We start from the raw sequence: 144,179 nt of genomic DNA, 5'->3' as shown, positions 1-144,179 counted from the left end.
TTTTCCTCACAGAACATGGTGGTGTTGATCCCATAAAGTTTTTGTTGAGACAGGAAGGGATAAACATGAATTTGGAACAGAAACAGGCAGAGATTCTTTCCCGCTGTATTCTGCTCAAGGTATTCCCCCGCTCTCCCCAAATACTTTGAGAACCATAGTATAAAGGGAAAGAAAAGAGCCTTCAAAAAACAGGGCAAATGAGCACAAGAGGAGAAAAAAAAAAAAAAAGATTGCAACTTGCTCCCAGGGACTGGAGAAAATTAAACAAGAAAGGTTAAAATTCATCAGTATTCGGTTAGTTAGCTTCTCCTTCCTCCCCCTCAACATCATCTTCATCTTCTTCACTTTCATCTTCATCTTCTTCATCAACATCCTCAAATCCTTCTTCTTCGTCATCATCATCTTCTTCTTCTCTTTGCCCTTCACCATCCATATCAGGAACCACGTAGTACTATAATGGATTTGGCCAAACACCATCTTTGATGACCTCTCCTAACTCACCTGCACCTGCATCAGAGTGGTCAGTAAACCAGGTGAAGAAGCTCTCTGGTTCCTCATGCTGCCTCTTCCTGCTGGCTTTATCCCGTGTTTGATTTGAACATTTGGTCGAATTCTTTCCAGATTTCCATTTGATTTCATTGGACTTTGAAGATGGATCATCACTCTCATTCAGATGAAATTCTCTGGACAGAACTTTATTTTCAAAGCAAGGGGTTTCATCAAAATCAAAATCTGTTCTATAACCTGATTTAATATATCATATCTTCACATTCTGTCACTTCGACTCTTGTCAAATAAGGCAATACCTCTGCATCCTCCTCCCCGACAGATACTTGTGGATGGCTGACAAATGTTGTTACTCCCAAATTTTGGATTTTGGTGATCAATTCTGGCCTCTTCTGAATAAATGGTTGGTGGAGTTTTTTATAGTTCTGCTCTACTTTCAAAATCTCCTCACTGGCTTGCTATTTCATTTTGTACTCCATCAACATGTTCAGTTGCTTCTTGCTGTTCTTTTTCTCCCTTCGGGAAGTGCTGAGGGGTTGTCGCCTCCAGCTTGGGGTCAGGAGGCAGTTTCAGTTTCTTCTTTTGAGGAGGAGTGAAGACTGGCATTTGGGGGCCATGCTGTGAGGAAAGTCAGTGAAACAAGGGCAGACGCATGTCTGGAAGAGGCTTTAGTTACTCCAGAATGTGTTTTTTTAATTAAAAAAATTTTTTTTAAGTCATCTCTATACCTACCATGGGGCTTGAACTCATGATCAAGAGTTGCATGCTCTTCTGACTCAGCCAGTCAGGCACCCCAGATATATATGTTTTTAACAAGGAAAGATAATATCCCAGATGCTGAAACCCAGAAATAAGCGTGGCTAACATTTTAATGCATAGTTTGTCAACTTGCATGTACTTTTAAATCTCTGAATTACCATGTAGTCAGATCACACAATTATTCTGTCTAGAAGAAAGGCAGATGCTGAGAGGGCCAACTACCAGGTTAATGACCACCCCCCACCAACCCCCATGTCCAGGAACCCTCTAAGGGACCAATATCAATCAGTTTCCAAACCCTTGCAAGAGTTTCTGTCCTGGTTGCTAAATCTCCCCATTTGTCTCCAGTCAAACATTATTCCAATATTGGCCACTTGGCCCCAGATCATCAACTGACAGGCAGAATATAAATATACAATAAAAAGGAAAGGACCTCCCAAATTTTTGAAAGAAGAAAAACAACTTTCACTAAGACTAACTCAGTGCAGCAGCTGGTCTAGTTCAGTGAGGAAGTACATACTCTGAACATGTGGACTCCATATTTTGAAAACTCAGCTCATGCTGGGGAAATTTACATCTACCTGGAGGAAAAACAATGTCTCTTGGTAGATTTTACAAATGCCAACACTTGAAAATGTATGTCCATGGACATGTCCAGACTCAATGTCTATATAAAATATACACAAACTTGCACATTTTAAGAACATTTACTAGAAAATTATATCTTAACTATAAGCAGTATCCTCAGAGAGAATTAAAAAAAATAATTAAGATTACAATTTAAGAACTAAATGTGATTAAAAAAAGGCATGGCTCCAAAATAAAAAGTTCTTAGAAATTAAAAATACGGTAGTTTAGCAAAAATTTGATACACATATTGAAGGATAAAGTCAAAGAATTTGCTAAGAAAAAAAATACAGGTAGAGTGAAAACGTGAAAGAAAGGCTAAATTATAAAGTATAAATCCAAGAGGCTAATGTCCAATGACTAGAAGCTCCAGAGAGAACAGACAAAATGAAAGTAAAATGTAAATAAAAAAATAATAAAAAGAACTGAAAGATATGAGTCCCCATACTGAAGAAAGAGAGAAGAAAATGCTGTAATGCCAGACACAGTGAATGAAAAATGAACCACAGTCACAGAATGGTAAAATTTTAGAATATTGAAGATTTTTTTAAGGTTTTTAAAAAATTCCAGTTGGTTAATATATTATGTAATATTAATTTCAGTTGTAAAATTTAGTGATTCAATACTTCTATACAACACCTGATGCTCATCACAAGTGCACTCCTTAATCCTCATCCCCTATTTCACCCATTCCCCCACCCACCTCCCCTCTGGTGACCAGCAGTTTGTTCTCTATAGTTAAGAGTCTGTTTCTTGGTTTGCCTCCCTCTCTCTCTCTTTTTTTTCCCCATATGTTCATTTGTTTTATTTCTTAAATTCAACATATGACTGAAATTATATGGTATTTGTCTTTTATTTCACTTAGTGTAATATGCTCTAACTCCATCTACATTGTTGCAAATGGCAAGATTTCATTCTTTTTTATGGCTGAGTAATATTCCATTGCATATATATATACCACCTCTTCTCTATCCATTCATCAATGGATGGACCCTTGGGCTGTTTCCATAGTTTGGCTATTATAGATCATGCTGCTATAAACATTGGGGTTCATGTATCCCTTTGAATTAGTATTTTTGTATCCTTTGGGTAAATACCTAGTAGTGCAATTAATGGATTGTAGGATTGTTCTATTTTCAACTTTTTGAGGCACCTCCATACTGTTTTCCAGAGTAGCTATACCAGTTTGCATTCCCACCAAGACATTCCATGCTCATGGATTGGAAGAACAAATATTGTTAAAATGTCTATTCCACCCAAAACAATCTACACATTTAATGCAATCCTTATCAGAATATCAAAGATTTTTAAAAATCCAAATATTTTCAGAGAAAAAAAGCAAATTGTCTTCTTTTTTAAAAAATCAGGTTGGCATCAAACTTCTCTTTAGCAATACCAAATGCTACAAGACAATGGAACTCTGCCTTGAAAGTTCTGAAAGGAAATAATTTTAAGTGAAAAATTCAATATTCAATCAAATTATTAATTAAATTTGAAAGTAGACTAAAGACACTCTAAGTCGTGGAAGGACTCAGTAAGTTTACCTCCCATATCCCTTTTCTATGGAAGAGACTCAAGGATGTGTTCCAACAAAATAAGAGAGAAAACTAAAACATGTGGAGTTCAAGAAACAACTAGGCCTATTGGGAGAAAATGGAAGGAAGACCTAGGGTACAAGTTTTCACCAAAGGAAGAGCACAAAGGTCCAGTTTGGAGCTGGTAGAACAAGGGCTCCAAAATATGTTTGGAAAGAAAATATATATGACCAGAAAGAATTCAGAGATTTGATACTATCCTGAAGAAGTTGAAATATCAAGTTGTAAAAAATGCAGCAATGCAGGAAATGGAGTGGGCAGAAAGAGACAATTAGAAATTCCAAGAAACACACAAGACAATGTAAAAAAGATATGTCATGGTAGTTTACTATGTGGCTGACCTGCGAGCAATCTTTACATAGAAAAATGTTGTAAACACTGGGGGCCAATTTGCAGCTTTTGGAATCAATCCACAGGCCAGGCAAAAGGAAGACTCAGGTCTGGTGGTAGAACAAGATTCATGTTTTCTTTCTTGACAACATAAGTTAAAATGAAGCATTTGATTGTGGTAGGAAGGAAATGAGATGAAGCAAGGGATAGGACATTCATATGTTCACCTCACAAAGTGAAGAGTCAAGAGATACTGTCTAGTTGATGGAATTAAAAATATATATGTATACATATCATATATATAACACATAACAAATATATAAAAATATATAACAAATCATCAATGACAAACTAATTAAATAATAAACAGTATGTCACAAATCTATTCTTCTAGAGATATAGTAACTGCCAAAAGAGCTAAAAAAAGAAAGTGTTTCCCCATGTGAGAGATTGGGGAAAGGGGTTATTGAAGGGGGGCCAGGGAACTGTTGCTCCTTTATGTAAGCCCTTCTGAATTTGGTCATTTTTAACCACGTACATGTACATGTATGTCACTTCAGATGCACAGAGAAGCAGATGCTAAGACAGGATTTGACATGCCAGAGATTTATTGAGGGGAAGCCTGTGAAGGACAGAGGGAGATAGGAGCAGGAAGAGAGAGGGAGGGGGTCAGACTGTGATCAGGTCTGCTGCCTGTGAAGGGAGAGGGGGAAGGAAAGATTGGATAGGAAGAGCCTCAGAACCTGGCACAGTTCTGGGGAAGCCTTGCCTTGCCGGGCTGATGGGGAGGGTCTGCGCAAAAGTTGCCCAAGAGAAGAACCCCGTGTCAGGCAGGGTGAACCAGCACTGGTACCCTGGTACCTCAGCAGTGTTTGGTCAATGGCTGCCAGCAGCCCAGAAGGGTGGGGCTCAGGGTGAGTGCCTGAGTGCCAAAGATGTGGCAGCTGGGCTTATCATTCTGCCAGCCACCCACAGCAGCTTCTCTTAAAGGGACATGCACCCACGGCAGCCATTGATTGGATTTTTACATTGTTTAAAAGTTTGTTAAAAGAAGAATAAATTCCTCTAATCAACAGGTGAAATGAATAAACATTCAGAGTAGCACAGTCTCCTTTTTTGTTTTTTCATTTTTTTTCAACAATTCTGTACATTACCCAGTGCTCACCATAATAAGTGTGCTCTTACTTCCCTTCACCTCTTTCACCCATTCCCCGCCACCCACCTTCCCTCTGGCAACCACTAGTTTGTTGTCTGTATTTAAGAGTCTGGTTTTTTATTTGTCTTTTTTCTTCTCTGTTTGGTTTGTTTGTTTGTTTGTTTGTTTTGCACAGTCTTTTATAAAGTCCATCACCCACCTGGTTAGTATTATTCATTTTGCATTCCTTTTTTGTTCAAAGGTGTTGCATTGATTAGGTTAAATTTATTTGTTTTTTTTTCTTTTTTTAAGATTTTATTGATTTATTTGATAGATAGATAGAGAGAGCATGAGTAGGGGCAGAGGGAGAAGGAGAAGCAGACTCCGCACCGAGCAGAGATCCCGACTCGAGACTTGATCTGAGGACCCTGGGATCATGACCTGAACCAAAGGCAGACGCTTAACTGACTGAGCCACCCAGGCGCCCTGTTTTTTTCTTAATGGAAGGGTCACAGTGAAAAACTTGTGAGGCAGCCATTTTCTTCAAAAAATATCCATAGAGTCAAGGAATAGAAGTCAATGAAGGAGTAGAGTCAAAGAACGGAGTCAGCAAAGAGGAGGAGGACCTATGGGTTCGAATGAAACAGTCTCAGGAATTACACACAACCAGGTAGAATAGATTGAGCGCATCAGAAGCCCTCTAATTCTGTGACTCTCCCAGCTCTGAAATTCCCAAAGACTTCACACGTAAGGCTAACAAATAATAAATAAATTCTGTTTACAGTACAAAACAATTGAAAAAACAGTTTAAATATACATCTTTTGCAATTCGGAGGCCAAGACGTATACCCAACGTATCCCGAATCATACAATTTTGGGGGCCCAGTCAAAAAAAGACAAAGAATACAAAATTTATGAAAATAATATGCTCGTGAACACTGGATACCACCCTGCATAAAGGAAAGTATAAGCATGTTGCAGGACAGGAGCAGAGTGGAAAGAGATGGCAATCTTAAGCAATCGTGATTAAAGTTTCGTACTTTTGCAAATTTTGTACGAATACATGACCATGTAAACACGTTGCTAGCACCCCTCCCAGGGTCTTGGGGAGGGCCCTGCTGCTTATGCTTCATCAGCATCTTAGTATATTCACATCTCTATGCAGCTCTATTTGAAGACGAACAGAGAATAAAGGAGTGTAGTTTCTCTTAAGAAGTTCATGGATATAAATATGAGTTGTTGGGCAGGGAGTGGCCCTTTATACACATGTTAGTACTGAAAATAAAAAGAATGTGTGCAGAGACGACTGGTCGTTGGTATAAATCATCTTCCATGTGTCTGGCACCCCCAGGCACCGATCACTCCCTGCCAGGCTCTGGCTCCAAACTCACCACACTCTCCCAGGCCTTCTGCACACTCAGGGCACAGTCACATCTGATTTCCCTGGGAACCTGTCACTCGGAGCAGGGAGCTGAATGACAAGAATGAGCAAGGCACATTATTGGGTTTTGTTATTAAAGATAATGAATTTGGCTTGTTGAAAGCATGGCATATAGCGTATGGCCACAACTTCTTTAAAAAAAAAAAAGAAAGAAAGAAAGAAAGAAAGAAAGAAAGAAAGAAAGAAAGAAAGAAAAGAAAAAGAATAATCAAGGGAAGTATAGGCAAATGTTAACAATAGTTTTCTTTGGGTGTTAAAACTATGGGTAATTTATTTTTAACTTTTCCTCCACATTTTCTTTAATAAGCATGTATTTTGTCTTTAAAATGAAAAATAAAATGCATTTTATTCAAGCATTTATAAAATGCTTTAAAAAGCATTTAGAGTGGTGCCTGGGTGGCTCAGTTGGTTAAGCATCTGACTCCATTTCAGCTCAGGTTATGAGCTCAGGAACATGGGATCAAGCCCCCATCTGGCTCCATGCTGGGTATGGAGCCTGCCTAAGATTCTCTTTTTCCCTGTCCTTCTACCCTTGCCTTCTGCTCCTTTCCCTCACTGCTCACAGGTGATTGCTCTCCCTCTCTCTCTCTAAAAAAATAAATAAAAGATAAAAAGCATTTAGAAAAAAATGTATTAACTTTATATATATATATATACACATATACAATATATGTATTAATTAATGTATGAAAAATGCAGGGAACTAAGGGGACTTCCAACTTCCCAAGACCCCCAGTAAGAAGATTTCACATGGTAGATATCATGAATGTGATATGAGCATCAGAAAATCAATGAATCTCAGGTTTGAAAGGACCCTTGTATTCATTATCTATTGCTGCATAACAAATTACTCTAAAACTTAGCAGCTTAACCCAACAGACCTTTATTATTCACACAGTTCCTATGGGTTAGGAATCTGAGTATGACTTAGCCGAGTGGTTCTGGCTCAGGGTCTCTGTCGAGGTTGCAATCAAGCTGTCTGGCAGAGGCTGCAGTCATCTGAAGGCTTCTGCGGTACGGGAGGGTCTGCCTCAAGATGGCTCATTCATATGGCTATTGGCAGGAAGCCTCACTACCTTGCCACATGATGATTCACAGGGCTGCCTGACTGTCCTCACAACCCAGCAGCTGGTGTCTCCGGGAGGGAATGATCAAAGACACAAAGAGAGAGACTGAGAGGCAGAAGCCATACCTTCTATGATTTAGCCCAGGAAAGGATATACCGTCACTTCTGCCATATTCTTTTATCACATAGACCAATCCTGATGCAGTGGATTGTTGGAGGTGGCTATGCAGAGCATGAGGCAGGGATCATGAGGGGCCCCCAATGTTCTATCCCCATGGCATCCTTGCGAACCTAAAATTTTGCCGTACAATAAGAAATATTGAGATTGTTAGGCAAAATAACTTAAGCATTTGAAGGAAATCGGTATTTGAGCCCTATTTTATATTGTGACTGATCTGTGGTCTGAAAAAACTTACAATATTACTGGTTATGGGTATAATGTGACTTTTTAAAATGTCAATTGGTTTCACTCTTCGGAAAGTTACAGAAGTTTTTTCCCCACTCTCTTCAGAGAAGATCGGGTGGGACAGAGTAGAGATTTTTTATATTTTTATTTTTTACAAATCTTAACATTTTGATTGCGTGGTTGTCAATATTTTTATAGGCAAAAACAAACAAACACCCTTTACTGGTTGTTTTCAGACTGGCTAGATGTCTAACTGATAAAAAATAATTCACCTTCCCCCTCAAATCTGTAGTACTCTCCGCAGATTCCAACATAGAACAGAGGGAAAGGGCGGCTCATGAAATCAACATAGAAGCCATATTGTTAAAAAAAAAAACAGCAAGCAGAATGGAAGGTCTGTCTGACTTGGAATTTTTTTTCCCAAATGAATTAATTTATTTAGGTGAAAAAGCCTTATAAATATCATCAAAATTAAATCCACTTTAATACATTTAATGAATTGCTTTTAATAATAAGAGTTAAAATTATGTGAAATGAGAAATGTCTTGAAATTTGAGACATAAGATTATAGAAACACGGGGCAGTACATCAGTTCCTCAGGGCTACTCCTCATCAGAAAGGGAATGGGAATTGGTCAGTATTTGCCATTACCTATGGACTTTTCAAGACCAGGAATTCTCTTGTATTCATTTCAAATCCCAAATGCCCAATAGGATGTTAGGCACAGAGAGAAGGTCATGAAATATTTGCTGAATGAAGAAGGAAGGGAAAAGCAATAAATGTTTGAGGGAAATGATAGGACTACAAAGGCCATTCCCACCCTAATTCCTACTCTTCCCTTTGTCCCCGGTTCCCCATTTCCCCTGTCTTCAAAGAGAGTCCCCAGGAAGAGAGCTGAACTCATCACTGGCATCGGTAAATCACGAGATCCCCAATAGCTCCTGACTTGTCATTCCACCAAGTCCAGTTAATTCCCTGCTTAAACTGATATTTTAAATTCTAGTCCATAATACTAAAGGAAAATGAATCCGCCCAGCTTCTTGTTTGTAGCATCTCTATTTTCAACACCATCGCATACATTTCTCTGCATTTACTCTCTCCCCCGGTGTAAGAATGGAACATGGATTCTGGAGCCGATGGATTCTATCTCCTGCCTTTTTTGTCCAGCTGGAAAGCTACTTTACTGGGACACCTGGCTGGCTCAGTCGTCAAGCGTCTGCCTTCGGCTCAGGTCATGATCCCAAGGTCCTAGGATCGAGCCCCACATTGGGCTCCCTGCTTAGGGGGAAGCCTGCTTCTCCCTCTCCCACTCCCCCTGCTTGTGTTCCCTCTCTCGCTGTCTCTCCTCTGTCAAATAAATAAACAAAATCTTTAAAAAAAAATAAAAAGAAATAAAAAGAAAGCTACTACTAATTCTTTGTCTTCTTTCGGTAACAGATTCTTTCCCAGGAACCTGCACCATTGCTATTAAGCTTCCCAGCAAGTTCAAAGGCACCCTCATTCCCCCCAAGATCTGCCAGTTAACTTACAGCTGCTACATGGTACTGCCTTTGAAAATTTAGTCCTTCCCACAGTCAGGTTTTTCTCTTGCTCAGGACAAAATAAGGTTTATCAAGCTGTCAAATCCCTGGATTTTGGCATAGCTTGCAAAAGGGTGTTGAAATATTCCCAAAGGATGAACCCTCTGGAACTAAGGAATCACTGAGGGGAAAGGAATGCAAGCAGGTCTGACAGGATCTGCAGCTTTTCCCTGATTTATTGCACCTTGCTTTATAGGGACTAAATGCTCCTTCTGGTGAGTTCAGTAAAGATGAGACACCCTCTGTGGATCGAGGATTTCACCATATGCGGTTGGGTCATGCTTATCAAAACTCAGGTGTGCTCATCACTGAATCAGTAACCTCATTATTCACTTGGTTTCAAATTGTTTATCCCAGCACGTACTGTACCCCTCCAGTATTTTTTCTTTTAGGCTGAGATTTTATCAGATACCATTACAGTTTCTGATAAGCTATTCAAAGTTTAAAGTACAATTTTTTTTTTTTTTTTTTAAGGCAGGGGCCTACATCTCCAAGTACAGGGTGGTCCAGGATAAATCAGACCCACAAAAAAGATAAGGACTATGGCTGGTCTTTTTGTTATTGTTGTTAGAAAAGTAATTGTCCCAAATTACAAAAAAAAAGAAAAAAAAGAAAGAAGAAGAATATGAGAAATAATTTTAGGAGAGTCTTTTTGTATGTTTCCTTTTAGTCTTCTTTAAAAACATAAAATTTTCTAGAGGGGAGGGGGTGGGGGGATGGGTTGGCCTGGTGATGGGTATTAAAGAGGGCACGTTCTGCATGGAGCACTGGGTGTAATGCACAAACAATGAATCATGGAACACTACATCACAAACTAATGATGTAATGTATGGTGATTAACATAACAATAAAAAATTATTAAAAAACATAAAATTTTGAATTTTTTTCACTTAATCTGTTACCACAAGCTTTTGCCTCCATTTTGCTAGAGTCTACTTCATAATTATGGCTTTTAGAGGTGGCTTTGACAGGGACAGGTTTTAGTGAACAAAATTAGGCTGAAATTTTAAAAAAAGAAAAATTGAAGTCACAAATTTTTCATTATATTATTTTTATCACTGTATTTCATCATTGAATTATTTCTTATATGTATTTTAGAGTATGGCTGTTCCAAGCAATACTCAATACTACTCAATAATTGGGTGGCTCAGTTGGTTAAGCGACTGTCTTCGGCTCAGGTCATGATCTCAGGGTCCTGGGATCCAGTTCCGCATCAGGCTCCTTGCTCAGCAGGAAGCCTGCTTCTCCCTTTGCCTGCTGCTCCCCCTGCTTGTGCTTTCTCTCTCTCTCTGACAAGTAAATAAAATCTTAAAAAATAAATAAATAAATAAATAAATAAATAAATAAATAAATAATACTCAATAATATCTTGAAAGGGAAATCCTGAACTTATTTTAAAGTTTATCTACTCAACCAGGTATCAATGATACTTTTCATCTTTTTTTCTTAAAAATTAAAGAATCCAGTCACATCAAAGATGAACTTCCAGAATTAGTTTCATAGGAAACCAGTTAGTCTGGATGTGGTCCCCCAAAGTAAAATAATGCTTTGCCAGGCCCAGTACAGGGTGAGAAATCTTAGGAGAATCTAACGAATGACACAATGCAGACAGCCTATCTCAAGTCCTCAGCCCTCAAAATTCAAATGCAGCATTCCACTTGGTCCTTTTTAAAGTTTAATAAGAAGAATAAGGTAATATGTTGGATGATTTTGGAAACTGAGCAAAGATGAAAGGAGCAGTGTCTTATGTTTTTGTTTCTTTTACATTTGATATCTTCCCATATTAGAGAGGGAAAGAAAATATGCAAGAAGACAAAGGGCAGTGTTTTTAATAAAACCTTGGCTGCTTTTCTGTAAGAATTAATGCAAACAATTTTATCTCTTTGGGGGTCATTTTCAAAGCAAGGGGAAGAAATAAATTGTCGGGATCCCATAAGGTACTTGGAAAATAGACCCTTCTTGTGCTTTAACTCAGCTAGGGGGAAAAAAAACTGAGCAAAACAGCAAGATTTCATTCAGATCTGCTTCGTGTTACAGGAAGGAAGGAAAGAAGGAGGAAGGACGGAAGAAGGAAAGGGGGCAGGGAGAGAGAGTATCGGTGGGAGGTAAGGGGAAAAACCCTCTCAAACTCCATACCCTGTATCATAGCATTTACAGTGCACTTTTTTTTTTTACTTTTTTTCTTACTTTATTTTTCAAAATTTTTTTATTATTATGTTATGTTAATCACCATACATTACATCATTAGTTTGTGATGTAGTGTTCCATGATTCATTGTTTCCGTATAACACCCAGTGCTTCACGCAGAACTTGCCCTCTTTAATACCCATCACCAGGCTAACCCATCCCCCACCCCCTCCCCTCTAGAACCCCCAGTTTGTTTCTCAGAGTCCATAGTTTCTCGTGGTTCATCTCCCCCTCCAATTTCCCCCCCTTCATTCCTCCCCTCCTTACAGTGCACTTTAAAAAGAGACTTTGAGATTTGTTCTTTAACTATACAGATTTGGGTTATGGGATTTTAGTGAGGGGAGAAAATTGTATTTCTATTTTTCTGACATAATATGAAAACCTAAGTGAGCATGGAAACCCTGCTGTCAAGCTGGCTGCCACCTGAGCTCCCAAGGAAGGAAATCCTTGGGAAGGATTGTATTTTATGGTCCTGTCCTCAATAATTCAGCTGTGCTTCATTCCAAGAAGCATTTCTGCCTCATGTGTTAAAATAACCAGCAAAATGTCTTGCCCCTCAGAGGGGGCACATTTGGAAGAACAAGAAGAGAATGAATATACTTGGGCCACATTCTATGCTGGAACAGCTACGAGGCAAGCTGCCACAGAAACAGAAATAGGGCACATCTGACAGGTTCTGGGTTTTCTTTCGAAAACAAGATATAGACCAGGCTTTCTGAAAGGGCCACTGAAGTTTGCAAAATTCTCTCTGCCCCTGGCTGATCAAGTGAAACAGAGCCAACTCATAGCTTGGATTGGAAATCATGTGAAACTTATTTATGTCATTTGTTATTTTCTCTCTTTAACTCCCTATCAGACATTGAGCAGAGGTTGCATCTGAGTCTGGAGCTGGTTTACATTCATACTGGAAGTCAAACTCAATATGGGGTGAGAATCCAGGTCAACTGAAGTAAAATCTTTGTGAACAAAATAACCACTCTATGTCCTTCCTCAAGCGCCTGAGTAGTTCCCATAAATCTAGGCTGTCTTGAAAGGATATGATCCAAGCCTTCTACCAGTAGCTTGCATCCACATGCATCAGATTCAGCTGTCTCTTCAATCTGCAAAATGTTATCTGCCTTACCATGCACAAACTACTGTCCCGAACTGTATTCAATCCAGATGGGAGACTTCTCCACTTCCTGACTTCCCTCCTATTACAAGTATGAGTATTTTGAAACCATGCAACTGGGAGACTGATAGCCCAACTGAATGAGAAGCATAAAATATTTGGGGAAAGCTTTTCTAGTGGCGTCCCAGAAATTGAGGATATTGTGGCCCCCTTGACCCCTGGACGTCTGAAATTTTCAACCTCCCAGCATAGGCATCAGATCACCTTTGCAAGAGCACATACCCTGGGAATGTCGAGGGTCACAAGCAGGTTTGACCTCCACATCTTTCCCTCTCACTCACAAAAGCAAATTAGAATATTAATTTGATATCACGGAAATAAGTGATTATCACAGGAATAAACTCTGACTTTTAAAAACAATAGTAATTTGCAAAGACCGGTAACAACAATTTACCGTGACAGCTGATCAGACACATTGGCATTTCAGCCCTGATCTACTCAGACCACTACCACTCCCAGAAACATCAGAGCACTCCCCAGTCCTATGGTGGCAACTGGCTTAAGTGTCCACAAAATCAAAGGGGCTAGGACCAAATCTTGGCCATCACTTTATATGAACCAGTATCTAGGCTCTAGCAAGATTCAATAATAGTTACATTTATGCCTTGAACACCTCTAGAAGGGTTCCCAGAAAACTGGTGTCGGGGGTTGTCCTTAAGCAGAAAATCTGGAGGACTGTGGTGTGAAATTTGCCTTTCACTGTATCATTTGGTATTCATGAAACTTTCTACCCATGTTTTATATTTATGTGAGTAGGTTAGAATAGATATTTATTGAATGAATAAACAAACAGGTGAATGAACAGGCTACATCCAGGAGCACACTGTTGACACCCGAATATTTTTGGCTATACCAACTCAACGGCAGTGTTTCCCTGAGTTTCCAATCCTTTTAGTGACTCATGTTAAGTTCTGTGCCAGGTCAAGAGAGAGCTGACCCTCCAACTGACTCAGTGTGTCCAGACATTTTTAGCCTCAGAAGAGACAAAGAACTGTCACAAAGGCTAGACTTTATTGGTTCAGTTTTGGCGCATTCAGCAGAAGTGGAAAAACTCACTGCTTTTGTCGGTATTAGATGTTGTAGTTTGCCTGCAAAGAGCAACTGTGATTACTTCTTTAAGACAAAGCTCTAACCCAGGCTCAAGGAAAACTGGAATTCTTAAGAAAAAAACAAAACAAAACAAATATTCCTTTTGTGTCCCTAGCTTTGTGTCTCCTTTCAGCTCCAGAGAGGCAAAGTAATACAGTGAATCTGAGAGTACTGGCTTTGGGGTCGGGCAGAACTTTCCCAACGGCCACAGGCCTCACAGTCCCCTGTTGTATATAAATCGGGAGCAACGGTCTCTACCTCCCAAGGCTGCCATTAGGCCTAAATTAGCTAATGCATTTAAAAATCCCTGGAACGTAGGGCTCAAAAAGTAGTAGTTATTATTTTTATCCTAAAACAGTCTCTTGGCCCCTTTCATCCTTTAAACTGGCCAGGAATCAACACCAGTCTTTGCTTTGAGACAAGCTTTGAGGATTACCTCCAATGTGCAGCTACACTCTGAGTTTACGCATGTTTTGCTCCCGCCTATAATGAATATATTCTGGGTGTGGTGTTTTTTGGCATGTCACTTCTTTTGCCTACAGTATAAAGATTAGCAATAAGCTTGCTACTTCCCCAATTCACCATGTCATCTGTCTGCTTATCATAATCCCTTATCAGTCATCTTTGCTAGCATCACCTTTTATCCAACCCAGGTCAAGACTATATAGTTTGAGGGCCACCCCGGTGCTGTTGGAAATTTGTCAGTGCTGTCATCTAAAGGGTGTTAGAAAGACATTGGTGTTGGGACTCCTGGGTGGCTCAGCCGGTTAAGCATCTGCCTTCAGCTCAGGTCATGATCCCGGGGTCCTGGGATTGAGTCCTGCATCGGGCTCTTTGCTCACGGGAGAGCCTGCTTCTCCCTCTGCCTGCCACTCCCCCTGCTTATGCTTGCTCTCTCTCTCTCCCTCTCTGACAAATAAATAAAATCTTAAAAAAAAAAAAAAGACATTGGTGCTACAATCAAACTTTGTAGCAGCCTGCCATGCCAAAAGAATTTTTAATGATTTGTTTTGTTTTGTTTTTTGGAGCTGGGGGATGAGGGCGCAGAGGTCAGACTTTCTGAAACCACAATCCCCAAAGTCCCGAATGTTCAGCGAGTTTGCTCAGAGGTGTAAGGGCGTTGCTAGCTTGTCTGGCCACTGCTGTTGTCTAGGCCGTCCACTGACTGGCTGGGGCCGCCAGGGGCCCTGCCTTTCCCAGCATGGAAGTGTGCCTCTCTCCTCACACTCCCTGCCCCAACAATGCCAAGAGCCAGAAACAAGGGCTGGGAGTGTTAGCAGGCCCCGCTTGAGTGGCAGCTTAGAGGGCCTTCATTGTGCCTGGTGCACCGAGAGCAGATTGTTATTCTGTAGGCATGAATTAGAGCCTGGGCAGAAGGCGCCACGCTCTTGCCTGGGCGATGTCTTGCTGCTGCTGGGAAGGAGAGGGGGCTGCCGTCCTACAGAACTTCTGTGGGCCACATTCCAAGAATTGTCCTTAGAGGGTCCATCACAAGCGGAAAACATTTGTTTTCTGAAATTAGAACACCCTTAAATTTCATTAGTCTATTATTTCCCCCCACCTTCCTCGCCTCCCCTGCTGCAAAATAGCATCGTTTCATTAACCCCACTCAAGCATGATTATATTCTCACTACCTCAATTTATCATCACTTGAAGATGTATCCTTTGCGTAAAGCTTTATCACATAAAGAGCTGAGCTGGAAACAGTTCTCCCCATTGTCTCTTCAACTGTCATTCAGATCATACTCCCTGGTAGGGTCGCTGCTATAGATTTAGCCCAGTTGCTAGAAGAGTGAAGACAGTCTGTTTTTACAGACCTTTTCCTAGACTAGAGGGTTGCGAGGCATCAGTCCATGAATTGACTCCCTCTTTGCTCCAGGTCCAGAAGCCTCAGCCCTCTGTGCTTTCTCATTGGCATGAACTCATCAATGGCCATTGCTAAAAAGTCTCCTTGATTTCTCTGCCCAAAGAGATGTGCTAGAACCAGTGTCGCACGATTCTGGTGGTGGGATGTTTTGCCCAATCAGATACTGTATGACTACATCAGGGCAAACTGAATGGCAGGAAGTGGTGACCAAATCTATCTATGCAAAGACCATTTGGGGAAAATTTTGTAAAGGACCTAACATGCACGTATCAAGTCTTCTACCTCACCCTTCCTCTCCCACCACCCTCACCCTCCAAAAGTGGAATTATCAGCTTTGGAGGAATGAGAAATGCTGAGTGCAGAAGGATTGTCTAGGGTGGAGTCTGCAGTGTTTTCCACTCCCCTTCTCCTCCCGCTCTCCACCCCCCCCCCCCACCACCATTCTGAGCCTGGAGTGTCAAAGATGCCAAAGATATTGAAACTCTTCCCCCACTGACTCAGCCTCACCACCATGGGTGGAGATGGTAGGGAAGTGTGCATGAATTTCTCTAAGCCATTTTTCTGGTTCAAGCAAAAGGCAAAGGAAATGAAGGAATCTGATGCACAAAGCACAGACTATGATTCTCCTCTAAGACGTGTGCCCACAAGTAGGCTATCATTATTTGAGTGCGAGTATAATTAAAAACCTTTCAGCACTCCAGTCATCCTTCCTGTCACAAGGGTAAGATGACACACTGAGAACTGAGCTAGGTTTAATGATGTTGGCAATGAAGGTAGAGAGGGCATCATGGGAGCATACTCCTTTGTGCAGTATGTATGCATTGGCAAAAATGAACATCCTTCAACCATTTTTGAAAAATGTCACATTTTATTCATATAGTTTTTATAAGAAGCAGAATTAGGCATATAGTAACCTTTCACTCATGCAGTCACAATAAATATTTTTAGAATACATAAAAGAGGAGATGCATTGTCAAATGAATGGACGGATGGATGCATGGTTTCTAGAACTCCCTAAATCTACTTCTATACACGTTTTACTTATTTTTTTATTTTTATTTTTTATGTAAGCACTACATCCAACATGGGGCTTGAACTGTCGACACCAAGATCAAGAGTTGTGTGCTCTACCGACTGAGCCAGCCAGGTGCTCCTCTGAATCTTCTCCTAAACTCATGTACTTTTATTTTTTTTTTTTAACTCATGTACTTTAGTGGCCCAATATTTTAGAGTAAAATCAGTCTCAATCAAAGGGAATGTAATCACAAGTTGGTAGTAGATTTTTCTTTTTCTCCCTACTCAGTATAAGGAAAATGAACATGAAGATTGGGGGAAAAAAACTATTTGCTTCATGTAGCTTTTGCTTGGGAAGCCTGATGTCTGTTTCTGATGGCCTTCTTTCCAAAATAAGTTGGATAAAGGTGTACGCTTTCGAGAGATCTCGCTCATCAGAGCTGTGATGCCTGAGCTTGTAAAAGGAAACATATCCTTCTCCACAGGGAGAAGGTGATGGAAGAATGTTGGTAGAGGTACCACGCAGCTCGAAAGGCACTGTCTTCCTCTGCCAGATTGGAATCCAAATCTAGATCAACACGCTTTTTGTTTGGAATATCTTCTCTTCAAAATATCAAAATAAGCCCTAGAAATCTAGTTTTAAAAACAAGTGAACTAATCAAAGGTAGGATTTGTTTATCCGCTTCCAAAGTAAGGCGTAATAACGATTCCTTCCCCAGAAAGAAAAAGATCATTTATTTACCTCTTGTACATTACCTAACTGTTAATGTCCAGATGTGCTCAACTGGAAGCAGTGACTCCTTCGGTTGTATAATGTTCACTGAGCATTCAGTATTTTACTAGTTGGAAATAGCATTTTAAAATTATGGTCCCTACCTTGAAGGAGTTCGCCTAGTCAGGAAGACAAAGTAATGTTTGCCGGCTAGATGCATGATTAATTATAATGATTCACAGTTTCTAGTTTGAGCTCTGCCATTCTACCCTGGGTAGCCCTTGGCAAATTGTTTAAATTTCCCCATGCCTCAGTTTTCTCATCTGTAAAATAGAACTAAGAACACCAGTCTTCCTCAGCTATTCAGTGAGAATTAATTAACGTTTGAGATCCTCAGATGAAAGACTCTCTGAATGTGTATAGGGCTATTACACAAACAATAAAACTGCTTTTATGCACAGCTGGGCATGAGTCATGTGAGAAGAGACAAATTCTTGTAAGCTCTATATCCTGTCAAGGCCAGAATGTATATCTGTCCCTTGATGGTGTAAGCCTTAGACTTTGTCCAACAGAAATATAACATCACCCATATAGGTAATTTTATGTTTTCTGGTTGCCAAATTAGAAAATAAAAAGAAATAGGTAAAAATGATTTTAATAATATATTTGATTTAGCTCAATCTACCACAAATATTATTTCAACCTATAATAAACATAAGCAAGTATTTTTTTTTAAAGATTTTATTTATTTATTTGAGAGAGAGAGAACGAGAGATAGAGAGCATGAGAGGGAAGAGGGTCAGAGGGAGAAGCAGACTCCCTGCCGAGCAGGGAGCCCGATGTGGGACTCGATCCCGGGACTCCAGGATCATGACCCGAGCCGAAGGCAGTCGCTTAACCAACTGAGCCACCCAGGTGCCCCGACATAAGCAAGTATTAATGAGTTATCTTATGTTCTTTTTTTTAAAACTAAGGCATTGAAATCGGGGGTGTGTTTTACCCTCACAGAATATCCCAATTTGGACTAGCCAAGTGTCCAGGCTGGGCTCCTTAGCCACTTGTGGCTAGGGGCACCCATATCAGAGTTCAAGTCTAGGAGTTTCCACAGCTCCAGGCTCTAAGTGTTGTCCAGTGATCCATGTGCTTCTGGTTTCTCTTAGGTGGATAGGTCAGCACAAATGTACTCCACTCTTATCCTCTGTACTGTTGGGCTTCAGAGAGGATGCTGCTAGAAAGTCCCTGCTTCCATAGCACTCAAGAGATTAGCAAGATGGTAAAGGAAGAGGCTCCAGAGAAAAAAATAAATCTTCTCCCCTCCCCCATCCTCACAGAGGAGTGTCTTGACACATTTGGGGCAAGTTCCCTGTATTTCTTACCATGATTGCCAGCACACACTTGGCATCCCACAGAGAATACACAGACTCACAGCATCACCCCTGAGACTTTACTTAAGAACACTCAGTCAACTTTAAATGATTCCCAGTAAAGTTGACGAGAGTTTGAAATGCAATGAACAAAATCTGTTTTGTTTCATCTCTTTGGAGGAAAACTGTCATTGTTGGATTGTTTGGTTGGTTGGTTGACTGTTCTTGAAGCAGAATGGCATCAAACTATTAGGGTCCTGAACCATTGTTGATTTTAACCCTTAAATTCATTTGCTTTAGCAAAATCCTAACTCAAAGACTATAATGATTTTTCAAATCAATTTGAAATAGATAAGCCACCGTGTAATCTTACATAATGGTCTGCATGGTACAAAATGCTCATGAAAAATATGCCTCATGTGGAACACATTGGCCATTTCGCTCTTCCCACTGATCTTTGAGAAACTGTCTTTTCTTGGTAATCTCCCAGTTTCATATTGAGACCATCCTGTTTCCACCTAAACTGCAGTCTTGTACCCCAGGATTCTGCCTTGTACCGCACACTAAGCACATTCTCCGTGACCCTCTTCACACAAAGTGTTGCATGATCTTCAGTCTTTCCAAGCTGACCTCAGGTCATCAGATGTTTATTAAACATTTACTATGGGCAAAACAGGGCTTTGCAGGGAAACGTACTGTAAGTATGATGAAGGATCCGCCCTCCCAATGCCTCTATCTGGAAGCAGTAGGAGGAAATGTGCATTACTAGAGTGAAAGGAGGGCCAACCTATAGGAGAAATACGGTGAAGCCTCATACAAGGGTGTTTTAGGTAGAGCAGGCTGCCATAAAAAAATAGATAGTGTAGCTTAAACAACAAAATTTCTTTTCTCAGTTCTGGAAACTAGAAGTCCCAGATCAAGATCCAGCAGGATTGGTTTGTAGTGAGAGCTCTCTTCTTGGCTTGTCGACAGCTGCCTTTTTGCCGTGTGCTCACATGGCCTTTCCTTGGTGTATGTGGAATACAAGAGCAAGCTCTCTGGTGTCTCTTCTTACAAGGGCACTGATTCCATCAGACCAGCGCCCCACCCTCAGAATCTCATCTAATCTTAATTACCCCAGTAAGGCCCTATCTCTAAATAGCATCACACTGGGGGTTAGGACCTCAATATGGGAATTTGGGGGGGACGTAAACATTCAGTCCTTAACAAAGGGTCTCAGAGTAAAGAGACCCTATCTGATTGGGTTGATCAGCAAAGATTTTATGCTGGAAGTTGCACCTGAGGTAGCAACTCAATTAAGGTGCCCTCCCTTCTGGATACTAACAGACGTCATGCATCAGGGGCTAAATACAGGAAAAAATATTTGTATGTCAGGGCAGCTATTTCCAGTCAATAAGTCTGTTACCCTGGCACTCGGCTCATGTGGCCTTTACCTCACCTTCCTGAACTCCAGCCTGCATATCTCTCTGCCTTTGGGACATCTCCACCTTTATGACCCACAAGTATCTAAAACTCAACATCTCTGAAACAGAATTCATTATCTTCCACCGCCCAGCTTGTCCCTGCTCCTGCCTTCCCAAACGTTTTTGGTACCAACACCTTCCACTCGGTCATTCAAGCTAGAGATCAAGAGATCTCCTACCCCACCCCTGAATCTAATCAACTAAAAGTCCTGTCAAACCCACTCCTTGTCTTTCTCATCCCCTTCCCTTCCTCACATTTTCCACTGCCTGTACCCCAGTTCAGACCATCGTTATCTTTCTTTTGAACTACTGAAAGATAATAATTATTATTTTTTTTACTACTACTACAAGTAGTACTTGTAGTAAGCAGGTATTGAGAGCTTTCTATATGGCAGTGTCTGCCCTGAGCACTTTATAGGTATTGTTTCCTTTCATCTTCACAGCTATTATAATTTGCCTTTTACAGATGAGGAAACCAGGTCAACAGAGAGGCTAAGGAACTTGCCCAAAGACACAGGTGCTAAGTGGTAGAAACAGGTGCTGACTCCCAGCAGTCTGAATCCAGAACCTGCCCTCATCGCAACCCTGGAGTATTCTGCCTTCTCGGCAGTGGACTCCCTCCTTCCGGACTACTCACTTCCAATTCTTCCCCCGTACTGTTGCCATAACGATCTGTCTAAAATGCAATCTGATGTTCTCATTTCCTGGCTTCAAATTCTTCAACTTCAGCTTCCATTTCCTACAGGATAAAACTCCCTGGGATCCAGGGCCACAAAACCCCCCAGACTACGGCTCTGCCTTTCTCTCTAGTTTTGAATCCTTTTGCTTCCGCACCTTACTCTTTTTACTCTAGCACTTCTAAATACTGTTCTCAGGACATGTCATTCCATTCCATGCCTCCAAGATGACACATGTGCTGTTCCCTCTTCACAGAATATTTTTCTTCAGTAAGGCACTGCATTCTTTCCCATTCAAACTTCTGTGAATTCATTATATCCCAGCTTGAATGACGCTTCCCCTCAAGGAAGCCAGCCAATTAGCTAAAAGTCATTTGCTGAAAGTGAATTCTTGAATGGTTACTTTGTCAAGTGACCAACTTACCAAATTTATCAAAAACTTTAAAAACTTTAAGCCCCTTAGAAAGTTTACAATAATTCATCTTGGATGGGATGGTTTCTACAGCCCTTTCAAGATTTCTGTGTCGGTATAGTTGACCAGGTTAACTAACTGATCCCAGGATCCTGACCTACAGATTTTCCCTCCTTTCTCTCTGTGGCTTCTGTACCCATGTCCACACCTGACTGATGTACTTATCACCCCATGTAGTAATCATTTCACATGTCTGAGATCCCTAGGATATTGTGAGCTCCACAATAGCCTGGCTGTGTATTTTTACTTCTTGTGCCTATACCCAGTGGAGTGCCGAGGTATGGTAAAGCTTCAATAGAAATATTAAGCTGAATCTTAACTAGTCAATAAATGAGCATACTCATTTACATACTACTCCCTTTCATCCCCAAGGAAAATGTAAATTAAATTAAACAAAACAAAATATATATTCTAGAAAGTAGAAGTCATAGAATATATATGTTCGGCCTGCTCCTAACATTTTGGGGGCCCACCTAGAATACAAATGGAGAATCACAAACGTACCATACACACAATATTTTGAAATGACAAAGGCAGTCTAACAAACTATTCAATTAAATATATTGTATCTTTTTACCTTGAAAAAGACAGCTTCATAATCATCTGGAAACGGGGACTAAATTTAGAATTCTCAGACCCTGGCCCTTGGTCCCTGGCCCCTGGCCTATAGTCTACTCCTCTTTCTACCCCAGATCACCCGGATTCTACACTGTGAAGTGCCACACACACACACACACACACGCACACACACACACTCACTCACTCACATTCACATGGACATCCAGCCACCTGAGATAGCTACCCTTTGATTCCATAATGATGCAGACCACTCTCTTAGGAGGCAAGGCCCTGGAGGGGGCTGAGTTCTTTGTGGGGGGCAAGGAATTTCCCGGTACCATAGAACTAGAATCCCATGGCCTCACAGCCATGAAATATTATGTTGGAAATGGAAAAGTATGCATGGTATATTAAATTTTAAAAGCAGGGTTTGGAAGTTTTGAGACATCTGTATGATAATCTGTTTTTATGAAAAATTATATACATGCATAAAGGTATGTGGAAAAAATATACAAAATTATACATCAAATTTATTATGATTGTTATTATCTCCAGGTGGTGGGATCAGGTGTGACTTTTTTTTTACTTTCCTGTATTTTATATGTTTCCACTATGAACATGAATTACTTATGTTATTTTTAAATAAAATTTAAATCAAAAACATTTTTAAAAGTACTTATACTGGGATAAGTTCTACACGGTTTAAGTGAAACATGATATTTGTTAAAACCTCAGAAATTTAGTACTTCCTATCCAGGAATAATAGAGGATTTATAAAATATAACAGAAAACTCACTGGCTAGTGAGGAAAATGCATGAAGCTATTGAGACCCTCATATTTACAGACATGTGCTCACGAAGCTATGAATGTATACATTTATACTGAGTCATATAAAAATACTCAAAGTATACAGTGCATATGTGTTCATCCTGGTGCCTGGAATTCTGTAGACAGAGAAGTGCTCTGTTCTCCACAGAGCCTGTCACTAGCTCACTGTCTGAATGTGGGCAAACCACGGTGGGCCCAGAACGGTGGAGTCAGGATATAAAACTAGTCATTAGCGAAATGCCTACAGAGTCTCACAAATAACCATCTTTCTGACGATATTACTAACATGGAACGGAAGGATATTATTTGTTAATATTCCAGGTAATTTTAAGGATTGTGTGTGGGGGTGGGAACACACACCATACCCCACATACATATGCAAATTGCCAATGGAGCTTGGATGCTTATATGCGTGGCATTTCAATAGCCTTGGAAGTTGTTGGGTTTTTTCCACTGAGAGTAACCTTCTGCCTAGAGATGGAATCAGAATAATCATCATATAAATTTTCAACAATCTCAGTGAATAATAAATTGACCCAAATATTCCCTCAGTGTTCAAGCTATAAATTAATTCTGAACTAAGCTTCTCTGAACTCATTTTTGAGAGTTAGTTTTAAATTAGCATTTCGGGCCGTTTGTAATAAATAAGTGTTACATACAAACAAGAATATGACAACACTTCTGTTTTCAGGGGATTCTATCTAGACCATAAGTACTCACTCCAGGGTAACTGTCTGGGGGAGAAAAAAAGTCCATTCCCAAAAGAACTGCTTATTTTCACTATATTCTGAAAAACTGATCTGTTTGAAAACAAGAAAGTCTTATACATTCTGAAAGTTTATGCATTCCGTTATCAACTTCGTTTCTCACAATACTAAAATAAAAATATAATTGCCTTCATAAGCTACACAGATAGCAAGTGAGAAATCAAAGAAACATTCCATGGTGAAAGAGAATTAAAAATATTGAACACATTGCCATAACATGGCACATTCACACTCAAACTTCTTGTATTTATTCATTATATTTACTTGTCTAGGCAGTTCTCTACCGATTTGTAAGGACGCATTCCAAAAGCTGAGCATTTTGACAATAGAACACATATATCCTTGGGATCAATACTAAATTTGGTAGCTGAGTTTACCAGATAGCCTCAGAAGCCTATTCTTAATCTATAGCAGAATGGGCTAGCCTTGGAAATTCACCACGGTTTATAACATTGTCACCCTGAGGAAAGGTATTCCAAAACATGGCTCAGAAATCATTTAGCCACCTTCCCTCCATGCTTTCCCGCACTTTTGGACCTAAGAAGAAGGCAACACAGTGTCTGGGGGGAATGTTCTGACCCTCCAGGATTAGAGATGGTCAGTCTCTGCGTGTTGTTTTATTTAATTAACTGTGCTTTGTTTTTCTAATTATAAAAGGAATGTATGCCTGTTGCTATAAAAATTAATAATGCAGAAGGTAAAATTTAAGGAGCCACCATGTCCCATGATTCTATTCTACAGCAATACCCACTGCTAACAGTTTGGTACATAGTCTTCTTATGCTTTTAATAAGTATTGATAACTGGCATTTAAAAAAATTTATCATATCATACATAGTATTCTGCCAATAAACACAGAAAAAGACATCATTAGCCCTCAGGGAAATGCAAACGAAATCACAGTGAAACGCCATTTCACACCCAACTAGAATGGCTATCGTCAGAAAGACAGATAATAAACAATGGGTACTAGTGAGGATGCAGAGAAGTTAGGACCCTTATACACTACCAGTGGGAATGGAAATTGGTAGGCTGGCAGTTCCTCAAAAGGTTAAAATATAGTTGCCATGTGACCCAGAAATTCCATGTCTAAATTATACCCAAGAGAAATGAAAACATGTGTCCACACAAAACTTGTACACAAATGTTCATAGCACCATTATTCATGCTAGCCAAAAGGTGGGAACAACCCAAATGTCCATCAACTGATAAATGGATGAGTAAAATGTGGTATACCCATGTAACGGAATATTATTTGGCAATAAGAAGAGATGAAGTACTGATGTATGCTACAACATGAATAGCTATTTAAAAATCACCCTAGGGGCACTCAGTCAGAAGAGTGCACGACTCTGGATCTCTGGTTGTGGGTTTGAGCCCCATGTTGGATGTAGAGATTACTGAAAAATAAAATATTTAAAAAGAAAAAAAAAAGTCACCCTAAGAAGCCAGACACAAAAGACTCCATTTTGTGATTACATTTATATGAAATATCCAGAATAGGCAAGGTCATATAGAAAGAAAGTAGTCAGTGATTGCTAGGGCTGGGAGGAGGAGGAGGAATGAGGGAAAATTTAGGTTCAGAGGGTTTCTTTTCAGGGTGATGAAAATGATCCAGAAGTTAGCAGCAATTTACAACTCTCTGAATCGTACTGGAAACCACTGGAATGTGCATTTTAAAAGGGTGAATTTTATGCTGTGTGAATCATGTATCAAAAAAGTGTTATTAAAATATATATATTAGCTGTGTAATCTTGGGTTATTTAATCTCTCTGAGTCTTAATTTCTTTTTTCTATAGGGTACTGTGAGGTTCTATTAATATATATATTCAATACTGATATATAATCACTTATCATATACATAATCACTGATATATATATACATACATATACATAATCACCAATATATAATAAATGTGTATTTATATCTTTATAATATATTTAGACATTTGTATATATTTATACATATATATAACAACACACATGGCACAGGACAAACTTTCTGATAGTGATAACTATTATGTTAAATTCTTTATGCTACAGCAAACCTCCTGTGGTTTTCTTCGGACATTAATTTTACATTTATTTTATAACCTAGTATTTTTCAAAATAGTTTGAGAGAACAACTGGAGCAGATAAACAGGATTTTTAAATATCAAGAATAATGATCTCGGGGCACCTGGGTGGCTCGGTTGGTTAAGCAACTGCCTTCGGCTCAGGTCATGATCCCGGATCCTGGGATCGAGCCCCGCATCAAGCTCCCTGCTCCTCGGGGAGCCTGTTTCTCCCTTTGCCTCTGCCTGCTGCTCCCCCACCTTGTGCTCTCTCTCTCTGTCAAATAAATAAATAAATAATCTTTTTAAAAAATAATAATGATCTTCATCAGTTTTAGTTGTTACAGAGCAAACCTCTTTTTTGATGTCTCTTTTATGTCTTTCCTTAACATAAAATAAGTAGTCATTTTTCTCCATATAATTTCCTCATCTTATATTTGAAAAATCCTGATTATTAAGCTACTGTTCATTTAGCTCTCTTCTTGATGAGTAAAGCCAGATTTATAACACTTACCTGACTGGTGATTTTACACTTATCTGCTTGGTTTCATTAATTTGTACACCAAACCATTCTAAGAAGGCAGGGCCCATGACTGTTTTTGTTCAACCCTGAATCACCAGTGCCAGCCCAGGGCCAGAAGCATAGTTAGAACTCAAGGAATAGTTGTTTAGTGGCACCTGGGTGGCTCAGTCTTAAAAAAAAAAAAAAAGAAAGAAAGAAAGAAATAGTTGTTTAATGAATGAATGGATGGATGGATGGATAGATATTATATCTGCTCAGTGAATGGCCTTCCTGTAAATGGGTGGTTCTCAGTGAGGGATAGGGTGTGGAAAGAAGGCATATTGTCATACAGGATACAGGTTGTCATATCTGAATCACCTAGGGTGATTTTTTTTTAAAGTTACCTGACACCTTCTCCCCAGGGTGTACCATACCAGTTCTTACAGGGTGCCACGTCTGGGGCAGGAAGGCCTACTTCACCCAAAAAATACCTCATACAACCAGTCACTGGTGACAGAAATTTCACCAAAGGCCACAAAACCTTTCATTCATAATCAGAGATTTAGATTAAGTTTCAAATACCTTCCACCAGTGTGATACCACTGACTAGACCAAGAGTCAACAAAGCTGGCCTTTAGAACTGCCTTGACTTCTGATATGGGTTATGACAGGAAGGAAGGGAGATAAATAACACAAACTGCTGAGTATCCGAAGAAGGTGTGGAGAAGTGAAACACAAGCAGAGACACAGATGGGGAAGATGTTGAAGGCTTCATCTTCTTCATAATTTTGATAGCATCAAGCCTACCTTCTCTTGGGCCCATATGCTTTCTGATCTCAGGGTAAAATTCTCATAAGGCAAACTGCCCAGGTTTAAGACCTGCCTTGGCAGTCAGGATATGCCCCTGGTCCACTCAGTGATGTTTCCACATATGAGCCGGGAGGATAGCCTCTTGTCTACTGTGTGCTTCCTTTATTCTTATTTCCCAGCGTGTGTTAATTTCTTTTTAACAGAACCCTAATTGCCAGTTCATGTTCACCTTTGATCCAGTTTGATTCCCAAGATCCTCACCTGTATGCAAACTCTATTGGCAACTTTTTAAAGTGTAAAAACACATACAGTGCATAGAATACAAATGAATAGTTTAATGAATTATTATAAAGTCAACATTTATGTGACTAATACACGGTTTACATTATACATTGAGTATGTATATACTATACATATATACAATATTATAATAATTTTATTGCATTTGAGTTAAACCACAATAGCAATGATTTCTAAAGGAAAAACAAAAAGAAATGATATATTGTAAACACTTTCAAAAGACCCTACCCGTGGCCTCTGTCCAGCCACAATTCCTACATTCCTCCCTAAAGGAACCATTATTCTGACTTTTATGACATTCACTTTTCTTGCTTTTCTTTTTTGTTTTTTAAGAGTTATTTATTTATTTGAGAGAGGTGGGGGGGTTCCAGAGGAAGAAGGAGAGAGAGTCCCAAGCAGACACAGAGCTTGACATGGGGCTCCACCTCACGACCCTGAGATCACGACCTGAGCCGAACCCAAGAGTCCAACGTTCAAACGACTACATCATCCAGGTGCCCTTTTTCTTGCTTTTCTTAATGGATTTATCACCTAAGTATGCATCTCAAAAAAAATTGTTTAATTTTGTCTGCTCTTGAACTTTCCACAAATGGAATCATACAATATATATTTCTTTGGCTGGATCTCTTCCACTCAATGTTATTCTTAAGATTCATCCACACTGGGGTGCCTGGGTGGCTCAGTCATTAAGCATCTGCCTTCGGCTCAGGTCATGATCCCAGGGTCCTGGGATCGAGTCCCACATCGGGCTCCCTGCTCGGCGGGGGGCCTGCTTCTCCCTCTCCCACTCCCTCTGCTTGTGTTCCCTCTCTCACTGCCTCTTTCTCTGTCAAATAAATAAATAAATCTTCCAAAAAAAAAGATTCATCCACATTATTGCTTGTAGCTGCAGTTGGTTAATTTTTATTTATATACAGCACTCAAGTGAATGAATGTTCCACAGTTCGCTTACACATTCTACCGTTGATGGATACTTGGTTTGTTTCCAGTTTCAGGATATTACGAGTAATACTGCCATGAACATTTCATGTACGTGTCTCTTGACGTCCATGTGTACCTATTTCTGTTGCATGTGTGTCTAGGAGTAGGATTCTGATAACTTATCTGGTGGTATGTGTATCTTTACCTTTATTAGATAATGTCAAACTGCTTTCTGAAATGACCAACAATTTACAATTGTTTGAGTGTTTGAGAATTCTTTTTTTTTTACAGGTTTATTTTTAATTTTTTTTAAAGACTTTATTTATTTATTTGACACAGAGAGAGAGACAGCGAGAGCAGGAACACAAGCAGGGGGAGCGGGAGAAGGAGAAGCAGGCTCCCTGCTGAGTAAGGAGCCCGATGCGGGGCTCGATCCCAGGACCCTGGGATCATGACCTGAGCCGAAGGCAGACACTTAACAACTGAGCCACCCAGGCACCCCTGAGAATACTTTATACCTGGTACTATCAGACTTCTTAATTTTAGCTTATCGGGTGAGAAGTAGGATCTCATTATTATTTTAACATGCATTCCTACTTCCCCTCTTTTGGGTACACTTTCTTTCCTACCATTTGCTCTTCCTTAACACTTTTCTCATGATTTCGTTTCTACTTACCAGCATGAATTCATTATCTATTGCTGTGGAGCAAATTATACCAAAAACTAGTGGCTTAAAACCATAAATATTTGTTATCTTTCACACTCATTAGTGTAGGTCAGGAATCCAGGAGTGCCTTGGTTGGGTGGTTCTGGCTCAGGGGTTCTTATAAGGTTGCAGTCAAGGTGTTTACCAGGGCCAGAGGATTCACTTCTAAGGTAGCTCACTCACACCCTGCAAGTTAATGCTAGCCTCCATAGGGCTGCTCCAGTGTCTTCATGCATGGCAGCCGACTTCTCCCAAAGTGAGGGATCTAATAGAGGGGCAGAGAGGAAATCACAATGCCCTTTCTGACCTGGTCTTTGAAGTCACTTCTGACATTCTATGCATTAGAAGAGAGGCACTGAAGGTAGCCTAAAATAAAGGAGAGGAGAATTAGGCTTCCTGTCTTGAACAACGGAGTGTCAAAGAACTTGTGTACATGCTTTAAAATGACCACACAACACCATTCAAAATCTCTTGACTGTCACCGTCTGGCAAGCACCAAAGTAATCATTATTTCAGGCATTAATGGATATTAAAATTCCTGGGCAAAAGTTTGATTAAAAAAAAAAACCAGAAAGTATGCATAGTCTCAAAGTATCTTCTTATAAGATACTTACTAATTACAAAGGGAATCGTAATAACTTAGTAAACACGACCTTGACCAAGTTATCAAAATTAACATCACAATAATGAGACATATCATGTTACTTCCAATATGATGCACTGAGGACACGTAAGATCATTTCTGTAGCATTCTTGCCAAAAATGCATAACTTAAATTTAATCATGGGGAAATATCAGATAAACTAAACCCAAGTTGATGAACATTCTACAAAATAACTGGGTAGTACTCTTCAGTAGTATCAAGGTCATGAAAGACAAAGACGGGTTGAAAAATTGTTCAAGATTCAAGGAGATTAAGGAGACAAAAAGAACAAAATGTGATCTTGGACCAGAAAAAAGCATATTAATCAGACAACTGGTGAAATTTGAATAAGTTTAGTAGACTAGTTTAAAGTGCTATGTTAATGTCCTGATTTTAATAATTGTACTGTAGTTATGTAAGATGTTAACATTTGGGGAAGCTGGGTGAACAGTATATAGGAATTCCTTGTACTAGTTTTGTAAACTTTTGGTAATCCAAATTTCAAATGTAAACAAAAAATAAAAATTATTATAAAAATATATATCTTTTTTAAAATGAGTATTGGGAACACTTTTTTTTAAAGATTTTATTTATTTATTTATTTGACACAGAGAGAGAGAGAGAGTACAAGCAGGGGGAGGGACAGAGGCAGAGGGAGAAGCAGGCTCCCCGCTGAGCAGACAGCCCGATGTAGGGCTCCATCCCAGGACTCTGGGACCATGACCTGAGCCAAAGGCAGATGCTTAACCAACTGAACCACCCAGGTGCCCTTATAAAAATATATATCTTAATTAAAGGATTAATAAAAAAATATGAGTGATACAGTCACATCAGAAGCTCACTAGTCTCTAACAGGAGTAGCTGCTGAGAAGAACTGCAAGAGTTTTCTATATGACCTCTATTTCTTCCCGCTTCTAGGCTTATTAGGCCTTTCTGGTGAAACTCACAATAGTTGTCTGTCTAAAACATATATCTGATCATGTCAATCTTCTGCTTAAACCCTGTCAATCAAGGGCTTCTCATATCTTAGAAGAAATCCATCCTCCCTAGCAAGGAATCCTTATGTCAATCCTTGGCTGTAACTATATAGAACACATTCCCTAAGACATGCAATGGTTTCTCATTTCTGGATCTTTGCATTTGCTATTCCCTCTTCTTCACTTGAAAAGTCCTGATTTTTCTTGGAAATTAATTTCCAAATGTCTATTTTTCTGTCTTTTTGGGGACCCTTTTCTCTCCAAATGGAGTTAATTGTTATCTCCTGCCTCCTATGGCATTTTGTAAGGGATCTCCCTTATAGTGTCTGTTGTACTCTGTTGTACGTAGGTGCTTATATACCAGTTGTTGCTTTTCTGGGTACTGTTAGCTTCTAGAGGGTCGGATCAAGCTCTATTCATTGCCAGCACCAGTCACAGTAACAAATAAATGGTAGATATATTAGTTGTTTATTGCAATGTGAAAAAAAAATCAAAGTGACTTAAAATTAAAGCAACTTAAAGCAATAAACATGTATCATCTAGTACAATTTCTGAGGGTCAGAAGTCCAAGAAGCAGCTTGGAAGAATAGGTTCTGTCTCAGGGTCTCCTAAGGCTTAGATCAAGGTGTCAGGTAGGGCTACAGTCATCCAAAGGCTTGACGAGGGCTGTTGAATCTGCTTCCAGGATGGCTTACTCATATAACTCTTGACAAAAGGCCTCAGTTCTGGTCCAGCTATTGGCAGAGGGCCTCAGTTTCACCACATGGGCCTCTTCATAGGTCACTAAACTGTCCTCATGACATGGCAGCTGGCTTCCTCCAGAGCAAGTGATCCAAGAGAAAAAGTCAGGCAGAAGTCACAATTTTTTTTTCAGTAATCTACCTCAGAAGTGACATACCATCACTTTTATTGACGGTCACACATAGTTACCCTGGTAAATGTGTAAGGGCACTATATAGAGCATGCATACCAGGAGGCAGGAATCCCTGGACGCCATCTCAGAGGCTGACAAACACAGTAGGCACTTATTCAATGTCTAAATGGATGGATGAATGAATGAATGAATGAATGAACCACCTCTGGACCATATCCCAAAGCACTTAGTGATTAAAGAACCAAAACAAACTTATTTACCTTAAGGCAGTCTCAGCTATAATAAAGTCAACCCCAGACACTAAGACCACAAAAATCACTTGAGAGAGGTTCCCAATGCATTCATTATTCACTCAGTCTCCGAATTGAAGGACCTTATCATTTTTCAGGAATATGATCTCAGATCAGGGTGAATGACCTGAGGTCACTAAGAAGATCAGATGACCCAGCAGTAGACTCCCTGTCCACTGAGAGGTTTAGATGAGCTGGATGCTGGATGCTGTTGAGAATGCTGAGTCTTCTACTATCTTCACTAAAGGGAGATTCATGTGTGCAGGGGATGGCCAGCTCATAGCACATCAAAATGTTAAGATTTTCCCTTTCCTAATTTTGGGATGAGACACACTTTCCCATTACGTCTTAATCTTTGGTATAAAAGCAGAACAAATAACTGGCCATCCCTGCAGATTTTTATTGAAGATTCTCATATTACTTAATAGCTGTGTACTTTTGAGAAGGATTCACAGCCTTATACCTTCATCTTGTCTTTCTGTCTCACACTAGTCCCCTGGATGGACCGTCCTTTCCTTAATGTTTAAGATCAACCTGTCCTAATTCTACCAGTTCTTCTAGTTCTAGCCAAGTATCTGCTCCTTCAAGAAGTTCCCCTGATCATTCCCTCCAGAGAGTTCACTTCCTTATTGGACCGACCCTATTTAACAATTTTTTTCGCTCTTGCAGCATTTGTTTGTTCTTGAAGGACTTAGGTATATTAGGGTGTGTCATACATATTTTAATCTCTACTTCCCCAAAATAAATATTCGTTCATTTTTACACACTAAATATTCTTAAATGAACAAATAGATACATTTGATTTCCTTTACTAGAATAACATTTAAAAATAACTCTTTACTCTTGAAAACTCGAAGGTAAATACTTTTGTAATATTCAAGCTATTTTTCAATCTTCTGTTTGTTTTTTGGTTTGTGCTTGCTTTTTGTTGTGATTTCAGCTTTTTTAAATTATTACACCCTTGAAGGCAGGACACCGATACCGTAAAAGTAATAGGTTCCACATGTGCCCTGTTGATGCATTTCCCCTTTAACAATATTAAGTTCGCTAATCACATTCATTTCTAAAGCCTTTTGAAAATGTGTATCATGCTTATGGGTGGCCACATTCCAAAGAACTGAATACGTGCTACAAAAGGAAAAGAGGCTTGGGGGTGGGGAAGGAACCCTTACAAGGCAAGAGAACTGAGCATGTGCGAGGTTCTGTACTGACCAAAGGAGGGCAGGGAAGTGCAGTTGTGGAAATATCGAGGAGAAGGAAAAGAGAAATGGAATTTAAGGGAGAGAGGGGAGGCTGACCACATTCAGGAGATCACCCAGAATTCACAAGTGGAGAGAGTGCTTTCAAGGCAGGATGCCTCTTCATCAGAGCACTGCTGACTCTTAGGACCTTTCTGACATCTCTTTAAGCAGGCCCCATCCTTTGGGGATGCCCAGACCAAGATATTACTCCTCACACTCAGTGACTCCTGAGATCCCAGCCCTTTATCTGACATATGTTCACCTCCCTGCATCAGAATTGCAGATGGTGGTGTGGGATGGTAGAGTCTGATGGACTTGAAAGAATTCTGGCTCTGCTCACTACTTAGAAGCTGGCAGGTTACCCAATGGTTTATAGCCTCAGTTTTCTCATCTATAAATTGGGGTTAATAATTCCTACAGTGCAGGTACTATTGTAGATCACAGGTATCACAGGATTGTCGTAAGGATTACACATTAATAGATATTCAATAAATAGTAACTATGAAAAGCAGCTTTGCAGGGTGGTTAAAAAGCATGGAGTCTGGATCTGGACTGTCTGGGTTTGAGTCTTTTTTTCATTACCTACTGTCTGTGTAAGTTATTTTCTGTGATTCACTTTCCTAATCTATCAGTCAGGTAATAACAGGGCAGCCTGTATCTCACAGACTTGATGAGAGGATACGATGGTTATAGGACAGTGACTGTCACATGAAAGGGATTCAGCAGGTGGAAATAGTAGTTGTTGTTGTTTTGATTTAAAAAGATGCAGTGGAGGGCAAAGGTTAAGACTGTGTGTTCTAGGGGTGCCTGGGTGGCTCAGTCAGTTAAGCTTCTGCCTTCAGCTCAGGTCGTGATCCCAGAGTCCTGGGTTCGAGTCCCGCATCAGGCTCCCTGCTCAGTGGGAAGCCTGCTTCTCCCTCTGCCTCTGCCCCTCCCCCTGCTTGTTCTCTTTCTCTCTCTGTGAAGGAATGGAAGGGAGGGAGGGAGGAAGGAAGGAAGGAAAGAAGTAAGGAAGAAAAGAAAGGAAAAAAAAGAAAGACTATGTGTTCTAGTGCTGAACTACCTTGGTTCAGACCCTTGTTCTACTCTTTACCAGTTGTATGATCCCAGGGTCTCCATTCCCTCATCTGTAAACTGGGGATAATAATAGCAGCTACTTCATAAGATGAAATAAATTCGTATGCACAAAGCTGATGCACGGTAAACAATAAATGTTAGCCATTAGTGGTATAAATTCCCATCAGCCATAGCTCCAGTTTTTATGCATTTCTGTGGGTCATTTTAAAGCTTGATATTTTGTAAAGTTAAATAAACTTTAAGTTTATGTATTCTGTGGTGATTAACCTGAACTACCAGTTCCCTTGGAAATAAACCAGGCTTTTAACCATAAAAGGTTTTCAACCGGGTCCCAGCTGACCGTCTTTTCAGTGTCTATGTGTATAGCAGATGGTGAGTTGCATTTTTAAAACTGTTCTCTCCACAGAGGAGACTGTAAAGTTCTCAGAAAAATTAAATGCCCTCATTACAAGACAGTGCCATTGTCTCGGCGCCCTCACCCCCTACCTTAATGACTGGCACTGTGAAGTCCCACATAAAGGGAAGAGACCTCATAATTAGGCATGTTGGAGAATCTTCCCGGGTGCTACAGCCTGGGGTTTTCAATGACACACCAAAAGCCAGCCACTTCAATTCGCATTTTTACTTCGCTCGCCGGCTGCACTGCAGTCACAGTGCAAGTCGTCCGTTCAGATGCCGGAAAGGCTGACACTCCAGGAAACCTTTTTTCTTTTTTTTTTTCATTTCTTCAGCCAATAATCTTGCAGCCCAGTGATGTCACCCAACAATTATGCAATATGACTTAACTGTTGGATAGGTGACAGGAATTCCACTGACACCAAGATCACAATGAAACTGCTTAGCTGCTAAATTAGTCATATTGTACGTTACCGATAAGTCACTTTTAAACTGATTAACTGCCAGTTCCAATAGCACTATTGTCTACTTAGGGAAGTCAGGGCCCCATCACTCACAGTTTAAATGATCACATCCAGTTATTCCAGCGTCTGAATCATGCCAATGAAGTGGTTATTGAACTTCATAACATTACAGGCCACTTGAAAAGGGACACAGTGTGAAAAGGAAACACTTTCTATCTTCTATTTTTAAGGGAAAATTTGTACAATATTTTCTGGACTGTAGCCTCCAATTAGTCATTCCATTCTCTTGATGATTCTCCAAATCCAAATAGCATGAGAATAGGATCCTGTTTCTCAGTGAAGACAGGGATTATTTAGCATTGTTTTTCTTTCTTCCACAAGTTGGCCTCTGTCCTACAGTTCAGCTACACTATGAAAGGGGACTTTTTACTGACTGCAAACCATGAGGTGGATATCACTTATTCCGTAATATCAGTTGTTAAAATAATGCTTTAATTTTCCCGTTTCAAAAGTAATACATGCGTGTTAGAGAAAATTTAGGAAATACTGAAAAGTACAAGGAAAGCCCCCACAATCTCATCCTCCCCCCCAAATCATAACTAGAACTTTGTAACTTGCTTACAATCTCAATAAAGAATGAATACAGCAGCCGAACAAACTTCCTGTCGGGCAGTGTGGTGGGTGCTGGGCATAGAAAAATAGGATTTCAACTGTCTCCCTTAAGAAGCGCACAGCTTAACGGTAATGGAGTATTTTAACACAAAAGAGGCATTTAGCACAGGCTGGAGAGAACAGAATGTGGAGTGGAGGAGATGGAAGGGATTATCAGAGCAGATTAGAGAAATCCTAGAGCAGGGCTACTCAAAGTGTGGTCCACAAGGTGACACCAGATCTTACAAGCCACCTACAGAAACAGAGAGAAAGCATTTAAAACCTTTGGAATATTTTGACAGAGTGAGTGTAGGTCTTTTGAATCTAAAAATAACTTTTTTAATTGGACTTGTATTTTTTAATTTCACTTTTGTCGTATTTATTTGTATAGTATTTTCAAAAGATCAGTCCACAGTGGATTCAAATTTAAAAATTAAAAGCTCCCCTGTCACTACAAAAACCACTATCTTTGGGGACACAATAACTTAGCTAAGTGTAAGGTAACCGACCGTCCTGGTTTGAACTAAACCTGGCAAAGTCCCAGGCAAACCAGGATGAGTTGGCCATCTTACAAGTGTTTTAATTGCAAGACAAAGTTAGCTTCGTGAGAGGATAGATCAGATGAAGGGGAAACAATCATCAAAGAAATAAAAAAGGAAAATTTCTCTAAGCTGAAGAGAGATTTTAGTTTTCAGGGCAAGAGTTCACTAATAGCAAGGTAGGGTTATTGCAAAGAGAGTCACACCTAGCTACATTCTGATGCACTTTCTAAATTCCCAGGATCAAGAGAAAAATCCTCTGAGATTACACACACATGGCAAAATAAAATGAACAAAATAAATGAGTAAGGTGGTAAAACACAGTATTTATAATATTACATTCCTTTAACATAAAGATATCTGCTTTAGCTTTCTAAGAGAGAAAATAAGGAAGAATTGCCATTTACATACAAATATAATAATGAGGATAATAAAGCGGAGATAGAAAACAATACTATGAAAAAGGAAAATGCCAACATGGTAACATCGTTAACATAATTTATATGATTTGGCATCAAATTTGGCTCTAAGCTTCCTGGTTGGTGATGGAAAGTTTCGGAGTCACAATTATTCAAATTGCTGTTACTATGATGAAGGAAGAATTATATATCAGACTACCAGTAAGACATGATTTCCTGGCACTGAAATCTAAAACAAATTCTCTGAAGGAGTTTAATAGTAGGGGCAATCAAGTGGTATGATAGACACTGTCCTCAATAGCATTTCTATAGCAAATGTGGGAGCATATTTCACATAAGTGTTTCTTCTAGGGATCCTCATTAATGTCAATAAAGGGTTTCAAGATGTAAAAATACGTGATAGCCTAAACACCTTATTTGATCCAAGGATAGAACTTAGAATACCCTAGAGGAGAAGATGACTAGTCACTTGGTGTTCTCCAAATATTTTTTCTTTCAGCCAAACTAATGTGATAACATAATTTGAGGTCTCATAATGTCAGAAAAGAAGTTACTCTGGTGATTTTGTTGCTGACTGGGGGGATATAAAAATTCCGGTTTCAAAGGAAATACAGTTAGACTTTGTACCTAGCCTTTTCAGTACTTTGATATTAATATTAATTAATTATTAATTAAATAGACATCAAATTTGTGCGAGATCAAGTTATTATGCATCACATAATAAATGTTATTTTAGTAGACATCAATAGCATTAACACTCAGTTTTACTTCTCTGGCACTCTCAATAACTTTAATAAATATTGTAACACTTCCATTAATGCAAATGGATTTGTTTGTCAAAATGTTGTTCTAATACCCAGTCTTAATAATTTTAAGGTAGGGGCCGCCTGGGTGGCTCACTCGTTAAGTGTCTGCCTTTGGCTCAGGTCATGATTCCAGGGTCCTGGGACTGAGCCCCGCATCGAGCCCCGCATCGGGCTCCCTGCTCAGTGGGAGGCCTGCTTCTCCCTCTCCCACTCCCCCTGCTTGTGTTCCCTCTCTCGCTGTGTCTCTCTCTGTCAAATAAATAAATAAAATCTTTAAAAATAATAATAATAATTTTAAGGTAGAAAAACTTCTTTCACATGCCATCTGTTTGAATGAGTGAAAATTAGTTTGTAAATCAAATATGTACATTTTGATCATTTTTTAGTATATGTATTTGGATAAACATAGTATTTGTAAATATATAAGCACAGAAAAAAATTAGAGAGATATAATAAAAATGTTAACCCTGCTTACCTCTGGGTAGCAGAATTTGGGTCACTTTTTTTTTCTTCTTTTACTTGTCCATTGGTTTGAATAACTTGTATTATCTTTGCAAGAAGAAAGAGAATATTACTATTGTTCTATTTAACTGCACGTAGGGGTGAGAACAAGAGCTGTCTCTACAACATCCCTAAAGCACATCAGCCAGGTCATCTTCCTGCACCATCTACCTCTTGTATCCCAGTTGCCCTTTAATGACCTTGATGATGATTGCAAAGGTTGGCTAGTTTGAGAAAGCATGCAATTGGGGTTAGAGACAATCCTCAACTTTTGCCTCATTAGCAGCTATGTGACTTTGGGCATATTTTTACACTTTTGATTCTCTGGTTCCTCATTTTCAAGATCAAGATTGGATTGTCGTGAGCATAGAATGAAGTCACCGATGCATAATAAAACTCCTGGAACAAAATAGGTGTTCAAGAAATAGTACACGCTAATTTACTTGCTCCATTCCTGAAAGGATATGTCCTGTTTCTATGGACACCAGTTCACTTCCCTGTAGTATCTTCACCTAAACCTGGTTTTTAGTCCAGTGAAAGTGTTGGAAAAATAAGCCCACGTTCTCTCTTCCCATGTTCACCAGTTAGGAGTAGCAAAAGGGAGAAACAGGAAGACCTACTGAGTATCAGGCACCATGTTATGTGTGTTACTTTGCTTAAGGAAGGCTCCATAGTTTCCCAAACACTTTAACACCTGTGGAGTCTCAAGTCTCTACCTTCTTACTGACGCACTCACCTCTGGAGAACTATCTTACATCATATCATCATTCACCCTAACACAATCTCTTTCTTCCTGTCTTCATCGTCACAGACTCCTCCTGGTTGTGACATACAAGGCAGTTGCTTATGTCACTGTCACAGGTCACATTTTCAGAACTTCACGTCACATCGTTTGGGACCCTAGAAATGAAAATGATATGTTTCTATCACTTCTTCTACACGTCACAATATCTCCAATCTTTATTTCTTACATCAATGGCTTTGCAATCGGTCTCTCTAACCTATGTGAATCACGCTTTACTTAAACGAACTTTATTCGACATGGAGAAAATGAGACAGAAGGATAAGGAAATGGATATCTCTAATTATCAGGCCCCAGTTGGGAAAATGCGACTAGGTTTATCCTTCTAGAAAGAACTGACTCTCATCACATGTATATTGCAAAAAAGCATTCCAGTACAAGAATGTTTCTGGGTCTCTGACAATTTGTTCTCGTTATAACTTTGCCTCCGTATTTCAGACACAGAGAGTTAAGCAATGGTAGGGGGGCCTGAGAGACTTGGGAACAGGGCCTTCCTTTCTAATGATCTATTGCAGTTGTTACACACTGATTGCACAACAAAGGTTTCTATTTTCCTACTTTCTTTCTTTATCATGTGGCCATTATGCCTTTTTTTCTTCACTGTCTTATAACCTCACCCTTTCTTACCTCTTTTGCTTTTGTTTCTGTGACATAAAAACTCTAAGAAGGGAAATTGTTAATTGTGTACCTCAAAGCCCCAACTCTATATGAGCTAATTAGCCCTGTAAACATGACCCGCATCTCTTCCCCTGAAAGCTTTCCTAACGATTTATCTACTAAAGCTTGGGTTTTCTACGAACACATTTCCTAGGAAATGTCCCCAGATGGCATGTGATCTTTCCGTTTTGGACAAGCTGCCTTGATCAGGTGTCACCCAACTGACCTGCTTTTCTCTTCCTTTATTCTCAACACAATGTTGTCTCAACAAACTATCCGCTAAGTCCTGGTTTTTCTTCACTGAATTCCATTCTCAGCCCTAGCCACACACCACACCTGCCACAAGCACTCATTGCTAGCATACCCTTTATTCCCTCAGGATTCTCACAGGGCCTCTGAGTGACCTTGAAACTCCCTCATCATCTCGCCAGTGTTCTCCTCCAATACTTTGGCTGTGTGGAGCTTGGCTTCGGGTTTGTTGCCACCTCAATTCCTTTTTTAATTTCCAGTTGGCTGGGAGCCAGCCCTCTGCCCTTGACCCCATGCTCACCTTGCAAGCTACCTATCCAGGTCATCCTTTTCTCCATACTTCTCTCATTGTTCAAAAGAGTAAATCCAACCCAAAGCAGTGAAGATGAGTAATAGGGGAAGAAATCAGTGGGGGCTCCGGGATACTTTTAGATCATAGATCATAGAGCAGAAGGATCCTTGATGCCATCGAGTCCAATTCTGCCATTTTACAGATGATAGTGCCGGGAGCTCAGGATCTAATGTCATAGACCATTCAAATGAATCAGGACCAGAGCTACCAGGAAGAGCATTTCCAAGTGATTGAAATCATTAACTTTGTAATCATATATACATGGATTCAAATCCAAAGTTATGTGGCCTTGTACAATTAATTAAAACCCTCTAATCCATGGTATTCTTATTATGAAAATGGGGATGATGACACCTATCTTAGTGGATTATGAAGCTGGATATATGGTCATTATTAATTATTAACTAGAATCCAGCCCTGTTAACTTTTAGTCTAATGCTCTTTACAAGATAATGCTGTTATTATGGTTCTAGTGCCAATCCACCAAGATTCTATCTTTAATCTTTACTAATGATGGTGTGACTTTGAGCAATTTTTTTTACAAAACTGTGCTTCAGTTGATTAATCCATAATGTAAAGCTAATCATAATATCCAGTGTACAGGTGGTTGCGAGGATTAAGTAGATAATCCTTGTAAATATAGCATTCTACATAGTGTCTAGCATGTAGGAAACAACAAGACCTCGAAATGTTCAATATAGTCCCAAATGCCCGAAATGAATTCATGAATGGTCAGGATAATCTTCTGCCACATACCCTCAGAAACAGATCCAGGGTTATATATTTGGTTCTCTTTGGCCCACAGTGACCATATTCATTCATTCAAGCTGGGCCTCAAACAACAGGTAGCACCAGAGCATGTGGAGATGGAAGAAAAAATGTTTTCCACCAAAGCAACAACAGTGAACAAAGGAAAGAAAGGGCAAAGTATGCCGCAGTTCTCTCAAACATAAATTCTGTTTCAAAGGCTTCAAATTGGCTTTCCCACCTATAGTCTCATGTTCTCCTATCTATCATCCCTGCAGCTGCCAGAAATGAAATATTAATTTCGACATGATTATAATCCTTCCAATTTTCCTACTCCCCATCAGATTCAGAATAAAGTCCTAGCTCCTTAGCACAGCCTTTTGGCCCTGTCCCCATCTCTTGCCACCAGCCTTGCCATCCTCAGGTCCACTGCTCTGCCAACCACCCTGCCTGAACCACTTGTACAGATCCGAGTCATCTAACTCACCCTCAGCCCTTTGCATGGGCTGTATCCTTGGCCACAAACATTATATGTCCTACTTGGCCTTCAAGATTCAATTCAGAGGTTGCCTATGAGGAGTCTTCTATGACACCCTTTGCCCATCCCACCACTTCTGCCCAAGGGCAGCGTTCCTCCTTGGAGGTCCCATAGCAGCCTACATAAACTTCAAGCACAGCCGGTGACATATGGGATTCTGTGTTTGTATCTCTCTCCCGCACAAGGAATGTGCATTCCTTGATCACAGAGCCCAGACCCTTCCAAGGACCCATTATGTGTCAGGCACACTTGTAGGAATTGGGAATACAAAGAACAAGAGAGAGAAAGTCCCTGATGTCTCAGAGCTCATGGTCCGGTGGGAGTAAATCAGACAATTAACAAAGTTAAATGCAAAAATAAATATTTTTAGATAGGGACAAGAGCTGTGAAGATAATAAAATGGCATAATATGCTAAAAAGTGCTAAGGGAGGGGAAGAACAACAAAGTGGCCTAATCACGGCATTTGAGTAATAAACTGATGAGAGGCCAGTCATGCCCGGGAATATCAAGGGCAAGATTTTTCCAGGCTGAGGGAAAAGTAAGAGCTCAGAATGCTTTTGAAAGAAGGAAGGGATTGGTTGGGATCTAGTCCAAGGCTGTAAAGGAGATTCAAGCACCTGCTGTATAGGAACCGGGATCATACTCACTTTTCAGTTCAGGAACGTAAGGCAGAGCAAAGCGCCAAAATAATCAGGTCCACTTTCGACTTGGGAACTTTGGGGGTCGGAGGGAGCAGTCAGGAGCTGGGATGAACTGGCGAGTGAAGGAGGTTTCTATAAACCAACATTTCCTGAAGAATGTCCCAGAAATGCCACCCTAGACCCCAGAGTCACCCTCAAGTCTGGGAAATACTGCTCCTCTCACACTGCTCTCCCATCCCTTACCCCCCAACCACTTGGGCACTCATAATATACTGTAGCATATTAAAGGCTTTGAATAATTCAGCATTTTGAAAACCTGGTTAATTTTGATTTCCCAAATTAATTTGACCATTGTATGTGTTTTATTTTGTTTTGCTTTGTTTGAACACAGCAATGCCTAAGTCCCGAGAATGAGTACTTCAGGAAGCTCTCGTCTATATCACTCTCCATAACCCACAAGCCTTGCTGTTGTAATTTCTAGCTTCCAATTCCATTTTGTTCAGTAGAAGCATTTAATAAATATGGAGGTGGGATTTTTGAAAAGATACAATAGTTCGGTTTGCAGGTATAAAAGTAAAGAGTGCAAGAGTCAATAAATCTAATTTCACCAATTTATTCACCTTAAAATAATTTCAACAGAACTGGGTGGCCCAGTCATTAAGCGTCTGCCTTTGGCTCAGGTCATGATCCCAGGGTCCTGGGATCGAGCCCCGCATTGGGCTCCCTGCTCAGCGGAGAGCCTGCTTCTCCCTCTCCCACTCTCCCTGCTTGTGTTCCTTCTCTTGCTGTGTCTCTCTCTGTCAAATAAATAAATAAAATCTTTAAAAATAATAATAACAATAATTTCAACAGAATTAAAAATCGTTAATGCATGTAATGATAAATATATGTGAATATAAACTAGTGTAAGTTCTATGAAAAACAAGAAGTCTATTACTAAAGGTTAAAATCCAATTCAAATGCATTTTTATGCACTGCAGATTAGTCGGATTTTCTAAATTAAAATTAATAGTTTTTGCTCAAGCTAGTGCAAAAAAATTAAGTTTACTTATTACAAATCAAACTTATTTTGACTGCAACCATTTTAAATGGCTAAACTATTAAGCACACTTTAAGATTAATTTTTAAAAATCAAATACATAAGACTTAATAATATAGTTAACAGAGGGGAAAAAAACCCATGCCAAAGACTAATTAATACCACTGACACTCTCTCAGTAACTAAAAGTAAGATTAATAACAAGTTCCTCCAATACCATTTTATATTATAATATATTTAATGTCCATTGGAAAATTGGCATTATGTTTCCTGATTGAGTTTATTCTAATAAACTATGCAAAATGGTTGTTCTGACCATATGGAAATGTTAAATTTCAATCATAAATTTCACATATATATCATCAGCATATATAAAACCCACTTCCTAAGTTTTAATTATAGCCATCTTTGTCAAATAACTCTTCACAAGTTTCCATTTTTCTAAAAACTTTACAGTTATGAGTCATGTCAAATAAAGTGGAGAACTCAAAAGAAGTTACTGAGGAAATGAATGCTAATAGTGTAATAACCAAAATGTTCATAATATAATGTATTCTCAAACCAAGTTTCCCCTGATAAATAACAAATAATTTGTTACACTTCCAAACTAGTTGTCAAAATATGAAACAGTAGCTTAATTATTCAGCTGATTAATGTATAGCTAATACAATAAGAACAATATCATTGTTAGCTAGAATAAACCTAAACCTCTCTGAATTATCACTTTATACAAGCCTTCAGTCAAAATTCACTTTTTCAAGTCTACCTTTGTTTGTCTTGTAACAGTCAATTCAAAATTATAACTAAGAATTTTTATCATATTTTAATACATGTGGCTGTTTTTAGCATCTCAGTATTTATTCTTTATAGAAAAAAGTGCTTCAGCACTCATTGCAGTAATTTTTCCTTTTTGGGAAGTCACTCGAGCCTAATGTTAAGGAAGAACATATACAAGAAAATACTCCATTAAAATGCTTTCTCAACTAGTTAAATGGTACATCTATATCCATATGGTGGACTATCATAGACTTGTGTAAAAGTCAGGTTGTGTGGGGAGAAGTATTTTAAATAAATGATACCGGGTCAATCAGACACATATGTGAAAAAATCTTGATCATCTGCCACAAACTATGTAAAAATCAACTTTAGATATATCATAAACCTAAATGTGGAAGGTAAGATATATAACTTTTAGAAAAAACATAAGAGAATGTCTTCATGACCTCAAAATAGGCCAAGATTTCTGAAGCAGGACACAGAAAGCACTAACCATAAAAAAATATTGATAAGGTGGACTATATTAAAACTAAGAACTTCTATCCCATGAAAAGTCATCATTAAGAGGCAAGCCATAGAGTGGGAGAAGATATTTGTACTACAAATCTGACAAAGGACTCATTCAAAGATGTAAAGAACTCCTACAGGTCAATACAAAAAGCACACAACTCAAGAGAAAAATAAGCAGAAGAGTTGAACAAGCATTTCACCAGACAGGGTCTCCAAATGACTGGTCAATAAGTGAAATGAAAATTAAAACCACTACCCACCCATCCAAATGACCAAAATTGTCCTGGATTTCTTTAAGTGAACGTATCATCAGGATAATAAAAAAGACAAGTATTATCTATATGCTTCTGTAGGGTTTATACAAAAAGGATAAACATATATATAGGCCTTATCGATATAGGTAAAAGAGGAGCTTCAACCGATTACCTTCAATGGCCTGGCCTTTTAAAGCTGAGAATATCAAGCGTTGGCAAGAATGAGAAACAGGTGGAACCCTTAAACGTACGTTACTGGTGACAGCCTAAAATTGGTATTGCCATTTTGGAACTGTTTGGCAATCATCTAGTAATGCTAAACATATGCCTACCATACAACCCAACAATCCATTTTCTAGGACAGAAAGGGATGTGCATGTCCACCAGAAGATTGTTTTGCATAGTATTCTACCACAACGTATTTAACCATTCTATTTTGCATGGCATTTGTGTTGTTGGCCCCTCCTGAGGTATAATGAATAATGCTGCTCTGCACATAAGGATGAGAGAAGCTAGACAAAAACAAAAATGAAAAATACATACAATCGTTTTAATAAATATTTTATAACAGACCATCTATTTTATAAATACAACATTTACATAAACTTCAAAACCAGGGGCGGGGAAGCCTCTATGCTTCAGAAGTCAGGATAATGACTCCACCTGAAATGGAGCACAGTGACTAGAAGGGGGCATGAGGGAGGCTTTTGGGGAGCTGGTGAGTTCTGCTGTGCACCCCAGAAACAGTTACATGCGTTCATGTGTTGGTTACATGGGTGCATTCACTGTGTCAACATTCATCAAGCTACTCACAGTTTGGGTATTTTCATTTTGTGTTATACTGCAATCAAATCCATGCTTAAAAAATTCTGTCACATACATAGGCATATGTCTATAGTGCAGTGTGAAATAAAGAGAAGGATGCAGACTAGAATGAACACCGTGGTCCCTGTTGGGAGAGAAATGGATGTATGTACAGCAGGCTGACTGGATACACACCAAATAGTAAGAACAATTCTCTCTGAGCTTTCGACCCTTTATGTTTCTTTCTTTTTTTTTTTTGTACTTTTTCTGGATTTCCTGTATTTCCTTCTGTGGCCAAATTACATAAAAAGGATAGACGTTATCTATATGCTCCTGCCAGGATTTATACAAAAAGAATAAACCAATCTTATCAACACATAGGCTTTGTCTGTGGAGGCAAAAGAAAGAGTTTTAAGCAATTACCTCCAATGGCCTGGAAAATTGAGTCAAAACGTCAACCTGGTGTGAAATACATATTATATGGAATATTGTTGAGGAGCTGTGAAGGAAACTTGGAAAATGCGTCAACAAATGAATGTCTCTTCAATGTCCTGAACTTCTTGCTTTACGAAGTAGCTGAAAAATTGCCTCATTTTGCCCCCCAAATCCTAGCATGTCAATAACTCACCTACCATTTAGACATTTTAAATACTTCTTCAGAAGTCTAGTGAAATGCATTTTAGTTAAACAGGGCACACGATAATCCAGCTTTCTTCTATCATAAGAAACAAATGAACCCGTAAATATTTTCTCCTCCACTCCCTCTTGGCCGCATCTTCTCCCACCTCTCTCCCACCTTCCCCCGCTTCTCCCGAGGACCGCCAATGCGAGGACCGCCTTGCATTGTCGTCTTCTCTTTCTCCCCCCTTCCCTTATTTGGTCTCAGTCCTGGGGCTGCAAGTGAGGCTGGAAGGTCCTAAGCTTAACTCTCCTAGCGTCCTTGAACTGCAAGCTGAAGTGGAGGCCCCACTCTAAAATTGGAAGTGCAGAGAGAGAAGAGAAAGTGAACAAGTCTCCGTTTCTTCTCCCCTCTCCCGGCTCCCGCCCCTCCCCCTCAGTTTCCCAACACAGGCCCAGCTATAGGTCAAGTTGAATGCGGCTGCCAACACTGTGATGCCAGCTTGTTCACACTGAGCACCACTTTTCACGTGGTAGGTCACAGAGCAGTAGGGGAAAGGGAGGTGGTGATGCAATATCTAATAGCCAGGCGAGGGGTGGGGGACCAGGAAGTTGGGGGGGGCGGGGAAGCAAGATCCGGAAAGGGGAATGGAGCTTGCATCCAAGTGGCTGAGAGTGGTCCTCCTCACCTATCATCATGGACTGTGCAAAGCAGGTGGTGCTGTGTGCATTACAAAAGAACAAGAAATGATTGTTCAAGTGAGATTGCATACATCCAAGTTATTTGAAAACCCTGAAATTCTCCAAATATCAGGGATGAATTACAATTATGAAGATAAATGCTTTAGGGACTTTCAGAGCAATTCATATTTAAAAAGAGTACCAAAACTCAGGAAGATAAATAGGCATCCTAGAAATTCCCCCAACAGAAACTCTGAAACCTGCATCAAGACTTTCTGTTTCATGAGGACAAGGAAGGGGGGGTGGTTTCCACTGGGCCCAGCAGAAGGGAGCAGAAAGGTCACCTCCTCCCAATCAGCAAATATCTGAAATCCCCACAGGCAGGATTGTGATATGAGGCCCAAGGATGCAGAACACACAGGTTAAGACCCCAGGCCAGAGCTACGAGATCAAGAATCAGCCCCCCAAAGAAGCAGGGGAAGCTGCTTTTCTCGCCCTGCTGGAAAACCAGTCCCCCAAGAACAGAAGCATAGCGAAGGAGGATTGTGCTTGGCTCAGCCTGCTTGGCAAAACTAGCTGAAATGGACCGAGAGCACCGACTATTTAGGTTTAACTATTTGATGTCTCAGGGGGTTTTGGGGTGAAGCAGAAACTAAAATGATTTGATAGAAAACCATTAAGGCAAATGAAGGAGAAAAGACAGAAGAGGAGCTACTCACTGTCGAAAGGGATAGCAGGTTGAGAGAGAGGCATGGCTGGGGGTGGTGGGAGGAAAGAGCATAAGGATAGAGGGAGGAGAAAGACAGCCCAGAAGGAGTGGGATTCACTGTAGAACCCAATCGGAGAGACCCCCATCTGAAATTGTGCAGGCCCAATAGTGGTGGTTTGGGATGCTCTTATTATTGGGCTGAGGATTTTCTCTTTAAATAAATGAACCATAAATGATCCAAACAGGTTTTTAAAACTTTTTATCACAGAAAGTTAAACATACAAAAAAGTAAGCAGAATATAATAAGGGCCTTCATATACCCAATTACGTCGAATCAGTAATTGTCAAGTCGCAGCTAACTGTGCCAAACTCCATCTATTTCCCTCATTCTCATATTAGTTTGTTTTTTTATTTTTGTGGTTAAAAATACTCTCATATTAGTTTAAGGCACATTCCAGATACTGTTTCATTTCATCCATAAATACATCTTTTATGGATGTATTTCTCTTCTTTTATTCTTTTTAAATAATCACAATATCATTATTATACCTTAAAAACAATTTCTTAATATCAGGGGCTATTTTGGAGTCGTTTCTATGCTAAAGCCTCGCCTTCTATTGCTGTACCCAAAAGGGCTTGTGCATTTTAGAACAGCTAAGGGCTAGGGAAAACTTTACTAAGAGAAGGGGCCAGTTGTGAAGTGGAGAACACCTTGTCAGACTCCATACACAGCTCTAAAAGATTGCAGTGGGGGTGGCCTGGCTGGCTCAGTCAGTGGAGCACGCAACTCTTAATCTCGGGGTTGTGGGTTCGAACCCCATGTTGGGTATGGAGATTACTGGAAAAAAATCATAAACAAATAAACAAACAAATGATTATATCAATCACTTGACCACAAAAACATTTGAGCTACTCTTGATGACAGCAAAGAATTATGGGACCTAAGTGATGGGGAAAAGGACGTTTTCTGTTCGGCCTACCTCAAAGGTTGTGAACTTTTTTGATAGTGCATCCCCACCTGAAAGAAAAAAAAGTCTATTGTGCTAATACAGTATATGCAGCATAAAGTATTTTAAAAACAGCTATCATTAGAGGATGAGATTTAAAAATAGAGATAGAAGTTGTCATTTTTCCCCTGCACCCTAATAAATCATCGTGGTCCCCTCCCTTGGAAACTACTGCTCTTAATTGCCACAGTTATCCCAAGAGCAGTCTTTAAGTGGGGATAGGGAGTCAAGTTTAGCAGGTTGAAAATGAGCCTGGGGATACTCAGACAAAGAACAGTGGAGGTCATTGGTCTCAACTCTGCTGTACTTTAGAGTCAGCCTAGGAGGTTTTGAGAAATGTGAACACCCAGGCCCCACCCCATACCAACTGAATCAGTAATTCTGGGGTTGGAGTCTGTGAGTTGGTATTTTTTTTTTTTAATTTCCCAAGTGATTCTAATATGCAGACAGGGTTGAAAAACCAGTGGTATAGGTGTTTAAAAAAAAAAAACAGTTGCTTAATTTGAGAATATCAGTTCTGACTTAAAAGCATTATACTACTTTCCCATATAAGAGTAGGGAAAATGTTTCACTCTCCAATAAAGACAGAGTGAAGGGAAGTGAGAAGAAAAGCACAAACTTGAAAGTAAAACCCATATGTAATAAAATAATAGTGAGGTTCTCTCAGAAGAGGGTGGTTTTCATTTTCATATTCCAGGTTCTAATTTACTGCCTCTTAAACTGCTCCAATTTTGACAGACCTTATTTTCATTTCATCAGAAACACTTATCAGATTAGATTATTCAAATTATCTAATGACTATTTCATATTGCAATCATGGTTACTTCGTATGTCAAAATAATTAATTCTGGCTACTTCAATCTTTTGTTTAATCAAGTTTATCTCTCAATTGTGGGGGGGGGGGAGTGGAAAGTGCCTGACCTTAAAAAAATAAAAAAGACATTTTCTCTCTCTGAGGAACTGACTTCATCAGATTATCCTGAAGGGAAAAGCAAGTACAAAAATGTGAAAAAAAAGTACAGGCATCTGGAAAGCACAATGCTGCACAATGAACGACACACCAAATCCTGCAGGGAAATATGCACCACAATACATTATTTCCTGTGACTTCCTGGCTGAGGAACACTGAAGAACAGTAAAAATTCTTCCAGAAATTCTTTCCTCAGCTGTCTTATTGATGGATTTCGCATAGGTATTTGGTCAGAATGTTAAATCATTGTCCAATCCAAACATGTATATTGACAAATGTTTACATATCTAATCACAAGTGCCACGCAGCTCCTTAAAATGAAGGTTGAAAGAAACTTGAACTGGATTCCATTTTACCACAAGCCCGGAATGCTAAAAATGCTGTGGCAAAGCCATCAGTTCATTCATCTGAATGAAAAAGCCTATAAAATCGCAGGCATCCTTGGTCACATCCTTAGATTTCACTATTCTACCAATTCCACAAAAGTTATACTGACACTATCTTTTGTGCTAGAAGCAAAGTTAATTGTCTTCTGCAGGGTAAGAAAATGAAATGGGCAATCTACGTTTATTTTATGTTTTAAAGAGACTAAAATGAGCTTGTTCCGCAAATAGCCTTCATAATGAATTCTGGGAAGTCACGAGGGGACAATGATGGTAGCACATACTACTATAGATGACATTGTACATTAGATTGGCCACAGGGGATAGTTGCACTGGGGATGGACTGTCACAACACACTCCAGGTTAGGACAGATAATAATACCAGGAATTAGTATCTTTTTATGATTTTACATAGTACTTTACATTTTTCAGTGACTTCTGATGACTTATTATCTCCTGCTTGATGTACTTATTGCCATAGCTCAGGAACTCCATATCCCTCACCAGAATGACTCCTAACCAGTGTTTCGCCTACTCCAGCCCATCCTCCCTGTGTTCTTCAAGTGTTCTCTTGACAATGCATCTTGGAGCCTGTCACTTTTGTTACCTACTTCCTGTTTCTCACCTCCTACCACGTTCCCATATTTACCCTAGCCACATGGAGCCTCATGCCATTCCCCAAAATACAGTTTGGTTCTAAACTCTATTCCTTGACCATTCACCATTCCTTTGCTATCCTTCACAAACGTCCTCAATTTCCCTTTGCCTGACTGGCAAGTTCTCACAAGGCCTTCGAGACCAAGCCAAAACTTCACCTCATCTGTGGAAGCCTTTCCGGAAAACCCCATAGTTGGCCTTACTAGCTTTTATGCTATCTTAACCTTTGTACATATTGTTATTGTCATCTTATCATCACTGTCTATTTCCAAATCTAGGTTCTTTTCCCTCCACCATCATCCCTAAATAGAAAATGAGTGCCTCCCAGCCAGTTACCAGGTGCTCAATTCAAGGAACTGACTAATTCAATTGATGAATGATGGAAAGGATTTTTGTTCCTGTTTGAGGTAGAGAAAATCGAATAACACAAAGGAGGAACTCAATGCTCTTTCACCTAGATCAAAGGGGAGAAATCTATTTTAACCTGAGCCAATTCTGGAAAAATAAGAATGGTTACTGGTTGCATTTAAAAATATATATATATATAAGATGAAAATATTTTTATCAAATGACAGAAATTTGATGTGGAAAATAGGCACTGAACTGTCAATATCTGTGCAGATTTGAGAGGCAGCAACATAGGGAGTTGTTTTTTTTTTAATCTTTCATCTGGAAATCCATTTGGGGCAGAATTACAAAGTTGAGTGAGGGGCAGGTTGCTCTTCACCAACCAGGATCATTTATTCTTGGCATCTGAATTATGGAGGACCCTAGGACCACATGGTTCTTGTTCCTTAGGAAGAGTTTTCCTCAAAGTCTGACACTTTTTTTTTCTTTTTTGCCATCTTTTCTCTGCTAGGGGTCTCTTAAGCTCTTCTTAAGTGGATTCTTCTCCACTCTCACATCCCTTTGTCTTTGTGAGCCAGGCACTAGAGTTAATATTTAGCAAGGCCAAAAAAAAAAAAAAATTGCTCTTTAGCAGTCTCACATAAATAATACCCTAGAGGGAATACCTGGATCCATGAATAGTTGTTTATAAACTATGATTCACAGGGTCTCAAGGGGTTATGTAGCAATTTGGGAGACTGGTTGGATGGGGCATGTTTTGACTCTTCCATCACCTACGGGCCTTGAGCATTTCTGGAGTCTTTTCATGCTACTAGACCACATGTAACACATAAACACTCAAATTATGTCTACAAGACATCAAAATAGCTATCTAATTTGAACAAATCGATTATTTTTAAAACATATCCATCTGGGATGGAAGAACCGGTTGTTTTGTCTCATGTAAAAGGTAAAAACAAGCATATATTTAAATACATACTTTAAATTTTCCACCTGATTGTATTCGAGTTAAACAGACACTGTCACGATATGATTCAAATCATTACTTCTCTGAACCTGTGAGATTACTATGTCAGAAGAGAGGGAATGGGTATTTTTCAAGAATCTTCCAAAGGCTTTATAATTGCATTTAATCCTCAGCTCCACTATGAGGTAGGTATTGCACCGCCCCATTTTACAGATGATGAAATCGTGGTTCAGAGAGGTTAGGTAACTTTTCCGAGCTCACATGAATAGCATATGATTGAGCTGGAGTTTGACCTCAGGTCTGTGTGTCTACAAAGCCAGTGCTCTGTCCTTTACACCACACCTTTGCCAGAGGCCCACAGAATTATAAAGAACCCAGGAGATGAGCCAGGGCAATGTACTGGGGCCTTAATCCATGACTGCATATAAGCCAAGCCATACCAGGCTGGTGACTGTGGCCTGTTAGTGCCACACAGCTCCAGGAAAGGAAATGCCTCATCTGTTTAGAAACTCCTATAGAACAGCCCTTACCAGAACACAGCATTAAGCAAAATCTTGACTTCACAAATACAACAAGCAGTTATCTTGAAAAGACAAATTTCTCCATGTTTGGATATTATTTAGGTCACCTCTTAAATACATTTTTAGGTAGTTAAATAATTTGCACACAGTTTAAAGAACGCATATTAGGGATGGCTGGGTGGCTCAGTCAATTGAGCGTCCAGCTCTTTGATTTTGGCTCAGGTCATGATCTCGTGGCCCTGGGTCTTGAGATCTAGCTCTACCTCGGGCTCCTTGCTCAGAGGGGACTCTGCTTGAGGACTCTCTCTCACTCCCTCCCCCTTTTGCACCTTCCCCGGCTCGTGTTTTCCTTCTCTCTCTCTCTCAAATAAATAAAATAAATCTTAAAAAAAAAAGAATGCAATTAAATGGTCTATTGTGAAAAATAGCACTCCTTCATACCTCCCCTAGCACCTTTCTCCCCACTCCAAAAGCAACCATTTCCAACATTTGTAGCTATGTGCTTTGTTTGATTAATTGGTTGATTGATGTTTTTGGTGCTAACTCCCACAATTCTAAGTATACTATATTAGTTTTTATCGTTAATTGGATTAACAGGACTCCTCGCTGTGGACGATAAGGACACAGCATCCTTTCGGCTCCTGCTCCCTGCCCATCAGGCCCAGATCCCCTTCTCACCTCTTCATGTGCTCAATATCATTAGATCACAATTTTGGTTCAATTAATGCTTAGTGTTCATATTATAGTAAGTATATAAATGTTATTTATAGCTAAGCTCTGCCATATAAACTATATTTCTCCTATTCTTTTTGGCTCAGACTTCTGTCTCCCTGAGGTTACTTTCTGTTTGGTCAAGTATTCTATGTATTATCACTAATTTAACTCCAAACTCTCCAACAATTATTTAACCTTTTTCTTAAAATGTTCAAACACATCAAGATTCTTTTTAATTTCATCTTCTTAAAGAAGTCTCTCCTTGAGCCTTGTAATGTGCATTGACCAGATGGATGGCCGTGGACACCAGGGACACACTTGCCACCCAGGCTTCCGCTTCCCTGTCTCCTGGGGCCTCATTGGCCTGTATCCTGTCTCCATTGCCTTCCTCTGTCTTGCTTCATTCCCTCATTTTGGTGCAGCACGTCCTAAAGTAGTTTCTGAGCATGGGTGTATGAGAGGTAAAAATTTTTGAGGCCTTACATGACTGAAATTCGACTTATTTTCTATGTTTTCCTGTTCCCAAATCCCCAACCTTCAACTATTTTCTGTATCCTCTGAATCTCATACGATTTGTTACAAATCTCTTAAACAGGTAGACCCACAACTGGCCAGAGTATTCTAGTAACAGACTGAAGAATGCAATACAGGAATTACTTTGTGATTACCGAACTTGGAACTCTAAATTCCTTTCTGCCACAGTCGCATATTACAGTTACTGTACATTTGTCTTTCCTGCCTACATGTGTTCCTATTTAGGATTAACAACCCTCAGTTTTGCCAAGGTCATTTTGAATTCCATTCTTATATTCTAAAGTGCTAATAGCCCTGTATCTTAGTATCCACCGTAAGCTGAGCTTCATAAATATCAGCCAAATTACTAATACAGCACACAAGTTCTTCTAGACTCTCAAACTTGCTGCCATCTCTTTTAATGGCTAATTCAAAATTATTTCAAGCCATTAAACAATTGGAAATCTTGATCCATATGACATAATTGTTTCTTTATGAAGGAAAGAGTACTTTGATGGTTGAGTTTCAAAGTCCGAGTTCTGGGGGATTTATCGTGGTGCTTTGCAAGGGTGTTTAGCTTCTGCTTTTCAAAGGCAATCTCTTTCCTCATTTATAAAATTAGGTAGTACATAATTCTTTTTCCAGACCTCAAGCATCCATTCTGTTAATACTAACCAGATATAATTAAAGAGTCAGCAAGGCACAGTGAAGGAATGCTTGCTTGCAGAGGGAGAAGACTAATGCTACTAATGCCATTCTGTGATCTCATATTTGCTGGATGTACTAATAATCTAATATTTACTAATGTATTGAGCACCTATTAGGTTCCAGGTACTGTGCTGGGCACTGGGGCAACAGAGTGAAAAGGATAGACACGGTCCCAGGCCTTGTGAAAGAGGACAACAGATAATGAGCAAGTAATAACAAGTTGACCATTACAGTAACTTAACCTTTATGAGACTCAGTTTCCCTGTGAGTAAAATAAAGAAAATAATAATACCCCCTCATGAGTTCCAACGGGGTAATATAGTAGAAAAACTTTATAAGCTCTTTTTTTCTGTGCAAACTACAAGCACCTTTCCTAGCCTTGATTTTCCAGGGGCAGGGAGCATATCTTACTCATCTGTGTAACCTCAACAAGTAGTCAGTGCTTGTCTAGTAAGCAGGAAGTCAACATATGTGTGCCGAGCAAGCAACAACTCCGAAAGAAGATGAGTCTATATTTTCACACATGTAAAAGTCTTCTCATTTTCTCGCCAAGATCATCTACCCATTCATGAACAAATGAACCTCATGCAGTAGAAAAGCACAAAGTCATATTATAGTAAGATGGCTCCACTTAGCATGCACTCATTGCTAAGGTGTGGATGTTGGAATAACTGAAATATTATAACATTTAGGTTTTCAACTATCCATCCCATTTCATATAATAAGCAATTGTCCTTAAAACAATTTCTGAGGGCAGAGTATAATTTTTGGAGTGTTTGACAAAATTATTTGAGATTTAGAAAGCACCTAAATAGGGCACCCAAAACAAGTCAATTACTTTGAATTTCAAAATGAGATGTCAAAAAAGAAAAAAAAAGGAATTAACTCCCAGCAAAGTTTCAGCCTACAGAAAAATCCTCTAACAATGCTAAAATACATTCATATGTGTATGAAAATATCAACTGACCTGCTTCCTGGCAAATCCCTAGGATAAATGGACTTTAAATCTTTGGATGCTAAAATTTATATAGCAGACAGAAGGTTTTACCATGTTTTGGTTTTATTCCCCCCAAGAGGGCCTAAGGAATAGCTGTGATTTCTGTTCTCATGAAACCACAGAGCAGAAGGGCTGGAAGGGGGTCTAGGAATTGTCCACTTCAGCTTCCTTATTTTTCAGGGGAGGGAAAACAGAGGCCCAGAGAGGTGAGATGATTTGCCAGTTCCAGAGCTGGGATGAGAACCAATGTCTCCTCTTCTCTGGGACAGGAAGCAGCAGCAGTCTGCTGAAAACATTGCCTGGTATCCCGGGAATTTGCTTGTCTGCTGTGTGGAGATAGTCTGACCTTGGAGAGTCTAATTCCAAGACAGTTACACATACATTCCAGCTAAAGATGCATCTTCATTTCAATAGAATGGCAGACCAACACCTCCAGTTGTTTTGTTTTGTTTTTTTTAAGAATAGAAAAATAAAATTCTTTATCTCATATTATAAAGACTCTACTCCTTAATATAAGTAAATAGAAAGTCCCCCAAAGAGCCTTCCCCAACCATAGCAGTGTTCCCAACCCACCAGTCTAATTAACTGCACTGGTCCATCGCTTCTCTCACATCACAAGCAACCACCTCCCGCCCACTTCCTTCCCACTCAAGAACCTCACTGGCAGCTCTTCTCCTCAAATTCATCCACAACAGGTTCAACCTTTCTCTTGGCCTCTCCTTCCACCATCATGAGATCACAAAACAAGACAAAAACCCAGAAAGTAGTTTGTCTTCACAAGTTTGGAAACATCTAATCTGCTGGCTCATAAATTGAGAGAACATGGACCTGAAGAGCATGCAGACCCAGTTCATATACAGTTCTGATTCTAAACTCTTGAGGAAGTCCTCAATCTCTCTGAGGCTTACTTTCTTCATCTCTTAAATGGAGATGCTAATGTTTATCCCATAGAGTTGCTATAGAGATTAAATGAAGACACATTTAAATAGCTACCACACTGCCTGGCACACACTAAGAACTAATTCTTTTCCATTCTCTCTCTGCTGCTCACTTTTTTCTCCATTTTCTAGGAACCCTGTTGGACATGCATGTATTGTCATTTGTTATATAGTTCTACTTTTCTATATATTTGGAATTTTCCATTATAAAAAATTTCAAAATAAAATAATTAAAAATGATCCTTTCCTAATGTTAGCAATGTTTAATGAATACAAATAATCTTTCAAGCATGCAGATTTGGGTGATAATATATTTTTAACAAACAATACTTTAGAAGCTAGAGAATATCATTTTATGCATATTGAGACATCTCATAGAATAGCCAATGTTCCTAAGGAGGTTTTATTCTAATATGTAAGCTATATGACAAAGCTATAGCAGCTGACCACCTTAACTATTGCTTATGAAATACTATTTTGATTATATATATACATATATATATACATGTATGTATTTGGAAAACATTTTTACCAAAAACATTACCTATTTCTCCTTTCAGTTCATATAATTCATAATAACTATGGGATTAATAACTGCCAAATTGGGTATCTTTTCAAAAAATTGTGTTTTATCATCAGCTAGCTTATGTAGCCTGAATGCTGATCAACAACTGATGAAATTATATTCAGCTTAAAGCATTTAAGTAAAATTAGTGAGTTCATGGTTCAGAATGAATATTTCTTTGTATTTTTTAGAAAGTACTATTCTCTACTTGAGACAATATTTTGCTCTCTGTGATAAAATCTCATGCCATTTTTATTCTAAGCTATAAACATTTTAATCCATGTGTTTCTTGGGACTAATATGGTTAAATACTTAGGACCAACTCACTTGGTCTCTCTAAGTTTCAGTTTCCCAAGTTAGATGGATAGAACATATTTATAATAATACCTTTCTTTTAAAGGGTTCATAATGTGTTGAACTATTTTGTTATTAATTCTGAAGCATTCCTTAGGCTTAGTAGAAGGCATCTGTTAAACTCAGCTGACCTAATGGGAACCACAGCCATGGCTGAATGACTTGCCCAAGGTCACACAGACATAGGGTTATAACGATCAAATGATATGACACATGGTAAAAGTTTGACAACCATAAAGTACGATGCAAATTCAAGGTATGATCAGAAATATGAATAGATCTGTGGTGAGTTCTTACATTTATTGACTACTATTATCAATGCTCTTTTTTCTTGACTTTCTGGCCAAAACTAAAATAAAACCTGCCACCAAAAAAATCTCATAGAGCGTAGTGAAGAGTAAGAAGAAGCTGGGAAGTATACAGAACTCCTTGAAAATATGATGCCATGTTATTTTATGGATATTAATAGTAACCCTGCTATTGAAATAGCCTCCAAGATTCATTTATTTATTTTGTAAAGAATAAAACAATTAAGTTTGGAATTCTGACCAAACTCTAACTTGGATTGACTTTCAATACTTCAAATCTCTCTTGCTGCAACTACTCAATTTCCTACTTGGCTGGAGAATTATTGAGAAATCTCGTAATGCATTCTAAGTACTTGCTACAAGATGCCCTCTACACAGCTACAGAATACCAGCAAAACTTGTGTATTAGTTTTCCTTATTCTCAGAACTGTTTCAGAGTATAATGAGCTGCTTCAAAGGGGTCTGAAGGCTTCTAATGAAAGGTGTTTGGGACGTGCCAAATACCATGGTTGCTATGAAAATTATCAACCAACTAGAAACATTAGCTTTTTTATGCCCCCAAAACAGTATTTTAACAATGATTCATTTTTGGTCATTAGCTGATTATTCTAAGTTCTCATTATCTTGAAACTATATTGGTACCAAGAAAAAAATATGTTTTCAAATTTGGCTTCTTTTATGTGATGGTTCCATCTCTCATGTACCAACCATAAATTCTTTGCCTCTGGGACTGCAAATAATTCAGGATGTAATGGAAAGTTAGTATCACATGGCAAGACATTTGTTCCCATTGCAGAGTGAGGCCAGCTCTGAAATTCAAACCCTAATGAGAACAAGTATGTAAATGAGAGCAGCCAAACTAAACAGATGAAGAAAACAAAGCCTAAGGAGTCTATAAAAGACATTTTTTTTAGCCTAGGTATTCATTAACACATAGCATTTAGACGCTCTAAATTAAAAATAGAGCCTTCTTTCCAATAGTTTGTTACTATCGTGACCTATCTATAGACCTACATTTAAAAAACTATGAGGGATGCCTGGGTGGCTCAGTCAGTTAAGTGGCTGCCTTTGGCTCAGGTCATGATCCCAGGGTCCTGGGATTGAGTCCTGCATGAGGCTCCTTGCTCAGGAGGAGCCTGCTTCTCCCTCTTCCTGCTGCTCCCCCTGCTTGTGTGCTCGCTCTCTCTCTCACAAATAAATAAATAAAATCTTTAAAAAAAATAAAAATAAAAAACTATATGGGAAGAACTTTTTACCCATAGAGTAGATCTATTTATTAAATTTTCCTAGAAAAAGGAAATGTTATTTAAACTAGACTATTATACCAAATATTGAAAACATTTCAATGTGCCTTAAATTAATATGATTAAGAATGGCTAGTGTCAAAGGAATGTGTATGCGTGATCAAAATTTCAATCTGTGCTTTCTATGAAATCCTAAAGATGCTGTATTCTCAAGGACTTCTGCATATGATCTGATGTATAGTTTGCATATTTTCTCAACTTTCTGCAAATAACAAAATTGATTCAATAAAGATTAAAAAATTTGTCTAATAATTAAAATGAGTTCTTTTTTATTTCCTCTTAAAGACAGATGATTATAGAAGTACCTATTTTTTTGCAGGGAATTTCCCACTGTGCCAATCTTCCATGATTTTCAACATATTTATTGCTTTACTTTCATAATGTTGAATGAAAATGTAGGATGTTGTAAAAATTGAAAATTCATTTATACAATATTTATTAAGAATCGAATATGTGCCAGGCTCTATTACAGATCTTAAGAACGCAAGAACGAACAAGAGAGGTGCTTGGTTGGCTCAGTCGGTTAGGCACCTGACTCTTGGTTTCCACTGGGGTCATGATCTCAGGGTCCTGGGATTGAGCCCCACCTCAGGCTCCACTTTAGGTGGGAAGTCTGCTTAAGATTCTCTCCCTCTGCCCCTCCCCCTACCAAAATAAATAAATCTTAAAAAAAAAAAAAAGAATGAACAAGACAGATGAAAGCCCTTGCCCTCCTAGGAGCAAGCCATTTTAGTGTGGGAAGATAGACAACAAACAAAATAAGGAAATGACAATGTATTAAAAGGTAATAAGTGCTACAGTGAAAAATAAAAGAGGAAAGAGGATGGGAATGGGAGAGGCTTACAGTTTTAAACAGTGTAGTCACGGTAGGCCTCACTGAGAAGGTAACATCTGAGCAAAGACTTGAAGGAGGTGAGGGAAATAAACATGCAAATCTCTCAGGGAATAAGCAGAAGGTACAGGAAATGCAAAGGTCCTGAGGTAGACAGTGACCTTGGGGAATCAGGCAATAATTAGCATATTTGAGTGTTACCAACACTGAAGCAAAAACATTTTGTTGGCTGTTGCATGCAACACCAAGACTCCAAACTTGTCCTTGGGGAGTCTAGATTCATAAAATATTAGAACCAAAAATAGTCATCCTTTCAGTCAACCTCCTTATTTTACAGATAAAGAATATGAGACCCGGAGAGGTCATGACCTGTTCTAATGGTTCCTAATATTATCTTTTGATGGGATTCAAATATATACTATTCCTGAGGGGCAGTTTATTTTTAGATAGCAATTATGAAGTGTTATTTATCACGTGACTAAAATTGTTGTCTCGTCTGTCACTACACTTTTATAAAGTTACATTTAGTTTAGGTGGTGCATGGGGGTATATTTTTTTAGTATAAAAGTAATACATTCAGATAAAGATTGTATGTGATTGTTGTAGAAAATTTGGAAAATCTTTTTAAAAATCAAGCAAAAAAGGCCAATAACCTCATCAGCCAGAGATAGCCACTATTTAAATTTTGATGTACTTTCCCCCAAATTCTTTTCCTATGCATACATGTAATTTTCTTTCAAAGATGAGATACAATTTTGTATAATATTTTTTAACTCAATATTTTACCATATTTATCATTTTTTAAAAAGTCATCAAATGATAACAAATGTCCCTCTTTAAAATGGTTTGATCTTTTGAAAATGGAAGTCAACTACCAGTAAAGTTCATTAATTGGGTGGGCTCTAAAGTTTGTATAAAGTAACATTTTCCTACCCATAACAAGGTACTATCATAAAGTAATATGATCAATAGTTGTAAGCTTCATGACTATAACATAATTTAAGAGTTTTGGAATGATATTTAACAAAAATGCAACACGGGAACACGTGTACCCCTTTTAAAGAATTTGAACAACCTTGGCATCCTACCCTTTTCTCTTTTTAGTCTTGATGCTTTATAATTATACAAACATCAAATTCCATCAAATAATAAACAATATATTTCAAAAGTATTAGATAAGATAAGCAAGCTTTCTTTTCCTTTTTGTTTGGAATTTATACCAGCCCATTCATATTTACACTGGGGCCGGTAGCACAAAACATCTAGGTGTTTCTTCTCCCACGTTTCACCAGGAAAATAACTTTGTGTGCTTCAGAGAAAATAATGGCCTATCCATCTATCTCTGCTGAAGCTCTCAGACATGTTGGCCTGCTTTGGAATTCACCATGGTAAGAATAAATTTAACATTCATACACATACTGGAATTGAGAGAAGATAAAGGAAGGAGTAAGGAAAGTGGCCAGGCCAGTTGTCATCACTAATGCACCAGAGTGTAACCTCATTAAAAAATGCTACTCTAGCATTCTCTTACTAATAAAGAAATAGCCCATGAAACAGTAAGAATCATCCACTGTTCAATTGTACCTGAAAAGAAAGAAAGAAAAGGCAATCCACCAATACGGAAATGCATGGCCTTGCCTCCTACAATTTCCATAAAGATCCCTTCTTTGTAGCTCTTGTATGACTAACTGAATGTTTCACATCATTCATAGATTTATCTATTTTTTTATCTCATTGAAAAAATGAGGCTCAGCCCTGAGCCTCCCTAAAATTAGCTCTACTTGTTAGAAGTTCTCCTTGTCAGGTGGTTCTATCACACTTATCTAATAACTACCTTTAAACAAAATGTTTTCTTTTTTGCTGTTGTTCAGAGTTGGGTTTTCTTTCTTTCTTTTTTTTTTTTAAGTGGGGCATTTCAAGTTCTTGAGTAATCAAAATCACTGACTTTTAGTTAAGGTTTTACTGAGAAAAAGACTTCCTCTTATAGGTATTTAATGAGTTGTGCTACAAAGTTGTTAAATCTCTCTGTAAAACATGTCATAGAGATTGTTAAATATTTCTACCATTTTGGTATGACACAAATAATTATGGCCATATAAAAAGAAACTTTGACTATTTTTAATAGATCTTTCTGAACATAATATACAACATATTCTAAACTATGTGAGGTTAAGAAAACAGGTTTCTTTTTAAATGCAAATCAGATCATGTTAATCATCTGCTTGTAACCCTCCTGTGGCTTCCCATTACATTTAAAATAAACTACAAGTTCCTTCACTTGGTCAACAAGGTCCCTAAGATCTGGTGCCTGCCTACTTCTCAGATGCCCGCAGTGCCCTCCCCACAACACACTGGTTTCCACCACAGGGCCAGTGTCCTGTACCTGCCTCTCTTAAATGCTGGCTATTGAAAACGAGCCCACCTGCCAGACACCTAAGGTGCCCTTGCCCTCACCTTCCATTGTGGTTTTGTTACTTCTTAATACATGAATCTTTGAAGTTACCACATTTTTCATTTATTTCTTTAGCATCTGTTCCTGTACTAAAATATAAGACCCAGTTGAACAAACACTTTACTTTTCTTGTCTAGTTCATAACTGTTCCCCAAGTCTAGCAAAGAGGCCAGCAAATAGCAGTCTTCTAAATATATGTTAGATGAATGAACAAGGAGATATTTGGAGCCGTTTGTTCAAAACATAAGCTTGATTTTAACTAGGAGAATTTTTTTCTTTTATCAAAATGAAATACTGCAAATGAAATATTAATAAGCAAAATTATTTTAAACACCGTAGTTAAGCTTAAAGAAATTCAGTGGAGAATACGTGGAACATGTGAATGAATCATTATCACATAATTTATCTTTCTTTAAAATATGCATTTTTATGAAAGGGTTGATCTTTTTTCCCTAAAGGGTAGAACCATTGTATTGATGGAGAACCTGTAAAGCAAGTAGGAATGAAATATTTATAAACTAAAAATCTAGATTTAAATCAGCTATTGAATAAAGACATGCAATAAGCAAAAAAAAAGATTAGTATCAAAATCTGGAAGAAATGGGGTGAAGATGGAAAAATATTCTAAATATTTGAAGATGAAAATATATTTGTATCTAGTCAATTTAGTTAAAAAAGAGGTAAATGTCACAAAATGGGTATCATGGTAATACTGTTATGATTATTCATCAGATGTTTGATGGCCAAAACTGCAAAGGCCATATGGTTAGCATTTCACCTTGATTTTCAATTTTCCCCCTATTTCCTTATTTCTTACTAGCCTCCTTCTTCTCCAAAGATCCCAGGTTACAGATGGGGGAGAGGAGTGAAAATTAATTTGCAGAGAAGCAGCTCATTACATGACCATTTTAAGTAACACCCAAATTCTTGAGCAAACATGGATCATGGATTGAGCTTTTAATGAGTATGAATGCTGCAAAGTAGGATTTCAAGTATTCTAAAGTTATATGCTAAAAGTGCTTTGTTTCCAATAACTAAAGTGCTAGTTATTTTAGAATTAAAATATAACTGCTAATACAAAGTAGTCAAGATTATATTTGTGCCTTTCTACCATTGGTTCCTATAAATTAAAATTAGTCCAATCAGCCAGGTCAGAATGACCATCAGATTATCAGTCAACACTTAAGACCATCCTTCATGTCTAAATCCAGTTTATACAAGTTTCTACACTCAAATACATTTTTTTTGAACTTCGTAAGCTGATAATAGTAACATACAGAACAAACTATAACCTAGAAGTCTAGAAATTGGCAATGTCTTTCAATGCTCTTTTGTCAGTGTTAAAGTTACAACTTAAAATTACAGGTATACTACCACTTGAAGCAATGCATAATTACACTGTGCTTACACCAAATTCACATATACAAGAAAGGCAGAATAGATGGTGATTATTCACCTTACCAAAGGATATCCCATTAAATGTCTTTAAATAGCTCATCTATGACAGAATATGGCTTCTTCATAAGATCATGTATACCTAGTACTTTTTAAAAGATTTTAATTTAATTAATTTATTTATTTGAGAGAGCAAGAGAGACAGAGAGAAAAAGGGTGCGTGCGAGTTGGGGGAGGGGCAGAGGAAGAGAATCCTCAAGCAGATCCCCGCTGAGGGCAGAGCAGAACTCCAGGAGCTCCATCTCACGACCCATGAGATCATGAACTGAGCCAAAGCCAAGAGTCACTTAACCAAGTGAGTCACCAGGCACCCCTATTTTATTTTATTTTTTTAAAGTAATCTCTACATCCATCGTGGGGCTCAAACTTACAACCTTGAGATCAAGAGTAGCATGTTCTACCCACTAAGCCAGCCAGGCGCCCCAAGTATCTTTCTTTTTAATTAACAAATGACATTGAAAATAGTACTACCAATAGTATCACATTAGTTGCCATCTTTTCTTCCAAAGACACCAAAACACTGCCATATGTGTTATCTTTTTCTTTCTACTCTCTCAGTGGGATTGGTAGTTTAACATCTTGTCACCACAATGTTGCTTCTTTTCAGTGATGGGAAATTGAGGGATTAATAGACTTGTCAACAGTCACAAAACAAGTTTACAACAAAACTGAAGCTTACTCTTTTTTTTTTTTTTAAGATTTTTATTTATTTATCAGAGAGAGAGAGGCAGAGGCAGGCAGAGGGAGAAACAGGCTGCCTGCTCAGCAAGGAGCCCGATGCGGGACCCGATCCAAGGACCCTGAGATCATGACCCGAGCCGAAGGCAGATGCTTAACCCACTGAGCCACCCAGGCATCCCTGAAGCTTACTCTTGATCTCAAGTTTTCTCCAATTAGGCAATGTAGATTTATTTAACTTTATCCCAACTGGTCACAAATAATGTGTATGTGTATATATACATACACACATATATATGTAATATAATTACTAATTATATATATACATACATACATATGTATATGTGTATATATGTGTCATATATATATGTGACTATGAAACAATTTACCATCTGGTATGATATATAATTACTAATTATATATATATATGTAATATAATTACTAATAGATTTTCTATTGAAGTTGCCCTACATTGCAGTATTAAGCTAGATTTCAGAACCACATAATGTTTTAGATTCTAAATTAAGTGCCATAATAGAAGAAAACAGGCTTTAATAGGACATTATATTTATTACTAGTTCAAAATGCACCATTTTCTTCCATCAGATTGCTATATTTTGCCTGAACTTCAAAGATCTTTAGGACTCAAAGGAATCTTCACTATTAAAAAAGACACTGTTGTTTCATAGTGTATCAAACTTTAGAAGACTATCTAATAGAACTTTTCTTAAATGTGAAAATTTTACACCATTCGCTCTCAAGTAATGAAAAGATTATGCATCTCAATCAGATGTTTTCTTTCAAAAAAGTATTTATGGAATTTCACTAGGCTTAGTCTTCTTTCATTACAGTTTTTTGTTGTTTTGTTTTGTTTTTGTTTTTTACTTTTCAGATAATATTACACAATGGCCTCAACTGCAAGAGGTTACTAGTAAGATATGGTTCCAGAAATGGAATCCCAGGAAAATCATAGTAATAAATCAAGTGCTACTTGTTTAGACAGCTGATATTTATTTCTAGCAAATGCTTTTTGGAATCTGAAAACTAGTCCTCCATTTTGTATTTTTCTAACAATTCGGTGATAAAAATATAGAAAGTAAACATAAGCTATTTCTAAATCCCAGAAAAAGTTGTTGGCTAGGATACAGGCTGTTCAATTCTTAATGCACACAGGGAGGGCTCAATAAATGTCACTAACTGATAGTATTAATGCTAAAGGACGACTTCTCTTAGGTAGGTAGTTGCTTAAGTTCTCCTGAAAATATGGTTTTCTTTTCTCTACCCCAGAGTACTTAGATAATGTACTATTACTATCTTAAATGTATTATGTACTTGCTGAGAAAATAAAAAAGGTTTTCTTGAGTATCTACAGTTCACATTCCAGGATCTTGTGACTATGAAACAATTTACCATCTGGTACTGATATGGTTAGATAATAACCTAGTAGAATTTGGAGTATGATACTCTGAAAAGATGAAATCTTGCTATAGTAGTTTTGGGTTTGGTTTGGTTTGGTTTTGGTTTTCTTGGTCATCAGTGGAAACCATCCTTAGTTTCTAAGTTGCTGCAATTGTTTTTTCTTTCCCCCTGCATTGTTCTTCCTAAACATACCTCCCATACACGGCTTTAAAGTAAGTCTTTGAGGGAAGTACCAGATGTAGGACAGTCAAGTTGGGTGCTCTGGCGCAGTAATCAAGGATTCCCACAGTTTCCACATGTGGTTTTTGGGTGTAAGCATGGAGCCAGGATACTTGCATTAAGACCCTTGGTCTTGAGGTTTGGGACTCCAGAGATCTCTCCAGTTCCAGTGAGTTAGGCTACCATGTTACTTATTGTCAACTTTCCACACACACCCAGAGCATATATACTGACTGGTACATCTTGTTTCCTATCATTTTAATTAGTTATATGGCGTCTTTTAATCCTTTGTGGGCCAACCATGAATTACACAGTTATGTAGTCTGATGACAGTTCTGATTTTTTTCCTCTGTAAAATGGTTCCAAACCTATTTGTAACAACCAGAATTTTTATCATTTCTTCATAGCAATTTTATGGAATAAATTCTTTACATTTCTAAGGAGCACATGTGTAAGAGAAGCTAGGGCCTTTAAGACTTTTGGAAAACTTACCTTCAAGAGAACTATTTTATTCACACAGAAATCCTTAAAAATATAAATAAAACATTTTAACTTTATACATCTTATTTTAGGCTAAGATGTCTTTTAACATCTTTAACCCCATTCTTAGCAAAAATATAGCCCACTTACTGATCTCTTCTAAATTATCTTTATCATTACTTTCATTTCATAATTAATCCTTAATGTGTTCTTTAAGGAGAAATCATCTTACAGATTACTTTAGATTTTTTCTTTGTGATTTAAGATCATCATAACAAGTAATCAAGAAGTTTATGTAATAAGATAATGTAATGAGGCAAGCAGGCATCTTATACTTATTTTTCCAAAATTGATCACCATTTTTAACAATATGGTAAATCAAAGTTAAATTAAGCTTTCGTAAGTTTATATTGGATTTAACCAGTTGATCTAACTTATTAAGGGAAAGTATCTCTGACAATTACCAAAATTACAGATTTAGAAATGAAACATCCCTTTAGCTATCTCTGCCACAATAGCAGCATAACGTTACACTTTGTTCCTCTACTCTCTCCCATCTTCTTAAGAAACAGGGATGTTATTATGTGGTCTTATTTCACATCCTGACCTCGTTTACTTGGGTTTGGAGGACATGGTTTCTACCAAGGTTAAAAGACATGTGTCTGTGTGTTATTTACAACTAAGGACCTAAAAATTTTCTGTAAACTGTCATTATCAAAACATCCTTTGTCATAAAAAGTATTTCTACGCTTCAAAGATTAGAGAATTGAGTATAATGATTAACTGATTTATGTAAGTCATAATGATATGACTGCTAAAGCTGTGATATGAAATCTTGATTTCCCCTCAAGATTTCTTGAATTTTACTTACATGATGTATTAGTGTGTCAAAGTTCAAGAGCCACCTTCCCCATTTTTTTTTTAACTGTTTAAGAGAATGGCCTTACCACTTTCTTTTGCCAGAAAGTAGCGAAAAGATGATAAAATCTCCAGTACTTTATAGCTGCTTTCTGTACTGGGAGAGGAAAGGGTGCTTTCTGACTTGTTCTGGTTGTTCATGGCCCAATTCAAACCACGTAACACTCTGGCTCCAACTAGGAGTTTTAGAATAAACAAAAGAAAGAACTATAACTATTTAACGCAGTAGGGTCTACATTTATGGAGCCCATAAGCTGATTTCGTGCTGAAAGTAAAAACAGTCTCAAGAGGTTAAATGAACTCTTCGATGCTGAAATCACAGCAAATCAGGAAAATTGGGGATATGTTGGTAACCTCTAATCTTTTTTTAAACTGACCTCACCCTGGGCAAGTAACCATCTCCTGATGCCATTGTTGGAGACAGAATTTCTGGCTGAAAGATCAGTTTTCTGACTCAATCTGGCTTGCTATTCTTGGTTAATCATCCCCATTTCTCTCAATATTTCACTCCTCTGACTACGGTGGTCAACATTTATTTTCAGAAGACTTTTTAAGTGATTCGTTTCCTCCACTGGTCTTCCTCTTTATCCTAAGTCTCCCTAACCCCCATTTCCATCGCCCTTGTTTCTCTAAGATTTTGCTAAACATTAGACACAGCACATGACCTCCATCCAGTCTTCCAGCGTCTCGGAACAAAACCGGTTGGCGCGGTTGTAAGCTCCTCTAGGCTTGGAATTTAAGAGTCTTCAGCTCTTCAACTCTTAAAGACCTACAGCGTAAATTTTAATTTAAAAAATTTTAAATAAAAAACACCGCCCCCCTCTTTTAACCTTTAGTCCCGCCCACCGCCTCCCCCAGTCAAGCCTCCACGCGAAACTGCAGGAAACCGGAGGGGGCGGGGCAGTGACGTCATGACGCCGGTGCGTCACGGAACGGCGGCGGCTGCGGCGCTGGCGGTGGCTGCGGCAGCGGCGGCATTTTAGTCGACAGCGGCGGCGGCAGCGGGGCCGCTGCTCCTCCCAGCATCCCTGGCGCGGCCATTTCAGCCCCATCTTGGCCGAGGGGAGGGAGCTGCAGCCGCCGCTTCAGCAGTTTGAATTTCAGTTTCTCCAGGGTCTGCGAACCGGGCGCACCGAGGAGGAGCCGAAAAAGCTACCACCGCTACCTCACACAGCCGGAGCGCCTCCGCTCGCCGGCCAGCCAGGCGGCTGCCGCCACCACCACCGCCGCCGCCGCCGCCCCTCACTCTTCTCAGGAGCCGCGAGGGGAGGCCGAGACCGCCGCCGCCGCCCGCGGGGTGGCTCCCCCTGTAAGGGGAGGACCGAGCCGGCTTTCCCCTCCCCCGGAGCGGGTTTCCGCCAGAGACAGTCGACATGTCCCTGGGGCTGAGCTCCGGCTAAAGCCGGGGAGGGGGCCGCCCGCCCGCGCCGAAGCTCCGCCGCCCGCCCGCGGGACCCTCAGCCAGCCCCAGCCCGCGGCTCCTGGCTCAATCAGGAATCCCCGGCGCCAGACTCGCCACTCCTTCCCCTTCTTCCCTCAGCGTCCGAGAGACCAGAGCTGACGCCGGCACTGGCCTGAGAAGCCCGAGCGGGGCAGCACCGCCCCTCACGCCGCCACCGCCGCCGCCTCCTCCTCCCCTTCGCCCTCCCACTCCCACCCCCAGCCAAGGCCTGCTGACCGCGCCGAGCGCCGAGCTGGACTGACCACGGCGGCCCCGGAGACGGGAGGAGGAAGCAGGCGGCCCGCCCCTGGGATCGCGCTCGCGCCCGCGCCGCCGCTGAGGGGATTGAATTGAGGCGCGGCGGCTGCGGGAGGCGAAAAGGAAGGAGGAGCCGCCGCGCGAGTGCGACGGGGGCAGAGCCGTAGAGATCGACTCAGAAGGAAACGGGGAGGAGGATGTCTCACAGAGCGGCCAGCGTCCGGATCAGCCAGTGACTCTTAACAGCGGCGGGCCTCAGACCCCAGCGCGGACTCGGACTTTGTCTTTGGGAGCCCCTGCTCTGCCCTTCCTGGTTTCCGGCAAGATCGCAGAGGAGCCGGCGTGCCTCTCTGCCCTCCAGCCTTCCTCACCATGTCCAAGATGCCGGCCAAGAAGAAGAGCTGCTTCCAGATCACTAGTGTCACCACGGCCCAGGTGGCCACTAGCATCACCGAGGACACTGAGAGCCTGGACGACCCGGACGAGTCACGTACAGAGGACGTCTCCTCCGAGATATTCGACGTTTCTCGGGCCACGGATTATGGCCCTGAGGAGGTCTGCGAGCGCAGCTCCTCCGAAGAGACGCTCAACAATGTTGGGGATGCAGAGACTCCGGGGACCGTCTCCCCAAACCTCCTCCTGGACGGGCAGCTGGCGGCCGCGGCGGCTGCTCCCGCCAACGGAGGAGGAGCCCTTTCGGCCCGGAGCGTGGCTGGGGCGCTGGCCAGTACCCCGGCGGCGGCCACCACCTCGGCCCCCTCTTCGGGGGCACCCGGCGCCCCCCCGGTCACGGGCTCGTCTGCCGGGCCAGGGACCGCAGCCCCACCACAGCCCCCCACGACTTGTAGTTCCCGTTTTCGTGTGATCAAGCTGGACCACGGGAGCGGGGAGCCCTACCGCCGCGGCCGATGGACGTGTATGGAATACTATGAGCGGGATTCAGATAGCAGCGTCCTGACCAGGTCCGGGGATTGCATTAGGCACAGCAATACTTTTGACCAGACTGCGGAGCGGGACAGTGGCCTGGGCGCCACCGGAGGGTCGGTGGTGGTGGTGGTGGCCTCCATGCAGGGGGCGCACGGGCCCGACTCGGGAACTGACAGTTCCTTGACTGCTGTGTCACAGCTACCCCCGTCGGAGAAAATGAGCCAGCCCGCCCCGGCCCAGCCGCAGAGTTTTGGCGTTGGGCAGCCACAGCCACCGCCGCCCGTAGGTGGGGCTGTGGTTCAAAGCGCGGCTCCAGTGCCGCCGTTCCCGGGAGCCGCGGCCGGGCCTCAGCAAATGATGGCAGCCCCGCAGCCAAGCCAGCCCCAGGGAACCGGCCCCGGCGTCCTCCCGCAGGGGCCCAATGGACAGGGGCTGCCGCTGACGAATGTAACCCTGACGCAGCCCGGCGTGCCCCTGCCGCAGCAGCCGGGCCCCGCCGTCGGCGCTCCTACGACGCAGCCGCCCCAGCAGTTCGCGTACCCTCAGCTACCGCCTGGGCATTTGCTGCCAGTCCAGCCCGCGGGTCAGGGTGAGTACCTACAGCAGCACGTGGCCGGCCTGCAGCCGCCAAGCCCCGCGCAGCCCTCGTCCGCCGGAGCGAGCCTCGCCACCGCTGCCAGCCTTCCAGTGGGCACCGGCCCGAATGCCTCCTCGGTGGGTGCGCAGATAATGGGCGTGTCTTCCTTGCCCAGTGAAGCTGTGGCCCCGGGGCCGGGACCCGCGCCAGGCGGGCAGGCCGCGCCTGGTCAGCCGGCCGGAGTGCCGTTGGCTGCTGTGGGATGCGCCGTGCCGCCGGGCCTGGTCCCCCCTGGGACCGGGCAGCTCCAGTCCGTGCCTCCACCGCAGATGGGTGGCAGTGGTGTGTCGTCAGCCGTGCCTGGCGGCCCCCACGCAGTACTGCCCGGAGTTCCAAACGTGCCTGCAGCCGTGCCCGCTCCAAGCGTGCCTAGTGTGTCTACCACCTCTGTTACTATGCCAAATGTACCCGCGCCTTTGGTCCAGTCGCAGCAGCTGAGCAGCCATACGCCAGTCAGCAGGAGCAGCAGCATAATCCAGCATGTTGGGCTGCCCTTAGCGCAAGGCACACCCAGTGCACCAACAAGTCTACCACAGTCTGACCTAAGCCAGTTTCAGACTCAGACCCAACCTTTAGTCGGGCATGTTGACGATACTAGAAGAAAATCAGAACCCCTACCTCAACCACCACTTTCTCTCATTGCTGAAAATAAGCCTGTTGTGAAGCCTCCTGTTGCAGATGCCCTGGCAAACCCCCTTCAATTAACACCTATGAACAGTCTCGCCACCTCTGTATTCAGCATAGCTATTCCTGTTGATGGTGATGAAGACAGGTATGGAAATCTTACTTAAAATATTTGATAGGAGTGCTTAGAATGCAACTTAAGAGTTCTTTTTTCACTTTGAGGCCCTTATCGTTTTTAAACTTAGTTTGTGTTTAGTAAGTTTAGTTTGTGTTTAGTAAGATTGATTTGTCAGCTCTTGAAAATGCATTAGTTTAGATTGCTAATATAAAGGTGTAATGAGAGAATTGGTCTTGTCACAATCATTTAAAAGCACTGAATTGGATAAGGACACAACGTTTGTTCATTTAAAAACGGTGGATTTAAGCTTAATTCTCTTGATTTACAGGTGGTAACTAGTAGATTATACCCCACAGGATTGTCCTTTTCTTAGGTAACAATCACACTTGAACCCTTACGGCAGAGAGTTTTGTCAGTGTGAGTTTGGAGACTAAGACATAAAATTTAGAAGTTTCCCATTCTGGAAAACCAGAGGTCCTCTAGTAGGGAAAGATCCATGTAAGGAATCTCCTCCAGTGTATCTGCAAAGGCTGGAGAGAGAATGGTGAAATGTCAGGTCTGGCTTTGAAGATCATATCGTCCTCCAGCCTTTTAAATAAAAGAACATGGAAGGTCAGGAGGCTTCCCAGTGACTTCGTAAAGATCCCTTTTTTTTTTTTTTTTTTAAGTAAAAAGTGTATTGGAAAGATGTTATCTTCCATCAGTAGTTTTTTAACTATGGAAAGGGAGGTATGAAGTAAGACTCTGACAGTAGTATAAAAGCTACAGTTCTTGAAATTAGAGTAATTTTATAGTAAAAGTGTTAACAGTTGTCGACAATTGCCTCCCTCTATTTAAGGGATGCTTTTTTAATGGTTTAAGTGAAAATTGGTATATTGCCATTACCAATTCTACAACAGTTGATGTCTGGTTATGGTTCAGTGAGGATTTTTAAGTGGTTTTCAAGAAATGTCACAAAAATTTGACATACTGCAAATTTTTAAAAACCAACTTGTTACAAAGCTTTAAAATTACATTTAAAAATTACAGAGAAAGTTTCAGGTACTTTACAGTTAGGCATTTATTTGGTGGGCTTTTTGTTTTGAGCAAGGTTAATTTTAGATGTGTTAAAAGATAATTTTATGGATTTCTAGAATAATTGGTATGTAGAACCATGAGATCTGTTGAAGCTTTTTTTCTGTTTCTTCTGAGTTCCTTCACATTCTTTTCTTAACTTTTCATTTGTAATTAGCCTTGTATTTTTGTTATATACTTCTGTTGGTTTGAAAAATGCTCACTGAGATCATCTCCTCTGCTTTTTGTAATTCAAAGTTCATCTTTTTTTGTAGGTGACTTGCTTGTTGGGAGTCTTTCTTCCATTTGAGAACTCTTAGAGAATACCACGTGTCCCTAAGTGAGCTCAGCTAGCTAGTCATTGAGAAATTTTATATGGATGGGACTACCAAGTAAAGAAACTGATTCCACAAGCCGTTCAGAAAAATACCTCTTTACATCTCCCTTATTTCACTTTTCACACATAGGGGCACACCTGAAATGCAGATTGATTGTTTATTCATCTTTTGTAAGAGGCAACAGGTATCTTCCCTTTTCTAGCTGCCAGAAGCCAGTTTTTTCTGATGGGTTGGTAAATAACCATTTGCTTGCCTCTCTGTTCCTGTTGTATATTGCCTCCATATTTCAAGAAATGATGAGTGGTTTCCCAAACCACACACGCCTCCTTGTAAAACACATGCACATCTATGAATGAAGAATGTATTTTTCTCTCCTCCTCACAACTCTCTCAGTTTACAAAACAGGCAGTTACATTCCGCAGAACTTAAATACAATGATGTGGCATGGAGCAGAGAGATCTGTTGACAAACGGAAACTCTTGGATGTATTCTTTAGGGTATGACCTCAAAGATAAAATTATTTATCCTCTTTATTGAAAACTTAATAATTTTAAGAATTTATTTCGGAACATGAATGAGCTACAGATACTACTGCATCTGTTCTTATCGATTGGCAATAGTTAATCCAGTGCAGGGCTTTTGATGTGTGTGCAGTCCTACATTAAATATGGTCCTTCCTTCCCCTACCCAGTCTTCTAAAATCTGCATTACTTACCAATGTGCATTTCTAATTTTTGTTTTAGTCTTTCATTGGTTTTTAATTTAACATGCTAGTTTTCAAGATGTAATCTTACACATTTGACTATTTTGTCACTGGACCAACACACCTGGTGAAGGAATAAATCCATTAAGTAGAAATAGTTTTTTGTTTTTGTTTTTAATGGAAAGCCTTTGTGAAAGAGGGCATTTTAAATTGTATGCTTGAAATTAAATAACACAGTTTTTCTAGGCATATGTTTAAATTACTAAGATGACTATTTTTGAGGAAACTGTACCAACAAAAAATCATACCTTTTATATGGTGATTTGGGGTTGCCTTCTTAAATTAAAATCTGCATACAATTTTACTTGCAGTCATTCAAATGCAAAATAAAACATTGGAGTGAGAGGTTTTGAGTAATTATGACTTTAATTTTGTGAATAGGTTGAAAATTTCAGATCCTAAAAATTTGTAAACAGTTTGCTTTTTTTTAAAGTTAGTATGTTAGTAAACATAGTCTAGTTTTTTGAGAAAAGGAAGGAAAATGAAAGTTTTAGTTTGATATATTAAAAACTCTATCTTGTGGTTTTGGCTCCATTACCTTTTACAAAGCTTCGTTTTGAGATTTATTTATTTTAGAAGAAGACATATTAATACATTTTAATAGTATACCTTTAAAAGGGCTGATGGTTATATATAGAAAGCAAGAAAATGTTTTAAAGTTCAGTTAACACTGTTGACTCTGTATTATTAATTGCCATAAAGTTTATATATTCTAGCCTTTCTCATTGGAAAGGCTTATAGTCGTTGATTCTTCAAACTGATTTTGTGTAAACTGGAGATATAATAATGGTTGAAAATATAGTTCATAAAAAGCCACTTTTACACTGAAAGTTACAAAATTTGTTTAAATTACGACACACTTAACAGACTCCTTTTTGGTAAATGGGGAGAGGTGCAAAATATTACTGGCCCTTTTGGAAAGGGAACACAGTACAGATCGTTTTCCACAGATAGCTGACCAATGTGAACTCTGTAGGCCACATTCCAGGAACTCTTATGAATGGCTGCAATTGTGAACTGTCAGCTACAACCAAAAGATTGTTGAAAACCTGATTGTAAGGATCCCTTAGTGGCAAATATCTTTGTATCTTGTTAATGGTTTTATTTGTGTAGTTTGCTAATGACTACTGGTTAAGTATTATAAATTATGAATGTTAAGTGGTGTATCCTGGTATGTGCTATAAATACACAAATTTTGTTTGTACAAATTATATCTCAAATATACACACACATACTTGTGCAGGTTTTTTTAACCTGATGGTTTATTGAGAAGATTATGTAAATGTATATTAAGAGATAGAACTCTCACTCTTACCTTTATTATAAAATCTATAGATACTTATTAGAGCTCTAAAAGTCTCACTGCATTTAGTCTTTACAGATGAAAGCGCCTTAGTTGAATCTGTATTTCTTGGGAGCTTATGTTTCTTTATGCATACTGAATTGTGGAGGTAATTTTGCCCTTCCAGCTTTACAGTTGACGTTTAAATCACACACTACATATTATCCTACGTACTCTTACCAAGGATTTTATAATCAAAGTGTGAAATCCTGTGTATGAATGACATTATTATTTAGTATAAAAACTGATAATTGATGGATTCATCAGAGTGCCAGGCTGATGACTAAAATATACTTTAGTCATAAACATGGCTCTAAGTAAAGGAAATTATCGTAGATTTCCAAAAGATGGATGGTCCAAAAGTGTATCAGTAGGGAGTATGGCGCTTTTTTTTTTTTTAACAGTGCCATATTTATTGTTCAAAATTTTGTATGAACTAAATTCTATAGGCTGAACATTGGTAACCTTTAGTAAACATAAGGACTTATATGTGTGTGGGTAAGACACATTCTATGTTAATAACACTATCTTTTCCTTGTAGGGGAAGTAGGGTATCTTGAACTAAATTGCTTTTATGAGAAGTCATTTTTTTATAGTACTGATACTGTGGTGTATATGTTTTCTGCTTCCTGAGAATAAGTGTAATGTTAATCTGTTCTTTGAGAATTCTGATAGCACTAATTTGGAAATAGTAAAATGTGATTGTGGATTTATGGATCTGGTACTTGCTAATTTGGAATAGAGTTTAGTCTTTCTGTGCACCAGAAGAGATTGGAAGTAGTCATGCGCTTTAGTATTCTAGTAACAGAGCACCCTCAACAATCAGATGGTAAAGAAACCAAAATTAGTGTCTTTATTGAGGAATGGTTGTTAGGGGAGTATAAAAAGATGTTGACTTTCTTACGTAAAATAGCAGAAGTTGGGGTGGGGGGAGGTAGAGGGTGATGGCAGATAACCAAGACAGAAAAACATACAGTGAAATGATATGAAATACGGTTTCAGAAGGTTTAGGAATACTTGTTATTAGTGAAGAAAAGACATCTAATTCCTTTTTTAAATAATTGTTTTAGACCAATATGTATTTCCTTTTTGAACAGATACTGTTTATTTCTTAATTGCATTGCTCTTTAAATATTCTTTAAGTATGAGGAATAGAGGGTTTATAAAAACAGATTTGTCTGGTTAAATGTAGCCTGAATGATGATGTTCCCTAAGTAATTTCTTATTAATGGGAAGAACAGATTTCTAATTTAAAAAACCTTAATAGTTAACAGTATTTAAGGGGTATGTGTAGCAAAATTCCTGAATTGGAATAAATCTCTTAACTTAGTTCTTTATACTAAACCAAGTGGACTTGTGATTTGAGGCTGCTCTTTTATATGATATAATAAAATTACTGTATCCACAAAGAATGTACATACCTGAATCATTGGTATAATTTGGGTCTTTCCACAGCAATTCTTGAACATACCAAATTACTCAGTGTTTGTGACATTCTTAATCTGGCATGGCTTAGGGCAAAAACCCTTTCATAAAGATTTAAGAACAGTAACCAATTCCTATTATTCCTGTACATCATTACGTGACTTTCATAATATATTTTAATGTATACATTTCTAATTTGGCTGGTGATATTAAGGATATATTAATCTGCTTTTATCACTAAAAAGTGTATTCATAATTTCTGCTTTTAAATCAGATGAATTAAATTTCATCCATCCTTCTCTGGATTGCTTACCTCTCACATTTAAAGCCCAAAATTAGATTTTAGTATTTAGTTTTATTTGTTTGTACTGAACTAACATTTGTTAAAAAGAATGAACTCTCATTAAGTTATACATTTATATGTGATGGTTACGTGAAAATTCTGCAAATCACTGAGTAATAATTTTAATAGTGTTTACCTAGAATATGGACTATTAGTAAGTGCCTTGCTAATTGGAATAAGCAAGACAAATAAGTGAAGTCTGAATGTTAAATTACTTAAAGCCTCCTTTCCTCATAAGCTTTCACTAAAATTTGATGAAGAATATTAATGTATAGAAGAGAAACTGTAATTAATGTGTCAATTATTGTAAATAATGCTGGTGTATTTTAAATGTTATTTTTAACGTGTTAGGCAATCCCTCTTCATTATTAAACAAGAAAATTGTTTAATCTGTGAATGAAAAATACCCAAAGCAAAGTGTAAAACCAACTAGTTTCTAAAGGAGAATTAGAATTAAGTTTTATTAAATAGTTCTGTAAGTTAATCTGAAACCCATCCTTGCTTTGTATTTGGTCTACCTAGCCTTTGAAAACAAAACAAAAACAAAAAAGGAGAGGGAGGCTCTTGGTCAAATAAAATCAGTAGTGTGCTTAATTATGTATTAGCATATCATATGAATGACCATTACAGACAGTGGAGTTGGATATGCCTGGGCTGAAATCCCAACTGTGTTGCATACTTGAGGCATTTGACCTTCAGGTGGTTATTTAGTCTTATAAGTCCCTTGTTTCCCCATATGAAAAATGGGGATAATACCTGTGTTGGAAAGTTTGAGAGGATTAAATGAGGTATGCAAATAATTTGTAAACAGTCCATATATAATATACTATGTATGGCAAGCGTACATTACAGAAATGTTAGTATTTCATTGTCCACAAACTGTTCTCCCAGATCACACCTTATCATGCTATAAATCATACCAAGAGTCTTCAGTTCTGATCTGAAAGTGTAATTACGTGGTGTATGGATGTAATAAGAGAAAGAGAGACATTGTTTTAGGCCAGAAAAGTCATGACGTTGTAAAACATGTAGCAGTTGGGTTCTGATCCTGGCTTTCTACCACTTAGTTTCTTTAGTTAAGTATTTTAACTTATCTCAGTTTTCTTCATTGGTAAAGTTAGAATTTGAGACTTGATCAGATTTTTAAGGTTCCCTGTGTATGACTCGATACATTTAGACATGTTTCATAAGAGAGCTGCCAACTTAAACCTTCCTGCCACCAGACTATCATGTGACAAAAAACAAAACAAAACAAAAAACGAAGCTTGCAGATACTCATCAAGTAGGTTGAATACCCAAGAAAACATTTAAAGTGACAGTATGTCAGTCATTCAACTTTCTTTGTGTTCTCTGAATAGTAAGTTCTGGAATACAGAAAAAAGACTATCCTACCCTCCCAAGATCTCAGATTATATGAAAATAATTATCAAATGTATGCTTTCATATACATTATAGACTGTGATGGAGTAAAATATAAGGTACTAATTGGAACAGCTTAGGACGTGAGGTCAGATTTGGTATGGGGAGGAAATGGACTGATTTCTTTTTAAAATTAATTTATTATCTGCATAGGTAATACATTTATACAGTTCTAAATATATAAGCCGAAAGCCTCTCTGCACCTCTATCCTCCAGCCACCCAATTTCTGTCCTCAGCATTGACCCTTTATTGTGCATTCTTCTGAAGCTAATTTTTGGTCTGAATCTTAAAAGGGTAACTTAGGTTAGGTCACCGTTAAGGGAAAGGGGTGATTTTCTGAGTAGAGGAGAATGGCAGTTTGTGTAACAGTGTGGAAGAATGAGATGTCAGGTTTGGGAAATGATGTGATTAATTTGAAAGGAACCAGAGTGAAGGGTTTAAATGTCATGGTGAGAAATTGAGTTTTTTTTTTTTTATCAGAAGTTTATGGTTGCTGTTAAAGGTGTTTCTTGAAGCTTTTATTGTTAAAGTAGTATGTATCTTGGAACCATTTCAGTACCCTTTTCAGTGATTATTGTATTTTTAATTAAAATCTTGTGATAAAGTTGTGTAATAAGGAAATCCTGGGGGAGCTCTGAGTCCCAGAAGTCAGAATTCTTATCCAATGGAATGTACTAAATAGCTTGGTATACCTAGCTCTAAGTTAAATATTCTGTTTGCCTCAATATTACCTTAATGATGAAATATTTGGTGTATGTTAAAATACTCTACTAAAAGTTGATTTTTATATAGCATGATTTGGCAACTGTAATCCTATATTAAACAACAAACGAAGCTTAATTTTGTCAGGCTTTATGTATGCATAATCTCATTTGAGCTTTTCGGCAACTGTTCCTCCCCTTTTTATGGATTTAGGAAACAGGCTTTGAGGATTTGAATCACATAGTTATTAAGTAACATAACATATATTCAGACTTGGGCCTTCTGACTCCAAAGCCAGTGCTCTTGGATATTTCCAGAGTTAGTTTTGTTTTATTAATTTGCTGACTATAAGATAGGAGGAAGGAAAAGCTACTGTAGCTGCTGATCTGTTGTGTTGTAACCCTTTACCTAAAGGATATTTTTAATCATTTTAAATCCTTAGATAATAATGTTGGAGATGGCCCTTGTTCCTCTGCTCATTGTGTTTCCCTGGTTTCTATTTAGAGATCGCTAAAGTTGAGTTTTGATAAGGGAAGAAAGTAAAAGTATCTGCCGAGTTCAGGGCTTATGTACCTCATCCTTTAAGCTTCAACAATTTTCATCGCTTACTTTTGAGGTGTAGTATATGTATGTTTTTCCTCTCTGTTACAGTTACCCTACAAAGATAGTATCTTAGCAAAGCAGGTCAGTGTATGTCACATTTGAGTCACACTGTGATGTACTACTTTCATGTACTTAGAAATTAATAGGATGGGTTATTTAGTATATAGAGTCAAGAGGAAAAGGAGGATATGTTTTGTTCATTGGTTTTGAAAAATGTCCACAACATTTGCCTTCCTTAATAAAAAGAAAAATGTCCACAAATGGGAAAACAGCATTTTCATAAAATTCAGAATAAACCATACCTCAGTCTCCCTAAGAAGTGCTTTGTTGGCTTTATGTTTAGATTAGTAGTTAACATTGACATCAAATACGTTATTAGAAAACTGGTTGTTTCAAATTTTATTTCTTGGGCAGAAAAGAATTTGTGACCAAAGTTGCATAAAATTCAGTATTTCTTTCTAATAAATTTTTAATGATGTCAGTTGCGACTTGGTGCCTTCAAATTACATAGACTATATAACCTTGAAATGATCTCCATTAACAGTGTTTTCCTTCGGCTATTAATTTCCTCAGTTTTATGCCATTCCAAAACAGAAGTCTTTGATGATCAAGCCCTTCAGTATTTACAAATGGCTCTTTTGAAGTTCTTGATCAGCTAGGTTTTACAGACTTCTTTAATCTATACCTGTTAATCAATGTTTTGAGGCTAATTGTTGCTTTTTGCTAAAAATCCCTCAAGTTTATGGAAGACATCCCTGCTGAAGTATTCGAGAAACCAAAAATGTCATATTTTATAAGCCTGTCTAAATGTTTATCCTTGGAATCTAGACTATTTAAATTTTTCCAGAGTACATAGATTGTATTACTCCATATGGCTTCTTCATTTTGAGTGTATGTAGAAAGTGATTCACTGCCAGCTTTTGCAACCTAAGTGTATTTGTTCTGACATGTTCTGAAGACTTTAGGTCCATTTATAGTATTTTATTTCATAGGTTCCGTTTTTGCCCCAAGATACACAGCTAACTGCAGATATGTTCTTTTTTCACTTCTACATTTGACTTATGAGAAACATTTCATTTTTAGAGTCTGTGCTGTAAAAATGCTAGAATCTCATAACTTAAGTCATATGATTTCATTTAAAACCCAATTTATTTGGCATATGAATTTGATTCAAATTAAATATGTATGTATGTATTTTTCCAAAGTCAGGGGATCTGAAGTTTTTTTTTAAAGAATGTCATCCTTATAAACATATTGTAAATACTCTTTAATGAATTTTAAATTCCAGACTTGCAGAATAACCTCCAGGTTTACTCTTTGTTGTTCTCTCATATTTACTACTTTCCTCTTTGAGTCACTCTGTTTTAAATCCAAGGTCTCCAAACCTGTGTGAATAGCGAACTTGTCCCCATATGGTCCTGGGTAAGCCTGGTTTAAAAAAAAAAAAAACAATCGATTGTCTTCAGTTGGTTCAGTTGACTTTCATTTAAATTGATAGACTGATTTCCAAGTACAGTGAAAAAAAGGGCCTGCCAAATGTATCTTGAGAGGATACAAGCTGTTAAATAAACAGTAGTTAGCAGCCTCTTAATCCTTGATATTAGCAGGTCTAATCAATATATTTGATTACCTTGGACCTAGTCTAGAGAAAAAAAGAGAAAGGGTTAAAAGCATAGGAGTTAAAGTAGGTAGAGCAAAGAGAAGTACATATACTGAAGATGCCAATTAATCAAATAGTTGCTTTGGTGACACTCTGGCATCTAGTGTCTGCCTGCCTTTCCTAATTTTGGATCATCTAAGAGGTACCCTAGTGGTTAAAATAAAAAGTGCCTTTTAAAAAATTTAGTAGGTATTAAGACAATGAGTCTTAATCTGAATTTTGAAATCATGGAATTCTGTTGAGTTTGTTTTGCTTTTTGATCATTGATCCTTGATTGCTATTCAGTAGAATTTAGGAATAGATTTCTTATTGTACTAGTAATATTGTAGGGACTCTCTCAAGGTGCTTGTGAGGGTCTCAGAATTGCCGTGTTGTATTTGAACTTCATTTTGGTGATAAAATAATAGCTATTATTTATTGAGCATAGACTATATATATAAAGAGCTTTATATATAGTCTCAGTTCCTTAACCACTCTGCAAGGCTAGATCATAATATCACCATTTAACTGATAAAGAGACCTAGAGAGGTTAAAATCGAACTCCACTATATGTTTAGCATAGTAGTTTAATAGCATAAACTCTAGGACCAGATTGTTACCTACTAGCTCTGTGACAGCAGGCAAATTACTTCTCTCTGACGCATTTCCTTATTGGTGAGATAGGAATAATAACACCTACCTCTTAGAATTGCGTTAATAAATGTAAAACACTCAGAATAGTGCCTGGTATATAATATGTACTTAGGTTCTTAGCTTGCTGTTACTCTGCTACAGCGTGGGTCAAGGATTTTAGAGGTGATATGACAAGTTTTTGTTAGCTCCCTAATGTACAGGTTGGGGCTGGGGAAACTACGGGAATATTCTGAGGTAGAGGGGGAGCTATTAGCAGAGTTGTCAGAAGTTTAAGTAGTCCCCTAAGAAACCGCTCCAGAGATGTGAGGTGAATAGTGCATGCTGGGAGCTCGCCAGGATGAGCCCATCAGTTAAGATTCTATGGTTATAGCCCTATGGAATGTGCGTCCAGGGAATGGTAGAAATAGATGGTGATTAAGGTGTGGGAGCTCTTACCCCTTAAAGGGGCACTATACTAATGCAAGAAATTAGAAAGCTGCCATATAATTGCTGCGCCATGTTTTGCCCTAATCCAGAGAAACCACACATAAATAAATGGATTATGAAAGTAGAAACCATGTCAAGTCCAACCCAGAAAAGGACTCAGTTGTTCATCATCAAACTCTATCAAATAGATCCTGGTAAGAATTTTTATATTATGAAGGTGTAGCTTAATTTATTTTACATGAATACTGTACCTGGGAACAGCTTTGCTAAACTGCTAAATGTTTAGAGACTTATAAAGGCATCTGATACAGAGTAGTGTTGATTAGGCTATGAACTGGTCACATATATGTCTACACTTATGCGCACAGAGATAATTGGATGCTATTTTATCTGTATTATCCCTTTCTTTTAGAACTGTGATCCTGAATTGTTGTCAAGTCTACTGGATTTCATCCAGTTTTTTAATTTCTTTCAAAATGTTTTTAAGCAAGCTTATATAGTGTTTTTACTAAAGCCATTACACACTATATTAGAAATCTAAAATCTTCCATCTTTTTTTTGAAAAGTAGTGATTTTACTATACTTTCTCAACCTCATTTCCATTTGATTCTTGGATCTCACAGGAATCCTTCAACTGCTTTCTACCAAGCGTTCCATTTGAACACGTTTCAGGAATCAAAGAACCTCTGGGATAGGTATGAATACTTACATATGGAATGCATACATGCAAAAGTGTATGCATGAATTGCTTTGCACTGTACTGGTTCCTCATCATTAAACCTAAACTTTTATATGTCATTTTAGGGGGGCGGAAATCACGTGGTATCTAGCGTGGGACAAAGCAGCAAAATAAACCAAAAGAGCAATCTATATTTTAAATAGAATATAAACATACTTTATTTTTTACTTCACTTTTAAGTATATTTACTTTTTTGAAGGACTTACATATTCTCTTGAATTTTATTATGAAATATCCACTTATCCTTGTGTATTTTAATGTAAAAATATATTCTGTAAAATAAACAATAGTTTACTTTTGTTCTATTTTATACGATTCCTCTGTGAACGCCTTAGTAACTCAAAGCGAAATGTTACTTCATACTAAGAAATTGGAAAAGGGACGAGACCAGGGTATCAAAGTAGTAGTCATTGTTTTCTATAGTTGAGAAATTTTAACATCAAGCTTGTTTGTTAGATTCCCTAGACCTGCCTGCATTACTGTTTTGTAAACTCCTGAAACAGTTTGTCTCATAGAAATGTTACATAAATTTGGTTTTTAACTTTTTAAAATATAGAACGAAGCCTTAAGAGTTCATTTACAGCAAAAGATAATTTGGTTTATCTTTCTGCTTAACACACATTTTAAGTAGTATATGCTCTGTTCAGTTATTTTGGTGAATATTTATTAGCGCTCCATCATTCTGTGTTTAATTACTAGAACAAGCTGAAATGCTGTTTAAAAATTCACACAAAGCTTTGTTAGATTCTTTTAACTCTGCCTGGCAACGCATTTGTGTCCTCTGGCATAGTTTGGATACTACTCATGGACTTAACTCCCATCTCTTTCATTAGAAAAGAGTATTGCTAAGTGCATGTACGTGTCATGTTAAGACATGGTTTACATTGCCTACAAATGGTAACAGTCTTTTAATTCTTAGGCTTGATTTGTTTGTGTGTCACTCTAAAGAGATTTTCTAACAAAGTATCTTTTCAGTGGTATGTTCCTTAACTTAAAATGTTTTAAAATAGTTTCTTGTAGAGCAAGAAGTTATAAAATTTATAGTACAGTGATTATAATTTCAATTTTGAAATTGTATAGCTGTATCAATGTAAATTAAGACATAAATGTAAATTGTGACATGAAACAAACATGAATGCTCATTCATATGGCTTATCCGATGTAGCCAGGGTGAGTACTTTCAGTTGTACTTTATACTTTCCATTAGAAAAAGGAAAATTACCACTCTATTTAGAAATGTAACAAGAATAGTTTTAGTTGTATGGTAATTTATTTCAAATAGCTAAATATTGTAAACTACCATATCAATATAAACGAGAGCTATTATTTTCATCAGAACAATGTAGAAAGGTGTGAGCTTTATTTCTTATAATTTTGACTTAATATTTATTAAGTTTTCTTTTGTTTCATTATAAAACAACCATAGAAGTTGCCTATTCATCATTTGTTATTACAGCTAAATATTTCTTATCTGTTTTCCTTTTTAGATACAGAAATATTTAAGGTATCAGAAATGAGGCAAGTTGCTGTATCTAGTTTCTCATGGGTTGAAAGTATTTGCTCTTCTCCTTGAAGCCTGTCGTCCAGAGTCAAAGAAGTTAATAGCGTGTTAATAGTATGTGAACGCCAATCTATAATCAGAATTTATATTCTAGGTCAGCCATTCTTCACTGTAAGTTGGCCCTTTGGTACCAAAGTGACAGGTCCAACCCAGTGCTAGTGGCTTCCTTTTAACTTTGCAATTAGCTTATTAAATTTTTAATTGAGGGGTGCCTGGCTAGCTCAGTTGGTGGAGCATGTGGCTCTTGATCTCAGGGTCATGAGTTTAAGCCCCTTGTTGGATGTAGAGATCACTTAAATAAAATAAAACTTAAAAAAAAATTGTTTCAATTGATAAGAGCAGTAGACTAGGTTTATTAGTTCTAACTGTATGACCTCAGTTGGCAAATATCTACAGACTTTTTAGTAGGTGTATTAGCAAATAAAGTATTATGGGAGTATACATTCTTTTTCATTGCAGACGGGGTTGAAGATTTATGTGTGTTAAGCTTTAAAAGATACTAAATATAACTTCTCCTGACCATGTTTATGTTAGATTTCACCAAATTGCCTTGTTCATTTTTTTTATTGTTATGAATTATGGATTTTTAAAACAATTTTACTAATTTGGCAAATAAGTATTTTGCAGGGATGATTCTATTAAACAGAACTATTCAGGAGTTTAAGATGTAAATCCCTTACATTATCTACTTAGTTTGAGGTATAAAATTGCTTTTCAGTATTGACAGATACCATAGTTCAGGCTCTTGTTTATGAAATCTTGGAATTCATTTTCAGGAGAGACAGCTTTTAAGCCCTGTCCAGTTCTCATTAAACTTGCCCTAAATAGCTGAAGATCCTTGATTTTGCCTTACTTGAAAGACTGGAATCTTTTTTTTTTTTTCCCAGGGTTCTTTTAGCAGAGTATCTTTTAATCAAAATACAAGTAATTAATACACCTTTCCTACATTGACTTGGAGTTCCTAATGGCCCCTTTGTTTCCTTCTCTATTTAAGTTAGAATTAGCAAATTGAGAAGCTTTCACCTCTTTGCCTCTGCCTGTATTTAGAAATTCTCTCTTTCCATTGATAGCCAATGCTTTATTCAGTTATTGCACTAAAGTTTAAGCTACTGTCAAGCCTTCCTTTCCCTTTTCCTGTAGGTGCTATCATTGTTCTCTGTCTTCCCCATTTGTCATTTGCAGAGTACTAAGGGAATCAAGCTGAAACCATTGCCAAATATAAGGAGAATTGATACTGACAGCTCAAAAATAATACAGCCCTTTCTTAGGAAGTGCAGAATATTTGCATTCACTGTTTATTAAAATGAATAATGTAGTGCCGGTAATTAGCTTTCTGGAGATTATCTTACTATAGTGATAGTGATACTTAGTGATATTCTAGCCTGTTGGCATTTCAGAATAGTAACTTTAAATTTTGACTTTCTACTTTTTTAAAGAACAGTTCTGAACTTAATTTTTGGCCTTGCTTTGTTACATTGACAAAATTAGTTTAGAAACTTATTTTACTGATCATTGGGGAACAGGCTCTTGTTGGGAGTTCTTTGTCTGCAAAAAAGCTGAGGGTAAGAATTTATAGCAAACAAATTTACCTTCTAGTATATATCAGGTCAGTAAGGTAAAGGAGCACTAGGGAGGAAGAAACTTTTGCTCAGGTAGACTAAAGGAAGAAATCAGGTAGCTTGTCAGGATTTAAACTTCATTGATGAACTATACATGCACTATATTTCTGCCTTAATGAAGAAAATGCATAAATGGAGTTAACAAATGAAAGTAACAGTTGCTAGGTACACTGTCCCCATGAGTTGGCTTGTCCTTCCTTATGATAGCACCAATATTTAAAGAGAAATGAATAAGGAAAGTAGTAGTGCACATGGGTTATTAAAATGAATGTCCAAGTTGATGGTCTTTTTACTAGATACCTGATTTCACTTAAATTGTTTTGTCTTTTTTTTTTAAGGTTTTATTTATTTTTTGACACAGAGGGAACACAAGCAGGGGGAGTGGGAGTGGGAGAGGGAGAAGCAGGCTTCCCGCTGAGCAGGGAGCCCAATGTGGGGCTTGATCCCAGGACGCTGGGATCATGACCTGAGCCGAAGGCAGATGCTTAATGACTGAGCCACCCAGGTGCCCCTTGTTTTGTCTTTTATAGTGATTATTCACTTACATCTATTTATATTTAGTTTAAGAATTACTGGATTTTAAAAAGTTCTTGTTTAAATCAAGTATTTTGTGTTAGAAAACAGGTAATCAGTATTTCCTATCATTGTTCGTATGAGATTTCATTTTTGAAGTTAGAAGTAAATCAGAAATAAGCTGCTTATATGAGATAATTTGTTTTATTTTATTCATCCTCCAAGAAGCTTGGGTACATCGTTAACACCCACCAGTACTTGCTAACCCAGATGGTAAAATTCAGGTTGCAGAACTTGGCTAATCTAGTTTTTGAATGCTCAGTGATAAGACATTTTTTAAAGTATAATTTGTATCAGAAAGGTACACCATTCGTAAATGTACAGCTTAAACTGAGCACACCTGTGTAACCAGGACCCAGATCAAGACACAAAATATTTTAAGCTCCTTATTTTGTCTGTCTTCTTTCACCCAATGTTTTGAGATTCATCTATATGACTCTGCACGGTTGTAGATCTGAACTACAGTTGACTCGAACAATGCGGGGGTTGAGGGCACTGACCCCCCCCCCCAGCGAAGTTGGAAAATCCAAGTACAACTTTTGACTCCCCAAAAACTTAACTGCCTATATCCTACTGTTGACTGGAAGCTTTACTGATAATCAGTTAACACATATTTTATATGTTAAATGTATTATATATTGTTTTCTTACAAATTAAGCTAGAGAAAATAAAATTATGAAAATCATAGAAAATACATTTATAGTACTGTAAAAAATCCATGTATGTTAATCACTATGTTGACTCTGTTGTACACATGAAACTAAATTAACTTGTCAACTGTACATCAATAAACTTAGATAAATAAAATCTTTATCTGTACTCATGCAGTTCAAACCCATGTTGTTAAAGGGTCAACAGTACATAATTTTGTAGAATCACCATAGTGAGTTACTTGTTGGAGACTATTACTAGTCAAATATTCTCTATCCTTATTAGGAGATGTTCTCTACTTATTAGAAGTACCTTGAGGATATGAACCTGAACTATAAGCACCCCAAATATATTCTCTAATAATTTGTACTTAGTACTTATATAATTTATTATGTGATCACATTTTGACCGGCTTCAGTTACGGATACCCAGTAGAGGATAATCAAAGACATGAAATTAGAGGATAAGGTTTTAGTGACCTGTCACCTTTTAGGACTGGATCTCAGATTTAATATAAAAACCTTAAGGACATGCTTATAAAATGTTCAGACATTAAAACAGGAAGTTTTAGCTGCTATTGGATGATAGCATTTATAAATGTAACAGTCTGAAGCATGTGAAGAAATTGAGAAATTGACAGAATTTGTATGTTAATTCAGGAAAGTTGAAATTTCTCGGTTAAAAAGGTAGAGTAAAAAATACCTAGATGTATTCGTTGCCTGCGTTTTCTAATATCGATTAGCAAGTGACAGGCCTATCACAAAAACTAATGTAATTTTAGGCAATCTTTTTATAACTAGGAAAAAAAACAGGAAAAAATGGTTACAGATCTATCGTACTCCATTTCTATAGAATAGTTACTCTAAATACAAAGGTAACTAGAAACTACTTTCTTTATACTCTACCTAGATAGCCAGGGGGGTGTTTGAAGAGAGGTTTGAGCTTACTTTCTGCAAGTAGATGCATCCCTGCAAAATAGTCTTGCCATCACTACAAATTAATATTAATACAATTAATAACTCTCTTCCTGGCTAGTCAAGAATGTTGACCTTGAATGAGGTGTAAAGCCGATTGCTTTTAAAATCCCTATTCTGTAGAGTTTTATTCCCTCTGGTTCTAAATGGGAAAGAAGAGGTAAGGAAAGCACTGGAATTGAGTTCTTCTGTTTTGTCATTGTTGGCCATGATTATCAGAAAACCTGAAAGAGGGGTGCTTGGGTGGCTTAGTAGGTTAAGTGTCTGACTCAGTCTCAGCTCAGTTCTTGATCTCAGGGTTGTGAGTTAACGCTGGGCATGGAGCCTGCTTAAAAGAAAACTTCAAAGAGCTGTATATTTGCTTAAGGAATGGAAGACTAGCAAACTCTTAGGAAAGAATGCCATATCAGAGCAGTTAAGTGGTGGTCACAATAGGGAAACCAGTGAACTGGATCTTGATATGGAAAAAAGTAAGAACATCATCACATGACTGAAAGTGATAACTGTCATTTAAAATTCAAACATTTTATGTCTCTCAAGTACAGCTGGAGGTATTGGTCAAAGCTTCTTCAGGAAGTGACTTTCTGAGTTGGAACCTGAAAGGTGGGTAGAATTTGGTCAGAGTTAAAGACTGAGGGAAAGGGAGAATTCCAGTTTGAGGAATACAAGTGAGCCACTATGAAAGTACAGAGCATCTGTGATAAGGACGGTTAAATTTGGTGCACAAATCATTTGATGACAACAGAAAAGAGATACTGGATTGGACAGAGACCAAAGATAATAGGTAATGAAGGCCTGAATGAGGCAATGGAGATGAGGAAAGAATAGTTATCAGAAGGCAGGAGTTACACGATGTTTTAACTCAAGGGGTATGATAGGGAAGCAGTCAAATTTGACTCCAAAGTCTCAAACCTAATTGAGGGAATGGTGGTACCATTAGGAAATATTAGTGAAAGAATTGGTTTGGGAAAGTGAAAACAATAATGAGATTCTGGTTTTAGCTACTTTTGGATGAGCTGGTGGAAAGTCAAGGTAGAAATAGTCAAGGTACAACTGGAGCTGCAGACACGCAGCTTGTTAGAGAAGCTAAGTCTAGAAGAGATTGAAGACCATTTATTTATTTGTTTCATTATTATTATTTTAGAGTTTGAGCTTTAGGAAAGACTGAGGTTTCCAAGAGTGAGCAGAGTAGGGTAAGAGGGTCAAGCCAGGCCCTTGGGAAACACTGCCTACTTCTGGAGAACAGGAGAAGCTCTGAAGAGGATAAGTGATCTTAGAGACTAGAAGATTCTGAGAATATTATTTACTAACCAAAAAGAAGGGAAAATGTTTGAATCTCTACTTTGAAATAATTTCAAATTTACAGAAAAATTACAAGAATAATAAAAAGCTCCAATAATCTTACTGAGATTGAACATTAACATTTTGTCATACTTGCTTTATTATCCTAACATATTATTTAGGAACCATTTAAGAGTAAGTTGCAGATATCCTGTCCATTTGACCCAAAAAACTTTGAGCATATGTTGCCTAAGCAGATTCTGTTATGTAACAACAGTTTTAATTAGCAAATTCAGGTTTGATAGTTATCTACTATGTAATAGACAGTTTATATTCAGATTTTGCAGTTGTCCCAATAATGTCTTTCATGACCATTTTTTACCTGATCCAAGAACCAATACAAGATCACAGATTACATTTAATTATCAAACACCTGTCTTTTTTCCTTCTGTCTTATATAAATAAATACTTTTCTTGTATTAGTCTTCTGTAGGACTGTTGAAAGTTTAAATTAGAGTAGACTTAAAGGCTATATTATAAGTGGGGAGGGGAGATAGGCCAGAAGCCTAAAATTCAGCTGAAACAACTACTGGGACTGGAAAAATGTTATAAGAGGATGTCTTTTATTTCTCAGAGTTTTGGGGGGGGGTGATGGCAAGAGAGGGAGACCAGGTGGATATTAATGTGGGTGTGTCTCTTAGAACAGAAATTGAAGTGTATTCATGTACCAATTTTTGTCTGTATTGTGATTTTTATATATATGTATTAAGTTGGGATTCTAATTATCTGGAATTGGAAAAAGTGTAATTTGAAGACCTTTTTAGTCACCTTTTGGGTTTACAAATTATGTAATTGCTATCCTTTATATTCTATTGTATCCTCCTAGTTTTATTCTGATAGTTGTCTAAGGTTGATTGTCTACTGCCAGAGTTTTAACCGTGGATCTGCATCTCATTGTTTGGATGTGGTGTTTCAGTGGATTCTGAGCATTTCTTCTCCTCTCTTAGCTTTGCTATGGCTAGCTGAAATGGAACACCTGACATGCTGACATTATTTTCATCACATAACCAGACTTCAGAGCTGATCCATTATTATATGCTTCTGCTCATGTGTTTACCACTTTCTTTGGTTAGTCACTTTTCTTAACATAAGTCATCACAGCCCTACTCTGAAAAGTCGTGGTAATTATTTTCAGGGTGAAATTTGAAAGAAACAGTTGAAATAGGTGAAAATAATTGGTACGGTCTTCTTGTTGTTGTTAATTTATTTTTAGTTTTCACCAGAATAGTTTTAAGTGAACCAAACCTTTGACTAGAACAGAAACTTGTATGTGTGAATTAGTGTGTAAACTAATTTGCTAAATCCAATTTATTTTTTTCTGCAGAATCTAGAACTCTGTAGAAAAGCTTTTTAAAAGGAAAACTCTTACTGAACTTGTTCAGATGAGAAGGATATTTAAATATATAGCCTGAAGTTGTTGAACCAGAACAAATGTAACATCTCTTTTATTTTCCTTCCAGTCTTCAACAATTAAAAAATTTAAACTCACACTTCTTTCAGTGTTTTTAAACCTGCAGATAGTTTGGCAACCTTATGGGAAGAAAAATATTAAGTGGTATTATTTTATATTTTTGTTTAATTAATTTGGGTTGGTACAGAGTTAGATGAGAGAAATGACTGACTATATTCTGTTTGGCATTCTCTTTATTTGTGTGTACATGTGCGCACTTGTACTAATACTCTAAATCACCAAATCAAGATATAAGATTTTTGTGATCATGATATAAAGTATTCAAATGCATTAGCTAACCCAAAATTAGCTTCTGTGTTTGGGTTTCAGTTGACTACTTCTAAAACATTTTTCCTATTTGACAGAAATAAAGTTAAACAGGTGGTAGTAATTTAGAATATATATTCATTGATACATATCTTTAAGAAATAGCGTTTTTGTGCCATTTTGTTTCCTGGTTGTTTTCAAAGTTTAAAGATCTTGGCTGTAAATACTAAAAGGTTCAGAAGATGCTCATTGTATTTTTTTTTCCAGTTTTTAATTGTGGTATTTGGCCCAGAAGTAGTGGTATATGGAACTTGTGTCTTGGAAGCCAAAAATCTTACTACATATCTTACTACCTGGTGGTATGTCAAGATAAAGAAGATATTCTTTCCCTAGGTCTACACACTATTTGAAGGGTAATAAGGAGAAAAAATTGTATTGTGTGACTAATCACCACTCCTGTTCACAGTGACTGTTAACTATTGATCCTCAGGAAGTTTATTTGCAGCGTCTGTTTCTATTTTAGATATTGCTAACTTAGTTCAGAAAATGTAGCTAAATGTATGCCTGGAATGGTCATACATACTTTATTTCAAGAAAGGTGATAATAGCTCTTAAAAGCATAATATGTGATGCTATCTTAAATTTTAAGAGTAGGTAATATTTCCTAATGTTAGCTGTTATTAGTAAAAGCTCAGAGTCAGATATCCAGCTTTCTATTAACAAAGCCTGTCATTCCTTATCACATATGTAGTTGAATAATATATAACTGGCTTCCACCTACTCTGTTTTTTCCATTTTTATCTTCTGTCTCAACCCCCATTTCTATTTCTTTTAATCCTCTATATGCTGTTTCTACTCCTTTTGAAAGAATGAGGATTATAAATCATTTGTGAATGAACATGACCTATTAAAATACCAATAACCTAACTTGTTAGGGGTATTTTCCAAAGTTGTATCAATGAAATATTTTAAGCCATATATTTTGGATTTCTTCCACTAATAGTTACATTTGATATGCATAGCATGCTAAACACCTTTTCTTATATTTCTCATACTTAATTTTTAACATAGCTAATCATCTTAAATTGTATCTTGGCTCATCCACAGATATATGAGGTTTCCTATAATTGTGTATGTCTTTTTATATGTGAATTTCTTAAAACACACTGTCTTTGCAGTGTTCTTATTCTATTAGATATGTTTGGACTAATTTTTTTTCATAAGCTTATCTTTGATACATTCCTAGCCTCATTTCCCCAATATGTAATCTATGGAAAGATTATACCTAATTTATTGGGAGCATACAGGGTGGCCCCATTTCCCCTTTTTCTCCATTTAAAAAATAAGCATTTCTGATGTGTAGGGAAGCAAGTGTTGATTTATCATGTCTAGGATTTCTCAAAATAGTGTACTGAACTTTTTGAAGAAGGTGGTTTACACTTGAAAGTGAAATTTTGTATCAAACAAAGCTAAGTACATTTTATTCAAATAATAAGTTCCTTTAGGAACTCTTGTAGGTTTGTTTGATTTCCCATGTCAGTTTTCAGATGACTTGGAAATTGCAGATCATCCACCTTCTTGCCCCTGTGCTCTCTTTGTTCTATCAGTATAAATTTGCCATAAAATTAGCTAAATAATGGTAAACTTAAGCCTAGTTTTTGCTAGACTATACCGTACGACTTAGTAGCTCACTCTCAGTTAAGTGGGATTTTTCCTCCTCACAAATTAAAAAAGAATGAAATGATAAATATGGGAAATGTTCAGGATTTGTTTTTGATAGCAGTCTTGCCAGAGATTGGAGATTTATGATTGATATTAGAATAAGTTTCTAAATATTCATTTTGAGGATAATTCTAATTTTAAATTAAATTTTTAAGAATATCTTATTAATCCTAACTGTTCATCTACAGACACTTCAGTTACCCAATTTTATTTCAAATTTTTAATAAGGATTTCCTACATGTTGGAATTTAGTCATTGAAACCCTTCACAGGTAACCCCTGTACTTGGTAGCAACTAATTTTGGAAAATGCATGATGGAGAAAAATCTGATAATGGAAGTTTTGTATTTTTAAATGTAATACAGCTCTTTAAGTCCTTAATTTACCATGTAGTTGTATAATGCACACACCCTTTAAAATTTTTCTCTATAAACTTCATAGAAAAATAACTAAATTTGCTTTATATGACTGGTTTTAATTCTATATTCCAGAGGCTTTCCAGGCATTTGTCGTAACAGTGCTTATTGTTGACAGGCCCTTTAAGAGAGGGTCAGGTAGTCTGCCTTTCAAATGGCCAGTCCATCAAAGCCTTCACAGACAAGCCAAATTACCAGTATTTCAGATACATGTATTTCAGGAAGCATATACTTTGCTACTTTTGGCTGGGTATTGTATCTTCTCAAGGGACTTGTCCCATGAAAGAGTAAATAATCCAAGTAATTTTTTTAAATTATGGTAGTATTTTGGTTGATAGGAGACAAGAATTGCATAAGAACTTGCTAAAAATGTTTTGGTAATATGTTGATGAAATGACCACAGCTTTAAACTATTTATTCTCTTCAATATGGGTTTTTGCCTTCACCAGGTGATTACATTATAAGGCGGTGCTTTGACAAAAGATAGTAAAGTTGTATGATTTTATTGAAGTCAAATGTGTTGTGAGATTACATTTGGAAAGATTATATTTGTAAATTGGAAAAAATCCTGATGTTCAGATTGTGTGGGAGACTTTTAAAGACCATGTGTAATAGAAAAATTCCATTAAAATTTGAAATCTGTAACAGCATAACTCCAGCCCCTATATTTGGGTCAGATATTTCCGGAGATGGCTGCAGAGTTTCCTTACAATGCTGTCTTTGAGTTTTCTGTAGCTTTGCATATATTGATCTTCCTCAGTGATGGCTTCCTTCCCCCACCCTCTTCCCTTGCCCCATTATGCCGTTTTATTTAGGGGGTTAATTTAGGCAAAAATACGCACATAAATATGTGGGTTGCCTTTTCTTTGGATAACTGACAATTAAAAATAGAAATGAGTATTCATACTGCACAGAAAATGTTAACTAATATTACCCTTCAACAGTTAAAATAGATGCCCAACTGAAAGCTTTCTTGTAAAAATTTAATAAATGTAAGATTATTCTTTAATATATTCCTACCCCTAAGTTCTTTGCCCGTACACAGATGAGCTATAGGACCACTTCTGAACAGGATACACTGTTATGTCTGTTATATAAAATGCATAATAAAATTTTATTTTTTCCATCATGTTGTCTAATTTAAAATTGGGGGGTGGTAGAGACAGACTAGGATTTAGGCATAAAAATTGAATGCTGTCTTGAGCATTTAAATGATCGGTATGGATTATTACTGATCCATCCACCTGTGTTAGAAGTCTAGAAATTCATACGGATGTGAACCAGATAATAGACTTAAGTGCCATTCTATAGGACTACAAAACTGTCTGTAGCAAGTTATGGTGTTAAATCATAATTTCTGGATCATGATCTTAAACCTTTAATTGGTTTCATTTCTCCTTGACTCTACTAACAAGTATTCCTGATGGCCTGGAAGTCCATGTTGAAATTTACAGTTTGAAGTATCCAGATTAAATATGAAATTATTTTACATTAAAAAAATACTTAAGTACAAAATATCAGTTGTGTAATCATGGTAAAACATAAAACTTTGCTATAAAAGATTTTTAAAGGCTATTTGATTAAAACACTTATTTACTTAAACTCTTTGCTAGAATTTTTTTTAGAATTCAGCATCGGAGGAGGAATGTGACATAATAATGATCGAAAGCCGAAAGTTTAAAAGTTGTGATGCCCTCACATGGTTGGAGGGTTATTCTATTCTAAGGACTGAATGTTGTCCACAAGAGTGTCTCATCAGGTCATAAATTGGTAAGACTTAATGGATTAGATTTTATGTATTATACCTGATGTTATTGTATTGAGATGAATATTTATGAACAGAATGAGCACATTGTATAACTAAGAGTATAGTATTAAATATAAGTTCAAACTTGGAATTTTAAATACTTGGGAATATGTAATCCTTTCAAAATTTCATGAGGCTGAAGCCCGTATCTTTGCAGTGGTGTTTAATAATCAGTTTAAAAAATAAAGTGACATCCTGTATTATGTAAACATTATTTAAATATTGCTATGGCATCTGATATAGATGCTTACAGTGTAGTTAAGGGCCCCAAATACTTTCTAGTTACTATCACAGGAGATATTTGAGAACTAATATATTAATCTTTTATTTAAAAAAAAAAACTTTACATCCATTTTCTTCATAAAATATAGTTTAAATTACCTTATTTGCTTTTGGGATTTTATTTTTCTTCTAGATGTCTGTAAAAATAAAGCCAGGAAAATTTTCTCAGTTCTTATCTTGAGAACCAGTATCAAATGAAAATCACATACTAGAAGTCAATAGTAACTTTTTTGATATGCCCTGAAAATAAAAAGATTTCCTTTTAGCATTGTATTCTGCATGGAAAACAAAAATTTTAAAACTTGTTTTATATAGCTGCTTATTTTGCTTTGTTTTACACAGCTGTATTTTGTAGGGGACTCTTAGAATAATACAGTTTAGACTGGGATGAGATCTTAATCTTCAATCTGAAAAATCATATTTTGCAGATGAAGAAAAAGGAACTTGGGTTAAGTTATGTGTCCAAGGTCATACAGTTGTACAATTAATATTTTCATTAAAGTATGGTGTACCTGTCCTGTAAGTGTATCAAAAATTATTTGAAATTATCAAATAGGCACCATATCTATTTCTAACTTTATCCTTAACCCTCTGGGGTAGTCAGTCTCTCCCTTACACACATACATCCTGTCTTTTGAATGATACTCTAAAATTGTTTCTCATATGGTATTCCATGACTTTGATCATATTCTATAAACTTAAGTTTCGTAAAACAGTAATTGCAATCATTAGTAGTTTGGAAGGAAATACAACAAACTAACAAACAATTGTCTTGGATCCTGTAAACTTCTTACTTTTAATTTTTTCATTTACCACAATAATTCCACATAACTTGGGTAATGAGGAAAATAATTTCTAATTTCTTTAGTGTAGGATATCCATCTTTAGTAGTCAATGGATGGGTGGGTATCCGGGGATCATGAATCCTGTGAAATACTGGATGGAATTTAATGTATGTTCAGTTTTTGGTGAAAGGTTCAGAGCATTTGTCAGATTTTCAAAAGGAGTTGAATAACATTGCTAATGAATGTATCTAAGAGACAAGCCTTGTTATATACCCAACTACATGACGTAGGAAAGAAATTTTTAATGAGTACACTGATTATGTAACTTACTGAATTTTATCCAAGGCTAATTTATTATAAGTGATCGTTAGCCTGATGGAACAAATCAGATCTTACCCACTTTTAGCTTAGGAATTTCATACTGTCAATCTCTGTGCTCAAATGTTGATTGGATTTCTCCACAGAGTAGTTTTATTTTTGCTACCCAGTGGCTACCTAGTGTGCCACGCACTATGCTACGTATTTGGGGCATGTTATTTAATTTTCACAACGGCTGTATTACATAGATACTATCAGTACCCTCAGTTTACAGAGAAGGAAATGGAAAGCTTAGAGAGATTAGATAACTTGCTCAGGTCACATAGCCATTTAGTGGTGGAGCTAGGATTCAGATCTAGCTTTCTAACTGGAACCATGGCTCTCAATTGTATGCTGGTATGCCTAGAGTACCCCTGAGGAACTTAAAGGATAAGGGAGAATTTTATATTGAGTAAAGATGTGAATACATAAATTTGATTCCCTTGAACTTAAGTAGCAATGGGCCATCCTTTATTATAAAATCTTTTAAAGCATCTGTCAAAAAAATAAATTTGGTAAATTGCTTATAATTTCGAATTAAGTATTTATTGCATTAGGAAATACCTTCTATACAAATGTAATGTTTGTGATTATAAGCAAATATGTAGGTGTTAGAAAAGCTATAGTACTTACTAGAATAGTATTGTGCCAAGTGTAACCATTAAGGAATTCACCCTTTAATATTTAGGATTTATAAATAGCAGACATTCGGGGGAAACAGTTTAAAAATCTGCTTTGAGCTGCAGATGTTTCTTGGGGGAGGGGAATGAATCACATGTAAAACCTCCTGCTAAGTGCTGTATCAGTTTCCCATTTGCCCTTAATTGTGAATAATTCTATAAAGATACCTTTTCTATGTTTACTTTTAAAACATGTATGTCACAAAATTTATATTTTAGATACATGGATTTTTTTAATTGAGTACCTACTTTGTGTAAAACCTTTTCTTATTTTTAAGTGTTTATAATAAAGTTCCTGTGTCTAAATAGGACTTAAATCCACAATAATAGTACTGCTTAAAACAAAAACAAGTAAAACTGTAAGAATTTGCTTACTCTTCAGTTTAGTTGAAATAGTCTGCCTATCAAGCATAAACTTAATTTCTTTAAGACCATGGTTTAAAGTGTACAACAACTTGATAGGTCATCAGAACATGAAAATACTATCTTAAAAATCTTTTTTTAGTTAAGACATTTGTATCCCAGCTTCTTTAATAGTAACATATTTGCCTTTTCAAAATTAAAACTTTGGAATGTTTGGGAAATAGAATAAACAAGTACACCTAATCCAAGTTTTTGACACAGTGACGATCTCAGTGTTTGTATATTCCCTTCCAGACTTTGAGTACCTATGCATGGATAGTAACAATTGCAATCACAGTTAAGTAGCTTTTAAATAGTTTCTAGTGTTCCAAATATTTTTCTGATTTGTACAAAGCTGATACTGACATGTCATAGGTTTTAAATTTTGGACTGATAATTTTGATATCCAAGATACCATCCCTTCCAGTTTTTCCTTCTACCTCTCATTTCTTCTCAGTCCCCTGGCAGGCCTTTCCTTTCTGTTTGTTCTTTTAAGTATTACTGGTGCTCTCAGGATGCTGTTGAGACAGCATCTTCTCACATTCTTCATCATGCTAAGAATATGTAGATGGTTCTGAGTGTCATCTGTATGCTCTAGGTGCTCAAACTTGTTACCTAGTCATCTCTTCTTAACACTCAAACTTGTGTGATATCCCATAGCAGGTTAATTGCAAAGGACTGCCATGTCTACTTCCGTGAGTTTTTTTCTTAAGCCTGTCCATCTCTTTCATCCCCATTCAGGGCACAGTCCTTTCTTACGTGGAAATGCAAAAACCTTCTAACTGGTCTTCATTATTTGAGTTTTCTAACATGGCTAACTGTAGGTGCTGTTCCTTTTACTTAGAACATTTGTGTGTAGACTTCTGTCCTTTTAGATTCTCCACCCACCTGTGGCACTTCCTTTACTAAACATTCTTTCCTGACCCTTGATCGTGATTATATTTCCCCAAAACACCCTCTAAAATCTTTCCTTGTCTTAGCATTTATCACACCTCTAACTTGTCTATCTCCTATACTCAACTGTATATTCATAAATTCTAGTGTATGGTTTATTCGATGATGTGTCCACATAATCAGCATCTGATAAATGTTTAAATACATTAAAATCCCCCTAGAATGTGGCATCATAAGATTTAGTAACTGGAAAGAATGTTAGAAATTAACATATACAATTAGAGGCAAGAATCAAATGTAGAAACCACATCACGTTGCTCCTAAGTTAATGTTCCCTGTGTTTTTCATGATATTTAGATTTTGACCACTATACCTTCCTAATACAGATTATATAGTTAATAAATGTTTAATATGTGCCAGACACTAATGCATTATCTCACTGAATACTCTTGTCTGGTCCTATTATTATTCTTTGGAGAGGATAAATAACTTGTGTGAAGTTATATTATAAAAGTGATAGAGTTGGGATTCAAACCTGGGTATGACTCCAGAGCCAAAGCCTTTTTTATTTGATACCACCTGTGAGTTTATCTCTGAGTCTAGAATTATACATCTGAGTTGGAAGGGAATTTAGTGGTCCTTTATTCCAACCATTTGTCTCATTTTGTCTCACATCTATAACATACCTTCTCAGTTGCTGTCTAGCCTTTGAACACCTCCAGTGATGTTTATCTTAGCATCCTCGTCTTCTTTCTTTTTACATTTCATGTTGAACCTTGTATAAATTCTTGATGTACACAGAATCTAAAATATGGAGCAGAAAATCAGATGATTACCATCACTGAAAGCATTTAGTAAAGAGATTAGGTTCATGTAAAAATAAAAGCTGCATTGCATATTCTGTCACCATTCAACTATAAGAACATTCTCTAGTTCAGTGTTTTCATAGCTGCCATAACCAAGAATATGGGTTCCAGTTTGTGGCCAAAAGTCATTGGTGTTAATATAAATGTAATTCTAAAGTTCTTTTTCAAAAATGGATAAGGAGATATTGCTTAGTATCTTAGAGATCACAAGGATGTTTTTCCACTTCATAATTATTGATTCTAGTGATGATGCAAGGATTTCACAGGACTCCTGTATACTGCTCTGATCTAGCAATGTGTAAAAAGAGTATAAAGTACTATACATCTGAATTTCTTCAGATTCCTAGATCTAGTTCACTTAGAACTTCACTTGTTTATGAGACATGCTTAAAGGCATGGCGATATGAATTGTCTTCTTTATCTTACCTGACTAAATTACGAAGCCTTTGGCCTCTTCTTTCCACCTTCAGGATAGCTTTTGTTTTTTTTCACTTCTCTTTAGATTCGATTCTAATTGTCTACAGAGAATGATATTGGACAGTTGAGAGAACCCACAGATAGATATTTATGATGTATGATTATACAATTAAGCCTTTCACTAGGTTCACAAAATTATTTTCCCTAAATCCAAGATTCTAATGTAAAAAGATCTTTGTCAAGGTTTCTATCCAAAAGATAAGAGTTTTTAAAGTCCATTTCATTTTCTACAGGGTCTTCTATGAGTTCCGTCATTCCCATGATCTGTATATGAAACTGCTAAGTTTCACTGGCATAATTTTGTCAGAAGTAGCCTGAAAGTCCATGGAACTCTAGCTATTCTGTTCCTCAAACTTAAACCGTTTTTCTGCTTAATTACTTCAGTTGCCAGTTATATAGAAACTACTACACTTTCTTCTTCTTCAGTGAGTAAAAACCAGATGCAAGGAGTATCACAAGAAAAGATTTATTGGCTTTTTGTTTAAGCTATCTTTGTCAAGGAGAAAAAAAATTTCTCAGGAGGCCTGCCCATTTTTACTATGTTCCAGGGATATCTTTTCATTAGTTTCTAATATTTAAATAGCTGGTTAATTTCTTATTTTTTTCTCCTGGCATGATTAGCCCGACATAACATAACATAAGCTTATGCTAACTTACAAAAATTAATTAGATAACATATTAAATAATATTTTATTGTATCTTTTTTTCAATTAAATGCTTAATATCAATTCTATGCAAAGTGTTATAATTAGTAGACCCTCTGGATGGACACAGTTCCTCCCTTTGTGGTTTAACTCAAGGGTGAAGAACATTAAATAGGCACAACAAAAACAATGATTTATGGAAGAATCAAGAAAGGGAGAGAGCAAAGAGTGTAGTTCACGTGAAGCATTCCATTTCAGATGACAGTCTTAGCTCCAGAATCTAAGGTGATTAACAAATTTCAGATCATGTTGTAAGTCTGGAATTCATCATAGATAATTTGATACAAATTGAGCTCTACAAATGGTTGTAAAGTTCTGTTATTTACCATATCTGTGTTTCAGTATTGTTATTACCTAGAAGAATTCAAGGACTTAGATCTACAATGAAATGAGAAAAAGCTGTTAGCTGTTAAAAACTTTACAAGTGAAAATATACCTATTTGAGTATAGTTCTGCTTGAGTGAAAAAATCTTTTATAACCCTTTAGATTTTATAGTAGTGCTACTTTATACTTTTCTTCATTATCTGTACCAGAATCTCTTTTTGAATTAAGTAATTCTAAAGCAGTGATTCTCAACTAGAATAATATGTAGTGTAGAAGCAAAGCAATACTTGTCCCACTCTTGTTTTTAGTAATATTTAATTGTTGAAATTTCATATAACACTAAAGGAAGGCATGGGAGATGTTAAACACTTTTTGAAATTTTTATGTTGAAATAAATTCAGTAACATATGTGGCCTTTGGAAATATTTCCCTCAGTAAATTAAGACTTTTTATTCTAAACAGTCATTAATGTTCAATCCACAGGAATACTGTGCTTAATAAATATTGATGTAAGTTTAAATCTCAAGTCAAACAATTTTTATGAGCATATATTTTGTGACTGCCTTAACATTTGACTAATTGAGTACAAAGGAATCAAGTAAATTTAAGGCATAACTAGGATTATTTCATTCTTTGAGTAAGGTGTAAATACAAAGACTGTTTCTTAATACTAATCATAATTGATTTTTATTTGTACCTCACTGCTTCATTTGCAATCTAAGATGCACTGGGATAGCAAGCCTTACACAGTGTCAGTCCAAATTGATCCAAACAATAAAAGGAACTAAGTATTATTTTTAGTGTTTACAATTGTAAAAAATCTCATAATCGTCACAGCAGTCCTTTAGGGTAGATACAACTGTGGTCCCATTTTACAGACAAGGAAACCTGTTTTAGTATGTTAGCTTGCTATGGTCATCCCACTAGTAAGTAGTGAAGTTGGGATTTAAAACAAGCTTGTTTAATTCTGAAGCCTGTGCTCTTTTTATGTATTTATTTATTTATTTTCCAGATAGCTTGAGCTAGAGGGAAGAGGAGGAGGGAGAGAGAGAAAAGCAGGTTCCACGCCCAGCATGGGCTCCAGGCTCAATCTCAGGACCCTGAGATCATGACCTGAGCCAAAATCAAGAGTCAGACACTTAACCGACTAAGTCACCCAGGCGCCCCTGAAGCCTGGGAAACCACTTTATTATTCTTTGAGAATTTAGTCTTTTGCTTAAGCAACTGCTAAGAGGTAAGATGTCTTGCCCCAGAATGAAGTAGAGAGCAAAAGAGATTTAAGCAAGTGGTAGTAAACTTGATAACCTAGACAACTTTTAACTCTTCTGGGCATATATTTTATATGCCAAAATATAACAATACTTTATATTTGTTGAAGATGAGCAATTTTTTGCTCAAACCCAGGCCAATCCAAATTTTTTAAGAACCCCAATTGCAAAACATGTACTGACTTACTAAAAGTAAAATAGAACAGAGTTTTTCCCTGATAATGATATTCTCCTCATTTTGACTGTTCCTTTAGTCTAAGCCAGAATGAAGCAACTGTCTCTCTAAAAACCTTGTGATACTTTTATTCTTTTGGGTTTATCCCTCTTTTGAAACAGTTCCTTGTACCTTCCTTTATATTTACTTCCTTACTACCCCTGGATTTTGGGGACAGATTGGAGGAGACATAAGGTAACAAAGACTAGTTAATCACCTAGAAACAGAAGCTGGGTCTTGGTCAGATAATCCTAAGGGCTAGCCTGATACAGTTTTACTTTGTCCATACAACTACATATGCTTTTTTTTATAAAGCTATTATGAATAACATCTCTGTACCTTTAGGAATTGGGCGTAAGTGAAAAGATAAGCTTTAGATGAATAAAATTGTCTCTGTGCTCTGCACTGGTATTTGGCATTTGGTATTCAAGGGGATTGTGTCATTCTCTCTCATTGGGTTAGGCCTCATTGTGGAAATGGGATTGAAAGGATTTTTTCAAGAAAACTTAAGTTGAAAAAAATAGTACACATAATGCTGGAGATAGAAGAGGCAAATGTGAGGCCATTCCATGAAAGAAATAATTAGATTTCCCAAGAAGGGTAGTTTCTTTCTGAGCCCCCATCTTTTGTTAACTCTTCAGTAGTTAGTGTTCTCCATTTGTCTTCTTCCTACTTAAGCAAGCTCATCTCTCAGTTTTGCTTTACCTACCACATTCTAGCCGCTCTCAAATCTAGACTTCTAGGCCAGAGTTTACTCTAGAGTTCTAAATACCTATTTCCAGCAACCTTCTTTCTATATTTCTCCACTAGAATCTGTATCCCAGATGTCTCAGAATTCAGCAGTCCCAAGTGAAACTTAAATTTCTCATTTTCTCACCTTTATTCTTAGGTTCCTCTTCCACTCATTCCCTACCCCCTAAAATCTAGCGGCCTTCCTGTGACACATAAACCATCTCCCCACTCCTAATTACTCCAAGCTAAAAAAAACTCCAGCCATCTTTGGTATTTTCTTTGTTATAGGTGAGTCCCTTTTCCTTTATCACCCCCCCCCATCTTTCATAGATTCTCTGCTTCAGTTGTAAAAACAATTTCATTTTTCCTTGCTTTAATGCCTGTGACCAAGCATTTTGCAGTGTCCTGATAATCTCCCCACTCCTTGCTTGCTTAGGTAATTCTTTTTGCTTTTTTTAAGACCCGTATTGAATGTTATCTTTCCGTCTCACCAATCCCCATCCCCACCACACATACATGCCCAAAAAAAGCCCGCATTCAAGGGTTACACTAAGTTCCATAAAAGCCTTTGAAAATAAATGATGAAGGGAAAAAGCCCAGTGAGAGTAACTTGCCTCAGGACACAGCAAATCTGAGGCCAAGCTGCAACATGTATTTGCTGTTTCCATATCTAGTGATCTTCCCACTGATGGACATCATCTAATTTCATACTCTTCCAGCCAGTGTTCATTGAGCGTTGGGCATTGTGCAGAGGAGACAGATGAGAAATTATCATTTTTTATTAGTGCCATAGAAAGATAAATGTTACTGAGATTTGGCTATGTAGGAAATCAGGGGCAAATTTGTATTACCTAGATGTATGAATTAGATATTAAGGCAGCAAGAAGATATGGCAAGTTTAGTTTGAAAATGAGGAATGAGATTAAGAGCTATTTCCCCATTTAATTTGTTTTAAGTTTAGTTAAAATGCTAGCATTGCCCATGTCCATAAGATACCAAGGACTGCTTTGGGAAAAGTCAATTAGGCGTGGGAAATGGCTTTGGAGGTGATCTAGTATGGCTAGCTTATGTTATAGCTGGAGAAAGAGGCCCCAGAGGCAAATGTATTAAGTGATATATTTAGGACTCAAATTCCAACTATACAATTTGTGAATCCAGGCTTCTACAGCATCCTTTAGTAGATGGCTGCTGGCCTCTTGATAGATTTTGTATAGCACATAGAGTTTTGTCTGGTAGGAGGTAGATGCAGCTGTTAAAACACAGCCTATGATAGATACGTGGTTAGAGCTATAAGGGTAGTGTGGGGCATGACTTACTATACTACTTCTGGAAGGGTTGGAAAACTAGACTTTACAGAAAATATTTGAGCTGAAACCTATGAAAGAGTGGTAGAATTTCCACAGAAATATTTAGAGAATGAGAAACAGTATGAGCAAAGAGAATGAGAATAAACTACACAGTCTCAAGGAGTTTAGGATATCCAGTTTAAAAGTTGAGCAGGTATTTGGAATGGGAGGGAATAATATAAATGTTTGCATTAGAAATAAATTAGCTAGTTCTGATTTTTTTTTCCTTTGACCCATTTTTATGTCATTGCTAAAGAATTCTGAATTACTTTTAGAAATGTTAGGTGGATTAAAAAAGAGAGATGTTAGGTGTATTTAGCTATATAAAAAGGTTGTTTTTATAATAGGCCCACCGCTGGGTGAAGTTAATTCAACGCTTGTTGTGGGTCTCTGAAATGAAATGCTTATCTTAAGAGTGTTAAGTTTTTGTTTTGATTTCCCTTGACATTCTTTTCTATCATGTTCTTTCTCCAGTTTTGTTCATTTTCATACACTTACACCATGAAAATTTCCTTAGGTGATGAAAGTGCTATTATTTCTTCATAGTCAAAAGGAAGGAATGCTGTTATTAACCTTTTAAAGGAGAATTGATCTTTACTACAAAATCACTGTTAAACATAGTCCATTCCTTGGAAGGCCTTTGTTAATCTTTATGCTTTTCTTAACACAGCTGAGGTAATTTGAACTCTTCTGTGTTTTTAATGTCTTCATTCATATTAAGAATTCTTATTTTTTCTCTTTTTCTATTTAAATTTTCCATCTTTCTATGAAAGATGGTCGAAAAACATAAACCTTTTGCTAGATAAGGTATACTTAATTTGTTAATTCTAATGTTTTCAGAAGTTGGTTAACCATCAGCTTCTATTCCAGCAGACTAAAAGTTTTTAGTCTGGTTTTAGAATATCTAGAATGAATATATAGGATTACATCCACTTTATTCCCTTTCAGTAGAGTTAACATTATTTTTGTAAGGTATTCTGAGCTAGACATCGGTTGGCAACATTTGAAATCCTTTCTAATCTGTTTCCCCTTTTTTACTCTTAGGTGCTAATGTACATCTCAGTCTAGATAATTGTCAATCGTATACTGTTTTCCCAGTCTCCAGGAAGTAAATTAAAGTAATAAGGACTGTAGTGTCAAATTTTTAATTTGGGCTTAAGCCCCTTGAGATACATCCTTCATTTCAATCAGTAATGAATTATCCTATCATCAAATTACCTATTGCTGCTGGGTAAGTAGTACAATGCAGTATCTTTCAAGAGAGCCTGCTCTAAATGTAAGCACTCCAACATTCAGGAAAATGCCACTCTCCTCCTACCCCTTTCTCACACCCTTTCTTATTTCAGTCCTGTCTCAAAGGAAGAAAATAACTTTCATCCTGTCAAACCTTGCCTAATGTTAGTCTAATAAAAAATAACTAGCTAGTGCATAAGCTCATCTGCCTTTAAGTAGATATGATTTTTTTTACATTTAAGTATTTAACTTGAAATAAGAATATTAAACTTTTTTAGTTTATTTGAAATATTTGGATTGTAATGGTAAAATTGCTGTGCATATTTCACTTTTGTATTATTCTCCAGTTTTTCAAGACTGAATTTTTACATCTTTCATCTTGAGTGTTTTGATAGAAAGAATTTTAGTTTGGCTAGTTTTTAAATTATTTCCTTAGAGTGACTCTATGAGGAAAAAACGATCAGAATTTTACTGCCTAATACTAAAATAACTCCCTCAAGATACCCTCACTTGGAAATGTAAAGAGATCTAAATGTAAAGAGATCTAGAAAAAGAAGGTAAAGTTAATATTAGTATATCAAAGATGTTTATCACAGACTTTTATTTTTTTCTTACCAGAATCATTTTGAAACAAATAGCTATATTAAGAGTTATAAACATTACTTATATAATACTTTTTAAGTGATTATTATTCACCCTAAGCCAAAGAAATAAATTTTACAAATCACAAATATCACTTATATTGTTGTTTTGAATGTTAAACAAAGTACTGATCTTCTAGAATGAAGTAGTTCCTAAGGAAGATGGAGTTGTTGGCTCCTCTTCCCTCCTTTTTCTCTTTTCTGTTTCCTGTCTGCCATTTGTTCATGTCTTAAGTTCACACTGTACAGGGTTAATAACTCTTTCGTGAGTCATTTTCATTTTGGAATGTGGTTGGTTTTTTTGTTTTTTGTTTTGTTTTGTTTTTCAGTATTCTCCGAAGTGCAATGAAAGTATTCTATCTCTGTCCCCCATCTGCCTGCCTTCCCAGACAGATAACCACTTTCTTAGTTTGTGTGTATTCTTCGTTTATGCACATGCAAGCAAATACTGTATATCACCCTCACACAGTGGTAATGTACATACATCTGCACCTTTACTTTTAAAAGATCTCCAGGGTACATTGTTCCCATCTCAGTACACAGAAAAGCATTTTTGTAGGGTCGTCTTTTATAGATGGGTAGTATTCAATTGAATAAATGGCTATACCATGATTTATTTAATCAGTTCCATGTTGATTATTAGAAATCTTGCTGTTTTAAACAGTGCTATAATGAGTAGCATTGTAAATATATTCTATCCCATGTATGTAGAAATATAGGATAAATTCCCACATGTAGGATTGCTGACTCAAATAGTAAATAAATAAGAGTGAGTGAGAATGTATGTATGTGTACAACTGTGATATAACCAAATTGCTCTGTGTAACGGTTATACCAGTGTACAACTTAAATCCTCACTATATGAGAAGGCCCATTTCCCACAGCCTCACTAACAGTGTATTAAATTTTAGTATGTTTGACAGTTTAGGGAAATGGTATTACATTATAGTTTTAATCCGTATTTTTATTATGAATGAGAGCCTGGGTTTTTTTCATGGCTTGTGGATTGTCCATGTGAAATCTACCCATTTTTCGAATTGGAGTTCTAGTCTTAATAGATTTCTAGAAGTACTTTGTATTTTAGTGAAATTATTGAAGGAGTTTTTTATTTTTCTATATTTTGAGGCATCTAGTTAAGCTTCTCCAAAGTATTACAGACATTCTTCCTAAGTGGACTTTTTAAAAGGCCATTAATACAGATGATATGGTTGACTCTGGACAAAAGGGGTCTGAGGAGAAGGACTTTGTATTATTATATACCCTTTTATGTATACTCTTTGAATTTATTTTTTACCACATGTATGTATCTTCTTTAACTTTTATTTTGAAATAATTATTGATTCATAAGAAGTTGTAAAGAAAAAAGTGTAGGGAAGCCTCATGTACCCCTTCACCCAGTGTGTGTGTCCTGCCCCCTGCGCCCTTCCTGCAGTGGTAACATCTTACATGGCTGTAGGAAAGGTCGAAAGCCAGGAAGTTGACATTGGTATAATCCACAGCATGTATCCTTTTTTACTCTTTAAATATTCATTTCTGGCCAGAATTTTTACCTTAAATTAATTAGATGAGTATAAAATATGCTAATGATATAATTGGTTTCTGTAGATGCTAAAAACAACTATCAATCTTTATGTAAATATTTAACTGGGTTTTTAATTGTTCCTTGGTTAAAAGCTTTTTTTTTTTTTTTTTTGCACCATTGTAAGACTGGTTACTTGAGAAAATAATAACATTTAGTTTTGTGAGTAGCTATTTTACCTGCTTGTTTATCATGAATAATAGCTTTTATTCACAAAAATCACTTATTTTGTGTTATTAATAAAAATCTTCATGGGGCTTTTTATGAATTTAATCATGAAATTAAACAGATTTTTTGTTTTTACATAGAGAACTTATGGTCAGTAATTAGAATACATAAAATTTTTAGTTCTTAGCTTAATTTACTGTTAACTTTGATAGTTTTATTGCTAAACACAGAAATTTGCATTTGGCCATAGAATAAGTTTACCTGAATTGTATCTATTTTGGCTCTTTTTTAGAAGGAGAGCTGTTATTTGCTCTTGAATGTTAAGCTGTAACTATTTTTTAAATTCCTCTTACAGAATAGTGATGCATTTTTTTCTGTTTAACTTTTTTTTATAGGCTTGCTGAGCTGTACATTCATTAGATTTATTTTTTTGCTATTAGCAACTTAATAGTTTCTTTCTAAAAAACAAAATACGTGTTTCTTAGAAAAAAGGCCAAATGTAGGGGCGCCTGGGTGGCTCAGTTGGTTGAGCATCCAGCTCTTGATTTCGGCTCAGGTCATGATTTCAGGGTTGTGGGATCAAGCCCCATGTCAGGCTCTGCACTGGGCATGGAGTCCACTTGAGATTCTCTCTCCCCCTATCTCTGCCCCCCCCCCCCCCCCCCGCCACTGTCTTTAAAGTGAGTAAGTAAATAAAAAAGGCCAAATGTTACCTAGGTTAGAGTTAATCCACTTTAGTAATAATTATGTTATTTTCGAGTTTATTGGCAGGGGAGGGGGGAATGAAGGTTGTACATTATTTACTAGAAACAGTATGTGATTCCTAAAGACTGGCTTCTAAGAAAGATTGTAGCTTCTTTTTTTGGAAAGATTGTAGCTTCCACTTGTGAGTTTATGAAGAATCATTTTTACCTTGTTTGGGTAAGGCGGCTTGAACATAAGTATATCAGATTTGCCAGCTCAAAGTTCTTATTATAAAAGATTTGATTTTATAATTTGGGGAATTCCTGTAGTGGATTTTTAATTGTGATTGTGACTCAACACAGAAAGTTAGAAGGGTCTTTTAGCAAAAGAAGGTAATTTTTAAAATATCCTGCATATAGATACATGTAATTTTAAAATATCTTCAGCTTTCTAACAGACCAAAAGAACATTTTAGTTCTTAGCAAATAGGTAAACTATACTGGCTGTCTAAAGAGCACAGAGCCTTTTCTAAGAAGTTACCTCCCTTGTTCTCAGAGCTCAACCTCTTCTAGTAATGTGCTGGATAAGATAAATGACATATTATGCACATAATTTAATTTTGGATCCATGCTTATGGTTTCACAAATGACACTTGGTACATAGTTAAAGCACTCTTCATAGTATACATAAGTCTGCATTTCTCTTAGGTTGTTAGAGATAGTTGCTTATTGCTTTCACACAGTCTTACTGTTAAGGTAGAAAAAGCATGTGTTTTGACATTAAATCTAGGTTTCAGTTCTGTCTCTAGCATTGATTGTGCTTTGAGTCAGTTACTTGGCTTCAGTTTCCTCAACTGTAAGATGAGATTTTTTCTCAAGCTTGCAGTAAGGACTCGCTAAAGTAATGTGTACCTGCAAAAGTGGGCAATCATTTAAGTGTTCTTTTCCTCTATCTTGTTGCTTTGTTAATTAGCATTTGTGTTGAGGGGAGAACAGAAGACACAGTAGTCAAAATGTAAGAGAAGAAATTTGCTCTATTTTTATTTTAAACAAGTAGCCATGATATCTCTGTCCACATTAATGAAGATAAAAACGTTGATTTCTCATAGTTTGTTTTTTTGTTGTTGTTTTTTTTTTTTAAGTGAGATCAAGTTAGCCTAACCTCACCTTCATGGATTTTAATTTTTAGAGAGGTGAGACTGGAGATGTTTTGTACAAAGTCCTTGAGCTGAGAGCATGAATGAAACAGCCTAAGAAAGATGAAAATGTAGGGAATTTGTGAAGCCAGAGGTTCATATCTGGCCTCTTCTCAGTGAGGTTGCCAAGTGATCTATTGAGATAAGAGGAAGAAGGTCTGGGAAGAAAAACTATGGTATGGGGAGCCACCTGGGATGAATTTTAAAATGAACAGCATTGAAAGCCAAGCTATCTTGCTGTACCTTGATAAATTGAGTTTTATTTTTCCTGTGAATGTGATTGTAAAAGGCAAAAGAGTTATGCAATCTGACTTTATTTAGACACTAAATTCAGGGATGCCTGGCTGGCTCAGTCAGTGGGTGTGTGACTCTTGATTTCAGGGTTGTGAGTTCGAGCCCTATAATGGGTGTAGAGATTACTTAAAAAAATAATAATAAAATAATAAAAAACACTAGGGGCGCCTGGGTGGCTCAGATGGTTAAGCGTCTGACTTTGGCTCAGGTCATGATCTCAGGATCCTGGGATCGAGCCCCGCATTGGGCTCCCTGCTCTGCGCAGAGCCTGCTTCTTCCTCTCCTGCTCCTCCTCCTGCTTGTGCTCTCTTGCTCTCTCTGTCAAATAAATAAATAAAATCTTTAAAAAAAGAAAAAAACCCCACTAAATTCAAGCTCATTTCGTTCTTTGGGAGGCTGTAATTCTAATAAAAAAAAATTCATATGAAAGGTAATACTATAGCTATATGCTTGTTGTCTTTTTTCCCCTACAGTTCTATATTTCTGTCCATTTCCTCCATAATCACAATTTTTAATTCTAGTAAATACTTATCATGGTATGTTTTTATTCTAAAAGAGTGACCTATATCAAACAGAATGTTTCTTTTTACAAATTATCCCTTGCCTTTATATAGAACTTATAGTTTACCAGAATAGTTACAAAGTCTTAGGAACTTAAGTTAACCATCAAGTTATAGGGTGGTGAATGCAATAATAAAAAAGAAAGCAAGGCATAAAACTTTAACATTAGGTCAAGGAAGCAAATAAAGGAAAATTTTTCATTCTGCTTCAGTTGATCGTTCTCATTTTTAAGCGTGTGAAGCCCAAACCACTATGTTGACTTTGAACACAATAGAAAACAACTTCTTACCCTCTTTGAAATAATATTCTTAAACCATGTTCAAGGATCCTGAAATAGAATACCCTCTTATTTGCTTATTTAAGACTACCATATTGATATCCTTATTATAAATCGGTTTCTCAATCTTCAGTTTCTATCAGTCACCTGGAAGAGTTATTAAAATAGATTTCCAGGGTCCCACCTCAAGAGTATGTAATTCAATAGGTCTGGGGTGGACCCAAATATTTCCATTTCTAACAAGTTCCCAGGTGATGCTGCTACTGCTGGTCCAGTGACCATACTTTGAGAACTATGAATTTATTCAAACTCAAAATATTTTAATGGCTTTCTAATATAAACCAGTAATTGTTTCAAATCTAATTGCTGTCATATTGAGTCTTTCAGACTCTTTCAATTTGCTTTTGAGCTCTTATGTGCCAAGCACTGTGTTCACTTCTTCAGAGTGGGTGGAGATGAGGAACCTCTCTCAAGGAACTCAGTCTGATAAGAGTTACAGATGTAGTAGTATTTAAACTCCTTTAATCCTCACAGGAGTTTTATGAATTGAGGTGTATAACCCGTATTTTAGATGAGAAACCTGAGGTCTAGAAAGGCTAAATAGTTTTCCAGAATTCACACAGTGAATATATGGAGGAGCTGGAATTTGCTGTTCTGCTTTCCTGGTTATGCAGTATAAAAAGTTTGTGAACCACAGGAGAGATGGAATAACTGGTTCTACCTTAGGAAATCAGAAGGCATTACAGAAGACGTGGCATTGGAGCATCTTAAGGAACAAGTAAAAGATAGCCAGATGAATTGGAACCATGAGCATTTGCAGCTGAGGGAGCAGTTCTGCAAAGCCATGGAAACCTGAGAGAATCTAGGTTTCACAGACTGTAAATAGTCAATGTAAGACACACAATAATGTAATAACACAATAGGCCAGATGGAGTGTGAGAAGAAAGGAGACCATAGAAGCCAGGGGTCAAAGTCATGAAAGGTAAAAAGTTTTGTATTCTGGGTTAAGAAGTTTTTAAAATAGGATTAAGTTTTTTTTATTCTTTCTCTTACAACTTTGGTTCTCAAAGTATGGTCTGTCAGGTGGCAGAAGCAGCATCACCAGGAAACGTGTTAGAAATGCAAATTCCTGGGCCCCACCCCAGACCTTCTAAATCAGAAACTGAGGCGAAACCCAGCCATCTGTTTTTAGACCTCTAGATGACTGGTGCATACTAAAGTTTGAGAACCACTGCCATAGGTTTATACAGAGTTGTTTAAAAACAGCCTTCAAAATAGCCAGAAATCGCTGTAGTGATAGTAATTGTATCTGATTTAATTGTTTAAGTAAAATGCTTAACAAAATTGGGTTATTAATACTTTTTAAGGGACACAGATCTTCAGTATGATCCATTTATACTTTGCAAACCTATTCCTTCGTTGCTGTAAAAGAGGTCTGAGTCAGGATTAGAGTTTATTATATCAACAAAGAATAGGATGCTAATTATTGTTCCTTAGCCTAAGGGGAATGGTTTGGAAACTTACCAGTATTATTTTAATCATAAAAAAAAGTAATAAACCTTTGTTAAGGGCCAGGGGTTTATTTTTTGTTTTGGTTGCTTGTTAATATATAAAACTGGTGTTAAAGTTAGCATTTAAGGTGTTCTGTTTAAAACGTGTTAAAAGAATTGAATGTATTTACATCAAGAAATGACAAACTAATTCACTTTTTCCTTATTGGTATAGAAATAAAAAATATTGAGAGTATAATCTAGGATGGTCAGACAAACTAATCTAAATGCCTGGCACTGTCTTTTTTTGCAAATTGCAGCCGGTATTTGGTGAACATACCCACGTGGTGTCCGAACTGAACTTTACACCAGAGCCTTACGGTTTATATAGTTGTTCTATAGTTTATAGTTACATATAGCCATACTTTGTTTTACACAGCTCTACAAGCATTTAAAGCCTAACATATATAAGTATTTATTAATGATCTATATATCCTTTCTAGTTATTAGGTATATAAAATCTGTTTTCATCTTAGAAATAGCAGCAGCAAGAAGTAAAGGTGTATGCTGTATTTAATGTGACTAATGCTCAGATGAACAAGTTTGTGTCTTCTGTGTATTGATGCAAGGATTTAGAAGTAGGAAGTCCACTGAGGCATTGACCCAACCCCTTCATTTTACACAGGAGGAAACCGGTCTAGGAAAATTAAATACTTGATGTGCTGATGGTCACACAGGTAGTGAGTAGCAGAACCAGGATTATAACCAGATCTACTTAGATTACAGTGTAAAAGGCACCACCACCTAAGACAGGATATTCCTGTGCCTCAATATATACCAGTCTGAGGGCCCACATCATCTAAAATAGAATAGCCTTCAAATAATATTAGCATCTAAATTTTCTTAGAATATACTTTATGAAGAGTATTTTGCAAAGTTTGATATCAGTTAAAGACCTCTTTGTATTGATAAAGTAGATTAAAATTATCAGGTTTGTCTTTACAAGAAAATCTAATAACTGTTCTTCAAAATTTACAAAAATGCTAAGAAAAGGATATAGATATTCACTGTTCTTACTATTTAAGAGGACAATTATTAAACCTTCTGTTATTATCATACAAATGCTAAAGTGATAGTTGAACTTGGGATATCCTTACTAGCTAGACTACTTCCAAATATTCCCAGGAAAAACGGGTCTAAACAACATACCTTTGTAGGTGATTTTTGCCAGCTAGTAACCGACAATGAAAGTACGAAGATTTGCCAGAATGTTGAGATGGGTGTTAACCAACCTTGCAAGTATCATTTGCCCAAAGGCCCTTTAGAAGCTGGTTCTAGAAATTTTTAAACCAGAAGTAAAACCTATAGAGGAAAGTCATCATCTGAATTTTAATGCAATAAGTGACCACTGGAATTTCCACATGAACGTCAATTAGAGTATGTAATTGGTAAATGAAGAAGTTTAAAAGATGGAGAGAGTGTACTGCTCATTCAAAAGGTATCTTTTTAAAAGTTCACGGAGTTAAGAGCTCCTGAATAGAATTGGGAGTTGCTTTTAAAGTAGCGTATGTATGTCATAGGGAAATTAGAAATGTGGGAACTACAAAGGATTTTTGGAAGTCTTCTATTTACTGAGATCCCTGATTTTCAAAATAAGAGCTTTGAGTATACTGAAATTATGAGAATAGACTTAATAAGCTATTTTAAGTTACTGTTTTTGGTTTTGGTAAAACAAATGTTTTTATTTTAAAAGTTAGAAGATTACATTTTTAGAATAATTTAATGAAATATTCTAATTTTTTCCAGTGCATCTGGGGGAGGTGGTGTAGCCATTGACAACAAAATAGAACAAGCAATGGTAAGTAAAAGTTTATAGTTCTCTCATTTCATAGGTTGTTGGTTGTAGGAAGCATTTGGTTTTTATCAATTCTAAAAAAAACAAACACCTCATTTCTTTAAAACAAGATAACCAGCGTATGTTTTTTGATAATCAGATTTAGTTGAAGATGCTAGAACATGGAGAATTTTTAGTCTGGAAATACCAGCGGAGTTCATATTTCCCCCCATTTGGACATCTCACATTTCATGCATTGCCATTGATAAATCAGGGCCATTTTGAGGGGCATACATAATCAGAATGCATTATGTGCCTTCAAGTATTTCAGCATCAAAAATAGTTTATAGGCAAAGAGTATTAAAATGAAAACTTTAGCTGGAAGCCTTCGTTTTTGTAAATGCCGTTTTAGTCAGCTCTAATAAATAGAACTTGTTGAATCTTTTTCTGATTTCTGCTGTTACTATCAATTTTTTGTTCCCTTAAAGGTACTCTGTTCATATTATATAAAATATTTTGATTAAGGCTTATTAAAACTATAGACTGTAAGTAAGGACCATTAGTCACAAACTATTTTTCTTTAAGGTTTTAGAGTTGGAAATTGTAGGTCACTTTATCTCTTCAAGAAATGCTATAACTAGTTTAATATCATTTTAATATCCTTTGTTCTCTTGGTCTAACCTCTAAGCATGTGAGTTTAAATTTTTTTTTTTAATTCTGAGCTTGAAATTGATAATATAAGGAACCTAGTATTTTTGGAAATCACTCCAAACTTTGAAAAGAAATCCTGGGTGGACCCCTGGGTGGGCCCCTGGGTGGCTTAGTCGGTTAAGCGTCTGCTTTCGGCTCGGGTCATGATCCCAGGGTCCTGGGATCGAGTCCCTTGTCTGGCTCCCTGCTCAGCGGGGAGCCTGCTGCTCCCCCTGCTTGTTCTCTCTCTGTGTCAAATAAATAAAATCAAAAAAAAAAAAAGATCCTTGGGCTTGCTGCCTAGTTGGAAACTGGGTTTTTTCCCACCCTTACCTCCCTTAGGGCCAGTCAAGATACAGTAGAAACGGTAAAAGCAAGAGCAGGAAAACTAAGATAAAAATGCCTCGTATTTAATAAGGCACCAGGTAGGCCAGAACCAAATAGCAACACCTTTCTCTTTACTCTTTTTGACATTGCTCATTTTGTTTTTCACAGGATCTGGTGAAAAGCCATTTGATGTATGCAGTAAGAGAAGAAGTGGAAGTTCTAAAGGAACAAATAAAAGAATTAGTTGAAAGAAACTCTTTACTTGAACGAGAAAATGCACTGTTAAAATCTCTTTCAAACAATGATCAGTTATCCCAACTCCCAGCCCAACAGGCCAATCCTGGTAGCACTTCTCAACAGCAAGCAGTGATAGCACAGCCTCCGCAGCCAACGCAACCTCCACAGCAGCCGAATGTCTCCTCAGCATAAAGCTTTCTTGCCTCATTAAGAAAAAAAACTGAAAGCAATCTATCCTTGTGTGCCACTGGTATTCTTTCCACTTTATACGAAAGCAAGTAGCCATGCTTCGGTTGTGTGTTTGGCCTTTTCAGTATTAGACAATCATTCTGCAGGAGCTTTTCCTCCCTTTGAGATGTCATGCAGCATTGTTGATGTCCAGTTTCATGTCATCAGTACACAAGGAGAATAATAGATGGGGTTTATTAAAGCAAGCAAAGTCTGCGTTTTACCTGGTGCGCATGAGTGGGGTCTTTTAAGAGCTTTGGTGGCTCTCCCGTTTTTCCTATTATCCATGGATTTACCCTGAGCCTTCCTATCACATTATAAATAACAGTTCATCTAAAGAGCCACTTTTCTTTCAATATCAGTAACATTTGCCTACGTAAGTTTTCATTTATTTGTGTTTTATTTATTACAGGGCTGCTATTTTCATAATGTACATGAACAATGTCACAGAACTTTTTTAATTTTTTTGAATTATTATAAGTATCAGTAAAGGATTTGAAAGACAGGATTGCATTTAATAGATAAAACGTTTAGGCAATAATTGAACAAAAGAATCCTGGCATATTTCTAACACTAATGGCAATTTACCTTCGGTATTTATTTTCAGTAGTACAGACCCAGCTTGAATGTAAATTTTGTATAGTGTAAGTATGAAGAACATAGTGCAACTGTACAGGTAGTCACCAGTTATTGTGATATAATAAATAATTGGGCTATTTTGATGAAGAAAACTTTGTTCATTTGTTTCTACTTTCTAATAGAGAAATTGCCACGATTCCTCTGCTTTTTGACATTTCGTATGACTTTTCTTTTTTCGGGTGGGAATAAAAAGCTGTGAAATTGTTCAACCTACTTTGTAACCAAAGAAGCAAAGCTGTGTAATGGAGTTTTTTTTATAATGCACATTCTTTATGTATTTTTATTTAGTGTTTTCTCGGTCACAATTTTCTTTGCTGTCTAGCATGATCTGCATGACCTATAATCTTTGAACCACTTTCGTACCTCATGTTTTTATCCAGCACTCTTATTGTAATATGTACTAGTCTGTGAACAATGTCAAATAAAAAAGAACGAACAGGTAGTATGGTGGAGCTGAGCTAGTGTACTGTATACACTAGTTGTAAAAAAAAAAAAAAAAAATGAAGTGAGCCATCTTTTGTTCATTTAAAATGGTGTTTTGAATTTCGTATGCAGAAAACGTTTTGTTACATTGCAGATTTTAATGTATTTAATAAATGCAACATGCAGATTAAGTGCAGTGTATACTGAGTATTTAAATTAAAATGTACATTTCATAAATACAGTTTCAAGAGAAAGCATCATTTTGTGTATACTAACACATTAAGTGTATGTCAGAAATTGATGTATAAATATATATTTTAACACATTTTCTGAAATTAAACTGCAGTTTTGTTGAAATATTTGGCTCTATATGTGTTCAAAATTTAATTTGATTAGATTTGTATTTTCACAGTTCAGGATATTCCTTAAATGAAAACCTGTGTTATTAATGACTTAATGATAGTTCTTAAATTTTCAAAGTAAAATAACTTAAAGAATGCAAGAATGGTGAGCAATATTTGTACTCAAGATTCATATTATGTCCGTGACATTTAAGTAAAACCCTTGTCTACCAAAACTTTACTTGAATTCAGAAAGGTGCCTGTAGAAAATTAACATGCTTTGTGTCTGTAGCCAGCTAGCTGATCAGGAGTTAATGAGAACCAATAGTTTGCTCTCCATGTTGTTAAAAGAGGATAAATAAGTGTTCTTTATCTGTTTAAAATTAAAACTTCATTAGATTTAGCTACAAACTAAATGCATAAAATTGGAGTGTATGTGGCATCACCAAATATTTTATATTCCAGTTGTGCTGGTATATTGAATATAAACAATTTTAATGTTAACGAATAACATTAGAAGTAACTAAGGAACTAATGACATATCCTTGAAGAAGCAGTCCTATAGATGTGGAGTGAGATTTTAAGTAGAGTCACCCACAGATGAGTTAGAAAATGAAACTTCCATGTTGGAATGTTAACCGGAAGGCTCACCGGGTATGCCCCTCACATGCAAACAGTGTGATATTTAATACAGGCAAAGAAAAACTAATATTAGGAAAGGTTGAGATTTTTTTGTGAAAATACAAATTTTGGTTCTTGGGATAGAAAAACACTTTATAAATACAAAGTAATCACAAAGGAAATGATTGATACATTAATTTTAAATGGCAATTAAAAGCAATTATTACTACTACATTTTTAAAAAAACCACCAGGACAGAAAATAAGGGTAGTTCACAGAAGAAATGGCAGTTTCTCAAGTTTCAGCCTCCAGTAACCTAAGAAATGCAAATTAATATTTAACAAATTGTCATTTGTCTTTTAAATAGGACCTAATGTAGAAAAGGCAAGCTTTCTTATGTACTTCCAGAAAGTAGTTTGGCAATATGTATCAAGAGCCTTAAATATTAATAAACTTTTCAGTTTAATACAAGAAGGTAACTCATGGTGCAGTGTTCAAAAAATACAAAATTACAATAGTGCTTGTCCTTTGCTCTCCCATATCCGCCCCCCCTTCCCTGTGGATTCCCCTCCCCAATATCTACTCCTGTAAACAGCTGTGAAAGGAAGCCTTTAGATCCAAACCTACTCTCATGAGGCATGCCCCCACCCCAAAGTGAGGGACAGACTTAAAGGTGAGAAAGCTTATTTTTCAGAATCAGATTCACTGTTTTGGGAACAATATCAGACATTCCCCCAAGTGATTAGTTTGTTTAGGAACGTAAGTAAATTTAAGTTTGACCTCAGGAGATTTAAGGTCTCTTTCTCCACATAATTGGAATATTTATTGAGATGCCAATTTGGGGGCACAGTCTTACAGGAATGCCATTGGAATGCCATCTATAATTTTCTCAGTGTAATGTCCACAGACCAAGGTGCCACATAAGTTTTCTGTGGGTTTATTTTAGCCAACCAGAAAATCACAAGTGAAAATTTCACAAGTGAAAAATTTGTTTCTGATAATGGCAATGTGTCTGCAATACAAACCTAACTTTCCCCAAAGAAAATTTATTTTTGGTCGTGAATGATGTGATTTTACAGCTTGCTATGCCCCTCCCAAAAAAGGATTATGAGATATTAAGTATAGTTACTTCAGCTGTATGTTGAAAATAACTGGAGATTTCCAATTCTGTTACATTCTGAGTTAAGTAGAAGTATTAAGACAGAATGCTTTACCATCAAGTCCCCAGAGATGGGTAATCATAACTGCTTTTATTCACAAAGAATTGTCACAGATCAGAGAGAGTGATGTTTCTCCAAGTTCCAAACTCTAGTCACTCCTAGACCTTTTTAAAAAGAGCGAGGGGAAGTCCTTAGAATTAGAGTAACAAAAATACCTGTTCTTCATGGGAATTTATCTCTGTAGAACCAGAAATAAAGTACCAGTTGATTTGGAGGGAATACATTTTTAAGTCACGAGTTTTTTGTTTTTTTTAAAGAGGCTCAGTGGCAGGCACTTTGTGACATGACTCAGTTCTCTTTGATAATTTTGTTACGAGGACAAAGCCCAGCTCTAAAGATTTCACAGTTGAGGTCATACACAAACCAACATGTACAATGCAATAATAAAAACAGTCAAGGATGGTTTTGTCAAGGAAGGTTCCCTAAAGAGGTGACACCTGATAAGAAAAAAGTGCTCAAAAGCTTAGAGGGCATAAGCAAAGCTCTTTTGGATAGTCAGAATTGTTTCCCAGGAGACAGACATGCAGGCTGACTCATCCACCTTAGTAGGTTGGCCTCGAGAGCAAAAATAATTTATCAAATGATTTTAGGCAGTGGGACTGTGATCAGATAAGCATTTTAGAAAAATTAATCATTCTAGTTATCAATGATGGGCAGTAGATTGGTGAGCTGAAACTGGAAGTGGAGAAGTAATTTAGGAGAGACAATAATCCAGAAATAATAAGCAAAATTACAAAATGATAAATAGGCAGATTTGTGATGCTCATTAGGAAGTTTGTCTTGGATCTTTCTATATTCCCAATGTCAGGTGCCTATTTTTTCTGCTTCCAAAGAAAGATCTGAGAACCCCAAGTCTTAACAATGTTTTAGTCAAAACTTTTCCTTCCAACAGCCATATACCTCTTTGAAATGGAAGTCTGTGTAGAGGAATTTCACGGATTTAGCAAAAGGGTAAGGGGAATGGAGGAGCCCTGGCTATCACATTTATGCCTCTATAAATTCGGCCCTATAGGTAAACCAAATTTAGTCCTTTTATGGTGACTAGGATTAGAGTGGCCCAGAAGCGTGAGTCCAAAGCCTGTCTTTTCAGGGCTATCCCTCCCCCAAAAAGAACAATACGGGTTCTGGCCCCATTGCAGATACTGAAACCCAAGTCAAAATAGGTTTGCTCGCTTCAACTTTTCTTCATTCTTTTGACAGTTCAATTCAGGAAGGCTTCTTTCTTCCCCGTAAGTCCGCTGCCTAAGCAAAACAACCTTTTCTCCCACCTCCTCCTGCCTCAAACCTAGTACTACTCATGTTTCTATTTTCTAGCAATACTAATGATTTATTGTTTAGTGACGGATATTTGCTCCCTATTTTCCCCTTTTCAGCATTCTAGGATGCGTCCCTGTTAACGTGTATTTCTATGCCAAGTCGCAGAATTTCTATAGCAAGATCTGTCCTTTGAATGTATGTATTCTTTGTCAGTGGAGAATATTACTGTCCAAGTGCTATTTAATGATTTCCTTAGTGGGCTACAATTGGTATAACATGCTATGTTCACAGGTGAAAATTGCTAAGTGAGGCACTATACAAAGCAAATTAAGGTCATAGACCTCTTTTTTAAAAATAAACAATCATCATAAAAGTGAGACAGTCTTTCAGGATTGGTAATAGGAAAATATGAAGTTGGTATTTTGCACTGACACAGTCTACTTGGTCATAAAATTTGTTCAACATACTTAATGAGTTAGCTTTATTTTTTCTTCTTCTAACCAGGGAAACTGAAAGATTAGGCAATTTTGAGAATTTTCCCATGATCTGATGTCATGGGCTGAGCTATAAAACAGAGCATCTAAATTTATGGACTAACACCGGCCACAGAAGCCAAAGTTATCCCTTTAAAAGAGGGAAGGAAAAGGTGTGCTAACTTAGATCATAAAAATAACTGAATTTTAAAACAAGGCAAATGCCACGCTTCTATTTCCCCCCCCCAAAAAAAGTTTTTACCCTTTCGTCTTTCTCTCTAACAACCGTAAAGTATTCTTGCCCACTGCAATCCAACTGTTTTCCAGATCACAGTTCTTATCATCATTTCACAGGCAAGCAGCGCATCTATAGGTAGATCATACCTGAGGACGTCATGGACAGCAAGTGAATATTTTTCCCACACTTGGCATGACATAATATCAGGTCAGTGTCTTATTCTAGTGTTTCTACTAAAATATATAATATATAATTTAATCAGGTGCCTGATGGACAGAAAAAAATAAATATGTGTAACTTTGTAAATCCCCTCAAGGTTTTGTTTTTGAGAAGTTTGGGTTTTATTTTTTATTTTATAGAAACGCTGTTGAAATGCACTTCAATTCCATTTCAATTCAGGTGCTGCACCCTGTACTAGATGTTTGGGGATAGAAAGTAAGTGGAACACGATTTGTGCGCTCCAGGAGCTATCATCCAATGTAAAAGAAAACTAAAGTGCCATTGTTTATTCAAAGTATATGTCATAGTTTGTGGACCTCATATAATCTGTTGAATGGAAGGTTCATGTAAATCGAGAGTAATATTGCCAGGCCACATGAAACCCTTTGACATTGCCAGGAAACAACTTTAAATCACCAAAAAGCTTTTACATCAAACAATACTTTTAGAAAGAGGGGACTTGGTGAAAAGCTTCCTATCTCTACATTGAGCCTGTGAGGTGTCCCCTAAAAGAGAGAAGTTTACACATTTTTTTAATACTTTAAGTTTGTAGATAATGGAACTGATTTAAATCAAACTTAACTAGAATAGAATTTGTGTGTCATGAGTTATATTATCTATTGTCTCATAAGCAACACACTCATTATCTTGGCTGACAAAATCAGCTACCATTCAATGAACCAAGTTAAGAATAACTCAGGTGCCTGATGCCAAAAATAAATCTGATAGAGCTGAGAATCCAGAAACAATTATTATTCAGTAAAGGATAAAAGTAACATTTCAAATCAGTAAGGGAAGAATGGATTAATAATAAATAGTATTGGGATGACATAACCATTTGGGAAAAAGAATTTAGATCTCTAGCGCACAAAAATTAATTCCAGCTAGACAAGCAGTAAGTCTTACGCTTTTTTGTTACATATCCCTTAGAAACCTCCCTCTAAAAATGCAGATAAGCAAGAAGTTTTACAAGTTTATGAAGTGATGCCCAACCTCAGCAAAATAAAGGAAATGCACATTAAAAAATAAATATCTCAAATCCAATTGGCAAATACTTAAAATATATGTAAATCACAAGCCTGCAAAGGTGTGGAAAAACAGGAATCCTATGTTGCTAGTAAATGTATAAATTGGCACAGCTACCTTTAAAGGCAGTCGAATGATATCCGTTAAAATTTAAAATTCACATGCCCTGTCACCCAACATTTCCAGTTTTTAATGAAACACACTTTTCATACTTGTGTTCACAGGATGGCCTTGTACAATTGTACCTTTGTAATAAAATAAAATTGGAAAAAACAAAATACCCATCAAGAGGATGGAACAATATACAACACCGGGCATCAATGAAAAAGAATAAGATTCATACACATACTGACATGGAAAGATCTCGAAGATACAATAAGTTTTTTGAAAGTTTGGAGGAAAATAAAGGCTAATACATGCAATACATATGATACCATTGATTTTAAGACGCACATATACATATACACACACACAAATAAATACTGTATAGTGTACTTCTTAAGTACCTATTTGTATATTATAAAAATGTACAGAGAAGGTCTGGAAGAATACTAACCAAACTGTTAACAGTAGTTTGGTGGAGTGCATTAGCTTTAACTGTAATATTCGATGTTTTTGAGTATGCATTCATGTATTGTTTGTGTAATGACAAATTAATAAATTAGAAATAAAATAAAATGGAAGGTGTTTTCTTCTTGTCTTCTGCTAACGTCCCCCCTGGTGCTCTGGGTCTCATTGTTTTCAGCCTCCTCCCTTCCCCTTTCCCGCTCTTTCACTTCTCCTTCCCCCTCTCCTGGGATTTCATCGCATCACTGTTTATACAGGCTTAATATGTAAATATATGATAAATAAGTCACCCTCTCCGCCTAACTGGGAGTGTGCTCCCTCCACTTGCTTTTTCTGCTACCTATTCCGCCTTTCTACGTCTTCCTCTTGCACTCACTGCTTGTTGCACGCAGTCTGGAACGGTCCTCCAAAACCGTTTTCACAGGGTCACCAATGATCACTGTGTTGCTAATTCCATCCAGGAAGTTTCAGTCCTTATCTTATTGAACAGTTTTACCTAATTTCGGTTTATTATTATTTGTTTAGTCTAGCAGATAGTTTTCTACCTGTTCATTTCCCTTCTTTTCATTTTTTTAGGGGTTTCTCTTGTTAAAAAGTATACATATATATATGAGAGAGAGAGCTGAATTTCCAATTTGTCTTTAATAGATTAATCCATTTTCATGTATCATTACAAGCATATTTGGCTGTATTTTTGCCATCTTATTTTGTGTTTTCTCCTTAGAATGCTATCTAGTTCCCCTCTCCTTTTCTCCCTTTTCCTGGCTTTTACTCAATTGATTGTTTTCTTATTCATATTTTACCCCTCTGATCTTTGGGAAGTTACACATTCCATGTCTGTTCTTCCAGTGGTTTGTCTTCTAAATTTTTTATCATTTTGCTGTGGAAATTTATAGTCATATACAAAAGTAAACAGTATAATGAACTCCTATATACCTACCACCCAGCTTAAACAATTATCCACTCATGAGCAATCTTTTTTTTTAAGATTTTATTTATTTTTTGACAGAGAGAGACACAGCGAGAGAGGGAACACAAGCAGGGGGAGTGGGAGAGGGAGAAGAAGGCTTCCTGCAGAGCAGGGAGCCCCATGCGGGGCTTGATCCCAGGAACCTGGGATCATGACCTGAGCCCAAGGCAGGGCCTTAACGACTGAGCCACCCAGGTGCCCCACTCATGAGCAATCTTATATTATTTACACTTGCACCAATTTTCCTCACTATCCTCTGGATTATTTTGAAAGAAATTCAGGATCTCATAATATTTCCTCCATTCCTATTATATTTCAGCTCATAATTCTAAAAGATAAGAATTATTTTTTTTAAAAAAACCCATATTACTATTATCCCACTTCAAAATTAACAATAATTCCTTAATATTATTAAAAATCTAGTTTATGTCTACATTTCCTTGCTTGTCTTAAATTTTTTTATAGTGAATGTGTTGGAATTCAGATAAAAATAAGGTCCCTACAGTGCAACTGGTTGGCATGCCTCTGAAGTCTCTTTTAATCTATAGATTCCCTACTCCCCTCTGTTTCCCTTGAAATTCTTTAAAAATTAGTGTTGTTTGTCCTGTAGTTTTTCCAAAGTCTGATTTTTCCTGATTGCATTCTGGTAGAATCATCTGTCCCCTAGAGTTAGATTAGCTAATTAGATCTACAAGCTTAATCAGATTCAGGTTCATATTTTATCCAGATTAATAAGTGATGGTGTATACTTCCATCCTATAATGTCTGTTTGTCCCTATTTTGTGATTTGGGCAGCAATTAATAATCACTGTCTAGACCAGTAGCCTGTTAATTCTGTCATTCCTTCTTACTCATACTTCTCTAAAGAGAAACTCGCCCTAATCAGCTATTCAGTTACCCTGAGGTACGGTTCATATAAGGAAGACAGGGACTTAATTCTTTCCTTTTATTTCTCAGTTTTCAAAATAATGAGTTGCATACCTACAAAGGAATAAAAATAAATAAGGAGTGACTAAGGAAGACTTACTCTGATATTTACTCTGAGAAGAGGGAAGAGAGGATGAAGGGAGTTGATTTAGGATGCTGTATTTCAGGTGTTGGTAGGGAGAAGCCAGGAAAAGAAAACTCCCAAGTTGGGAGATGGGAAATGGCAACCTAAAGACTCGTCTGGGGGCACCTGGGTGGCTCAGTCAGTTAAGCGTCTGCCTTCCGCTCAGGTCATGATCCCCAGGGTCCTGGGATTGAGCCCCGCATTGGGCTCCCTGCTCCGCAGGAAGCTTGCTGCTCCCTCTCCCACTCCCCCTGCTTGTGTTCCCTCTCTCGCTGTGTCTCTCTCTGTGTCAAATAAATAAATAAAATCTTAAAAAAAAAAAAAAAAGACTCATCTGTTTACGGCTGAGTCTGGGTGTACCTTGAGAGAATGACGGTAGGAAGTCCACATCTGGGCAGAGTGGAGGCTGGCTTGGAGGCATCATCAGCAGACAGGAAAATCAGGGCAGGGTGCCCTGAGCATCCAGAGAACGAAGAGGTACACAAATGAGCAGCGGACTTTTGTGTATTTGCTTTCTACCACATGGATACTAGAGACACTACCCTTCCAAGTCAGGAGGTTTCCTCAGAAACACAGCATGGGATGAGGGATATTTAGCTTATGCAGCATTACTTCTAAAAAATGCAATAAAGATCAGCAACACTAGTACCCTTTGTCCTATTGCCTTTGTTAACCTTATCTTGACTCTCCATGAGAATCCGTTTATCATTTTTATGGTGCGGCCCTGGACACAAGAAGCGGTTTCAGTGTTGGGACATCAGCTTAAGAACCTCAGTGGTTGATGCAAGAACCTAGGTCTGTAGGGCCCTCCTAGAAACCACTCCTCTCATCCACCTTTCGAAGGCCCTCGTTCTCTCCCTTGCTTCTCCCCTTTCCTGCTCCATCCTATCCTGCCCCCAGTTGACTGTCCTTGTGAAGCACTCACTAAGATCAAAAAGAAGCTCCTTCTCAGGAATATCAGCCTCTTTTTAAATGGGACTCTTGGGGCGCCTGGGTGGCTCAGTCAGTTAAGCATCCTACGCTTGGATTTGGCTCAGGTCCTGATCTCATGCCCCCACGCGCCCCCCCCCCCGCCCCCGCTCCGGCCTAGCATCTGGCTTCCAGCTCAGAGGGAGTCGGATTGGCTAGTCTCTCCATCTGCCCCTTCGCCCCCTCCCACTCTCTCGCTTTCTCTCTCTCAAATAAATTAATAAATCTTTAAAAAAGGAAAATAAAAATAAGTGGGACTCTTGAAGGCTACCCGGTCCCGTGCTCCAGAAAGAATGAACAAGGGAAGACTTAGCACTGGCTGCCGAAACGGAGCCAGCCCCTTGCTTCCAGAACCTCGAGTTCCAAACTTGTGAGTCTCCGCTCTTTCACTGACGTCAGCTTCCCGAGCCCATCCCCTTTCCGCATTAGGTAATGGCCATGATGACAGCTGACTCATCCGGGCATGCAGCTTTCCTGGAAGTTTCCTCTGCTCAGATAATCACACTTGGGGAGAAAAAAACAAAACAAAACACAACTGGTTAACACAAGCTTCTGCGCCTGAATATTAAAAAATGTTGGCACAACATCGAGACTGTCGGAGGAGAAGAAAGGGCATCAGGGTTCTGGGACCAACACGTGCGACTTAAAATGAACTAAGAACATGGCACGGAAGGTTGCCAATGCCTAGAGCCAGAGCCGAGCGATGTAAAACTAAATGAGAATCCCCCTTTTGCCCTTTGATAGCTGGGAACCTTCAAACCAGGTCTCCCTCAAAGGTAGTTCGGTGAGAGCAGAGACTCCTCCTTTTTTATTCAGTTGTATTCCTGGCACCTAGTACTATTATCAAATGGATAGAGGGCTGGGTGGATGAATGAATGAGGGTTCACATTTATGTGACATATTCTTTATTTTTGAGTTTTCTGATCTGTAAATGCAGGTTGAGATAACCAGATCATAGGTTTGTTGTGAGGATTAAAACAAGACTAAATATGTACATCACTTAGCTGGGAACTGGCCCAACATATGCATGCAATAAACGTTTGCTCTCGCTTTCCTTTTTATCACTTTCTGGCCATCTGATTGAGGCCATGCTCTCTTTCTCTTCTAAGCATCACTTTTTGACCAAAAGGTCTAGGAAAAAACTGGGCAATTTTTAAGTCCTGGAAATAGCACCTATGATAATTCAGGTTACCTCCAAAATCTTTTTTCCCCTTTAATCTCTTCCTCACAGCTATCCTGTCGTAAGGTTTGGAAAAGCAAGTATTTTGCTCATTTCACAGATAAGGAAACAGGTGTAGAGAATCCTGAGAGCTCGTAACCTTCCAAAGATCTCAGATCTGGTTAGTGGCAGAACGAGATTCCAGACGGTGGGATGCCATATCCCATGTTTTTCTCCCTGTTGTACTCAAATGGGTTAGAGATCACGAGAAAAAAAAAATAATTCCTTTTCTGGAACAAATTATGTTGAAGCTGTACACAAATTATTCCTATTCATTGATTCATCCATTTTATCTCATTGAGGCAGCTCTGTGATTCAAAAGATGGCCATACGGAATGAACAAAATGAGAACAATATATGACAATATATCCTCCTTGGAATGAAGAAAGGTAAGTCACCATCCACAGAATACCAATAACACTGCAATCAGCTCACTGATGTCTCTGATTTCTGCAGCCTCAGTGCAGGGGAGAGGTGCTATTTGTTTATTTGTTAGAAATGTGTATTCCCGGGGCACCTGGGTGGCTCAGTTGGTTAAACGACTGACTCTTGATCTCAGCTCAGGTCTTGATCTCAGAATTGTGAGTTCAAGTCCCGCCTTGGGCTCCACGGTGGGCATGGAGCCTACTTTAAAATAATAATAATAATAATAATAATTTACAATAAAAATAATAGTTTGAAAATTAAATAAATGTGTATTCCCTTAAGACCACATGATCATTGAAAAATTCTAATAAAGAAGTTTATTTTTTTTTGAGGCAAAACCTCCCCCACCTATTCATTCTCAACCCTGCTCTACAGAGTTAATCTCTGCTAACTCTGCAGTTGAGCTGCATATAATTCAGATACACACACATCACATATCATGTGTGTGTGTGGTTTTTTTACGTAAGTGGGATCATACTAAACATATTCTTCTTCAACTTGCTTTCTACAAATCTACAATAATCAATGGACATCCTTTTATAACACAACAGAGATCATCTTTCATCATTTAAATGGTTGCATAGTATTGTATAATAAACCATACCATAACATTTCCCTATTAATGGACAATTGGTACTTGATTTTCTTCCTAGAACCAAAATTGTTTATCCATATATCTTTGTCCGATTGCATGAGAATTTCTGCAGAATAAGAATGTCATTAGCCAACATTTCTTGAGTCCTTTGCCTTCACACCATGTGATTAGGAAAAGAGGATGGCTGAGTTGTGGCTATGAAGTCATTTTACTGTAAAAAAGTGGCGAACTAAGCCTCACAAAAGGTAAAACCAGAACGTTGTCTTTGGGGACTTTTTGTTTTTGTTTTACAACTACATAAGTATGCGCCTGTGCTACTCTATGTTTCTTGGCTTCTGAGGAATTCTTCCCTGTTGACACTATGTCACCTTCTAAAAAGTTAAGGATATTGAGAGGAGGGTCATATCCTGAATTACCCAGGTGGACTCTAAATGCAATCACATGTATCCTTGTAAGAAAGAGACAGAGGAAATCTCAACATAGAAGAGGAGGAGGCAATATAACCAGGGAGGCAGAGCTTGGAGAGATACAGCCACAAGTCAAGGAATACCTGGAGTCAGTGGAAGCTGGAAGAGACAAGGAATGAATTTTCCCCTAGAGTCTGTGGAGGAAATCCAGCCCTACCAATATCTTGTTTGGACTCTCGGCCTCCAAAACTGAAAGAGAATAAATTTCTGTTGTTTGAAGCCACCCATTTTGTGGTAATTTGTTATGGTAGCCCCAGGAAATGAATGCACATTCCTTTTACTTTTGTTTCCTTGCTGAAGTATTTTAAAGCAGATCTTAGCTCAAATGTTATTATTTAATCTTTTCTTCTCTCCTCTCTCCTATGTCTCCTGTAAACTGAAGTTACCTCTAGAGGCTAGCTTAGATTCAAGCTCCACATTATTGGCAAGAAGCTTCCTAGATGGTGTCCTGCGCCTCCTGCTTTATCACATTAGCAGACACGCAGTATCTGATTGTTACTTAATGCATTTTTAATGAGGCCCAGATTTCAAATAATTTATGCAATCCCTGCTTAAAGACAATTCCCAAACTAATTTCAAACCCACATTTAAAATGTGTCTTCTAAATTCAGGCATAAAATTAGTGTTTCAAATAATATTTGGTCTGAACATACTCTGCTACTCCTGTTCACACTTAACAAAATCATTCCCAGTCTTCCTTGCTTCTAATTCTAGTTTAAATGCCTCTAAGCATCTGTGTCCAGCTATCATTTAATAACTACCCAAGCTGCAAGGCACCCCAGAATGATCCAACAAAACAGGAATAATATAGATAGCTATCAAATAACTTCATTTTTCCAAGAGGCCTGCTGCAATTTTCCAGCATGGATCTTCACTGTTGTCCTCAGTTATATCACAATGAAACCATAGAAATGGTATTTACTTTTTCTGGTTGCTGTCTCTCTCCTTCGCACTCTAGTTTTGCTTCAAAGCTCCCTGACTTCTCCCTGGACGCTGAACATCCAAGAGTTCCTTTCTCTAACCTTCCCTCCAGGATGCTTCACTGCCAACCACCAACCTCACAGAGGGCTACTGGGCTCACAGTTTGTTCTCTGGTCCAATACCTGAGGTCCAGGTGTGATTATTTCCAAATAGAAGTTCTTTTGTGTTACAGGGAAAGTGTACTGGATAAAAACTCATGGGGATGAAAGGTCCAGCATAGGGAATATAGCCGATGGTCTGTAATAGTGCTATGTGGGGACAGATGGGAGCTACACTTGTGGTGAGCACAGCGTAATGTATAGACGTGTTGAATCACTATGTTGTACACTTGAAACTAATGTAACATGCATGTCAACTATACTCAAATTTTAAAAAAGAAAAAAAAAAAAGGAAATGTACCATACTAAGAGTCAAAGGGCCTAGGTCCAAGCCCAGGCCCTTGGCTCTCTGTGGCTTAAACTACCTTTTCAGGGGTAGTTACCACATGAAGTAGGGTAGCGTTTCCTACCCTGTGGGAAACTAGGTACTGTGTAGACATTTATCCAGCAAAAAGATAATATTGACTCACATAGAACGTTATCCAAATTTCAATTAACTTCTAATCTGCATGATTAGGTCACCTCAATTTTGTGTTACTAGGCCTTCAACATACATCTCTTTTAACATTGGCTATTCTTTTTTCTCTCTCTCTTTTTTAATTGTGGTAAAATGCACAATATAAAAATTTGCCATGTTAACCTTCTTTTTTTTTTTTTTTTTTTAAGTAGGCTCCACACTCAGCATGGAGCCCAACACATGGCTTGAACTCATGACCCTGAGATCAAGAACTGAACTGAGGGGGCGCCTGGGTGGCTCAGTCAGTTAAGTGTCTGTCTGCCTTCGGCTCAGGTCATGATCCCAGGGTCCTGGGATCGAGCCCCGCATCGGGCTCCCTGCTCGGCGGGAAGCCTCCTTCTCCCTCTCCCGCTCCCCCTGCTTGTGTTCCCTCTCTTGCTGTGTCTCTCTGTCAAATAAATAAATAAAATCTTTAAAAAAAAGAGAAAGAGAGAGAGAGAACTGAGCTGAGATCAAGAGTCTGATGCTTAATCAACTGAGCCTTTGGAGGAAATCCAAAGGCAACCCAGGCGCCCCCCCCACCCCCAACCATGTTAAACCATTTTTAAATGTACGGTTCTGCGGCATAAATTACATTCACATTGCTTGCTACCTTTACCACCATCCATCCAGAGAACTCCTTTCATCTTGAAAAACTGAAATTCTGTACCCATTGAACAGTAACTCCCCAGTCTTCTCTCCTCCTACCCCTGGCAACCACCACTCCAGTTTCTGTCTCCACGAATCTGACTACCCTAAGTACCTCATGCAAGTGGAATCATACAGTATTTGTCTTTTTGTGGCTGGCTTATTTCACTTAGCATAATGCCCTCAAAGTTCATTCGTGTGATAGCATGTGTCAGAACTTCTTCATACTTAAGAAGAAGTTCTGACACATGCTATCACATTTTTGCTTATCCATTCATCCATCAGTGGATACAATGGATACATGCATCATCCGGACACTCTGGTTACTTCCACCTTTTGTCTATTGCAAATAATCCTGCTATGAATATGGTGATAACTGGCTATTCTTCCTTTTTCATAAAGAGATAGTGAGGTCCAGGCCTGTCTTTAGTAGACTCCTAAGCATCTAGCTGGAATGTAATAACATTTAAGAGCAGTCTTGTTTTTATTGTATTTGTTTTTATGGTTTTATTCTTATGGCAACTATATTAGTTTATAAGGGCTGCCATAACAAGGAACCACAAACTGGGTGATCAGAAAAAATTACTGCCTTACAGTTTTGGAGGCTAGCAATCCAAAATCAAGGTGTTGGCAGGGCCATGCTCCATCTGGGACTCCGTGTAGAATTCTTCCTTGCCTCTTATAGCTTCCTGTGGTGACCAGCAATCCTTGACATTCCCTGGTTTACCATCAGCCCAGTCTCTGCTTCCCACACCACATGGCCATCTTCACATTGTCTTCCTTTTTGAATGTCTGTGTCTGTGTCTAAATTTTCCCTTTCTGTAACGATGCCATCAGACTAGATTAAGACCCACCCTAATAACTCCATTTTAACTTGATTATCCCTGTAATGACCCTATTTCTAAATAATGTCATATTCTGAGGAAACAGGGGTTAGAACTTCAATATATCTTTTTTGGGGAATCACAATTTAACCTGTAACAGCAAGGAAAATTGGTTTTCCATTTATATGGTGATATAGAGCAGGAGAATCTAAATCTCATAGTGACTAGATATCCATTATTAACTAAAGAGGAACAAGCTCTCCTTTAAGAGGCAGAAATTGCACATGATTCCTTTCCTCTCTAATTTCTATTTTCCATTTCACTCCCCCCACAAAATTATAACCTAATGCAGTGGTTTTTAACTGCTGGTGATTCTGTGCCACAAAGAACTTTTGGCAACATCTAGACACATTTTTGGTTGTCATAACTTGGGGAGTTGTGGGATATGCTACTGGTGTCTAGCTGGTAGAGGCCAGGAATGCTGCTAATTATTCTTAAGAACACAGGAAAGCAAGCCCCAAAACAACCAACAGAGAATTAACTGCCCCATAATGTATTGTGGTTAAGAGACCCTGACTCCATGTCATATATTCTTAAGCCTGAAAGTCTTTATAACCCTACTTACTGCAATGAAAATATGCTTATAAGAATCAAAATACATTTCTGCTATAGACTGAATGTTTGTGGACCCTCCCCTCCTCAAATTCATATGTTGTAATCCTAACTACAGGGTGATGGTATTCAGTGTTTGGGAAGTGATTAGGCCATAAACTGGAACCCTCATGAATGGGATTCATAGTCTCATAAGAAAGATTTCAGAGAGATCTCTCATCCCTTCCGCCATGTAAGGACACAATGAGAAAATGGCTATCTATGAACCAGGAAGTGGGTCTTCACCAGGCTCTGAATCTGCCTGCACCTTGATCTTGGACTTCCTAGCCTCTAGAACTGTGAGAAATAAATTTCTGTTGTTTGTAAGCCATCTAGTCTAAGGTATTTTTGTTATAGCAGCCTGAACAGACTAAAACAATTTTTATTACGCATGACCAATAAGGTTCTACATGTTAAAATTTTTTCAATTAAGTTATTAGTATATCATTATGTCAGTACACAATTAATCAAAAAAAACCCCAGAAAATATTAAAAATCGTGATAAATTTTAAACTTAAAAAGCTCTACTGGAAACACATATCTTAATAAGAGAACTTGCTGATAATTTTAAGTTAATTAATGTATCCATGGATGAATATTATTTACTTGTTGAATGAGACAGATTTAGAATTAATTTCATTCTGGGGGCACCTGGGTGGCTCAGTCAGTTAATTGTCTGCCTTCAGCTCAGGTCATGATCCCGGGGTCCTGGGATCAAGTCCTACATCGGGCTCCCTGCTCAGCAGGGAGTCTGCTTCTCCCTCTGCCCTTCACCCTGCTTGTGTTCTCTCTCTCTTTCACTTTCTCTCACTCTCTTTGTCTCTCTCTCAAATAAATGGATAAAGTCTTTATAAAAAATTTTTAAAAATAGAATTAATTTCATTTTTATTTTTCATTTTTTTAGATGTCAGCTCTGAGAAACCTTGTTGACATAAGTAGATGGGAATGGGAGTTTTGTTATGGCAACATCAATCCTTGAATTCATTTGAGCTCTATCTCAAAATCCACATAGTGATTTCTCCTCAGATATTATTTTTAGTGTTCAACATGTTGAAATTTCAATTAGGTCTTTCTTCAATTTTGCTGAAATAAAAATTGAGAAATTCCTACCTTACAAAAGGACTTGTTACCCAAACAATACCTAAGCTGTTTAGACCCCAGAGACTTTTATCCCCCAGAGCAAGGCCTCACAGTAAGAATAGGACTGGGAGAGAAGAGAAGGGGGGAACGTGTCCCCAGGTAGACTTGTATTAGTAAAGAATACCGATAGAAGGGGAGCCTGGTGGCTCATTTGGTTAAGTGTCTGACTCTTGGTTTCAGCTCAGGTCATGATCTCATGGGTCATGATCTCAGGGTCATGAGATCGAGGCCCTGGCTCCATGCTCAGCAGGAAGTCTGCTTGAAGATTTTCTCCCCCTGCCACTCCTCCCTCAAATAAATAAATAAATCTTTAAAAAAAAAATCCTTCCAACTATGGACGTTGAGGATCTGAAAATTAATTGCCTTAAAACCATCTTTGCTTGGTTCCATTTGTAAAGTCTTCATACACCACTTTGAAGATTACTAATATACGATCTCCTTTTAAAATATGCTTATGTAAAACACACCAAAAAAGTGAGTCAATTCAAAAATACATCTTAACCAAGAAATAAAGCTGTAGTACACACAATGAAAATGTTAATGGTGGGTAAATGGCTGAAGCAGAAGGCATCCCGCCATGGTGGGTAAAGCACAGGCTTCGACATCACACAAATACAAATTTGAATTTTAGGGACCTTGCCCAAGTCTCTTTACCTCTCCGAACCTCAGAGTTTTTCATTAGAAACTTTCTTCTTTCAGCCTACAGTGGTAAGTGCATGCCTGTGAAGCTCTCACACCCATCCAACCATCTCTTTACACTTTCTCTCCCGGATGACAACTGCTCTGCTCCATCCCCTGTGTCTTATCTCACAGTTGCCATGCTCATTTGAGGTTATTATTTGATGTTTATTATTAAGCACTTATAACATACAGAATAGTTCCTCATGGACTGAAGGCTGAAAGAAGAAAGTTTCCAATGACGAAACAGTCTTGTGGTTCAAAAGCTTTGCGCAAGTTAAAAGAGCAAAATATTTGAGTAGGTCAACATAAAAATGAAGTTTTTAAACCATCAGTTTCTAGAAAACTCAGCAGAGAGCTATCGAACATGAGATAATGAAAGATTTTTAGAGCATCTAAATCAAGAATACACAGAGACTGTAAAATGTTTGTACTGTTTATGCACTTCTTTCCTTGGTTACAATGTTCTTCTATTTAAAAATGGGATTTTTAAAAATATTGTGTTGGACACAACATATGTGATATTTTACCACATATAAGATTTTTACCCCAAAACAGTATTGCAGCTATTAAGCTATGTTTTAAAGCAACCCCAAGGGGCGCCTGGGTGGCTCAGTCGTTAAGCATATGCCTTCCACTCAGATCACCAGGATCCTGGGATCTGGCCCTGCATCGCATGGGGCGGGCTCCCTGCTCCGCGGGGAGTCTGCCTCTCCCTCTCCCACTCCCCCTGCTTGTGTTCCCTCTCTTGCTGTGTCTCTCTCTATCAAATAAATAAATAAAATCTTAAAAAAAATTAACCCCAAAATGCTATTTTTAAGTTTGTTTTTATGTCACATTTTATTTTTTTTTTTTAAGATTTTTTTTTTATTTATTCATTTGCAATGAGGGACAGAGAGAGAACAAGCAGGGGGAGAGGCAGAGGGAGAGGGAGAAGCAGACTCCCCGCTGAGCAAGGAGCCCCATATGGGACTCGATCCCAGGACCCTGGGATCATGACCTGAGCCGAAGGCAGACGCTTAACCATCTGAGCCACCCAGGCGCCCCTTTATGTCACATTTTATAACAACATATAAAATGAAAACATTTTATTTAATCTCAATATGCTTTGTTCTTTGTAAAATGCAATGATTTCACTTTTTTCCACTCTTATTATTCTTCCTGTTATAAACTTTTTTAATGCAATAAACTAAATTTATATCATTTCTTGCAGTATTAATGTGTTCAGGAAACATTGTTTAGCTGCCTCCTTTAATTCAAGCACATGTTATCTGCCTTGAGGTCTTGTGGGTATTCAGTCAAAATACATTCTAAGTTTAAAAGAGTTCTGAGGCCAAATAAGTTTGGTATATGTTAAATTCAACATTTAAAATATGCTGGTGTTGAAAACATTTGGCTAGATATGGGAAGACACGGGAAAATATTCATGATCAATTGTCCCCTGAAAAACTATAGAATGACATCAATATTAATTTTGTTTTTTAAAGACTATATGTATGTATACTAAAAAGTCAGAAAATAGCCTCCAAATTGTTACTTGGGGGTTGGGGGCTGAGAATGAGAAAGGGTGTCAGAGAATTTTCAGATTTTTTTATACACATTTGTATAAAATATATTTATAATGTACAGACATTATTTTTCTAACTTATAAAGACTTTATAATTACAATCAACAGTGAATGTAGTTTTAGCAGTGGCAAAACTAAGTCGATCGTGATAGTTACTTTTAAAAATGGGGTCTCTACCCCACCAATGTATTTGAAATTTTGCCTGATTAAGCCATGTAGGAATTTGAGACCATCTCCTGCGACATCTACCCCAAACTCTTGAGTCCAGGAGCTGCCCACCTCCCCGAGGATACATATCGTAGGAAAGCAAGGCTCATTGCATGACCATTTGTTAGCATCCACTGGGTGCTGGAACCAAAATTTCACAGAACTCCAGAGCAAGTTTTTCAGAAGAGAATCTACGTTTCTGCTCACTCAACATGAAAAAAAAAGTCATTTCATTCAGTTTGGAAATGTTTAGATAATTCTTAGCTATTAGGATTCTGGTTTGAATGGCTTATTTCCCACTTTAGACCTGACTTCTCTAAAACACTGCTTCTGCTCTGGATAATAGGTTCTGCAGACTCTCTCTTCTCCACATTTCTTGGTAAAGTGTCACCCAAACTCATCTGATCACAAGCATCCCCAGAGACATTTGTTAAAAATAAGATTCCAAGGCCCCATCCCAGACCGGCTTAGCATGAGAAAAACGTTGCCTTAATTAAATGAATATCTGAGTCTTAAACTTTTGTAACCAGATGTGTCCTAGAGATGCTCCAGGCCGGTGGCTCTGAACCTTAGAACCTCAGAATCACCCGGAGCATTCGTTAAACCACAATTGCTGGGTTCCATTCCCACTTTCTGATACAATCTGAGGTGGGATTGAAGAATTTGCCTTTCTAATAAGTTCCCATATGATGCTGCTGCTGGTCCCGGGGATGACGCTTTAAGAACCACTCAGGTCCAGTTGCTTCCTACCTTTTTTAACCACAAGCCACAACAGAAGAAACATTTTACATTGGATCCCATGCTCACACGGGTTCATCTGAAAAGTTTCACAAAACAATACTCAATTCTTGCTATTCTTGCTATGAGCAATACACTCTGGTATTTTCTATTTTATTTCACTCTTTAAAAATCCACTAAATAATTGCACATCCCAGCAATAGGTTGCAATCAGCAATTTGAAAAACAAACAAACAAACAAACAAACTAAATCTAACCCCATCTTTGAAATGTCTAGATCAGTAATCACACTTTTTTTGATCATGTGCATTAAAAGTAAAACATTTTTGAGCATGCACTTCCCAAATTTGTACATTTATAAATTATATACTTGTACTCTTGTGATCCGTATATAAAATATTAGTAGAGCTTAATATATTTCTTTACATTTCAGATAGGAAAAAATGTAAATAAAGGTTCTAACACTTCTTCGGGCTCCTGAGTATATCATCTTTGCACACTGCTCCACCTTGGAGACTCAGACGCCCAGAAACTTCCAAGGCCACACAGCTGGCTTCCAGTGAGGCAATTTTGCTTTTGTTTAGGGACACTGGGTGGCTAGGTCAGTTAAGCGTTTCCTTCGGCTCAGGTCATGATCCCAGGGTCCTGGGATCGAGCCCCGCATCAGGCTCCCTGCTCAGCGGGAAGCCTGCTTCTCCTTCCGCTGCTCCCCCTTCTTGTGCTCTCTCTCTCTTTCTCTGACAAATAAATAAATAAAATCTTTTTTAAAGATTTATTTTTGTTTAAAGCGCTTAAAAAGTAAGTAGAGGCTGGTTAGATAACAAGACAGTGTTGGCGTTTTTTTTTTTTTTGCTTCGTTTTTTTTAAAATCTCCAAGGGGGGGCGCCTGGGTGGCTCAGTTGGTTGAGCGACTGCCTTCGGCTCAGGTCATGATCCTGGAGTCCCGGGATCGGGCTCCCTGCTCGGCGGGGAGTCTGCTTCTCCCTCTGACCGCCCCCCCCCCCGTGCGCACTCTCTCTCTCTTTCAAATAAATAAATAAATAAATAAATCTTTAAAAAAAATAAAATCTCCAAGGGGTATAGGAAGAAATATGAATACCATCACATTTTTTTTTGAAAAGGCTACCAACTTCCATATGATGTAACTTCACAGAAGCATCAAATACGATAAATGGTGGTGATTCACAGTACCTAGGAGATGGGCTTTTCTAAAACAATGAGACTGGGTCCAATATCCCCACTACTTTCTAGTGTTACAATGACAACTGTACCAGACAGTTTGCTACATTTCATCTGAACAATGAGACCCTCACGAAGAAGTTCTGCCCATAGCTGGGCTCTGGCTCCTAATTTTATTGTGTCCAGTTCCTGGTAAACAAGAAGTAAGCTACAGACACTGGGCCATTTCCCCCTCATTGTGGTGAGCTGTAGCGACTGAAACTTTTGGATCCCTCAAAAAGCAGGACGCAGGATCTGCTGTTACCCTATGTTCCCAGAAGAGAAATTTTATCTTTGTTCCTGTCATAGAACATCTTCACAAGGCTCTAATTAGGTAGCATGCATGTGACCCACTATGGCTCTTGACACACATGTGCAGACCATTGATGTGATTGGCAATAAGGTTCAAAATAATTATGTGGCCACTAGAATGAATTATAACTTGCAAATATGATGGCATGAGACACCCATAACTTTAAAAAAAAAAAAAAAGACCAAAATCTCCCTGGCTGCTTATGGATAGAAAATATCTCGCCCCTAAAGACACTTCTAAAGTTACAAAGAGGAAGTTAAAAACTGAAGTGATTTCTTTACATGAGGTGGGAAGATCTTACAAGTTCAGTGTTGGGGGGGAGGAAATCTTCACTTTAAAGTTAAACCTTCAAGTCTGCAAATAAAAGCAGACCCGATTCCCAGTTCAGAAAGGGGATGCTTAAAGGTGCATCAGCCTTTGAAAGAGCTCTGTGGGACTGCTGACCTGGAGAACCTCCGTGCACCGGGGCAAGGAGAAGGATCCAAAGGATGATGGCCCCAAGACAGACAGTCAGACACGGTCGGGTTCCCATTCGTGTTTCAACTCAGCCTTCAACCTCTCTGTGTTTCACTCTGTGTGGCCTGTCTGTGTCTTCTTTCTCTTTTTCTTCTGCTGTTTTTTTTTTTTTTTTTCTACTTCATCTGACCCGTCCTCCAACTGGCCATAATGTAGCACAGAAATGTAAATATGTTTACTTTTGTTAAACTGATTTAAACTCTACATGTTTCCCAATTTTAATTTTGAAAGTCATTGATTGAACACCTGATGGTTCTCCTCGAAAAACTTTGTTTGTTTTGAATTTGCATGTGGTCTTTGATCTGTGAGGTTTTATTCCCTAAGAGATCCGTGGCTCACTCACAAGAGGAGAAAATTCTCCGTGCCCCTAATTTAGATTACGGAATCGCTCTCATTCCCGGATAAACCAGAAGACACTGGGGATACTTTAATTAGTTTTGTTTGGTCTCCACCTGGTGGTTGGAAATCAGAACACAAGTCATTAATGGAACTGGAAAAAAGTCGTTTCAATTCCTCTTTTAAGTATTGAGATCAAATTCTCTAATAAGAAAATGTTTTCAAACTGGAAAAAAAAGTAATTATTATGAAAATTAAGAAAGACTGTTCTATACCTTTGTTTCTTTAATTTGCTTCTTTATAGGAACCAAGAATGGAGAAGGCTTCTTAATTTTCCAACTTCTGGGATGACTTTCTACCAGAGTCTGATATTCTCCCAAACCACCTATGTTCATCTAAAAGTGTCCCTGGATGCATTGAGAGTTTTTAATGGAGATTCAAAATTTGTAACTGAAGAACACACAGCATTGAAAGTCCTATAGACCATGAAGAAGACATTGTTTAGAGTGTGAGAACTGAACCAAGAAGGCAGCAGTCACCTTGTTCGACTGCAACTGGGAACATATGTGTCACGCAACACGAATTTTGTGATGCTCTGCATATGTCTGTCAATGACCACGAAAGCATGGCAAGTATTGATTTGGGGGCTACAAATAGATTTTAGGAAGTAGGCTGTTATGGACTAAATTGAGACTTCCCAAAATTGATCTGTTGAAGCCCAAATTCCCAATGTGACTATATTTACAGATAGGGCCTTTAAGGAGGTAATTCAGATTAAATGAGATCATAAGGGTTGGGTCTTAACCCAATAGGACTGGTGTCCTTATTAGAAGAGGAAGAGACACCCTCTCTCTATATTTGCAGGTGCATAGCGAAAAGGTCATGTGAAGACATAATGAGAAATTGGTCATCGGCAAGCAAGGAAGAGAGGCTTTGCCAGAAATGGAATTTTCCAGCACTTCGATTTTGGACTTGTAGCCTCCAGAAGTCTGAGAAAATAAATTTCTATTTAAACCCCCCGTCTGTCGTACTTTGTTCCGGCCCTAGCAGGCCATACAGAGGCAAATTTGCAAATACAGAATCCACAAGGACTGACTTTTTCTGAGGACTGACTAGATTTCTGAGGATTGACCGTATTTTTTCTAATGTCATCCTCCCTGCTGAATTGTAAGCTACAGGAGGACAGGAACTGTGGATCCGCCTGTTCACTGCAATTTCTCAAAGCAGTGCCTTACCTGTAATAAATACTTAATAAATATATCATGAACAAATAGATAAGTGCAAGCTATGCTATATAGTTCATTCCCAATATCTTTCCTTGCCCTCCTATTGTTCTTGTTCTTTTAGTATACTATCATTATACTTTCATATATACTTCTTTTTTCCTATTTTTTTATACAGAGAAATCAGAATGAGTCATACAAATTGATGGCATCCTGTGTTCACTGTTTTCCCATAATTGTCATTGCCTGGGCATTAATGAACTTGGTCGTGGCTGTCCATATTTTCTTCACTTCTGTTCAGTAGGGTGCATTGTCCTCTTGAACCTGTTAAGCTTTATTGCCTTTTAAAAGGTCTTGAACATGTTTACACTACGATCCTACACTGAAACAAAAAGTCACTGTAAACAAAGGAAGGCCCCGTGGTGAAGGTGTGGGACTTAAGTCTGATATTTGTAAAGCAAATATCTGTTGTTGGAGGAGTTACTGTGGCTCTATATTTTCTTGCAAAGCAACAAGCAAGTGCTTTAGGAGGCCTAAGAGAAGAAGATATCCATGAGCAGATGAAGAGGAGTGACATTCTGTTAAGGAAGTCCGTGTCAAGCTTGTCACCTTGTTACCCAAAAATTGGTGTACAACCAGCGGCATCTGGGAGCTTATTAGAAATACAACATTTCAGCTCCGTCCCAGAACTACTGAATCAGAATCTGCTTTTTAACAAGACTCCCAGGTGATTCATGTGCCTGGTCAAGTTTGAGAAGCACTGGCATATCACATGCCAACATACGCACCTGAATGAATTTGGAGATCTTGCCAAGCCCCTCGGGCTAGATGAAAGAACTGTCAGAGTAATGAGAGGTTTGTGTGCCCAATTACTGCAGAAGGACTGCAGCTGTGCCTCAGTTTAATTGGCAGCATTCTTTTCCGTTTAGTGATTCACAAAATAAGGGTCCTTCCTACAATCAGTGGCATCTTCAATTTGAGGGGATACAGTGGTATTGGTTCGAGACCTTACTTTTGCTCTGTATTATCATGGTCCCTGGTGAGGAGACCCAAGAGGTTCTCATTTGTCACAATTTACAGTCACTCAAGCAGCAAACTCTCAAATCAATAATGTTTTTCAGTTTCAGCTCCTGGAAAAGCCCAGATTAGAGCATCAGTGGAACAGAGACAGAGAGAAAGAGACAAAGGGCCCTTCTCCGGGAAGAAGCAGAGTAATAAGGCACATCTTCACAAATGATCGAAGTCCATGCAAGAAATGCTTCCAGGCCTAAAGATTGATGGGGGATTTGAAAGAAAGGGAGAAGAAATATGCACAAACACTCTTCATTTTGAGAGGGGAATCATTTAAAATTTACAATTAGGAAATTTTACAATATTCCTCTTTCATTCTTCATTCTGGTTCACAATGGGGGGGGTGGTAAGTAAAATGAACAGAATTGGAGGACTTAATATTAACAATGATTGCTTTTCTTAATCATCTCTGAGTGTTTACAGGTTCATACATAAGTAAATACAAAATGTATACAAATATATTCATTTCAAGCCCTCAGATACTTTACTTGATATCACGGAGGTTAATTTAAACTGACTACCAAGGTTCATAGCCCAGGACTAGCACTCACTGTGTGACTTTGGGAAAGCTAGTTAAGCTCTCTGTGATTCAGTTCCGTCACCGGAAAACAGAAAAAATAGAAAGCTGTTGTAAAGACAAATGAGCGAAGCACTTAGAATGGTGTCTTGTATATAATAAGTGGCCAATAACTATGAGATGTGGTTCTTTCTGATATGAATACTTTTAGCCTTGAGCATTAGTTCTCAGTGTATGGTCCCTAGACTAGCAGCATCAGCATCCCCCGGGAATTTGTTAAGACATGCAAATTCTGAGTCCAACCCAGACCTACTCAATCAGAAGCTCTGGGAGTGGGGCCTGGCATTCCTTTGCTTCAACAAGCCCTTCGGTGGTTTGATGCAGACTACAGTTTGAGAACGGCTGCCCTAGGGGACTAGCCCTTTGGGAGTGGTGATCTGAAGGTCAGGTTCCTTAACTCTTCAGCTTCCTGCTCTTACGCTATTCAGCATGATGGAAAGAGCCAGCGGAGACACCGAGCCAATGTACTACTCTGAAAGCTGGATACAAACACGGCACTTCAGTTAGAACGAGCACGGGATTGAAAAGCAGAGTGTGGTCAAGATCAGGCTGCATGAAGAAGAGAAGCCAAGTCAACAGGAAGGCCAAAGTCCCCGAATTACTTAAAGCACAGCTAAGGAGAGACTGGACGGTAGGATTGTAATAATAACGTGTGATGAGAGGGCCGCTACTGCAGTGAGTGCCCAGGTAAGAAGGCAAAGGGAGCCAGAGGGAGGACAAAATGGCCCGAGATGTCAAAGCAGCTAAATTGCGTAATACCACACTTCCCTAGCTCCCAGTGAGACACTGAGCCCTACGGCGAATTTTGTTTATTCTTTGGGGACAGGTGCCTTTAACATCTAGGTTACTGAGGATCAAGATCTTGACAAGGTCTGTGGCTAAGTACTAAGGCCGCTATGCTTGTTACCTTCTGGGCCCTGGGGGTGAATTCCTTCCTGGAAATTTGTACTTCGTTTCCTTGGTTATTTGACCATGGTTGCTTGGGCATTGGCTGCCATTCTGTTGATGCCTGTGATTTTTATTTGCTCCCCTTGGCGATGATGAATGGTGGTCGCTGGAAGCGCTTTAAAGTAGCAAAGTCTTATTTACTGAACTTTAGCGGAGGGATTGATTAGAGACGCGAAGTCACATGTCCAAATGCGGCTTTTTCATTTTTTTGCAGCCTTGGAGAAAATGTTGCTTTGTAGCATGTGAATTTCATAAACGGGCATCAAGAAGTCCCTCTCCAACCTATTCTCTCTTCCGTCCCTCCCCCGCCGTGCTGCCAGGCCAGGAATAACCCTATCTCTTCATCTCCTGTTAGATCTAGCAATTTCACTGTCCTTGGCAGGGCATTGAACTGATTAAAATGTACATCCTCAGAGGATTTTTAAGATGCTTGCCTGGCCAAATTGACCCCACAACACTTTGCAACCATGTGGTATTACATAAAATCTCAACTAGAAAGAAATAGTACCTCTAATAAGTGTCCATATCTGATGCTGCTGGGTAACGCTTTATTCAGTTCTCCGCTGAACTGTCCCAAATTAGCCAGGTGACTCATGTTTAGTTAAACAGTAAGCACAAAAGAACTGGGGACTATACAAGGTTGGTAACACAAATGATCAGAGGGCCACAAAGTCTAACCCAGTGTACTCGTACGGAAAGACCTTCTTCTAAGACTGTGGAGCTGCTTAGAATAAATACATAAATAACTGTAGTGGCCTATTATCCCTTTTCTGCTCACTTTTTCTTCAAATATATCTTGTCCCCAAACACAAAAATATTCTTTATGGCAAAAATAAATCCCCAAAGTCAAAAGGTGGAAGTGCCTCAAGTGCCAATCAGTGGACAAATGGGTAAACAGAATGTGGTATAGACATACAATGGAATATTATTCAGCCTTAAAAAGGAAGGAGATTCTGACACATGCTTACAGCAGGGATGGACCCGGAGGACATATGCTAAATAAAATAAGCCAGTCACAAAAAGACAAATACTGTATGATTCCACTTATGTGAGGAATCTAAAGTTGTCTAATTCATAGAAACAAAGTAGAATGGTGGTTGCCAAGGTCTGAGAGGAGGGGAAGATGGGGAGTTATTGCTTAATATAGAGTTTCCGTTTTGCAAGATGAAAAAATTCTGGAGATCTGTTTCACAGCAATGAGAATGTTCTCAACACTACTAAACCGTACACTCAGAAGTGGCTCAGATGGTGAATTTATGTCATGTGTTCTTTACTACAATAAAAAGAAAATCAGGCTTCCCTTGTAAAATGGCTAAAATGGTAAACTATGTGTATTTTACCACAATTAAAAATAAAAACAGAAGGAAAAAATAGAAATAATCCAAAAGGCCAAAGTGCCACATAAGAACCCTGTACTTTTTCTTTATACCTGGATCCCAAGAGAGTCCTATTTGACAGTGGCTTTTAATGAAATAATGAGAAAAAAACTGAAGCCGAGAAAGAATGGTTAACCTGACTGGAGGCCCCACAAAATATAACCTAGGTGGTCTGCCTCAGCATCTGCTTTCACAAATGCTGAACTAACCAACGCTCTTGCAACGGAAAAAGAGATAAGTTTAAAAAGAACAAAACTCCTTGTCAGTCTGGGGATGCCACTGCTGCCCTGCCGAGAGGGGATGACTGTGCCCCTGACCCTGAGTACAGCTAATGTCTGGACGTGTGTGCCCGAATACCCTGGGGGGGGTGGTGAGCAG

At 37.9% G+C, this 144,179-nt stretch overlaps 1 protein-coding gene, 1 long non-coding RNA gene and 1 pseudogene across 5 annotated transcripts; 1 reads left to right on the top strand and 2 right to left on the bottom strand.

Annotated features, from left to right (window-relative positions):
* Nucleotides 1–295: 295 nt before the first annotated feature.
* Nucleotides 296–1,124, bottom strand: LOC112820021 (protein SET-like; annotated as a pseudogene).
* Nucleotides 1,125–28,729: 27,605 nt separating this feature from the next.
* On the bottom strand, nt 28,730–67,635 carry LOC112822408 (uncharacterized). Its single transcript, XR_003207699.2, has 4 exons — nt 67,538–67,635; nt 38,523–38,686; nt 37,761–37,834; nt 28,730–29,274 (listed from the first exon to the last, which is right to left on the bottom strand). It is a non-coding gene; the product is annotated as an uncharacterized lncRNA (long non-coding RNA).
* Nucleotides 67,636–67,827: 192 nt separating this feature from the next.
* On the top strand, nt 67,828–116,727 carry TSC22D2 (TSC22 domain family member 2). Of its 4 annotated transcripts, none has more exons than XR_003209965.2 (4): nt 67,831–70,907; nt 94,511–94,667; nt 113,965–114,016; nt 115,178–115,264. XR_003209965.2 is itself a non-coding variant. In XM_025880561.2 (4 exons), the coding sequence occupies exons 1-4, from the start codon at nt 68,944–68,946 to the stop codon at nt 115,436–115,438; spliced, it is 2,349 nt and encodes a 782-aa protein (XP_025736346.2). In that variant the 5' UTR covers nt 67,844–68,943; the 3' UTR covers nt 115,439–116,727. The 4 variants fall into 4 exon arrangements, 3 of the variants coding, with proteins under 3 accessions (XP_073754708.1, XP_025736346.2, XP_025736333.2); XM_025880561.2 differs by lacking the exon at nt 94,511–94,667 and adding an exon at nt 82,209–82,280 and having other exon boundaries at nt 67,844–70,907; nt 115,178–116,727; XM_073898607.1 differs by lacking the exons at nt 94,511–94,667; nt 113,965–114,016; nt 115,178–115,264 and adding exons at nt 82,209–82,280; nt 83,812–84,279 and having other exon boundaries at nt 67,828–70,907.
* The last annotated feature ends 27,452 nt before the right edge of the window (nt 116,728–144,179 follow it).

The sequence above is a fragment of the Callorhinus ursinus genome, unplaced genomic scaffold (genome assembly GCF_003265705.2).
Source record: "Callorhinus ursinus isolate GAN/ISIS: 27379988/994484 unplaced genomic scaffold, GSC_fseal_2.0 scaffold1, whole genome shotgun sequence".
Taxonomy (NCBI): Eukaryota; Metazoa; Chordata; class Mammalia; order Carnivora; family Otariidae; genus Callorhinus; species Callorhinus ursinus.
Note: the sequence above shows the minus strand (reverse complement) of the source record. Positions and strands in the feature narration are given on the sequence as shown.

Excerpts from the sequence above, each read along its gene's own strand:
- TSC22D2 (XM_025880561.2), top strand. The coding sequence starts at position 68,944 with ATGTCCAAGATGCCGGCCAAGAAGAAGAGCTGCTTCCAGATCACTAGT. Across the intron at positions 82,281-113,964 it reads TCAAAGAACCTCTGGGATAG|TGCATCTGGGGGAGGTGGTG; the intron begins GTATGAATACTT and ends AATTTTTTCCAG. Across the intron at positions 114,017-115,177 it reads ACAAAATAGAACAAGCAATG|GATCTGGTGAAAAGCCATTT; the intron begins GTAAGTAAAAGT and ends TGTTTTTCACAG.